General features: G+C 42.4%; 2 protein-coding genes across 10 annotated transcripts; one reads left to right on the top strand and one right to left on the bottom strand.

Moving 5' to 3' along the window:
* The first annotated feature begins 24,873 nt into the window (after positions 1-24,873).
* On the top strand, positions 24,874-52,484 carry CNN3 (calponin 3). Its single transcript, XM_036906501.2, has 7 exons — positions 24,874-25,146; positions 46,486-46,607; positions 46,819-46,885; positions 47,840-47,977; positions 48,349-48,465; positions 50,185-50,331; positions 51,602-52,484. The coding sequence occupies exons 1-7, from the start codon at positions 25,090-25,092 to the stop codon at positions 51,941-51,943; spliced, it is 990 nt and encodes a 329-aa protein (XP_036762396.1). The 5' UTR covers positions 24,874-25,089; the 3' UTR covers positions 51,944-52,484.
* A 348-nt stretch (positions 52,485-52,832) lies between these two features.
* Positions 52,833-128,776, bottom strand: SLC44A3 (solute carrier family 44 member 3). 9 transcript variants are annotated; one of them, XM_036906495.2, is made up of 15 exons: positions 128,470-128,776; positions 127,924-128,031; positions 124,519-124,661; positions 121,889-122,025; positions 120,871-120,964; positions 106,986-107,038; positions 105,225-105,314; positions 103,888-104,012; positions 99,024-99,210; positions 88,675-88,840; positions 79,846-80,002; positions 77,301-77,387; positions 57,857-57,994; positions 55,599-55,835; positions 52,833-54,510 (listed from the first exon to the last, which is right to left on the bottom strand). In XM_036906495.2, the coding sequence occupies exons 1-15, from the start codon at positions 128,494-128,496 to the stop codon at positions 54,397-54,399; spliced, it is 1,863 nt and encodes a 620-aa protein (XP_036762390.2). In that variant the 5' UTR covers positions 128,497-128,776; the 3' UTR covers positions 52,833-54,396. The 9 variants fall into 9 exon arrangements, with proteins under 9 accessions (XP_036762390.2, XP_036762385.2, XP_036762383.2 ...); XM_036906490.2 differs by having other exon boundaries at positions 77,301-77,384; positions 106,986-107,146; positions 128,470-128,773; XM_036906488.2 differs by having other exon boundaries at positions 106,986-107,146; positions 128,470-128,772.
* Positions 128,777-144,179: the final 15,403 nt, after the last annotated feature.

Genomic DNA, 144,179 nt, shown 5'->3' with positions numbered 1-144,179 from the left:
TAAATCACTGTTGTTTTATGCCACTAAATTTGGAGACTGGTTTGTTATGCAGCAGTGGATATCTGAAGTAGGTAGAATCAATAGGATTTGTTTTAAGCTGAGGGAGAAAATTACCAGAATGACTCCCATTAATTAAAGAATAGACAATGAATCCAGATGAGGATGTACTGAGCATTGGAAGCCTTTGGGATATTGCAGTGAAGATTCCCAGGAGGTAGTGAGGACATGAATCTGAGGCTGCCTGGATTGGGTCATCAGTTTCACAGTAGTTGGGAGTAGATTAAATAACCCAGGACCACCCAGCAAGCACGAGGAGGCAGAAGCCAATGGTCAGAAGAGAAAATCTTGGGGAACAGTAACATTTAAGGATGGGCAGAAGAAAGAAAGCCAGAAGAGGAGAAAGTTTTGTAACACAGTTAAAAAGAGAAAATGTTTATGTACTTTGCTTTTATTTGTTACTTCATTCTGGTTGGTCAAAAAAGAAAAAAAAGAAAACCAACAGAAAAAGCCAAGTAGCTACCTAGAATGGTAATGTAAGGGTGTCGCAAGCATCTGACAGTCTCAGTTCTAATGAGAACCTAACCAGCTCTCAGGGTGCAAACCTCCCCTGGATACACAGCAGGTCAGCGGTGAGATGTTCCCAATTGAGCTCCAGGGCACAGGGAAAATGCTCGGCTAAGTGGCCCGGCAAACTGTGAGAAAGCAGCTAGCCAGCCTTGCTGCCCGTATTCCTCTTTCACCAGAGATCTGAGGAAACCCCAAACAAATTCAGAGAGACACAGACCAACTGCATACTCTAGTCAATACTAGAAGAGGCAGGGATGTGTGCAGAGGCAGTCACAGTGCAACAAAGCCAAAGCTACGGAACACAGACAGCATGTGAGGACGGAGAAGAAGACCCAGGAACAGAGCAAAGAGGTGTGCTTCTGCGTGTCCAGCTGCTTCTTCAACTTTGTATCTCTCTCAGATTCCCCATCAGTGCAGCTTTGTGGATACAGTCCTGTGGGAAACTCAGTCACATTTGTATTTCAGGCTATGTAAGTATACAATTACATATTTATGCCAGAATCAGAAACTGTTATCCAAAAAACCACCATAACAGCTTAAGTGAACAGAGCTGCTGACTTTACAATATATGGTGTGTGTGTGTGTGTGTGTGTGTGTGTGTGTGTGTGTCTGTGTGTGTCTGTGTTTATAAATAACATCATATCCCCCAAACAAATTCACCTATCTTGGATTTAGTCTCCTCATTTTCCAAGTTCTTTGACATTTTTGATAATCAGACTCTGGCACTGTTTGTAACCCTCTGCATCTTAACCAAAGATTCAATTGAACAAATACACACTGAGAACCACATTATACGGGTTCTGTAGGAGACACACAGATGTAGGCAACGGTGTCCTGGTAAACCAGCACTCCAGAAAAAGAAGACCTGATTTATAGAATTTTCCAATTTTTGTAGTGTAGGCACTCCCACTGTGGCTGACTTCAAGCCACCAGTGGTTTAACAGCTGGATCACAAAAATTCTGAATGTGTAGCTGCCCTGGGACAAACAGTTAAAAATGAGTTGCCATGTGGAGGAAATCTGAGGTGCCCCAGACAGCAGCCAATACCAAGTGTCAGCTATGTGTGTGAAGCCATGTTGAACCTTGCATCCCGGCTGCCTCTCCAGCTGAAATGTGGCCAGGCAAGATGAGCACAGGAACCTCCCAGCCAAACCAAAGAATCAGGACAAGTTACAAGTTGTTTTCAGCCACTGAATTTTGGGATAGTTTGTTACAGAGCAGTTGCTGACTAATAAGCACAAAGTACAGATTGCATGGGGAAGGGTTGGTGTATAGAGAAACATGAGCCTTTTTAAGCCGTCTCTTCTCCGTTTTGCATCCCCATGCTATTTACAAGCCATTTGGGGAATTTCAATCTTTCTTTCTCCTACACCAAGACTTCCTGGGGAGCTGGTGCTGAGCAAAGTGTAGTCAGCTTGCTCACTGACTACAGTGATGCTCTTGCCCCTTTGAGTAATACGCCACCCACCAAATTTTTAATCACACTGCAGGCAGAACAAAGCAAAGATCCCCATTTACAAGCAGTGGATTTAGGAAAATATGTTTTATTGAAAATCAGGACTGATGAGGTGCAGGGAATTGGAACCTCCATGAGCAAGACTACCCAAGACCATAGCACATTTAATAACACTCTCTTCTTCTGTTTTACCGTCTCCCCTGAATACTGGCATTTCTTATCTGTCCTACCATTCAGTAACAGACTTTGAGCAACTATAACTGATTTGTTAAATATTGACTTGACACAGTAGCAAAGATCCAGGATCCATTTATTCCCAGACACTCCATTCGTAAAGTTAGTATTTTGTGCGGGGGTTATCCTTTGATTCTGCACACTTTTGCAGAGTACTTCCCTGTTGGACTCCTCTAAGGGACATTCTTCTACTAAATATTTCCAAAGACAAGATCTGTCCCTTCGGCCTGTGTACCATTATCACGGGGGGAAAAACTGGTGGCTCCAAAGTATGAGGAACAAGACCAGAGAAAAAGCATCACCTCAAAAATTCAGTATCTTGAAGAAAAGCAAGATAATAATGATCACAAAAGTCAAGACAGTGTTTCCTCCCAGGAGGCAGGAGGCTAATGATCAGGAGCGGCACTTCAGGTAAAGTTCTATTTCTTACCTGAATAGTAAGGTCACATGGTATTTGCCTCATAACAACTTTTTAAGTATCCATGGCATTTTTATACACTTTTGTGAATGTAGGTTTCATTTCACAATAAGAAATATAATCAATTTAGAAGTAATTCATTCTGCATTCTGATTTATTATTGACTTACCTGGGAGCTTGTTAGAAATGAGATGCTGGACCACATCTCAGACCTACTGAACCTACTGATCTCCAGGGGGCTTGTCTGCACATTAAAGACTGAGAAGCACTGTCCAAGATTTAAAGACCATAAGTCACTAGTCCTGAGGTATTGAGAAGATCACCTTATCCTTACACCTTAGAATTTCATCTGCAAAATGGGTGTAACAATACAGGTATGGCCTCCCTCCAAGGGGACTGTGAGGAGGGTTTGAGATGATCTATGGGAAAGCACTTTGAAAACAACAGTGAAGTACCATCTAAATGTTAGGTATTATTAGCCCCTTGGGATAGAGCCCTTAAAGAATCAATTACAAAGAAGCAAATAATTATGATTTCCTTAAATTTCATACTTTCTGGAGTCTTTTCAACTCAGTTTCCTGGCAGCGTCATGCTTTTTGATTCTGCTTTGTCAACACCTGCCTTCTGCCCTGCCCTGAGGGTGTTACGAGCTTCACAACCAGATGCAGGGTCCTGCATTCGCTTTCTGACATCTCTAGGACAGAGGGCCTCTTTCAGAAAGCACTGGGATCGCCAATGACTTTCTGACAAATTAAATCTTGCTGAATGACAGCAGCGTTCTGGCCTCACCTGGGCACAAGCTGAGCTCCAGGGGGGCCTGTGAACACCAGGTAGGCAGGCCTCAGACACACTTTCGATTGCTCATGAGTCTTGCTTTTTTTTTTTAAGCAGTAATCCTGTGCTCTGCACATTGTAAGGACTCGAAAAGTGATGAATGTGTGCATCATTTTGTAAGATATTGTCTTCTTAACTTTGAAAAATACTAAAACAATTCACAAAGGGCCCAAATGGGCAGGTAATTAAATTACTTAATTGGTGTGACTGGCCCAGGTTTCTTGCATGAGACTTCTTTTACTGAGTTTCAAGAACAACGATGTTGACATTTAAGGGTGTGGTCCATAAATGCTAGACATTCAGCTGCTATGCTTGATTATTCATTTATTTCAATATGCACTTGAAAGCCAGCCTGCGGCGGGCTCTGCACTTGGTTGTGTTTGTCAGCACCTAATAGAACATGGAGAGATATAGGGGTGTGTGTAAGTTTTCTGATGATTGCATTAAAAGAAAGGGAAGATGTGTGGTGAAACTTCTAAGAACTCTCCCCAGAGCCCATGTTTTAGAGTTAGACCCTGCTGGTCCAATTCAGAACTCCCAGTTATCAGTGGTGAGACTAGGCAAGTTACCTAACTCCACTGGTTCTAAATGTCTTCATCCATACCATGTGGACAAAAACATGACCTGCTTTTTAGGTTTACTGTGAAAATTAAATGACTTAAACCATGTGCCTGGCATGTGGTGAGAGCTTCATAAATACTAATTACATAGTGATTAAAGAGATGAGACATTAAGCTTGGTGGGGATAACCCATCAAACTTTAATGTCATTATCATGATTATTGGTATTCTATTGATGGTGTTTGTGCAGGAAAGAGCTAACACAACAGGCCTAACCTCTATCCATGAAGAGGCCTGCAGGGTTGACGGTTGGCTGGTGGCTGGGAACTTAGATTTTGAGAAGGTTCCCACCCTTAGCTGATAAGAATGGCTCACTGTGCCTAAACTGCTTATACAAATAATGTGATTTATGCTGAACACCTGCTTTCTTTCTGAGAGTCTTGTGTTTGGGTGTGTGCCAAGCAGAGGCTGCAATGTGACCAGCCCCCAGTCCAAATCTTGAGCACTGAATCCCTAGTGAGGGATTGACAACACTTTACATGTGCTGTCGCATCTAGGACATGTTGCGGTGGCGATTGGCATGTCCTTTGCGACTCTCCTGGGAGAGCACTCTTGGGAGCGCATAGCTTGTTTTCCCCAGACTTTGCCTCTTCCCTTCTTAGTGCTTGGTGTCCATCCTTTCCTGTATCAGAGCCATGATACCATCGTAAGCGTTAGCTGTAATATATAAAGTAAAACATGTCAGTGCTGGAATTTATCATCTTCAGATCACTGCACTTTAAAAGTCCTCCTGCCCCTCTCACACCATTTCCCCCAGTGGAGTTGACTCATTCCCAGGGTAAATGAAGTTAATTTTGTATTCATTCGTAAATTCTGTGTTTTAAGAGTTAGATGTAAATGTATCATGTCAGAGATATTTCTAGACTAATTGCTTTAGCACTGGTTTCGAAACACACTGTTCAACAAGAATTAAATACCTTCTACATGCCAAACAGTCCTGTAAAATTCTTTGGTTTAACTTGAATCCTGCTGTTTTCATTGATACCACAAAATGCAGCTTACAGGCCCTGGTTAGGCAAGCTTCTTAAAACCACTTGCTTTATTTTGTCTTGACGATGATCAACAAAAGCCTGTATCTGGGTCTGTTGTTGTGCAGGGATTTGTATCAAGTGAACTAGTTGAGAGTATTGTTTTCCATCCCTTTGATGAAATGCAGATTTTTCCATTAAGAAAGCAAATCCCTCATTTAAAAAGCATTTAATAGAATGGTACTTCTTTCCAGCTGGTTAATTTAGAACACTGAGAGAAAAAAAAAGTTTCATGTAAGACTCTTCTCTAAATCTGGGCTACGGCATTTTCATTTGAGGGCGAGCGGCATGCAATGGGCTTTAGCTCCCATATCCACAACCATTTGTCCCTGCACACGAGGGAGGCAAACCCTGGAGCTCTCCTGGTTTGCAGAGCACTGGGTGAAGAGTGCTGCTGTGTTATTGCAGTTGTTGGCAGCCCCTCCTCTGAGAGCTGACAGATTTCAGGGAGAGGCCTGGGTCAAAACTCTTGGCATTTCCTTTCCAAATCTCAAACTGAGGTATTCCCTGATCCCCTTGCAGGCCTACCCTTTCTGTTCTTTGAAGTAATTTTGAAGCCCATAGTGTATAACTGGCAAAAATGAGAGGCACAGATAGTAAAGCACCCAGCTGCCAAAGGAAGCAATGTATGAAGTGAAATCAATGTTTATCTATTGAGCATCATCGCTACAGAAACCCTGAGTCAGGTACAAAAAGTATAAAGTGTGGCCCTTACCTTCGAGGAGCATAGAATCAGGTTGACTGTCTTAGACAAAGCTTTTCAGTGTCAAGGAAAAAAAGGGTCCTTGGTCTGGCTTGTGCAAAGCCAAGGATTTATTAGAAGCAAAGGAAAGAAAGCTGCTAAGTCTCAATAAGAGACTGATACCAAGAACTTGGCTCTTAAAACATATGCAAGATGACAGGAGCCAGCGGGCCTCTTCCTATCTGTTGGACCTGCCAGGTCTCTCACTGCTGCTGCCTCAGTGTCTCTATTTGATGCTGATGCCCTGAGCAGCTGTGTGAGTTTGAGACCAGCCGAGACTGCTTGTTGTGCCTGCATGATCACTCCTTGCTTCTCTGTGAAAATAGAGTTTTAGCTGGACACTAGGCTACCCAGCTAAAGGCGACACATCCAGCCCTCCTTGCTGTTAATTGCAGTCATTTCCTAGGCTCTGGCCAGTGTGATGTGAGCAGAAGTGGTATGTGCAACTCCCAGGTTATGCTCTTATATAGAAAGGAATGAGATCCCTGCTGCCTAGGTGTGGGTCAACGTGGCAGGAACTGAAGCCATCATCTTTGACCTAGAGATGGAAGCTGTTGGTGGAGGAGAGCAGAGCCACAGGGTCGGAGGAGCCTGTGTCTCCTACTCTGCGGAGCCATCATACTAACCTTGGACTATTTAGGTTCTATGAAGGATGTCTCGCCAATGGGTTTCAGCCCCAGGCAAGTTTGCTATGGATTCAGTGTGACCAAAGAAATTGACAGCAAAACGTTCTTTGGGGTGAAAGGGTTTATTACCCAGCTTGTTCTCCCAGCAGTGGGTCGAGCACTAGCGTCTCTGCCTCTGCCCAGAGCACTGGTCCAAGCTTTCTATATAGCTTATTGCTTAAAGGTGTGGAAGTGGTAGCCTAGCAAGAGGCCAGTTACATCATTAGGTGGTTTCAGTTCAGTGAGGATCCTGGCCATAGGAACCCCAACTTCCCCACACTCCACCCCTCCAGGATTCTCACCTTCCAATCTACACGCTTTCAGTCTTCTGCAATGGTCCCTGTGCGAGAAAGCTGGAGCACTGTAACCAGATTCTGCAACAGTAACAGAGGATAACAACAACATAGAGATAATAACAAAAATTAAGATACAACTAGATTTTGATAGAGGTAACAAAATTATAATAACCCTCAAGCCAGAGGAAGTTCCCAATTCACAAAGACCTTAGGGGTGATAAGACACATGTTTTAATTACACCAACACAGGCAAATCTTGTCCATCAGGTAGGATGCATGCAAGAGAGTGGTCCTGTGATAGGACTGTAGCAGGAAGGGGGTCCCTTCCAGGTCTAGTATACCATACTTTTACTCCTTTCCCCATGGGGGTTACTGAAGAGTCTATATACAGTGCTACTGGAGGTACATGCAATGGCCATAATGATAGAACAAAACTCCCTGGTAAGATGCTCCTACCTTCTGGCTATTCAGGATATACTGCTGTGACCTTTGGAGGCCACTCAGCTGTAATTTCAGGAATACATAGGAGGCCAGCTTCCAGGCCTTGTCCCCAAGGTGCCAGGAGAGCCAGCTGTCATTGGTCCATGTGTTGAAAGGTCCAAGGCCATGTCCACTCAATGGAGTCTCCAGGGTTCAGTGCAGTTGGTGCTGGTAGCAAGATACTATTCTGGTGGCCAAACCTTGGCTTCAGTGATTCTTCCTTGGTCTGTACTTGCAGTTGTATAGGGGAGGCAGCCATATGTGTTAACATATCTATGGGGCTCAGGGCTCCCTTTAGAGGTCTCTCGTTCAAATGCCGTAGCACAGTCCATAAGTAGACTGACCATCCCCACAGACTATTGGTATCTGACTTTAGTCCGGATGTTAACAAGACATTGTGCCTCTCTATCATGCCTGCTGTGGTAGGATTGTATAGCACATGAAACTTGCATTTGATTCCCAGCTGTCACACCCATTCTAGCAGTGTATATCCAGTAAAATGGTGCCCTGATCACTCTCAATTACCTGTGGTCGGCCATAGGCAGCAGAGAGATGCTCCAGGCTTCTTTTGGTCATCTGCTGGTCTGCATAATGGGTAGGAAAAGCAACCAGAAGTCCAGTAGCTGTGTCCATACAAGTCATGGCATACCGATATCCTTCTGACACAAGTAGAGGCCCAATATAGTCTATCTGCCACCTGACGAGGTGTATAGGCCCCTTAGCTATTGTCCCATGTTGCTGTGGAACTCAGTGTAAGTCCTTTTGGAGCACATGACACACTCCTGCTGGACTCTACTAACTTCTTCAAAGGTCAAAGGGAAACCCACCAACGGGCTACAGACCACATTGTCTTTTGCCCCACATGCAACAAACGCTGATGTAACCATTGGGCTACATCAGAGGCAGATTTCTTTCTAACCAATGTATCTGGGCCAATTTATCTGCCTCATCATTTCCTGGGGATGCCAGTGGCAAATGACCTGTCACATGATATACTGTAATTATTTTAGTCTGACCACAGGCCCATAAGTCTTGCCACAATTCTTGCCCCCAAAAGGGTCAGTGACCAACCAGCCAATTGGCATGGTACCAGGTTGGTAGCCACAGTGTCAAGCCCCGATAGACAACCCAGCTGTCAGTGCAGACAACTGTAGGGGAGGGCTCCTGGCTGATCACAAGCCACACAGCCCACAACTCTGCCCACTGGCTACTCTTCCCCTCACCATCTTCTATCCATATTGTCTCAGTCTTAGGATGGAAAGCTATGGCCCTCCATTTTGGGGACTGCCCATGGCTGGAGTCATCTGTGTACCATGCATCTTTGGGTATAGAGGCTCTTTCTTCTCTATAGGGACACTCTGCTACTAGTGATTCAAAAGCAAGTTCTTCCTGCTTTTCACTAGAATATGTCACTGGCCCCAATAAGTGTTGGAGTTCTTCACTCAAGGGGCTACTAAAGAGGGCACTACACTGCTGTAGGTAAGCACCCTACTTGGCTAGTGTGGGCATTTGTGCCACACCGCTCCTTGGCTTTTGGGTCCAGTCTTGTACCCACCCCAAGATGGGATAGGTGGTTATTAGCTTTATCGGGGCCATTCCAGTGATTGGTTCTGTAGCCAGCAAGGCATGATACACAGCAGTCAGTTGTTTTTCTATCAAAGTGTATCCTACCTCTGCCCCTTTCCAGAGTTGTGACCAGCATCCAACAGGTTGGCAAGTTCATTTAAGACACTGCCAGAGACCCCAGCCCTCTTCAGTCACATGAACATCCAGCTCACAGGGCCTTGATGGGTCTATCACACTCAAGGCCTGCACAGCTTTCACTGCCCATTTTGCTGTAGTAAAGGCAGATGCACATGTCTCATCCCAGTCCCACCTGACACCCTTTCATACCAACTGGTGTAAGGGCTTCAGAATTTGTGCCAAGTGTGGAATAAACAGTCTCCAGTAGCCGAGAAGACCCAGAAACTTCTGTAGCAACATTACAGTTGTAGGGGTAGGAAAGGCCTGGACTTTATCTATAACTGCTTCTGGTATAACTTTGGTCTTACTCAACCAGATGACCCCCCAAGAATTTGACAGAGAAACCAGGTCCCTAAACCTTGGTACTGTTCACAGCCCATCCTTTCTCCTGTAGATGTTGCAGCAGTCTCGGTGCTGCACCTTTTAGATCTGAAAGAGAATTGGATGTGAGCATGACATCATCAATATAATGTTACAGCTGCACCATTGGCAGTTTCTCCCATGTAGCCAAGTCCTGGGCTACAAGTCCATGACAGATGGTGGGGCTGTGGAGGTATCCCTGTGGGAGGATGGTGAAAGTCCGTTGCCGTCCTTCCCACATAAAGGCAAACTGTTCCTGACTTTCCTGCTCAATGTCAATGGAAAAGAATGCATTAGCAAGATCTACCACATAATGGTATGTTCTTAGTTCATGGCTGAGGGTATCCATCAGGCCTGCAATAGAGGGGACAGCAGCATGCATAGGGGGTATGACTTTATTCAGTTCTCTGTAATCCACAGTCATATTCCAGGAACCGTCTGGCTTTTTTACTGGCCACATGGTGACTGAAAAGGACTATGGGTGGGCTTTATAATACGCACCTTTTCCAGCTCCTGGAGAGTTTCTCGAATGTCTTTATGCCCTCCAGGCAGTTTGTATTGTTTGGTATTAGTCATCCACCAAGGCACAGGCAGGTGGCACACCAAGGCACACCAAGGCATATGGGCAGGTGCCTAGCATGTCCCCTCAGAACTGCCATTACCACACGTACTCTCAGTCTGAACTCTCCTGCAGTGGTCTGCAGCCATAGACCCTGCGGGATATCAATCCCCAAAATATATTCAGAGATAGGAGATATATACACAGTATACTCTTTTGGGGGTAGACTCTCTATTTCCAAAGGGATTTGGGCTTTTTCACTCTGATAGCCTTACCCCCATATCCAGCTATGAGAGTGGGGGTCCCGGGGAACTGCTCAGGGTTACCATGAATCAGTGAACATTCAGCCCCTGTGTCCTACAGAGCCAGGACACATTGTATGTTCACTGGGGAACCAATGGATAGCTATTTCAACATGTGGCCTCTGGTCCCCCCTGGTCCCTCAGGGCAGATACCTGGACCTTCCCCTCAGTCAAACTGTGTTCCCCAATCATCTTCCAGTGTTGGCTCAAGTGAGGTTGGCTCACTCTCCAGCAGGAAGTCTTGCAAACATACAGACCAGACTCATGGCTCTGTCTCTGACCTCTGCCTCTTTGGTCTTAATGGCTGGAACTGCTGCTCTGGTTTCAGCTGTTGCCATAGCTCTAGTAAGATCCTATTTGACTTTCCATCTAATTTCCTTCCATCTGCTCCTGCCCATATTAAGTCAACCCACATCTGGGTCCTCATAACCTTCATGGGGCCCTTTAAATTCTTTTTGCGAGTAGCAGACCTTATTTCTTTCTGTGCTTTCATTGCTTCAGCTCTCCTAAGTCTGTTACTGTACGTGTCACCTCTCTTATGGGATGTCCTGAGTGAGGGGAAAGAATGGCCACTAGAGACCCAAAGAGGGATGTGGGAGCTGTTTGAAGCACAATTATTTCTCATCCCAGTAGTGAAAAATCTCTTCATCTGGGTCATAATTCTCTGGACTATAGATGGCATTTCTTATGCCTTGCTCTTGTAACACCTGTTGGAGCTCAGCACACATCTGCCATCTAACAGGAGAAGATGGTAGATCACCCTGATTGGGGCACAAAGCCCAAAGTGAAACCATAAAGCAGTCGAGGAGGGAGTCGCAATCTCTGCCTCAAGGCGGGTTGCACTGTCAGGGAAGCCAGCTTTCCCATCTCTGATCCCGACAGAACAACTCCATCCACCCCATGTCCCACAGACACAGGAGTCAAGCTGATACTGACTCCGAGGGCTTCCGCCTAAACCGGGAGCCCAAATCCACCAGCTCAGCCTGAGTATATGGGCAGAGCATAGAGTGCTCCACGACCTGGGGAGGGGGCTGCTCCTCTCCTTGGGGAACTTTCAGCTGCTGGGTCTTTATTTTCTTTACAACCACTGGACGAGCTTTCAATATGGGAGGGGTCAGTGCCTCCAGCACCACCCCTTCATCCTTCCACAGCTTCTCCGTTTCCAGGGCTGATGACACCCTTCTCTCCCCTCCCCCGAGTTTCTCCTCTGCTACAACCTTTACCTTTTCTACCGTGCCTCGCAGCAGTGCTAGCTCAGTCTTCGGAAGCTCTCTTACCTTCACCTCAATGCTTTGCAGCTGGCGTTTTCAGGCCACCTCCACCTGTGCGTCCCTCAGGAGTTTGTCTTTTTCCTTGATGGCCTTTTCCTCCTTCAGAGCACCTTGCAGTGCTGCCATCTCATTCTGTAAGGAATCTTTCACCTCTTCAATGGCACCTTGCTGCCCGCGTTCTTGTGCTGCCTCCTCTTGTGTCAATGCTATTTCCTTCTTCAGGGAATCCACAGAAGTTGCAGCTCATGTTCTAGTGCTGCCATTTCTTGGGTCTTTTTCAGGAGCATGTCCTTCTCTCCTGTAGACTTTTTTAATACTGTGAGAAGCAGCCAACCCACAGTCCCCACTGCCTCATGGGCACTCTGTCTCTTAAAAGATCTGCTTACTGTATCAAGGGCTCTCCCTACTGCCTCAGGTATCACCTCCACTTGCTTCCAGTCCTGGGGTGGGGCCCAGTCATAAAGGAGGCAAGCCACCTCAGACCACATACCCATTGGTGGCGATCCACTGTCTCCCCATTCACAGGAGCAGCCTGCTAAAGCACCCCTCCCATAGGGGCAGCCTGTCTTTTTCCTTGGTCAACAATGAATCCTGCCATCTATGCCAATTGTCTTGCCAATGGGTTTCAGCCCCGGGCAAGTTCACTATGGATGCAATGTGACCAAAAAAATTGACAGCAAAACATTCTTTGGGGTGAAAGGGCTTATTACTCACTTGTTCTCCTGGTGGTAGGTTGAGCACTAGTATCTCTGCCTCTGCCCAGAGCACTGGGCTGAGCGCTCTCTCTCTCTCTCTCTCTCTCTCTCTCTCTCTCTATATATATATATATATATATAGTGCAATAATAGCTTATTGCCTAAAGGTGTGGAAGTGGTAGCCTAGCAACAGGCCAGTTACATCATCAGGTAGTTTAAGTTCAGTGAAGATCCTGGCCATAGGAACCCCAACTTCCCAAGGGGAAACAGGTTTCCATCCTGTTTAAGGTGGTGTTATATTGGGTCTTTATTAAGAAGCTGGAACCTATAAGCAAACTAACAAATCTGCTTTCTTTGGTTTTCTTCATATAAGATGGAAAATGATTGCCTTATAGCTTCTAAATTTATAAGACCTCAATTGAAATGACTAAGAGAATGGATCACCCTCCTTGGTCTGCTGGTCAGCTAAACCGAGGGGGAGAGCTAAAGAATACAAGCAGGGCTGTTGGGGCTCACCCTATGGATGGGGTGAAGTGAGGGGGCCTTCTACTTCAGTGACCCAACCCAGGCTTCTGTACTGAGACTAACCATTCCAAGAGGCATATATGTATTATTTTAGACATAAATAATTTATAGTATGTGAAAGCGTATGTATTAAGTAGATTAATAAGTGAGAAAGAAATCTCCAAAATTGGAAAGGAAACTATCTTGCTCTCAATTAATAGAGAGCTGTGTTCTCCTACTGGGCCCTCAAACCAGACATAATTAATATGAGATGTTTTGGTAGGTAGAGGAGAGTTTTAGATGACAAGGAGGAACGTCAGACTGAAGCCCAGCACTTTGGGCCATTGGTGGATCAGCCCCAGAAAGGAAATCATAGTAATGAGGAATGCTTTCCTTGATAAGGGGAGGGGGCCCTTTGTGTTCACCACCTTCTCTCCTCCACGTCTCCTTTGCAGCCAACAGCCAGCAGAAGAGAGTAATAGTTAAGAGAATGGACTTCGGAGCCTCCGACTAACCTGGCAGGTCACCCTCTCGGGGCCACAGTGTCTTCATTTTCATCAGTAGAAGGAATGTAATAGTACCCGCCTCGTGGGGTGATGTGAGGACTAATAGAAGTAATATGTGGAAAGGGGTCAAAACAGCGCCTGGCACAGAAGGTGCTCTGCATATACAGCTATCATTAGTAATTAGCTATCATTATTAATTAAGCCCCTAATAATCACTATTATTCTTTCATTAAGCACATGCTTATTAAGCCTCAGCTTAGCTCCAGGAGTAAGAGAGCCAGCTGAGTTAGGTAACTTGCCCGAAGTCTCACAACTAAGCATTACTGGTGCCGGGCTTGGACCACGTGGGTCTGACTCCCAGAAGACGGTTCTGAGGGGAATTCTTATCAATCTCACCACACACCCTCCCTCTCTTCTTTCTTTTAATATAGTCATCATAGATGTAAGAGAATTAGTCTCTAAAGTTAAGGAACACACAGTCTAGTGAAAATAGAGGCTAGAAAATTATAACATAGTATAATAATTCCTATGACAGAGGCTAAGAACTGGAAGCCGTGGGAGTGCAGAGTAGGTACTCAATCAGAAATGGGGCGGTGGGGCAAGGAGAGCCCCCGGAGATGGCTGATGGGCCTGGTGAGGGGAAGCCAGGTCGAGCGGAAGAGGGCGTATGGAAAAAGGCTTTCTGGGTATAGTTGTGTTCCTAAAGCAGGTCATCGCCTGGAACGTAGAATGTGAAAGTGGAATATACAAGGCTTAGAGACCATTGTTCATTTTGTTTTGCTTTTCCAGGCCTCTTCCCAGTAAAACTTTCTATGTGAAGAGGGCTTTGTAAATCTGAGATGTTTGGACTTCATCCTGGAAGCACAGGTGAGTCCCAACAAGGGTGAGACTGGATATGCCTCTATCCTTGGGCACATGTGTTTTTGGTTAAACCAAAGATATAAGAACAGACATCTTGACTTTCCTTGAATTGGATCAGATAGTAAAACACAATCAGAAGAAGTCATGACTTTGAAGACATGGGCTTTGTCTTGCTCATAGCTGTCTCTCTAGAGTCTAGGACAGAACCTGACATATAGCAAATACTCAACAGGTATTTGTTGAATGAATAAATTAATTGGATGATAAGATGTGTATATTTTAAGAGCGCCATTTGCCAACCTCCATGTATCTTTGGTGTGTTGATGCTGACTAGAATAGTGTTTTTGGCTTACATCTGCAGGAGCTGACAAGTTATGAAGTTCTATATTAACCAGCTTTGTGGATGTTTATATTAATAATTCAGCAATCTTCAGGAGGTAGCACTGCATTTTTACAAAGTGAGGTATAATTGACTACACTGCAGTTTTAACTCATAAATACTAAGTGGGCACCAGCTTTATACTCAGAACTCAACTAGGAACCAGTAAGGAACAGATATAAAACCTGACCCCTATCCCATGGATTTAAGATATAATAGAAAGATGGGGCTAACATGTGAGGAAAATCAGAATATGCCATCCTAAAATATGTTGCTTTGGCATAAGGATTATTTTGAGGTAAAGGCAATTAAGAAACACCAAAGGAGGAAGCCTCAACCCTCCCTTTTTCTACCTAAAATCAGGGCATAAATTTCCCTTTGTGAAGGTGTTCCTCTTCTCCCATCTCTCCTATACCAGGAAAAGGAGAGTGACTCTTAATCACTGGAGTTTATATAACAAACCTTCCTACACGAATCCTATTTCCATTAGTCTCCCCCCTATACTTACCTTCCCACAATTTAATGCCACTAAAAGTTGAAACCCCTTTACTTTTGTCTTGTCACCTCTCCACAATTTTTTGCCTTTATTAAAATGGTATATAAGCCCTCAAGCCTAACTGCTTGTTTGGGTTTCTCTTTTTGGAAGCTCCCCTGTGCACACACAATAAAACTTCTGTGAATCAGTCTTTTGTCAGCTTAATTTGCTGTCATCAGGTACAGAACTTAAGAGGATAGAGCAAGTTTTTTTCCTCCTGGACACATGCAAGAAAGAACAGTGTGACCATTATCAAGGCTAATTGTGTGATAATGACTCATGGTGGCTGAACTCATACATACAAAGATAAGAATATGTGAATAAATGGAGTGTAAGATAAACATTTGAGGGTTAGTTTTTTATAAAGTAAGTGCAATTTCACCTTGGGAACATATGCTTAAAGATAATCATATCACTTAAACATCACACAACAATATGAGGAAAATTTTTTTCTGTATAACTTCTGGCAAGACAAGTAGTAAAACAAGCAATTCAAAGACAAATTTTAACAACTGAAATTGATTTTTTTTTTTTTTGCTTTTGGAATAATGCCTATAAATCATACCCATACCCTCTTCAAGCTGAAAGTAAAAAATACTTGCAACACTTTACAAAGCAGTTTCCTTGAAAACTTTAAAAAAAACTAGGTGAGGCCAAAATATTTTTTAAACCTGTGATCATGATCCAAGCATTCTAAAATATGAAATTGGAGAAAGAAATGGAAACTAGTAGAGTGGCCAATTCTAAATATACAGAAAAGAGTGGAAAAATTTTTTCCTGTTATGATGAGCACATTCCTCCCATAAGTAGTAAGGATTTTACTTGAACAAACATTATAATATAATAGGTGCTTATTTATCTAGAATGGCTGGAAAATGGGCCCACCTACTTAATTTCAGTTTTTGGATAAGTTACTAGATGCACCACTCAAGAATTTCGATTTTTAAGTCACCTCAGTACTTATCTGGACTTATTTTAATCTTTAATTTAGAAAACAAGCACAGAAGGATTTTTTTCAGGACCTCAGATCACCACTGTTACTGCTCTAAGACCAAGGTCCTCACAGTCTTCAATCTGATCTCCGCCTACCTCTTCCATTTCATCCTTCTCCCCCTTGCTCAATGCTTCCAGGCACTTGTTTCTTGAATCTCCCAGCTCATTATCAATAATTTGCTGTGACAACTTCCTCTGCCAGGAACACGTGTCCCCCTCATCTTCTCAATGTTCAGATCTCTGCTTGAATTCACCTCCACCCCAGGCCACACTTTCTGAAGCAGCACACGTGCACTGTCCAGCACAAGATCCATTGAGTGTCTCCATGGTGCATTTGACTCCAGGAAATTACCCTCCTTATTGTACTTGCTCGATTTTGGTCTGTGCCCCACCCCTCACTAGACTGAAAGCTCCTAAAGGATCTTAACAGTCTCATTTACCATTGCATTTCCTGGACTTACAAAAGTCCCTATACAGAATTGGCACTCAGCAAATAGCTAATGAAGGAAGTAAATGAGGGAAAAATTGATCAAATAACATGCCTTCAAAACTGCTTTCTATAAAATGCATTCTGTTATCAGCTTGTTATTTTTCATTCATTTATTAGATAAATATTTATTGAATGGCTACTGTGTATAAAGATGGGGGATGAAGCATTGAAGAAGATGGATCCTTTCCTCCTGGAGTTTATAACCTAAAGAGAAGTAAAATAAAATTTTGGTTAGTTTAATTTTCTGTTTACTATATTAATGCTTTTAATACTATTGAATGAAATGCCTATTTTGCAAACGTCTTCATTGCCAAAAGGTAAACACTTTTTTTTCAAGCAACAGTGTTAAACGACTTTCAGCATGAACTGGAAATGCTCTCCTTTGTCACAACAGTGTTATGTGCTGAAAGTTAGACCATTGAGGAAATGATTCACAGTGCCTCAAAGAGTGAAAAGGAATTGCATTTCAGTAGGAAACTCTGTCCTTTACATTTCAGAGTAAACAAGTTTACAAAGGAATTAAAACGTATTAGTATTTTGATACCATCTTAAACTATCTAAGATTTTTGATAGGCAACAAAAAAGATTGGAATGTGACACTGGAATGTGTTACTTTGTACTTCAAATGCTTGCTTAGCTGAGATTCTTGATAACCCTACTCCTTAAAAACAGAAGTTTTAAACCATACTCTGATTAAAATAAAAACAAAGTAGTGTATAGAGGCTAAACTTAAGCAACTGTTATTTGATAGAGGCAAAAGGCACTGAGACTCTGAACCTTTTTGACCTATTCCCCTTGAGAATCAATGAAAGCAGGGGGATCTTCTCCCAGAAAAATGCACATATGCATGTGCACAAAAAATTGTAACATAAGTCTTGCAAAAGTTATGTTCATAACCTGATTCAAAACCCAGATTAGGGCCTCTCCCCTCTTCCTAAACTCCTTCTCCAGATTGCCAAATTCTGTGGTAGCTGGTGAAGCATTTGTTTTATTTTGAACACCAAACTTCAATAGTCAGTGATTTCTTTGATCCTGAATGACAATAGGTAAATCACTGGGATATTACCAACTGCTTCAAGTAAGGAAAAAGGCAAGATAGACGTCAAAGGAGAGAGGAGGAGACAGGGAGAGAGAAAGAGATGAATAAGTGAATATGGTAATGAAAAGAGGAAGGGCAGAGATAAAGAGAGAGGGAGATGGAGGCAGGTGGAGGGCAATGGGGGAGGTGGCAGGCCCTCCCTTCCAGAAGCAGCTCCTGCCAGCCCCTTGGCTCCATGCCCTCTCCGCTCTCTCAGCCCAGCCTCTCAGGCCCCTTCTGTTGGTGCCCCTATGGATCCTCCTTTGCTCTGTCAGCCCAGCTGCCTCCTCCTTAGGGCCGCCCACTTTTCTCTCTTCCACTATAGATGGCTTTTCTACCCATGCTGCCTCCATTTCTTCACCAGCTCTTCCCTTCTTACCCAGTAAACAGCCTTGTGCTCTTGAGGCTTCTCATTAAGAAGGACCATCATGAAAAATAAAGTGGTCTTTCTTGTCTTCATTTATTTTTTATACTAACCTTTTCCCTCAAAATTCTCTTTTCCTTTGCTTTCTGGGCTAATTTTAGTGATTTTCTTTGCACAGTGTTATTTCACTTGCTCCATGCCTTTATTTCCCTCCAAATTTGAGCAACCCCAGAGTTTAGTTCTCACTTTTCTGTTTCCTTTACACTCTCCCTGAGGAACCTATGGATCATGATGATGTAGTGAGGTGTGGTAAGAAAAATATGGGTTTCAGAAACAGAAAAATACAATTCTGGTTCTAAATATCACTGCTGTCTGAACTTGAACAAGTAACTAACCTCTCTGAGCCTCTGTTTCTTCCATCTGAAAAGAGCTGAGGACAATACCATGTCCCTAGAATTGTTGTTGTGAGGCTTATATGGGATAAGATTTGTAAGAAAGTGCCTATCATCATCTCTGCTTGGGCAAACATCTTGAGCATCTACCATATGCCAGACTCAATAGAAAATGCTGGGGAATGAGGCAATCAACAATTTCCAGTTTTCTGCCCTACATCTACTCACAATCTAGGAAGGGGATTCACATGTAAACAAATAAATTAAGTATACTGTGTCAGGAGCAACAGTAGGAACATTCACAAATTAGAAATGATACACAGAAAAGGGGATCTATGGAAGGTAGGTGAGACAAGGAAGGCTTCTGGGAAGATGTACTTCAGTTGGATTTGGGGGAATAAATGTGAACAAATAGAAGCAGAGAAAACAGCTCAGTAGAGGCACCAAGGTGTGGAACAGCATGGACTATTCAGGCAGGAGAGGTATGGAAAAGCCAGATAATACTATGATGACACTACTGGTAATGACATCCAATCACCAAGGAATTACCTGTGCAGGCACAGCCACATACTCAAGCATTTTGCATACATGATTTCTTGAAATCCTTCCACACCAACCCTGCAAACAGAGGAGCTTGGGCTTGGGCACTATGGCCAGGGGAAGAGCCACTGGACTTTTAAGTGGGGTGGATACCATGACAATAAGTATATTTAGAAAAGTTATCAAGGCATCAGGTTTTTTTAAAAATTATGCTGAAATATGCATAACTCACCATCCTATCCATTTTTAAGTGTATAATTCAGTAGCGTTAAATACATTCATATTGCTGTGCTACTATCACCATCATTCACCCAGAGAAGGCTTCATCTGTGAAACTGAAACTCTGTCCCCATTAAACAAGAACCCCCGATTTCCCCCTTTTATCAGCTGCTGGCAACCACCATTCTACTTTGTCTCTGTGAACTGGACTACTCTAAGTACCTCATATAAGAGGAATCATACAGTATTTGTCATTTTATGACTGGCTTATTCCACTTACATAATGTCTTCAAAGTTTGTCTATGTTGTAGCACATGTCAGAATTTCTTTCCTTTTAAAGGCTGAATGATATTTCATTGTATGGTGAAGGAGAGTAGATCTTGCCTCCCCAAAATATGTCTTTTTGGCATGAAGATTATTTTGAGCTAAAGATAATCAAGATCCAACAGATTCAGTAAAAGCCCTTTACTTCCCCATCAAATGCCTAAATTTACATTGTTAATGGAGCCTTTACCAGGAAGCTATTATCAGAGATACCTTTTTCCCTACGAAACTTCTCTGCAGAACAGGACAACCTGTTTTCTGGACATCTTTGCTGCCTTCCTATGAGTGGCCATTCTTCCTTTCATATCCCCACATCCCAACCCCTTTCCCTAACTCAGGATGTTTGTTATATAAGCCTCAATGACCTGGCTGTCCCTGAGTCTTCACATCTTTATGGGGCTCCCTACGTATGTAATTAAATTTGTTTTTCTTCTGTTAATCTGTCTAATATCAATTTAATTATTAGACCTGTCAAAGAACCTAGAAGAGAAGAAGAGAAAAGTTTTTGCCCCTTCAACGTATGTACCACATATTGTTATCCTTGCATTCATTGATGAAGACTTGGGTTGCTTCCACATTTTGGCTATTTGAGAACAATACTGCTGTGAATGTGAGTATACAAATATCTCTTTAAGGTCCTCTTTCAAGTCTTTCAGGTATATCCCAGTAGTAGAATTACTGTATCATATGGTAATTCTATTATTTATTTTATTTTTTCAGGAAATCCGTGCTGTAAGGCATCAGTTTTGAAGCTGAATTTGGGAGGGAAAGGCTGGGGGCAGGATGCCATTCCCTGGTTAGAGGTGGCAAAACCTCAATTTCAGGTTGTTGTGAATGGAAGAAGGAGACTGTAGGTAAGCAATTGACAAGAACTTGGTGCCTAGTTGACCATAAGAAAAGGTGGAGTTTGCAATCTGGATGACTCCCTTTTAAGGTATCTCCAGACTTTGGGATGCCTGAGGCTTATCCAAATTTAGGGTCATCCTTGAGAGAAAAAGAACAAAAAACAATGAATAAAAAGTGGAGTGCAGGGTTCTGAAAAGGGTCTTGGGGTGTGAGGGGCTCTTATACATCTGCGGGAGAGGCACATGCGCAGTGGGCATCATTTTATTTGGCCTACCAGCATCGTTTTCCTTTGGAGCTATGCATCTTTCCCCTCTCAGCTCCTGTGGTGCCAAGGAAGTTGTCTACTCACCTCCCACACAGTCTCAGGAGTGTGACCTACACCTGCCAATCAGAGCTGGGATTGCTGTGGAGGTGGGCAGGTGACCCAAATCAGGCCAGCAAGACTCAGTTCTGGAACTTTAGTTGGAATTGTTGGGAAACAGTTCACTTTTCTGTTATGCTCTCTTTTTCTGTTGTGGTTGATGAGAGATCTGGATGTAAGCCTAGACCTTCTGAACTTCCGGCAGTGAATTTGACATAAAGGGAGAAAAATCAACAGAAGGAAAGAAGGATGTGAAAATACTGGCTTGTGATACTTTTGACTGAGTCCCTGAATCCAGGCATGCCTAAAGCTAGATCTACTCTAGCATGTTCTGTCACAGGAAACAATTGAGCCCATTTTTTGTCTAAGTTATAGTTAGTTTTCTGTTGTAACCAAAATACTCAGCTTCCATATCTTTTCATTAAAAAGCAATCCATCAGGCCCCGCTAGGGTCAAATGCCTCCTTAAACCTAATAAATATGCCTAGGGAATAGGGTAAACCCTTTGAAAAGTCTGCCACATGCCTGCCGCTGGTGGGGAAGGAGGAGACTGTGTGACTGATAAACCGAGAGTATCACAGGGGGTGAGTGGTGGGCACTCTCCAAAAGGAGATATGCAGGGTATCTAAAAAGAAAAAAAATACATATAAGGGAGCAGATATGCCTTGGAAGAGTGATTTCTGATTCTTGAGGGATCTAGGAAATTGGTTTGCCCCAAATCATCCTAAAGCAAGCCTGCTTTCAAATTTCAGCTCTATTTTATATTAACCATCTGCTTTTGGCCAAGCTGTGTAATCTTTCTCACTGAATCCTAGTTTCTGATTGTAAAAATGGGAATAGATAGTACCTATCAGTACAGGGTTGTTTGTGAGTGATGCTTGTAAATGAGGTGACCATGTGGATGGAGAACTACACAGGGACAATCTTGAAAGTGAAAAGGAACACTATTAAGGAGACTTATTAGGACTGTCTGAGACAAAAATTATTAGCAATACCCCCCTTTCATTCTCAAGTGTCCCTATCCTGTGCTAAATTATATGGTCTTGCTGCCCATAATACACCTCTGATAGTGCTTAACACACAGTAGATGCTTAAAAGTCTCTTAGCCTCCTTTGAGCCTTTGCGGGTCCGTCTGTCTTAAACATAACTGACTGATTCTTTCATAGTTCTTTGTAATTCTCTAACTTTGTGGATTTACAGAGTGTATTTTCGAAGCTGTTTGTTACTATTGCCCTGGTGGCAAGATACATGACAATATGATCCACAGATCCATATCTGTGAAAGATGCCTTTCTTACAATTCCCCACCAACTGCTTTTAATTAATGTGGATTTGGAGAGGTAACATTGACCTCTTTAAGAGTATTTTTTCAATTCAAACTGTTCTGCATATTAAAGGCATTTCTAGTTAAAATACTTAAGATTGTTGGGCCACACCCTGTTAATTATTTTGTAATGTGAAATTTTTCTTAACTTGGAACATTTGCCAAACACATTCTACTGTTAGAACTTGCTCAAGATTTTCTAAAACTATCCTGGCAGTGTGATAAGTTTATGATGTATGCAAAAACACAAGAAATGGGCAAAAAGGATTGAACAAACACTTCATGAAAAAGATACACAGATGAAAAATAAGCACATGAAAAGATGCCCAACATTACTACTTATTTGGGAAATCACAATTCAAACCACAATTAGATATCACTTTATACCTATTAGAATGGTCAAACTTAAAAAGACAGAGCATACCAAGTGCTGGTGAGGATGAAAGGGAACTGGAACTCTTATATAAGGCTGGTGGGAATGTAAAAGGGTACAATCACTTTGGAAGAAGTTGGTAGTTCTTTAAAAAGTTAAGCATATACCTTTCAGATGATCCAGCCTTTCCACTTGTAGGTATTTATCCAAGAGAAATGAAAGCATATGTCCATAAAAACTTGTACATGAACGTTCATATCATTTTATCTGCAATAGCCCAAACTGGAAACAACCAAAATGTTCATCCGCAAAGAAATGGATATATACATGGTGATACATCCCTACAATGAAATATTACTCAGCAATAAAAAGGGATGAACTATTGATATATGCTAGACATATATCAGTGATGAATCTCAAAATTTTGTTGAGTGAAAGAAGCCAGTTAAAATGGAATATACAATGTATGTTTCCATTTACATAAAATTCTAGGAAACACAAACTGATACAGGAAGACCTAAGTATATCAGTGGTTGATTGGTCAGGTGGGGTAGCAAGAAGGGACAGGTTACCCATTTTTAAGTATACAGTAGCATTCAGTACATTGATAGTGTTTTGTGACCATTGACACTATCCATTTCTAGAACTTTTTCATCATTTGAATCTACAACTCTGTACTTATTCAACAATAACTCTCACTAAACAAAACTCCCATTTAAAAGTTTTTTCATGACAAAATTGAATATAATTCTTGAACATTCTATAAGGAATGAACTTAAAGTAGATTAAAATGATTTTGACCATATGTGTTCCATCAAAGTTAGGCTTAGATTGAAGCAGGAAAGCTTTACAGGTTGGGACTATGATAGGACTCTGAGCTGCACCTCAAATCTGGCTTCCATTTCCCACACTCGTTGGTCCTAAACAAAAGTGTGTGAGATCTTGTCAGTGACACACAGCCACCAACACACTACTGGAAAAACAGCCCAAACTGCTTGCGGGTCAATTGTGTCCTCCTTGTGTGGGAAGAATGACCTAATTATCATTGCCATCTCCCAGCCGAGTTAGCAAATCACATATAAATCATTCACTTTCTTCCCTATTAGCCTCCTCCACCTTCCCACCCTACCAATCATTGGAAAATCCTTGAAAAGTTAATAGCAGTTTTGTGCAGTTTCTTTTAAAGTTGCTTTACTCATTTCTGTTGCAGGATGGCTCAACTATGGTAAGATATTTGGCCCTTCTTCCCAAGCAGGTTGCCGCACCTGGTTCCATGATCTCTTCTGGCACAGTGGCTGATGTTTGGTAAACAAAACTCTCACACTAGGATCTCTGGGATGAAACATGGCCTCGTTGTGCATCGGAAAGTGACAGCAAGTGGCAAAGCTTTGGAGGCAGGCAGACCTCAGCCAGGATGCTTACTTAGGGCTCAGAGTTTTAGTTTGCTCCCCTCTGCCACGGATATGTGATCTACCTACTGGTTGTTTGGGGCAGTAAATGAGATAATATTTGGATGACGTCTAGTACTGTGTCAGGCGCTCAAACAAGTGACCCTCGTTCTGTTCCCTTCCTCCTATCAAATTACTGCGAGATCGGAGGAAAGAAAGTGATGCGTAGGAAGTAGGTCCATGAAAGAATGAAGGCAGCTTCTAGCTTATTGGAATACTTATCTCCGTACGAAAGTCTTCTGATTCAAAGAGGCCTCCAAATTAAGAAAATAAAAAGTAAAGCAACAGTCACCTGGGACAGTTTTGGGACTGACTTCCTTGTAAAAAGGCGCTGTGTGAATTCAGAAAAGGACGTGAAATGCCCCAGGCTTTGCCGTTGTACATTCCCCAGTTTTTTTTCCGCACTGCACTTAGAGGTTTAGACACAGTGAGCTCGAATCTGGCCAAAAGCCTTGATTGTTTCCGTGGCGGCAGCGGACTAGAGTTCAGACTAACAGGTGTGGTGGATTGGCTGCGAGGTAAGGGAAGAAGGAACAGGTGTTGGAGGAAGGGCCCTCTCTTCTCTGGCACAGGGGCTCTAAGGCTGCTCAGGCTGCTTCCAACATCGGGTGGAGGGGCCGTGGAGGGGCCCTGGGCTCCGTTTGGGCGCGTTGGACCTCGAGCTGGGGAGGCAGCAGACAGAGGCGGCGGGTCAGCATTGGGCCAGCCCGGGCGGGCTTGTCTCCTCTCTGCGAAGCTAGAAAATTGACTAGAACTCCCGGCCACTGGAAAGCACCCCAGGCGCCGGGCTGGGGAGCTGGGCGGGATCCCAGCCTTTGCCCGAGCCGCCCAGCCCACGTACCGGCCTGGAGGAGGGGCCGGCGTGCCGCGGGCCCCTGTGGCGTGAGGGCAGAGGCGGGGGCCCGGGACCTGCGCGGGGAGGGAGCGCGGAGCCTGCAGCGCCTCAATTGGCCGCACCGCTCCCTCGCTAGAGAGGCGGGAGGAGGCAGCCTTCCATTGGTCGGGCTTGTGGGCCAATCCCTGAAGGCCCCGGGGAGGAGGTTGGGGGCAGTTCGCGGGGGAATCCGGTGCTGACCGGGAGGCTCCCCTGGACCCAGACGCGCAGAGTCGCCGAGGCTCCGCCTGCACTCTGCCGCCGCCGCGTCCCGGCGTCTCTTGCACCGCCCAGGGGAGCGAACTCCGAGCATCTCCCGCTGCAGCCGCTCCTCGGTGCCGGGAACGTGGAAGCTGAGTGCGAGAAACCCCCAGACGGAAGCGCAGCCTCTTCCCGCCGCCAGGACCACCATGACCCACTTCAACAAGGGCCCATCCTATGGGCTCTCGGCCGAAGTCAAGAACAAGGTATGGCCGGGCTCGGGTGGGGCGGCCTCCCACCCGAGCCCGAGGGGAAGGCGAGGGGAAGGATTGTAGACGCTTCCCAGGGGTCCCCGGGACTGGGGCGGAGCGGGGCTGCTCTTAGCCCCCGCGCCCCTCGGCTTGCTGGCTTCGCGGAGAGGAGACGTCGGGGCAGCGCGAGAGTTGCCGCGCGTCCCCGTCCTGTCTCCAGGCTCGAAGCGCAGGCTCTCGGGCGCTCTCCTGGCTTTGTTCCCTTGCCGGAGGGCCTGGACTAGCGGCGGGCAGATTCCCGGGCTTCTGGAGTTCTGCAGCCCCTGTCGCGGCTGCAGGAGCCGGTCTGTGGCTGCAGGACGCGCCCCTCCGGGAAGAGGGCGCTCCTACGCGCTCATTCGCCCTTAGGTGGGGCCCGCCCGTGCGGCTGCGGACCCAGCTAGCTGCCCCCTCCATCCGCCCCATCCCGGGCTGCTGGCCGATCTTGCGCCTTCTCCCACCCCAACCCCAAGGCCGAATCCAGCCACGAGCAAAGTTGGGCGGTTACGTGGCCAAACTGGGCCCCCCATTGTTCCTCGTCTCTTCCGTGGAGGGGGGCCTCTGAGCGTCGCACCAACCGCCGGGACCCGGGAATAACGGGAGCGGTCCAGGACCCTTCGCAGTTTCCGAATATCTGTGCCTTGAGACAAATGACTGCTGCTTCTGCGGGAAAACGAGACAAAGCCTGAGCGCGCAGCTTTGGGAGTGAAAGACTGTAGACTGGAGATTTTAAAACTAAAATACCGATTAAGTTTGTAGTACCTTAGACTTCAGCTTTATCAGGGATATCTTAGTGGGTTGCTTTTGTTTAGGGTTTATTTGCAGAGGCGGGTTGTAGTTTGGAGGGACTGGTCTTTGGTAACACTGAGCTTCCCATTTTGCCTAACGTAGAAATGCGTTGGGTTTATCTTAGGGACTTTTGGTATGGGAAAGAGATGCGAGGCGTCCCCCTCCCCAAATCCTCCTTCCTTCCTCCCTCCCTGCATTCCAAGCCCATGACATCAGGGGTTTCTGGGGGGAGAGACCAGCCAATCGGCGTGGAACTGCGCACAGAACTCTCATTGTCTCCTTTCTGCTGTTCTGGCCGAAGCGCCACAAAGGAGGGCTGCTGTGGTTTAATTCCCATTAACCTCCCGAGGGCCGAAGCGTGTAAGCATTGCCACCGCACTGTCCGACCGCTGGTGGAATCCTCTGGCACTGTCGGAGCTGTAACACCTCAGTGTTGGGGGGTATGGAGTGAATTCTAGAGGCGATGGAGCGCACCGTTGTCAAACCCCAAGAGACAGCTGTGGCTCCTCTCACCCGTTATACCTACACATCTTGTTATAATTCAGTTGTTAATTCTGAACAATCTTTGAAGCAAGGAGTTGGTTTTAGTCTACGTATCTAAAGTTGAAGTGTTTAAGTTCTTTTACCTTGTTAAGTGTGTTGCCCTTGTTAGAAAAGGGTTTTCTGAACATTTTTTTAAATAACAGAAAAATGAGTGGTTTGTGATTGTTCGGTTCTTTCCAAGGTTTACAAATGGAGCTTTAGAAATCCTTTCAGCGGATTCGGCATGCCCAAACTCTTGGATGTGATATCCTGGACTGGCTTGCATACATTAATTTTAATTTGCCTTTGTGATTCTTGGCTGGCAGCATTGGAGTCTCTGCCTTTTTGCATTGTAAATGAGGTACTGATAACTTTGGCAGCCCTTCAAGTGACTTAACTTTTCTTGGATGTCAATATCCATGTTAATTTCTTTTTGTTGACTAAATGCCGTTTTCCTACTGATCATTGAGCAGACTGAAGGAAAGGCATAGACAGGCCTAAATCGCTGTAATTATGATTAACTTTTTAAAATAAAAAAACCTCAGTTTTCAGAACCTTTAGAAAGTTAGTTATATCTTTGGGTTTATATAACTGAGGGTCTGTCCTTTTAAGCACCAAACCCATCTTTTAATAATCCCTTTCATTTGTATGGGCCTTTCATACAGTATCCTTTCATAGCAAGTCTTTTGATGTTAACCGCAGAGCAGCCCTATGAGGTGCGGAGGATTGCTGGGATTATCCAACAGTGCTTAAAGTGAAGATCAGGATGCTGAAGTTGAGAAAGGGTATGGTTTGTTCAAGAGCACAGAAGAAAGTTGAAACATTCTAAGAATTTTAACTCTAAGAGTGATGTCTCTCTTAGTTTCGTGAAGTACTTAGTAGTGTTCTACTACAGCCCAGTATTGTCTGTCTTCCTCTCATTTTTGCTGTTAACCTGTCAGTTCTTAGCATTGTGACTATATATATGCTATTTTAATCTGTTCTGCTTGGAAAGCAAATATCCATGTTTGCTGGGCCATTGTATGAGATACTGCCTTTGAACTGAGGGCTCAGAACCACCGAATGAGCAGGTATGTGGAACATGAACTTTAACATTGCTTGGTTTGGACTCCTTTTGGTTCCTTCCTGCCTTTTCTTTATTGCATAAATGTAATTTTTTTGTGTCCTTTTTCTCCTTAAAGCTTCATTTAACAAAGTGGAAAAAGTATGAATATCCTGAGAGGGCATTGTGGAATGGACTTTGGAGTCAAACAGGCATGGGTTCTGGTCTCCTCTCTGCCCCTTTCTCTCTTGTATGATGTTGGGCAAGTTATCTCTGTCCTTAGTTTCCTAATTATTAAAATGGAGGGAAATAATTAGTTACCACTTGTAAACACTGTTGAGGCTGGCTTGTAGTAAGTGCTCAATGACTATGTTGTAGCTGTTAGTTTTTAGTAATAGAAAATCAGTATTGGTATTATATTTCTTAGGCTTGCATGTCACCATCTCTGAAAGGATTCCATTTTTATTAAATAAGCTTTGGTCTTTTTGTATTCCAGCTGTGAAAGCAGTTCATAAATATACTGAAGAGGTCTTTGATCTTAAATGCTTTGAATTAGTACAATTTCAGGGAAAAATCTGTGAACTTAAGATACTCGTCTGACCAGATGGTAATACATGGCAGAATATACAAACCATTTTCTTGAAAACAGCCTAAGAAAGTAGAATCCTTCAGCCTGAATATGAATGGCTCTTTAATAACAACATAAGGACAAGTAACTATCAATGTGCAAAGATAATAATAGTGTAGAAGCATCAGGGAAAATAGAGAAACTAGTATAGGTAGATCAGTGGGAGATAGACACACTCATAAAGTAATAAAGTCCTGCATATATTATACAGGTTGAGTCAGGCCCTTGACTTCATCTTAGGGACCAAAATGAAAAGGGAAACACCTCTGTGCCTTATAAGCCAGGAGAAAATATGACAGACTGTCACGGGAAACACAGCATTTTCTAACACTGTCTCTGAAAAAGATGTTAGAGTCCGGGTAGTTTCTTGAAATGTTAAGGATGCAATGAAACATACCCTAAAGTCTCAGGGCAAGTGCTGCAGGGAGCTTTCTTAGAGGTGTCAGGGAGAGTGGAGGAAATCAGCTGTGGGGGGAGTGAGTAGAGCTGAAGTGATCTTACCTCAGTGTGTCTTTTAGGGGAGTCTAATTGGAATGTTACGAAGAATGGAATTGGAATGTGGATTCTAAGTTTTCTTCTCCCTTGGAATGTCTGATTTGAACAAAGTAGCTTCTCACAGAATCTTCGCAATTACAAAATGGTAGCCCTTAACAGCTAAAAACCATTTTGGAAGACTTACTACTAAGACTGTAAGTCATGGAAGAGTAAGTTAAACATGCATGTAGTAGTAGTTAAATAAGACCAGTGTCTCATGAGGCCTGCAAGCCTGTCTGCCCAGCGCTATTGGAATGAGCAATAGCTCCAAGGGTCCCCTGCGCAGAGTAAGCACGAGGTGATTGTGGACTCCAGCTATAAATTGTACCCTGAGGTGATTTGCCTTGTTTTGCTACTAGAGCAACAGAATCATGATAAACATGTAGGTGGGTCTAACTTTCAGTTTTTTTTTTTTTTGACTTTACAGTTTGGAAATAGATTTTTAATTAAAAACTTTTTCTTTGTTCTCTGTCTCTTTGTACCACCAATAAGGATATCTAATTCACTGATGAGCTATATCAAGAACTGTATTTTAGAATATAAACCTGGCACATTGTAGATGCCAAATAAATATTTGTTGATTAAATGAGTTTATCCATCAGGAATAGATTTTATTACCTCTAGAAATTGGAAATTAACCCTATTAGAGTAGTCTTCATAAAGGAATTCTGTAGTGCAGTGTGATATTTTTAAAGGATGTGGTGATTTTTACAGCTTTTCTTCAGTTCGTTTCATTTATCATTGCTATTACATTGAAAACTAATCACTGAGATACAAGTATACCTTGGAGGTATTGTGGGTTCAGTTCCAGACCACCACAATAAACTATATATAGTTTATGTACCACTGTATTGTGTAGTCTATTAAATATGCCAGTAGTATTAAACTAAAAAAATTAAATACCTTAATTAAAAAATATTGCTAAAAAAATGCTAACTGTCATCTGAGCTTTCAGTAAGTTGTAATCTTTTTGCTGGCAGAGGGTCCTGACTTAATGTTGATGGTTGCTGACTAATCAGGGTGGTAGTTGCTGAAGGTTGGGGTGGCGGTGGCAATTTCTTAAAGTAAGAAAATGAAGTTTGCCATCAATTGAGTCTTAATTGCATGAACAATTTCTGTGTAGTACACAATGCTGTTTGATAGCATTTTACCCACAGTACTTCATTCTAAATTGGAGTTAATCCTCTCAAACTCTACTGTTGCTTTATCAACGAAGTTTATGTAATATTCTAAATCCTTTGTTGGTATGGCAACAATCCTCACAGCATCTTCACCAGGAGTAGATTCCTTAAGAAACCACTTCCTTTGCTCCTCGCTAAGAAGCAGCTCCTCAATGTGAGAGCTTTATCCTGAGATTGCAGCCGTTAGGGCCCATCTTCAGGCTCGACTTCTAATTCTGGTTCTCTTGCTATTTCCGCCACGTCTGCAGTGACCTCTGCCACTAAGTCTTGAACTCCAAAATGTCATCCTTTCAGTTGAAGGCAATGCTCATTTACCATTCTGCAAATCCTAGGGTCCTGAGAGTTGAAATCAGCCTCTTCAAACTCCTGTTAATGTTGATATTTTGACCTCTTCCCGTGAATCCTGAATGTTTTCAATTAGAACAGTGAATCCTTTCCAGAAGGTTTTCAGTTTACTTTGCCCAGAACTAAGGTATCATTTGCAGCTATAGCCTTACAAAATGTATTTCTTAAATAATATTTAAAACTTGAAATTACTCCTTGATCCATGGGTTGCAGAATGATGGATGCTGTGTCAGCAAGTGTGAAAACAACACTAATCTCATTGTCCATCTCCATCAGGGCCCTTGAGTGGCCGCGAGCATTGTCAGTGAGCAGTAGTAATATTTGGAAAGTCATCTTTTTCTGAACAGTAGGCCTTAACAGTGGGCTGAAAATATTCAGTAAACCATTCTGCCAACAGATATGCTGTCGTCAAGCTCTGTTGTTCCTTTTATAGGACACAGGCAAAGTAGATTTAGCATAAATCTTAAGGACCCTAGGATTTTCAGAATGGTAAATTAACATTTGCCTTCAACTGAAAGTCACCAGCTACCTCTAACGAGAGTCAGCCTGTCCTTTAAATCCTTGAAGTCAGTCACTGACTTCTCCTTTTTAGCTACGAAAGTCCTACATGGAATCTTCTTTCAATAGAAGGCTGTTTCATCTACATTGAAAATCTGTTTAGTGTCTCTCCCTTCATGAATTATCTTAACTAGACCTTCTGGATAACTTGCTGCAGCTTCTATATCAGCACCTGCTGCTTCACCTTGTGCTTTTATATTATGGAAATGGCTTCTTCCTTAAACCTCATGTACCAACCCCTGCTAGCTTTCCTCTGCAGCTTCCTTACCTCGGTGCATAGAATTGAAGAGCATTAGGGCTTTGCTGTGGGTTAAACTTTAGTTTAAGAGAATATTGTGGCTGTTTTTTTTGTCTACCTAGACTGCTAAAACTTTTCTCCATATAAGCAATAGACAGTTTATTTTGCTTGCTTATCATTTGTGTGCTCACTGGAGTAGCACTTTTAATTTTCTTCAAGAACTTTTCCTTTGTATTCACAAGTTGACTGGTGCAAGAGGCCTAGCTTTTGGCCTGTCTCGGCTTTCCACATGCCTTCCTCACTAAGCTGAATCATTTCTAGCTTTTGATTTAAAGTGAGCGATATCCAACTCTTCCTTTTACTTGAACACGTAGAGGCCATTGTAAGGTTATTAAGTGGCCTAATTTCAATATATGTGTGTCTTAGGTAACAGGGAGGCCTGAAGAGGGGGAGAGGGAGGATGGGAGGATCAGCTGTCAGTGGAACAGTAACAACACACATTTATTGATAAGGGTTGCTGTCTTACATGGGAATGGTTTGTGGTTATCCAAGAGAATTACAACAGTAACACCAAAGGCTACTGATCACATATTACCATAGTAAACATAATAATAATGGAAAAGTTTGAAATGTGGTGAGAATTACCAAAATGTGACACAGATATGAAGTGAACAGATGCTGTTGGAAAAATGGTGCTGATAGATAGACTTGCTTGTTGCGGGGTTGCCACAGACCTTCAATTTGTAAAAAACAGAGTATCTGTGATGCTCAATAAAGTGAAGTACAATAAAACGAGGTATGCCTATAATTTTTCTTTGTTGAAGAGGTATTCTCTTAGACTTCCAAATTAGGCAGGAACAGTAGAGATAGGCGTTGCAAGGCTGTGCTGGACGTCTGCACCTCTCAGAAGACCCCCTGCCAGCCTGGTCTCCTGGTAGGGACGTGCCCTTGTGGTCTATCTGCTTTTTAAAGCTTCTTTTCTTTTCCTGTCTTGACAAACCAGATAAAGAGAATACCTTTTGCAGAATTGAGAAGTGCTACCAAGCTTCATCTTTAAAATGCTCAGACTTATTTTGGACTTTTAATGAGATCATTATCAAGCTCACTCTGTACTCCAACCTACAGCTTTTTACACTCTTTCCTAGGTGGAAATCGTTCTATTTGTCTGCTGCTATCCACTCTTTCAGACTTCAAAAATTAGCTTGGTAATGAAGACATCGCTGCTACCGCCATCAGGCAGAGGGACGTCCTTTTTGCCCCTAATCCCTTTTTCCCTTCCAGGTTGGGATCATGAGGGTTCGTGAGTGTTTTCTTCTCATTTAAAACTGTGTTGTGCATCATGATTAATATTATCTGTGATATAAAAAAAAAAAAAGCACAATCGGACAGTTTTGGGTTTTCAGCCAGTCACTGCTGTTCTGTCGAGGAGAGTGAGGACATGGCTGCTGTACTTCCCTTCTCAGTATGACAAGATGGCAGGACAGAGCTTGACCTTGGAATTTTTTGGCAAGTTTCATTTTATTCTAGGCATTAGCCACCTATTGCATATACCGTGTGCGTTGTTTTTTTCTTAACTCTGAACTTGTAGCCATAGTAGGCTCTTCAGTGTCATTCATATGTATTTTGACTCAGGTGTTTTTAAGTATTTCTTGATCCAAGAGTAGATCCAGGCTGTTTGTGAGTCCGGGAGCTTATTCTGTTTGGAGGGGATAATTATTTAAAAAATACAAAACTATCTTTCAAATTTTATAAAAATATGACTGTGGGACTCTTGTGAACCTGAAGATGTCTGGTGGGTCTCCTCCAGGTTCTTATCAGTTAGGAAGTAGAACCTAGTGGCTAAGAATGTGGACTGTGGAGACTGTCTGGGTTTTAATCTTGATTCTGCTCTTTACTCTGTGACTTAAGGGAAGTAACCTATCTGTGTCTCATCTGTAAAATAAGGATAACGTAATGTCTCCATTTATAGAGTTGTTGGGAGAAATAAGATAGATAATCTATTTAAAGTGTCTACATGGAGAAATAAGATAGACAATCCATGTGAAGTCCATGCCTGGAACAAAAAGTACACCTTATGTAATATTGGCCATTGTTCCTTTTTCTGACTGGTTCTCTGCTGGTTAGGTTCAGTCCTACGTTCTCCCGAGTTTCTCATGTCTTCTAGATATTGAGATTATCTGCAGGACTTGGAATTTTATTCACAAATCTGTTGATTTGAAAGAGGCTTCTGGCAGGTAGGGGACCGCAATGAGATGCCAAGCAATACCCCTGTGTCTCAGTCCTGTGTGAGGAGTACTGTGGGCTGCCCCTGGAGTCCTTCTCCAAGACCCCTCCCCCCCGGCAGCCTGCATATTCCCCTGTGAAATCTCAGGGTCTCTAGTCCTGTGCTCATTCAGTCTGTATTGCTTTCAGGGCTGCGGACTTCTTTGTAGAGGTATAGGCCTTGCTTTCTGGGCATGGTGTTATTATTTGACTTTTTCTTACTAAGAGATCAGTTTCCGTTACACAAGATACATGTTTCTCTTGGTGTCAGATAGGGCTCATATGTCTCCACAACAGACTCATAAACATATTTGCCTTCTAGTGTTTAAATCTGGGTTGTTACTGAAGGCCTTCTGTTTTAAATGGTCGTAGGAAGGCTCTAGAACTGTGTGAAGTTAAGTCCCTGAGTAGGGAAGGCGGCCAGTTCTTGATTTCCCCCCATGAGGTAGGGAGGGATCTCCTCCAGGTCTTCCTTCCACCCCCAGGGACCAGGAAGCCCCAGGGTGTGAGTGTGGTTGCTGGGCGGGTAAATCCGCAGGCAGAGGGCCCGGACTGGGGTTGCCAGTGCTGAGAAAGGAGGCGGCCCTTTGGGCTTGGAAGGACTCTTCTGGGTAAGACATAACTTAAGCATTTGTGGCTCTTTTCTTCTTTTCCCCCACCCATTTTCCAGGGGATCCTTGCTGAGGAGTGAATAGACAGGGCTGACTATGATTTCCTTGTCGTTTCTTCTTCCCCCTTCCCACCGTTCTGACATTCATCTTTCTTAGTGTTCTCAGCCTGCTTCCTACTACACAAGGCTCCACGAATGGGCAGAGAGAGTATGTGCTGTACTCTGCAGTTTTTCCTGCCTCCTTTTGTTTCATGTGGGAGGAAATAGGAGAGAACATAATTAATACCATATGTAGTAAGTCTTTCATAATTCAAACACGTGATTCTACTTTGCATGCAAAAATAGAATAGCAGTCATAGTTCTAATTGAGTAGAGAAATTATACCTATGTTAAACACCATGCTGTGAGCTTGTCAGAACTCTTGCCCTTGAGGAGTGGTGAGCTGGATCTCTAGGGCTGCTCTTCAGAGTCCACCTGTGGCCAGTCCCTCCCTCTGACTGGGCCTGTTCTCTGCTCTGAGGACCAGAGTGTACTTGTCTCTGCCTTTTCCTGGCCTTTCTTCAGAGACCTGGATGTCGTATTAAAAAATCCCTCACCCCCACCACACCTTGGCCACACATGCACACGTGCGTGTGCTTTTCCGGCCAAGATTTTCATTTCTAATGTTCCCTCTGGGCTTGATTTAAAAATTTTCCTCATTCTTTTCCTTTAAGTGACGACTCTGCTGTTGACACCTTACCTGCAGTCTGTCACACAGCACCTTCTAGAACATGCATGTGCTGGGAGGCTACTTTTCATAGGGGTCAGTGGAAAAGTTAAAAAGTGTTTCAGTCTGAGGCATCTCTGCCAAATATCTTATGAACTTTTGAACCTTGCTGGCAGTGTCCTTTGGGGGACTACAGATTCCCATGGGCTGGTTTGAGTCTGTGCTCCCTCCAGCTCCACAGCGTGCTCATGGGACATCAGTCTCAGAGGGATGGTGACTTCTGGGGGCCTCTCACCTCTCCCTGAGTTGAAAGTACTTCATGTGAAGCTACAGAGTCTAAGCCAGCACCTTACTGTCTGTTCTTAGTTCCTCCAGCAGGCAGTCCAGTTGCCTGTGCTGGTGACTCTGTGTATCGTATGCAGAGTTTCTGGCTCTCGGTTTGGTTAATAAGGTGGAAGGGGAGGAAGTCGAGGGGGCGATAAAGCTTTAGACGTTGGAGTCAGACATGGGTCTGAATTCCTTTTGAGCCCATGAGCTTTGGACAAGTCTTCTCTGCATGAAGGCAGTGCATCTGGCTTGGGGTGCAGTGCCTGTGAGAACCTCTTCTCTTTTTTAATCCTTATTTTGTGAATGAAATAGTTGTGAATGATGCAAACAGTACCAAAATATAAAAGGAGTGAAAGTATCATGTACCCCTTATCTCCACCCAACTACTTGTACAACTTTGAGTATTATTTGACCGTTTTAGAAACTGAATTATAGTTTGTTCAATGGATTTCCATTATTTATTCATTACTTTTTTACTGGTGGATATTTCCTTCAAAGGTACTTATGTAGAAAAGTGCTTATCTTTTGACTGAACATTTAAATGTGTTACAGGTAGTACCACATTGCTTTTTTAAAAAAACAGTTTATATTTCCCATCAATGGTATGAAAGAGAAGGTGGATCCCTTTTTGATGTTAAAAAAACAAACTATATCAAAGTGACCTTGTTAAAATTCAGGTCACTTGCTTTAGTTCTTTATTATCAAGCCCTGAGTCACAGACATCTGTGACTTCTACTCCATCTGGCACCCCCACCAGGCTCAGGTGAGAGCTGGCACCAGGAGGAGGCTCAGGAAAGAGATGAGGGCATCTCTTTTACAAATCATTTGATAATATAACAGCATCCAAATGATTTCTTAACAAAATGGCTATCAAATAGTGTTAAGTGATTGGTTTTTGTGATCTGTTGAATTTGAAGGAGGAAAATTTTCTGGTACCTGGACAGGAGTGACCAGCAAAGCATAGATAGAAAGACAAGAATTAACATTTTATTGAGTTCTTAGGATTCAAATAAATTAAGACACTGATTCTTCCCAATAACCTCCTAATGTGCTGTTGTTGATCTCTGATTTGCAATTGAGAAGCTGAAGCGTGGAGATAGGATTCTAATCCAAGCATTCATTTTCCAGAGCCCATGCTCCTAACCATTTTAATCTCAAGCCAGAACTGAGAATTAGCATCTTTCAGTGGGGAGAGGAGAAGGCAGACCAGAGAGGGAAGCTCCAGGGGGTGTCCTTTGACAAGAAGCCAGAGGAAGATTGGAGGGGCCTCCAGGGGGGGATTGGATGCAGGGCACTGGATTGGCTACTGAGAGGTTACTGGTGACCTTTGAGAGATCTTCAGTAGGGCAAATTTCGAGGGGACTAGGAAGAAGTACTAAGTGTGGAAATGGATGGGTTTGTCATGGAATAAAAGAGAAACAGGGCAGTGTTTGAGACTGGCAGCAGGTTCGGTCAAAGATGGGCTTGTTTCGGACAAGATATGGTAGTCTGTGCCCATCGATGGGCCAAAAGAAGGGAGGCATGGATGGGGGCATGGCAGCAGAGAGAAGAGGGCATGCTGTGAAAAGCTGGGAAGGAACATCGAAGGGGAGCAGGAAAACAGAACCGAGGTGGATGAGACGTCCCCCTCTTGAGCCGTGCCACTGTTGTGCTCTTCTCATGTGAAATAGGAGGTCACATTGCTCCTGACTGTTTTTTGGGGGCCACCGATGTCGGTGGTGTAGGCAGTAAGAATGGGAGGAGGTGATCCAGGCTGACACCTGCTGGTGGGATACCCTGTTGATTCAGCTGCTCCTCTCTGCTGAGTCCCTCCAGGCCCCTTTGCAGCCTGCGTCCTGCTCTCTCTCTCCTTCCTTGGCCCTTGATCTGGAAGGGATAGAAAATGGGGCTTACTTGGTTCTTCATGCCTGCGTGGCTGTAACAAGCCTTCGTAACCCAGTCTCCAGAGACCTTTATGTCAAGGGGCAGTGCTCTGATGGAGGACACGGTGCTTCTAGGGGAACTTGTTTTCTCCCTCCTTTTCTGTGCTCTCAGATTGCATTTCAGTCAGGTAAAATGCCGAGTTAGCTTTATGGAGATGAAGAGGGTGCTGGATGCTGGCTTCAGGACTGAAAAATGGAACCATGTTCAGACTGACTTTTTTTTGTTTAGGAACTCTATCAGTCTTAGAATTGACTATGTCCTTCTTTGCTTCAGTATATAAGAAACTTGGATGCTAGTTTCCATCTATCCTGCCTTTGGTGGCATTTGTGTAGGACTTGGTGGCACATAGGTGTTTGAACCTCCCTTTGAGTACCTTTCTTCATATTCCCTATTAAAGCAAAGTGAAGCAAAGAACTTTTTACCTAGGGTCTCAAAAACTTGAGTACCCTATGTCTTTGTATGCTATTCCATGAGGCAAATTACAAACTTTTTTAAGAGGAGGAAATGTGAAATTCCATCCCAATTTTTAGTGGAAATTTCATATCCTCTAATTCTCAACAAGGAGAAAAAGGCCATGGTATCTTGCACAGTTAACTTACCTATAAGACTCCTGTGAAATCTTGCTAGCCAGTGTCTACCTTGTGTTTAAAATGAGGTGTTTCAACTCTGTTCTTTCCTGGTTGTGTAAAGCCATCCCTCAGATGGACAGACTCTATTGTAGTCAGCAGAAAAGGCATTCACGATCTGAGACCTAGATGTGGGTCTCCAGGAGGAGCTGCGGGCACACTGAAGGCTGACTGAGACTGAAATGCTGGGGTCCTGTTTCTCCCCCCCACCTCCTTTCCACCCTTGGGCCGTCAGTTGCCCAGAGTCAGGGAGCAGTGTGTTTTGACTCAGTTTTGGGGAAGGTAGCTGGGAGCACTTGGGTGAATGTGGCTCATGGTCTGGGAGTGGAGAGGGCTTCCCCAGTGGGTAGAGATGAGCTTCGTGTAAATGCAGTTTACACTTGGGACTGGGGAGGTGGAGCTCGTGCCTCCTCTGGTCGTAATGGACTCCATGTCTGTCCTAGGAAGTGAATTTGCTAAATAGCTGATGAGGCGTGAGGACACATTCCACGGCTACAGGAAAGTTACTGCCATGATGTCCCTTACAATTATGGAAAAAGAGAACTTTTCAGTGCTATCTATGTGCCCGATACAGAACTTATTTAGGCACCTAGAGGCCTGCTGAGACAAGTACTTGAAAATCTGAAGAGCAGCAAACAATCCAGATACCTGCAAAGAGTTGACAAGTGAGGCAGACCCATCAGCATTCTAGAGGGAGACAGAGAGAACGGAGACTCACAGAGCTTCTCTGTGTCCATCCGTTTTACCCATGGAGCTTCAGGTGAGATCCCCTTTCAGCAATGTTTGTACAGTGACATAAAATCCAAGACCTGCAGGACGCTACCCTCCTCCTGAAGCGAGAGCATGTCTTCCAGCAGGATTTCACGGGTCTCATCTTGCCTGTGGCCTCACAGGCTGTCTTTCCATTCCCACACAACTGTAGTCCGGCTCCCTGGGATTTGTGCGTTATTTATCCTGGGCCCGCCCTCTGTGTGGCTTTCAGAATAAATTGACTGTCTCTTCTATATGACTTCTGTCTATATGTTTAGATGGCCCTGGCCTGTTTCTCCTGCCCCCAGAGTCCCTCTGAGTCACCTATAGCCGCCCCTGGCTAGCCAGTCTCTCATAATAGGCTGTATGATGGGTATGATTTTTCTAATCTTCCCCCGTCCCGTTTGCCCCTTCTAGAAACTGATGTCAGTCTGTGTCACCTTTTAGAGTGCAGCACCCAGAATTGGTCACAGGAAGGCCATAGTTGTGGTTTAACCTACCAGGGTCGTGTGGGATTATTAACTGACTCCTTTGTTTGACTACAAAGTGCACATTCACTCTGTTTTGATCAGTGTGATCACCTGGTGAGATAGACTAGTGCCCTGTCGGCACTTCCTTGGGCAAGTGGGCTTTCCCTCTCTATGAAGTAGCAGTGATGATAGTTGCCTAAGGTTTTATAGTTTATATACGCCTCTCACACCACCTATTTCAATTAGTCCTTTTTTTGGCTAACTCATGGGGCTGTTGTGATCATACAAAAAATACAAGCAATAGTATTTTATAAAGAATTGTGTCCCTGTGCACATCAGGATAGCATCAGCCTTTTTAGGCAGAGTTGGTTTACTGAGGAATCATTACTAGTTACTTCTAGAACTTTGAGGCGGGATTTTACATGTATCTTGAATAATTTGTTTATTAAGCTAGGATCTTTCTGAATATGAATTTTATTTCTTTTTAACTATTCCTAATTTAATTGTCTATAAGTGTAATAAGTATGCCCAATACTTTCCAAATTACTAATCACCAGAACAGAAGAGAGCAGATCTAACTCTGAGCCTCGAGGTCACAGCACTGGGGCTCCTCCCGTCCGGACGTGGGTCAGCACAGGGGGCGTGGTGGTGGTTTCTGGCCCGGCTTTGCCTCTAGGGTTACCAGACTGGACTTAAGGAGTGCCACAGACATAAGGGCTTTTATCAGAAAGTAAAACAAATATGTCCCCAGTGATCCATCTAAGATTACAAGATTGGGTAGATCAAGGAGATGTGACGCCCGTAAAATCCAGCAGTATTCAAATGCAGATCCCTTTCCGTAACAACATAGATCTTTAAATCTGTGACATTTCCCTGGTCTGGTAATAATACCAGTGGATGAAAAATCATTTATTGAATACACAGTTTGCTCCAGGCATGGGCTCTAGGGGTACAGAGATGTATGTAGTCTGCCTTGCCCTCAAGGCGAGGACATAGGTGCTTAGCCAGGCCTTGCACACCTGTGTTGGCTCCTGGTGATGACCGCCTTTCTCTGCGCCCCCACCCAAGCACATCTGCCCTCCAGGTGTCCGCTTTAATGACTGCCAGGCTCCTGAGCCTGTAGTAGACAGGCCCTTGCCTTTGGGGAGGCATGGGGAAGGAGTGGGCCCATCTCTAGGTTCTTGTTATTTGCCACAGTTTCTACACAGTGAACTGTTGAATGAATACATGTGCAAATTTGTTATTCTGACTCTAGATTTTTCTGGGAACCCAGCCTCTATGCTTACTCCCTCCTTGTTTAGATTTGAACTTTGAAAATCCACCGCTAACTGTGTATGTTCCAAACTTTGTAATCTGAAGGTCGTTGTCTAGGTAGCGATAGAGAAAAAATTGACATTCAATTTGTTGTTTTCCTGTCATTTGTTAGTTAAACTGTTTGCTGTAGGTACTGGACCAACTCAAGTTATTTTAAAAGCTTTAATTTCTTGTCATTTTCATAGTATTCTTATGTTAAAGCTATAATGTCTTTGTATGTATTTGGCTGTACATATGTGAAAAGAAAAACTGTGCGGGTGCCATATGCTGATACCTTGACATGAAGATCTGCCTGTACCTCTGGGAGAAGCACCTGATTTTAAAATGCTCTTAGGTGTCACTCCGGCTCACTTGAGGCAAATGTGATGTTCCATAGCTTTGGAATATATAGTTCTTCTCCATCAAATCTATAGCAAGTTAACATCACAGAATGAGTCTCAGATTCTGTAGTGACCTTCATAAAGGCATGCAGTCTACCTTGACATAATTGTCCCAAATGTAAAGTGATTTTCTGTAGAATTTCCACCCCTACCCACCATAACTTTCAAATCTGCCTCTAAAAAAGTTACTTTATCCTTTTCATCATCAATAACTGAGAAAGAATGAGAGTTTGGAATGCAAAGACCTTCTACAAAGAGCAGAGACAGGCAGGAATGAACATCGAGATGAGTGGAGATGGGAATGGACAGTGTCAGAGATGAGCTTACCTGCTAGTGGAACTTTCTTTTTGAAAGTAGACAATATTGTAGACAATAATGTGAACAGGTTGCGGACGGACTCAATTACTAGAAAGCTCTGTACCTCTGCACTCGAGCTGATAAATGGAGACTGTTAATTCTGATATGTGTCAGGCATTGAGATGCAACCCCCCACCACCTTTACCTATGGGACAGGCTTTATCCTCACAATGGCCCTGGAAGGAAGAGACTGACTACCTGCAAGAAATGGCATCACCAGGGTTAAGTTACTTACTAGTTCACACTGGAATTGGGAACACGGGTTTTGGAAGTTCTTTAGTTTGACTTCAAGGCATGTGATCGTTAGTCTCTGCTGTATCCCCAGTGTGAATACTTCAAAAATATGCAAAAATATTTACATGTTTGTAGGACCCATGGTACAGGGGAGGTTTTAAGGCAAGTAAGAAAAAAAGAATGTTAAAGCCTGTTCATTGCTTTGCATGAGGTGTCAAGAAGGCAAATGATAAAGCAAGAGAAGGGAAGCAGCACCAGGATATTTCTGGTGGAAATCTATTTGCTTCTTATTTCAGACTGGTCGCCCTCATAGTTTTCCCTTTATTTTAAATGCCCTACTTTGTTCTTTGTTCTTTTTTTCTGCAAATATCTTCACGTACCTTATTTAGTGGGTGTTTATCTCTTTCCAGTGGAAGGTAAGCTTTTAGGGCAGAGACTTTGCCTTTGAGCCATGGCTGGTATAGTAGCTCTGTGAAGGAAGGACAGAAGGAAGGGGTAGTGGAGGAAGAAGTTGAAGGAAGAAATAAATCCGTGACACCCAAGGAATACTTAAGAGAGAGGGAAGCTGACATTGAATATGATTTTACTTAGAGAGTGTGGGGTAATGTTGGATTATCCTGGTGGCTTTAAACAGGGAGCCTAGAGAGCGTTCAGGCATGGCTGAAATTTAGGGGACATTGTGGTAACCACCAGAGACAATTGTCTGCTTCCAGGTTTTAACACGCTCTGTGATAAGAATATATTGTGAGAAGGAATATATGGGAAAGACATGTCTTCATTCTTCAGTAGATTCTAGAATGTTCCTGGGTGGAAGTGGGGCCATCGGACAGTGTTATGGGTACATACATATTATTCTTCCTCTTGCCAGGTGCACCCCCATCTTTTCACTAAATTGCGCTTTGAACGCTCCCTGCTCATGCTGAGAAGCACCATAAAACAGTGCAGGAGCCCTACTTTCTGGTCAGTTGTTGAGATGTTTTTTTGAAGCTCAGTTACCCTCATTACTCTGTATCCTCTATTGGAGATTCTAAGGAAAACGTCTCAAACCTCAGGGCCAGAGAGGGAACTGGGCTGTTTCTTTGCAAGGCGGAGGCTTTTATCTGATGCAGCTGCTTCCTCTACTCTTAGGAAGTATAGGCCCTGGGGGCTCATTGTTTTTTTGAAGATCTTACTCTAGTGCTGTTTTAGTTTTATAGATACATACATACATAGTTTTATACTTACATAGTGCTGTTTTAGTTTTAAAACTTGGTTCCTGTAATACACGTGCAAGTGCCTGGAAGACAGTTGACAGGCAGGAGCTCACCTCTGGGAAGGGAGTAGGATTAGGGAGAGATGTGTGAAGAGAAAGACCTGTGCCTTTTACTTTGGCCCCATGTTTTACTTTGTTTCATCATCTTTCCCAAAGAGTCTTTTAGGTGTTTACCCTAATTGCCTCCCGACCCCCCACAAATTGAATACAAGTGAATAGAGCTTGTTGGGGAGGGCCACAAGTCATTGTGATGCCTAAGGTTGTTCTCACTGCCCCCCACAAGAGCCAGGTTTCACCCCTTTGGGGGGCAGCATCACTCCCGTTGAGACAGTGTGCTTGACACACTTCTATTCTGCTCACTTACGTATTTAGCTAGTGTTATTTTAGAAATCCAAAAGCAAGGTCACACAGCCGGAAAGGGTTGAGTTCCCTTTGAACCAGAGGGTGACTCTAGACTGGTGCTCTGAGCTGGTTTGAGGAGAGCGCTCCAGGAAGGGAGGAAGGCCGAAGCCCCTCAACCCACCCCCCGGGGGCTGAGTCTGACCCAGGTGCAGCCGGAAGTGGCGCGATTGCCCGGCCGTGGGGCGGGAGCAGGATGGCAGAGCGCTCAGTGCCAGGAGGATGGTCCACTGGCCAAGGGCCCCGGACGCCTTTTCCTTAATATTCACTCTCTCTGCCTTTTGATTGTATCTGGCAAGGGGGATGTTCGTCAGCGTTAGTGAGAAGCCTCCAGCAGGTGCTATTCTCAGGGACTATACCCAAGTCCTTAGCTGTGTGCTTTGACCTGAGAAGGACTGGGAGGCAGACAGAGCTCTAGATAATTCCTGGCTGTTCAGGAAAGGAGGTATGAGCCTATGAAGAAACGGGCTGCTGCGAACTTCAAAGAACCAGGCAGAAACTGTGCAGTCACTTGGGAAGGTCAAATAAAAATCTTGGAGAAGAGTAAAGAAAATGATGTTTATAAATAACTTGGAGAATGATTTTTAAACAAATTCAAGTGAAATTTCCATGACGTATTAAACAGTAAGATTAACTTTTTAAGCTTAAGGAAGAAAATGTTAGTATTTTGTGCTTGATGTTTCGAAATTAAAGCTTTTTTTTTTGAGTTGGAAAAAGTGAACAGATTTTATTGGCCAAAAGTTACTTTTTACTTCTAATTGCTCTCAGTCCTTTGATTTTTTAAGACGTGTATAGCAAAGTGTTCAGAAATAACCTCTGTAAAGAAAATAATATTTGCTTGGGTTGTATTTTGATATACGCTTAAAGGAAACACTTAAGCTTTCTGCATCCTATGGAATAGTGCTGCAATCTAGAAGATAAGAGATAATTTGAAATAACACTTTCTTCCTAGGTGATTTCATAAGAATTTTTTTTCACTTAAAAAAACAAAAACAAGTTGAATTCTTGAATTCTATTAAGCTGGCTTGACTGCAGAAAGCTCACTTATTTAAAAAATGTTAGCAGTATTTGTGTAGATAAATCCTTGATGTGGTTCCTCACAGGAAAGCCCTAAGCAAAACCAGCAATTACATAATGTGGATGCATACCTAGTTTTCATTTTTAGTTTAACACTTGGGGTTTTAAGCTTTGCATGTATGTGCTTAGATAATTTTTCTGTGTATGTGCTATTGCATTAAGTCTAGAGACAGAGTCAGCTGTGCAGAGCCCCACCTTAAAATCAGTCAGGTCCGTCTGACTCCAGTCCCTGATTTTTCTCTCATTATCCCATGATGAGAACAGTCAACAGAGAAGGTAATTTTCTCTCTGGCATTACTACTGGGATATTTCAAGTTAGATCTGTAATCACACTGTGGTTTGGGGCATGGCATTGAATCTGTCAGAAACATTCTGAACAAAGGAAGCATAAATAATGCTCTTATATTATTTTGGTTGAATAATAATTGGTCTTACTTAAGACTTACTACCAACAAGCAACCCACAAAAAAAACCCCAACCCCCCCCAACACAACATCTGTCTCTGCATTTAAAAAAAAATGAAGAGAAAGAGTTTCTTTACAATTTTTGCTGCTTTACCAAATTGTTCAGACACTTAGAATGGGAAGAGACCTAGTGCATGCCCTGAATTCAGTCTCCTGTTGTATAGACAGGAAGTGGGTCAGAAGTTAGGTGAATTAACTAATGGCCCGTAGCCACTGGATGGAGCCTGGCCCATGGCCAAGGCAGAGCCTCCCTACCCTAGCATATCATGTTTGTCTTTAGATTTATCGAAATGCATCTCCTAGTTGAGAGTGTTTAGTTTTTGAAAAAAATTCACCTCACTCTTAGAGGTTGTTTTGCATAGCTAATACTGAAAGAGTACCATTTTTCAGTTTCTTCTTTGCCTGTTCTGTTCAGTCCAAATCTCCCCTACTACCAGTTTATATATGGAGAATTTCTTTTTCTGGCCACCTAGAACAAGACTCCAGTGTGAAAATACAGTCAACTCTTGGAATTTTTTTTTACCAATTTATTATTTATTCCATTTTCTAAAGATGCCCTATGTAAATACATATGTTTGATATGTTGGGGGAGGTGTAGTATCCAAGAATATTTATCTGAAGTACAATAGGAGTAATGGCTCATTCGTGCTTACCAGAGGCTGGTGTGCCCCTGTGGTAAAAGCTCCCCACATCACAACCTCCTCCTTCCCTGTTCCCACAGCCAGATGCCCACGTAACCCAGACTGGCAGGAATCAAGAGTAGATAGGTGGTTTGTAGGGGATGGGGATACTGCGGGCAGGAAATTGCCACATATTAGGTACTAGCTTTACGTTGTGCCTGAACTATCTTTTATAAGTTAATCCTCAGGCCAGAATTTGGCCCAGGGAACAGTGCACGGTGTTGGTTATCTCAATATGAAAATATAAACTCACTGAATTTCCATGTGTAATTCTGATTAAGTAAATCTAAAGCTTAAATAAATTACCCATTCTGTAAGAGGTGTAGAGCCATTTCTTTAAAGTGGGAGGAAAATGCAGTTGATCAAGGACTACCGTCCCTACATGAAAGGACTACTGTCCCTACATGACACAGTAATTAGTGAAATCCTTGGCCCTCTGTGGGGAAGCAGAAGCCGCACCCCTTGGTGGTGGCAGAGGGAGAGAAGGTTCCTTGGGGACTGGTGAAGACTAGAACTTGAAGGGCTACTTCATTATGCCATTTCATTTCTTTCAGTAACTAAACCTAATCATGTTTTATGGAAGCAAACATTTCTACCATTTACTCCTATCAGTGCTATAACAGTTACAAGCACATGGTGACCTCCATCCCCCTGGGCATCGCCTGCATGTTGTTGGTGTTTTCACAGGTGCTAATGAGAAAAACGTGCATATATGCCTTCCTTCTTCTCAGCTGTTCTCCTTAGTAACTCTGATTGACCAGCCTCGTTAAGGATCTTAGGACAAGGAATAGCTTAAGAACTTGAGCATGTGATTTTTAACAATATTTTGTGTGTTATATAATTTTTTAAATGAATTTTATGGTTTTATTATGGAAGGGATCTTTTAAAACCTGTGTTTAATAGGAAGTTTTAACATGTAAATTGCATAGCATCTATGTTGGTAAGTTACATGTATTATAGAATTCTGTAAGTAAAGAATCATTGTCTTTTAGTTTCATTAAATATTTGGTTATTTGGTACAATATTAGGTGTAAGTGTCCCAAAGTGACTTCTGTGAGGAGTCTAATGGGATATAGACTACATAAACAGTTCTGTAAATAACAATAATTGGTACTGAGGAGTGTGTTTATGTGTGTAGTGTGTATTAGGCTGAACAGATGGGATGAAAACACCAGAACTTCCCAGGCAACAAAACTATTGGACTGACATGTCTTGGCCAATTGAGATGCTGTATAAAATAGTTGCATGTGTCAGAATCTTACCACCCTCTTTTTTTGGAAAGTAGTCATTAGTGACGATCTTTAAAGTTTAACATGGCTGGTGCCATATTGTAATACACTATTAACTTTTGACACTTTTGTGTCATGAGTGGATATCTGTCTTGTCTTGATACGTATATTCTCCTCAGTCCTAGCTTCTCTCCACGTGCTGTTCAAATTTTGTATAACACTGCCCTAATCAAAAATTGCTTATTAGTTACTGGAGCTGTAATCATTGGTTAGGTTCACCAATGAACACCAGTAAGAGTAGTTAACTCCATGTCATAGCTGTGGTGTTAATGGATAATTAAAGTGGAGCAAGTCATAAGTCAGCAGTTTTCTATGCTTTAGTGAACATTTTTCAAAAGTTGGTTAACTTGTATTTCAGATTGCTTCCAAGTATGACCATCAGGCAGAAGAAGATCTTCGCAACTGGATAGAAGAGGTGACAGGCATGAGCATTGGCACCAACTTTCAGCTGGGCTTAAAAGATGGCATAATCCTCTGCGAGTAAGTCTGGGCCCTGATCTGGCTGCACAGTTCTTCCTGTCCATTCCACAGGCCTGTCTTATCCTCCTTCCCAGTCCAGGTGTCAAGCATTGATAATCTAAACAATGCTTTTAATGCTTCCTTTACTGATGTTAAAGGAACCAATTTTCGGTTCCAATTCTTGTTTCTGTGTGACCAATAAATAAGGTGTCCCTTACACTTTTCTTTTCAGACTCATAAACAAGCTACAGCCAGGCTCAGTGAAGAAGGTTAATGAGTCTTCGCTAAACTGGCCTCAGGTAAGAGCCAAACCAGTCACCTCTGTGTCTAGTTGTTTCCTCTTTATGCAGGGAAAACTTGATTATGGTTTTAAAATAGACGTTTTAGCAGACATTTGCGCACATGGCTACATTTTTCTACCATGTTATTTTTAATGTTTCCCTGTTTAGCTCAGAAGTTTTTGTGTATTTAGTCTGTCTACTCTCAGAGAATTTAACACAGCTTACACAGAGAAATAACAACCTAGACCCTGAGGATAAGGAGGAGAAAAGCAAAAAATTTAATATAACTACTATCTTTGATGGTAGAACACGGTATTAAGACAGTCTTAGGTCACGGATGTGTATTGAGTAAAACTGGACATTTTGAGTATGTGTTTGAGATAGAAGAGAATCAGCATTTAGTGACCACAAATTTAGTTTTATATTAAAATACAATAAACTATTTCTTAATGTAATTGTGTATCTTTTTTTAAATTTATTTTTTAATTAAAGTATCATTAACATATAGTCTTACGTTGGTTTCAAATGTACATTACAATGGTTCAGCAGTCCCCGAGTTCAACTTGTGATTGTGAATTACTGTGCCCTTTTTATCTCCCACCCCCTCCCCCTTGGTAACCACTAGTCACTTCTAAATGTGAGTAATTATGTATCTTTTGATAAATAAAATTCCGGGTCTTGGATAGCTATGACACAGACTTCTTAAAAACATGTAAGGAAGAGCTTGCCTTTAAAGAACTGAAAAAATCTGACTACTTCAAAATATTAGAAAGACTATTAGGTCACCCACTATGAAACACTCTTCACTCATTTTCCAGAGAGAGCCGTATTTAGTATGTATCTGGCCAAGAATTTTTGCCAAGTAGCTTTCTGCCTGGTTTCTTGTTAACTGGACATGAAGATTTAGAATTCTTAGATAATAAGAATGTCAATATTTTGCTCCAAAAGTTATATGACTCTTTCTCTTTTTAGTTGGAGAATATTGGCAACTTTATTAAAGCTATTCAGGCTTATGGTATGAAGCCACATGATATATTTGAAGCAAATGATCTTTTTGAGAATGGAAACATGACCCAGGTTCAGACGACACTGGTGGCTTTAGCAGGGCTGGTACGTATATGTCTTAGTGGCTGGTTAAAAATTTCAGCATGTTGGTAATGAATTGCATCTTTACCTCTCCCATGGGGGTTGAGACTAGGCAGGAGGAGCTCTTGTCTCTTCCATAAATATTAGCATTGTGGAATGGTTGTTGACATCAGCTGCCTCATACAAGTTAGCTTAATTAGAATACTCCCATGTCAGAGGCACAGTACAGTATATTACTGAGTGGCCTTAAACATGTTTTTTAACTGATAGTTTGAGTCTTACCTAATGGAGTCTTCATCTTTGGATGGTATCAATTGTTTTTTGTTCTGTAAAACTCTGTTACAGCATCCTCATTGAAGTGTTCCTTTTCAGTTAGTGTGCATATTTCTGTCTAGGCTAAAACAAAAGGATTCCACACAACCATTGACATTGGAGTTAAGTATGCAGAAAAGCAAACAAGACGTTTTGATGAAGGAAAATTAAAAGCTGGCCAAAGTGTGATTGGTTTGCAGGTAAGTAATGTGACAGTGCTTCATTGGTTACTTGTTCAATATCATTAATTCTCACCATGAAAGTCTCTCATAAGTAAGGAATAGATAGATACACCATAATGTCAGTTTTGGGGATGGATATGTGGTTTATATAGTTTATATCCACTCAAAGCTCATGAGGCAGTGATGATGGTTTTAGAAGAAACCTCAGGCACACCATCTAACTTAAGAGTATTTACCCAGGAAATATTTTCTCCCCTAGTTACATTGTCTTCTTTTTCAAGAGAATGTGCTTTGTAAATCCCTAAACATGATCATATGAAGCATTTTTATAAAGTCTCATGCCAGAGTCATTTATTTACAGTAGTAAAAGCACAATACAGCAGCCAAGCACTTTCAGGATTTGTCAGTTTAATTCCTGGAAAGTATTTCATTTAGGTATTTCTTTGCCGTTTGCATTGTTCCCCTGGAGAACACCATTGGTCAATGCCCAATATGCTATGGGCTTTACTATCTGATACCTGCTTGATACACTGTCCCTCTCTTGACTGAGTCAGTATAAGGTGGATTTAATTTTATACAGTACAAAATTGTAGCAGTGGTAAGAAACTGGAAATCTGAATTTCCAAACAGTAGTTGATTAAATTATGATTAACTCCATAAAAGGAACTAGTAATGTACAAATGATAGACAAGAATGTAAAGATGAAGGAAAACAAATCAGGTTATAAAATACTATGGTCAGTGTGATCACAATTTTATTTAAAAGACGCACATGGATACTTCTGTATATATGTGTATGCATGTGTATTTATAGATATATATACATAGACACATAGGTAAAACAATTAGGAGAATACACACAAATGTTTACAGCAAGCATCGGGATGGTAGCTCTCCCCTTCCCTTTTGCTTATATGTCTTCTGCATCTCCCCCAAAGAACAGGTTTTACTTTTAGTAAAAATAATTTTCCTTTAATCTTTTCAAGAAAAAGAAAGAAAGAAAAAAAAGACCAACAGTAGAATGTGTCCCCAACCAGTAGAACAGGGAATACTAGTTGGTCCTGAAGCCATGTTATTCTCACTGAGGAAGAAGTTAATTATTGTTCCTCTGAACTTTGTTGAGTTCAGAGTCCTCATTCTGCCTCTCTCTGTACAGAGACATGAGAGTTAGAAGAATAAAATGTGGTTCTTTTCCTATGAAAATGTTGGTGGTTTTGATGAAATTTTAATAAAACCTTGTTAAGCTGTTAGAGAAGACACCTTTGCTATCACATTTTATGCAAAACCTATCGAGTAGAAAGCACATTGCCTAGCTATAATGGGTGCCTCTGTCCCTTTAAATGGGAAAAACAGGTACCCCTTAATATGGTTATCTGTGCCACACAGAGTGGGGGAAGAGTGCAGGGGAAATTACTTATGCATAATTCTGTCATTGTTAAATAACTTTTTGGGTCTATCCATTCCTTCCTGTGTGCATGTTTTTATAGGGTTAATTATGTCATGAGGTTTTATATCCAATGAATTTTTTGAAATATTTCTTCTCAGAGTGAGCACCTTGAAATATGTTTGTGAAAGCAGGGAGGAGATTCTGGATCTAGGAGGCTGCAGCCTCAGCACAGGGAGGGACTTTTCAATTGTGCCCCTTCTATATTTTCAGTAGAACAGAAAGTTTTGTTTGTATTGTATGTGTTGTGAACTTCTGATATAATTAGCGCTAATTTTATTTTTAACTTAAAAGATGGGAACCAACAAATGTGCCAGCCAGGCAGGTATGACAGCCTATGGGACTAGGAGGCATCTTTATGATCCCAAAATGCAAACTGACAAACCTTTTGACCAGACCACGATTAGCCTGCAGATGGGCACCAATAAAGGAGCCAGCCAGGTGAGTAATACCTTTTTCTCCTTGTAGCCAGAGTACAAAAGGGTTATTGAAAGTAGCACTCGCTTTCTTATTGACTATGTTCCAAGTAGCTATTTTTTGTATGGTATATTTAGAGTATATTCTTTCAGAAAGTAGGTTTTGCTAAGAAAGTGAAAGAATCAAAGGACCTTTCCTGTAGCAACACAGTATGGTGTGGCTCATGGCTTTTGCTGGCGGAACAGCTGGCCTTTCTACCTAATCAGAAGAAAAAAAATATGTTTATTATAGTGGTCTTGCTCCAAATGCAAATAAACTGCTCATTTCTAATACTTCTGACTTTTAATTTTTTATTCTTAAAGGAGCCCTTAATTAACTTGGTAGGTAAATTATCTGGTGTTCTACTGAGAACTGTTTAGCCAGCATCCTGCTGAATGTGTGAGTGTAAGTGGGTAGAAGTGCAGCATGGTGAGAATACCAGTATCCTAACACCACACGAGAGGGAAGTGTTGCCTTGTTACAAAGAGATTGCCAGCACTTTGCAGGGAGGTTCCTATAACCATTCGGGAGCAGACAAGAGGCAGGTCTCACTGAACAAGAACAGAGATAAAGTTTGAAAAATCTTTCTCTTAATGACGTCCAGATGAGTTATTCTTTGCCCTTTATGGTACACATCCTGCCCATGTGGCATTGTCTCTATCCTAGTTGCCAGGAAGTGTGTGCCTGGCATAAAAGGAGGAATGAGGTATGAGTTACTGTACTCTGAGAAGGAGGGGAGTGGTCGCTCTGAAGTGCCTGGCTCTCCAGCGTCTCGGAGCCTTTTGAAAGATTCAAGTCCATCAAGACTGCTCAGCATAGTTTCTGTTGAATTACAAGATTTGAAATTGGTAACTGAAAACTGTACATGGTCATAAGTAGGCCTTCAAAAGTAACTTTCAGGTGTGCAGCATTGCACTCTGTTTTTATGTTATGTCTAATTCTCTCTTAAACCCAGAGTAGGTGGCCTTGTCTCTATTTTGCATGTGAGAAACCTAAAACTAAAACTAAGTTACCTTGTTTGGGGCCACACTGCAATTTTATAGCATAGCAGGGAGCGAAGGAAGGGCCAACCTAGTCTGAAAGCCAATGAATACAACTTCATAAGCCGCTTGGCATTGGGGTATTTTAATAGGCAAACTTTACCCCTGAACCGAATGAATGTTTTTATATTAGTGTCACATTCAGTGTAAATCAATTCATAATATATGAAATACAACAATAGATGTGTAATGTTTATGCTATGTTCTAATACCAGGCAGGGATGTTAGCACCGGGTACCAGAAGAGACATCTACGATCAGAAACTAACATTACAACCAGTGGACAACTCGACAATTTCCCTACAGATGGGTACCAACAAAGTCGCCTCCCAGAAAGGAATGAGTGTGTACGGGCTTGGGCGGCAAGTATATGACCCCAAATACTGTGCTGCTCCCACAGAACCTGTCATTCACAATGGAAGCCAAGGAACAGGAACGAACGGGTCGGAAATCAGTGATAGTGATTATCAGGCAGAATACCCCGATGAGTATCATGGCGAGTACCAAGATGACTACCCCAGAGATTACCAGTACGGTGACCAAGGCATTGATTATTAAATAGTCACACGAGGAGTTCAGTATTTAGCCCATTGTTTTTTATTCACTGAGAAACAAGCTAGCCTTGAGTAATTTTTATCTTGTCTTCCTCAAACACTCTTATGCTTATTGTATCTAAAAGAAATATTGCCTTACATACATTCCCTCTTCCTTTTCCTGCCTCTTCCCTAAATAGTTGCCTTTTAGTGCTGTAACAGTTAAATCCTACAGCATAGCCAGTGACTCGCATGCACAGTGAAAAGGAATACTGTGAAAGGGGAGTACTGTGAGACAGCCAGTACCTTAATGGAAGATCTATGCATTTTTACAATCTTCTACTTAAACTGGTATTTTCAAACAATAGAAAGTTTTTGGTTTTTTGGGTTTTTTTTTTTTCCAGTTTGGTATCTGGTTTCTACACGGAAGACTAATAAACTCGTGCTTATAGTTAAATGTGGTCTTTGCCAACTAAATTTAAGATGCAGCATTTTAGAAATTTACATAGCAATGTTTTTACAGTATTGTTTTGCTGATTTTTAAATAAAGTCATGATCAGTGTGCATTTGTGATTAAACGTGTACTTATTCTTACCCAAGCGGACAAGATCTTTTCAGAGTGGTGTTTCTAAAGGAGCGTGTATAAAATCGGCCCGCAGACAGTTAGGTCTGGGCGGTGCGTTTGCTCTTCCTGTTTGTGCCAATGTATCAATGTAGAGTTGCTCTGTTTCCTTCAACTGTATTTATTGCTGCATTTCTCAGCATAAACTTATCCCATTGTATTTTTTATAAATAAATATTTTTTTTTGAACATTCCTATGAGCCATAGGCTGATTATTTTCTGGCTAACTTCCAGACAGATTTTTAAAAAAATATTCTTTCTCAGGTACTGTTAGGAGAGACTTTAATATTTCTTTACTTACTCTGTACAACAATGCATTCTATGCTTGAGATTGAGGCTTAGAATAATGAAGAGACCTGCCCACTGCACAGAGGAAGTGACAGCCAGGAGTCAAACTATTATTTGATCCTTACTTACTCCATTGTGACTCAGGTGTCCCAAATTCATCTTCAATCCAACTTGGAATAATCTTAAAATCATCGTCAGGGACATTGGTGTGGACAGGGTGGGGGTATTTTTTATATCTACATCTTAGGGTAAATATTAAAAATACATTGGATCAGGAAGAGGGAATGCTGTTTTTGATAATAAACGAGGGTTTATAGTAGGAAGTGTTTTAGGGAAAAAACCTAGCCTTCAGTCATGACAGAGAGAAGGTCAAACAGCTAAGTGGTGTAATGACAAAACTCCGATCACCACGAGATAATTGGTGACACACACAGACATTTTCTCAACCAAGTGGTCTCATTTCCTCTGATAGGACTGGCTCTGTTAGGCTTTGGGTGTGCAACGCGCCTGCTTGTTTTTGCTAAGGCAGATGATAAAGACATAGTGGGATTTTCATGCACCCATAAGAGCACCATCTACTTGCTCCTCATGCCACAATGACTGAGTTGTTTAATGCTTCAGCAAAACTGTTCTGTGAATCCCTTTCCTAAAGGAGATTCTTAGAGCCCAACTAATGCAATGGTGCTGTTTGTTTAAGAAAGAAGATGTTCATTTGAGTTTATTAAAGTAGACCTGAGCTGACAAACTGTTTCTTGCCAATTTGGAAGACAGGTTTAGGGAAGCCTTGTATTGCACCACTTGCTCCGCCAAATAGCCAGACTGGTCCTCCTGTTTGTTAGGTAATTAGTTCTGTTTACCTAGTCACCTAACTGAAATGTGACTGTCAACCAGGCATGTTAAATGTTCCTGTTTAAACCTTAAAAAATGAAAAGCCCCAACACCCCCACCTTCTCCACCCCACTACTGAATCTAAATTCAGGATAGGGTCCAGGCCTGAGTATTCAAAATTCTCCATGCGATTCTCAGGTGGGGTCGTGGCAAAAAAACCACTTTTCCAGAAAGTTTGCTAATGTGTAAGAGGTAGCCTTGTTCTTTTAGCAAACTTAAGTCATACCTGGTCAAAAGTCTGTCCCTGCGTTACACCATGCCCATCAAGTGGTAGTTCGGTTAAACTCTTAGTTTTTATTGTCACTAAATCTAAGAATTGTACTTCGAAAAGCTATAACATATTTAGCACATTTCCAGGATTGGAAGCATAGAGAAGAGTCCTGCTCCGTACTGTGACTGCATTCCAGAGATTTCTGCTGAGGTTCTGATTTATTGGTTGTGAGTGAGGAGGGTTCTTGTCCTTGGTGCCCTGAAGGGAGTCTTTACATAGTGTGCTTTTTCATTGATGCATATGAACATGGTCTTCAAAAGTTTTCCTGGCCAGCTGGTACAAAAAAGGTTGTAAACTTTTATGGACCTAGTGTTGTAACGTGGTCAAACAGTAAGGACAGAAACAATGAAGTTCAGGTCTCTCTCTTTGAATGGCTCTTAGAGGGCAACTTTTTCCAGGTACAGATACCTCATGAGCGCCTGTCACACATGGGCCGGAGTTCTGTCCCCTCTTCACTCCTTAATGAGTTCTTGTCTCTCTGTGCCTTTGTGTCACTTCGTTTGTTGATTCTTCTTAAAAAACTCTGAAAAACAAAAGAATGAGGCCAGCATCAGGTATCTGCACTGCTGGCAGCCACTTACGTGGCCATAATCATTTTGGGGAATTTAATCCTTTCAGAAAGTTTTCCCTGTTGAACTAAAATATTTTGAGGAGTAGATTTCAAAGTGGATTTTTAATCGGGAAAGTGCAAATCAGGGAAAGAAAACCTGGTTAGCCTCCTACCACCCTGAGAAGTATTTTTTTTTCAGAATGCATACCAGTAAGTTGAGGAGTTGTATTTTTATGTTTTATGTGGAAGGGGATGGGGGTACATAATGCCAAAAGCATGGAAGTGCTCGTTAAACTTCAGTGCTTGGCTGAACTGAAGACTGCTCTGGATGCACTGTTGAAAAGCAAAGGGCTTTAACTGAAGTAGGTTTTAGGGCCACAGAATGAAAGAAAATTAAAACATCATTTGACCCAGACAACAGAAAACGATGAGAGACATCGTTCAGCTGTTAAAATATCCCTGTCTACACAGGATAAGGCACAGAAGCAACAACTGTTGCAAAAGCTGTTGGAAACAGCTGCCTGCTATTTCCAGATAGAGGCAGGACGAGGCTCTCCTCAGGGTGTGGCGTTTCTCACATCATGCCGTGGTCAATAAGGGGCCTGAGAGTCACATCTATCACTGGCACAGAAGGTGATCCGTCTACACTGGAGCGTGTGCTCCTTAAAACACAAAGGGGATGATGATACAACACTTAGGGAAGCAAAAAGCTTTAGAAAAAGATCAATTATTAAACCTCCAGACCATTCAAAAGGCCATTAGCAAAGGCCTGATACTGGGTCCAGAACACTTCCCCAAGGTCCTGTCAATGTTAATTATTCAGCTTCTCTTCTCTCCTGGGGTGTTCTCTTCAATAAGGGGTGTAGGTTCTGCCTTGGAACACGGAACCTGAATCTCACTCTCAGTACATTCAGGACATGAAGGCCATGTGGTAGAAGCACACAGAACCCTCCTGAAGAGAAAATAAGGCTAGGTACCAGCCTCCTTTAGGTGTGAGTCTCAAAAACATTTTAGACACTGTGAGGATGCACACTGCAACTGGACATGAAATGTTTGCTTACCAAAGACTCTTGATCCATAAAGTAGGGCTTTCCTGATGATCCATCATTTGTTTCCAGATCAACAGCAAAACACAGGAAAAGTGCATCCAGCACAGTTTCAAACACAGATAAAAAACTATGGGCTACTAAGTAGGCAAAAAAAGCAACCAATAGCAGAGGGATTGCCCACACCTGGAGAGCACGGTTGTAGTTAAATGCCATCAGTCCCCCAAAAACGGTGAAACACACCACTAACACCTGCAAAACAAAAGTTTGTTGAATTCTTTATGAATTGGCTGGTTAGAGTATTCTAGAAAAGATCTTTTGTTACAAGTAATAGTTTCATATACATGCATACCTGTATGAGTGTGTGCCTTATTGCAAAGAATGCTTGTCAGAAAATTTGGTTTAATGAACAGCTACGTTACCAAAGAAAATACAGTTAATGGGGAGGTGGGGAGAGTAGATGTATTTTCATTTAATCTGTGCTTAGTATTTATATTTATGTAGTTATAAGGACATTTCACAAAATGTTTATTGCTTTTTTCACTTAGTACTGCAATAAGCATCTTCATTAAAAAACTTTGCATAAATGCCGTTTTTTAATAACAGAGCAACAGTCCACTGAGTGGATATAAAGTAGTTTAATGTATGATTATTTTTACCCTGGGGATTAAAACGGAAGGGTTTTCCTATGCTGGTGTGAGGAGATAATAGGATTACGCCCAGCTTTTGCTGTATATTATTGTTACATTTCCAGGAACATGATTATAGGTATGATGTACCTAATTCTTCAACAGACAAAATGGAGCCCATCTGGAATCCTCATTGCCCTTACATATCCACAAAGATGGACATGAATGTCTGAATGCTACTTCATTAAAAAAACCAAATCACTGGTCATTGCATGCTCATTAGAAGCTCATTAGCAATTACGTGTACCTTACAGGAAATACAAGAAAATGAATTAGTGCCTAAAATAAAAGATAAGTCTTTTGTCAAGATGAAACCTCATTCCAAAGTCTTACCAAGCCAATACAATTTTATCCATTTAATTACAACCATCACTTAGATTATTTAGTCTATTTTGAAAGGCATAATCAGTTTGTGCTTCTAGAGCTAATGGTTGCATACAAAGTCTCAGGGCCAGCTGAGCCTTAAATATATTTGCAATTAACATGCACCTGTGAAATCTAGGCATGTTATAACTTGTTACTGACAGCTAGCTATGATAGTAATGCACCAGAGACACATACCAAATGCCACAGAGGCCCAAAGTGCTAAACAAGGAGCTCAGAGGCCATACATGGCATCAGCCAGGTCACAACTGGAGACCAAGATCTTGTTCACTTTGGGGCACCACATTCATGTCCTGCGCAGAGGAATGGATGGAAGAAGCAGGGATACTAGCTTGGAACAGCAAAGATGTGGGGGGAAGGTCAGGACATCTGTGGTCAAGAATTTGAAGGGTAGTCAAGTGGAAGTGGGATCAGGCAAACTGAGGCAGGCAGAATTAGGCTCCTGGGTGACAAGTACACGGGAAGAGTCACACTGTAAAGAACCTGCAACTCGAAACACAGTCAAGTAGGTGCTGAAGCATCACTTTCATCAATATTTCAGTTAATCTTCTCTCCAACCTAGAAAGGGCATGTGTTCTCTTTAGTTCATCGATATGAAGACCGAAGTTCAGAGTTGTGAAAGATCCTAAGTTCAGGGCTGGTTCTTTACACCATGTGATGTTGGAACTCTTAGGATGTTCCTTTGCTCCATGAGACTACATACAATTAAATGATAAACTATTCAGATGACAGCAGAAATGTAACTTTGGCTCCATTTGGAACATTAACAGTTCTGCCTTTATATTTATTTACTTAATATCCTTAAATAATGTAGACAATAAGGTTTCAATACCATTTCTATGTATTTTATGACAACCCCCCCCCACAAAACATACCCATTTTTAGAGGCTTATAGTATTTTCATTTTAGACATAAGAATGTGGGACTCAGAAAGGTAGGAGAACTGATTATAGCTAAGAGAGTAAGACAGGATTCCAGTCCTGGTTCTACCTGTTGTGGGATCCTGGACAAGTTATTAAAACTTAGTTTTCTTATCTGCAAAATAAGGATGTCTCACAGGACTAAGGATTAAATGAGAGAATGAAACATCTACCACTGAGTAAGGCACTCAAGAAACATGAGTTCTCTTTCAAAGCCTTGTTGTGCGGCTTAATTTTTGTATTCCAGGTTCCTTTGTTATTGTGACAAAAGACATCTCACCTTTCCTAGAAAAATGACGAATTCTCCAAAACAGTTAACAGATGTAAAATGACTTGGATTCCTGGATAAGAGTTTGAGCGCATCTCTTGCTGATGTACAAAAATCTGTCCCATTAATGGCAGTTGTAGTGTATGCATTCTGAAACCAAAGACAATAGTGAAAAGGTGATGATTCTTATAATTATTGCTTTAAAGACAATATAATGATAATACAGAATATTTGCAAAATAGAGAAAAATAGTTACTATAAACACACTATCTCTACCCATAAACATTTCAATTTCAAAGTCCCTTCCAGTCTCTGACAATATGCACATGTACTTCCATACTGTTACAGTAAATGAAAAGTAAGTACTTCTGTCAATATAATGGATTGAACATCCCACTACGAACGTGGAAGTGATGGGTAAAGCATTAACAATTTGGTAATGCACAGCAGAGTTTGAGGGTAGGAAAGGAAGTTTAGGTGCTGGGAACAAAGCTGCCCCTGGCAACTGGTGAGAGCTGAACCCAAAGGCTCAATGGGCAGGGAATTAGTAAAGGCTTAGGGGTTGGGGCTGGGGGCTTAACCCCTTAGGGAAAAGGGACAACACTCAGGCCCTTGCTATGGAACCCAGCTCTCTGCACAAATTCAGGATTTATACCCAATTCAAAATAAACCATCCCAGGAAAGGGGAAAAGAAATTGCACTATCTACCAGGGACTACTGAAATGGGGGCTGGGCAGACGCAGAGCAAAACCACATGCCTGCAGGCCAGGGAATCGCGGAGTCCCACAGATGGCCACCCTTGGAGAAGATAAAGTAGCGTTCACAGGAATATTTACAGATGACCCAAGGAAATGAACAGCACAGCAAATGAGAATCTGTACCTAAGAGTAATCTGAAATAAGGTAGTCAAGGAAGTATGTTTAAGATGCTAAGGAGATAATGGAAGCAATAGTGACTATAAGGAATGAGCAGTGTGGTATGAAATATAAACAAGCAGAGTTGAGAACAAACCAAACTGAACTTCTAGAAATGAAAAAAACATAATTTAAATGGTGCAGTGTCATTATTGTATATCTGTATTTTCTTCTTTATAAAATAAGCATTTTCAAGTTCCATGGCTTTTATAGTTTTAATGTGTAATAAATACCTATTCTATCAGGGTGTGTATGTGTCTGGTTATCTAGGGCATATTTAGCTAACTATTTCAAATATTTCGCTATTATAAATAACTATACAATGAACATCTTAATTTCCTGATTTGGGATAATTTCTTAAGGATAAATTCCCAGAAATGTGAAAATGAGATTACTGAATCAAAGAGGACAAGTGTGTGTGTTTATGTTCTCAATAAATTTATTGGATTTTTCCACAATACCTTCCCCTTATGACTATATGATAATTTCCAAACCATCTATTTCTTGTATTTATTTTCCTTGAAATCTTCAAAAATGTCACTTGCACTGCAGTTTACAGCAAAGAATTCATAACTTCCCTGCAAAAACACACTGGAATACCACCTGCTTGGCTTCAAGGATGAAAGTTTTTTTAAATATCACGATGCAAATTAATCCTTTCAGACAACCATTCAAAACCACTGTGGGGTTCATGCAAAACCTGGGCCCAGTGGTGCAGGTCTTAGAGTAAGTGACAGAGGAGATAGGGAGTAAGGGAGCAGAGTCAACTCACCCACTTTACCAAACTCTCTCTTCACCAAGGCCAACTAGAGAGGAACACTGGTTCTGAAGACAAAAGGGTGAGTTCCCACCTCCCCCGAAAGGGCACCCTGCTTGCCTTGGGGGGGTAAACTCAGTCAGATGAAGTCTCTGCAGAAATGCCCTAACAGTTCTACAAAGACCTTCTGGTTTGGTTTGACTTAGAATGCATGTGAAATTTGCTGTTAAAACTCTGAACTGGCTGTTGATGGAAAGCTGTCCACAGTTTGGGGATTTAAGTCTTGAGGAGGGATGTGGGAACTCATTTACTCATTACTTAAGCATCTTCAATCATCTAAAGGTTCTCAGAGCCCTGCTGACCAATTCATTATCCTGAAAATACATTTGCAGAGTGGGCAGATAAAGAATGGCATAATCATTTTTTTATAGACTGGAAACCAAGATCAAGGGTATTTTCCCAGAGCCCCTGGTGAATCAGAGAGCTTTTTTTTTTCTCTGAATTTTCTGGACATGTTACACCATCAATTTTCATTAGGACAAAATGCTATTTAAAAGTGTGGTGGTTAAGGAAAGCACAGGCTCTGTAGCCAGACAGTCTCTGGGTTCCAATCCCAGTTCTACCATGACCTGCTGTTGGTCTTGGGCAAATGATTTAACCTCCCTCAGACCACAGTGTCCTCATCTACAAAGTGAGTTATAGCACCTATTGCAAAGGGATGTTGGGAGGATTAAAGAACATATTCCCTTATAAAGTATTTAGCAAAGCTCCTGGTGCATAGAAAACATGTAAAAAAGGGTTAGTTATTATCATCCAGACCTCACCAAAGATGATCTCATTCACAAGCAGGAAACACAGAGGCCATTCTTTAACACAGGGGATGTGCAGAAAGGGCTCATGGCCTCTTTATCCACAGGCTTTAATCCCTCATACTCTCAGGTATCCAGGAAGGCCAGGACTTGCTTTTCAGACTGCATTCCTAGGGGGCCCAGCATCACAGCTCCGTAGCAGGCCACTTGACCTCTTTCTTTGCATTCAGGTCCTTTCCCCAGCCCACCACCCCACTTACTTCCCCCTCTAAACTGAGGTTCTTAGTGTACCTCCTGTTTCATACCAGGGGAATACAGGTTTTGTGGGGACTTTCTTTTTCTACAGATTATGGCTTCATAGTCGATTTAGCACCATTGCTTGTAAGCCATAAAAATACATTTGCTTCTGGATAAAATGATTAGTTTAAAATGGTTCTTTCTCATGCATGTGTTGACTCCACAGATTTTTGAACCTGTAACAATTTATCTTTTCTTTAATGTATCATGCCCACTGAAAGAGGACATTACAACCACTTTGACAAGGAAATGATATATGCCTTCCTGCAGTTACTATACCACCAGTATTTTACCACCAGGTTCAGCCCTGAGTGTGACAGAAACCTAGAATTAATGTCTGTATGAATAGCTGGAGGAGGGCAGCAGCACTCAAAACGCAGGATATGGATTACAATTTCTACAGGCTCAGCATTAGCTCATCTCTACTTACCCTGCATGGAAGACTGCACTAAAGGTTCCACACCGTCAGTCCTTGCTCAGACACGGCTGTGGCCTGGGCTGGCTGGACTTGGGGAGAACATGCAGAGGTAATCTGCACACCCTAACAGTATGTGGAAAGGACTGGATATCTAAGGATTGGGTAAGACGTTACATTGGTTATGAAAGTTAGGAGATCTGGAAGGCTAATCCTTAAGCAAGAAAAAAAAAAAGAGGTAGTGGTATCAGTCTTTCAATTTATTACCAGACAAAATTCAGTGTGTATGTTTCTTTAGCATCACCAAACAAATGTGTATTTCTGTGTTTCAGAACTGAACCTATAAAATCTCAAAACAGATACAAGGAAGGATTCCCAACTTGACTTCAGGATGGTAGTGCCTCAGCATGAAGTCCCCATTTCTCATTCCCTTGCCTGGGATTAAAGACTCCTTGGCACAGGTTGATTCTTTTTCAGGCTTTTGCAGCCTGTCCACCAGGGTCTGTCACAAGTGTCAGGGAAGGGTGGGGGAAGGACAGAAATGAGGAAGGTCCTGTGTGGCTGTGAGGAATGTGAACAATGAACTAGAACTCAAGCATAAATATGAGAGCAACATGGAACAGAAGCACAAGCTGGGGAGAAGGGGAGCAGGAGCACAGGGCAGGGGAGTGGTAGGAGGGCTTCACAGAAGCAGCTCTTAGCTGGCCCCTGAGGCTGGCTGTCCTCTGCAGGGAACAGGGGTGAGTGGGGCTGAGGCAGCAGCAGGAGGTAGTGCAGTGAGACTCAGGGGCTGAGCAGAGAACTCTGGTGGGAAATGGGTCTGCACGAGTCACACCTGACCTCAGTGGGGCTGAAATACTTCGCTGTGGAGCAAGACGTTTCAGAACTCCTGTGACTTTTAGCCTGTGCTTCTGGAAGGTTCAGAGCAGATGTCCCTTCATCACCATCTTCTGTTGATCGGAAAGCCCAGGCTCTTTCTCATCTTATCTTTGGGGAGCTCCCAAGCACCGTCATGGTGCCCGCGGGGCTTTGAGTTATGCATGCATGCTCTGTGGTCATCCACCCATCAGAGTCACTCGCCTGCCTGGGGCCAGGCCCGAAGAACAGCTCTTGTAAGAGTAAGAAATAAGAGTACTAGGAATTGTTACTCTTCCCAGGTACCCTGCTCCCCCATAACCCCACTTCAAGAGATGCCTTAGCAATACATCCCAAATGGCTTGCCACAGACCTGACAAGCGGCTCACTAATTGGTTTGTGTGGCCTTATCTTATCTTTTTTCTTCTTCCTCCCTCCCTCTTTCCTTCCTTATTTTTCCCAGTCAGTAGGCAGCTGTGCAACTTCTGTCTGTAAATACATAATAATGATGATGATGATGATGATGATGGCAGGCATTCACGGAGTACACACTACATGCCAGGCACAGTCTCTATTCCCCTGAATGCATTAACTCATTTAATCTTCCTAACAACCTCCAACAGACCATGAGTTTGGTGAGGAATCTAAAGCACAGCGGTGTTGGTTAGGCGGCATGCTCCCAGGCACACAAATACCACAACATTGCATCACTTAAAGGAAGTGGACCTCTGACTCACTCAGGCCCACCTGCAGAAAAACATTTACTTTGAGCTGTACCTTGTACTTTTCCACGCAAAGCATTCAAAATAATAAAGTGGTGCCCTCATGAGATGTAGCATTAAAAGGAGCCAAGGATGTGGCAGGATGGTTTGGTGGAAAGAGGCTGGGTTCCAATCACCTTGCCTGCAAGGACTACCTGAGTGGCCTCCGCTAAGTAAGACCGCTTCCCAGGTGTGCTGTTCTGCAGCCAGTAAAGGGCATCTGCCAGCTCTGAAGTTCAGTACTAAGGGTGCTTTATGTTTGTGCAGTACTCGGAGGTGGACCAGGCACCCTCCTACCAGCATGTTACGTAGTCTCATCTATTTCAACCTCAACTCAGCAAAATAATCACCATGGGCATTATTATTCCCACTCTACAGAAAATTCTAATCACTTAGGAAAAATGAAAGAAATTTGAGTGTACTCCTAGGTAACAGAAAAGCTGGAGTACCTATTTAATTTACTCTGAGTTAGCCAAAAATGTTAATTGCAGCTTTTACATAGGAAGAATATTTTTGCTCCTCAAGTGGAAACTGAAGCCAACACAGCTCAGCCCTGGGTCCTCCACCAGCTAAGAGCTGCCATTTGTCTTCCCACTAAACTGAAGCGGTTCCTTCTTTTGCTGGAGGGACTGTGAACCCAAGGTTCTGTTGACTCTTCAAAAGGTAAACAGTTTCCCTCCCTATAGGAGGGAAGGCTGTTGCCAAAAACCATGCCATGAATAGCCAGCTTTATTTCTGGAGTGCCTTCCTAATTTCTGATATTTATTAACTCAAAATACAACAAGAACTGCTAAAACAAACTTGAGAAACTAGATGATGGCTAAATGTTACTGGTATTCATACTTTCCTCAGAACTGAAAGGAAGAGATGAAATCTGAGCCCAGACACATCCCCACATCCAAGGGGTCTTGCTTGGACCTATGGTAAAGCTCGCAGGAACCACCCCAAGCCAGTTTCACCTCGAGCTCTGTTTTTATCACAAACATATGCCCAGTTAGGCAGGACACAAACGGCCTCTGGGCCTTCCAGGCCTGTGCATTCACCCTTCAGAGCCATTAGGAGTTCACTGGTCACCAGCTGCAGAAGTCCAGCCTTATGCTGAGCAGGGAAACCTGCCAGTCCCCTCTGGGCTGGGACCAGGCGGGAGGCGGGGTGGAAGAAGGGCCTTTGCTGAGACCTGCTGCTGCCTGTAAAGCCAGCACACAGCAGGGGTGTCTTGTTTGCTCTTTTTGAAATTTTTTGGCTTATTTTTAGAATAATGGCTTTATTATTTTTATGCTTATTATAAAAAATCAAGCGATACAAAGACAAAAGCAAGAAATCACTCTGATCCCCCTCCTCAGAATATCCACTGCTAACATCACTCCAACATTTTTCAGCAAATACTCACAGACAGAAGCAGGGAAGGAGGGATGGACAGTAGACAAGCCCAAGTTATAAAATGGGATCAAACTCTCTAGAGTATTTTACATAAAAGTACTAATGTTAATTTGACTTCAAAAGAAAATGAAACTAAATGGAAACTGAGGGGTATTTGAATTTTAGGCACACATATCTACACACACAAAACTTAGGTTTCTAAAAAATCTTTTAAAAAACATCATGAAAAATATTAAGAAACTGAAGTACTTTTTTTTTTAACACTGTCTCCTAATTTTAGGCAGTCTGGATAGCCAAAGACAAGCCCTCTCCTTTTCCTCCCACTTTCTGATTTTAGTGAGGTGCATTCTTATTCCGACTGCCAGGGTTTTGAACGTTTAGAGCCCCTTTGACAATGACGGTCTTAGTTCTTTAATGAAGCATGCCCGGCTCTGCCCCATGCTTCCACCTCACACTCCTGCTCTGTGCCAGGTGCGTTTCGCACCCCCTGCAGGGCCCCCTCACAGTCCCTCTGCTGCAGACGCTGTTCCCTCTGCCAATATGCCCTTCCAGACCCCCACCTTCTCTGCAAGGCCAATGTTGGCTGAATGGATAAAGGAAGACACTTTTGCAAACCAAGAACGTCTGTTAAATAATATTTCTTCACACAAAACCTTAATTCAATTGATTGCTGTTTCTTCCTTCAGGAGAATGTTAGGATTTTAAATGGCACCTAGGAAAACCCTCTCATTTTACTGATGAGGAAACCAGAACCTCAACAGGCCAAGTGACTGGGCAAAGGTGACAAGAGTAGGACATGAGTTAGGTGGTACAGCCAGTGCTCCCTCCTCCCAAAAATCCAGAAAAAGCCAAATCAGGCAACTGCCTCTTGTTGAACTTGACCTGTCACTGATGTGCTAGCAAAGCTGTGTGCTGTGCAATGAACACCCACTGGAACAATGATGTGGTTCTTAGTGATGAGGTAGGTCCTGGACACAGGGCCGTGCAGGAAGCACTGCCTCCGTGCAATACGCCCTTTGCCCGTACAGAGGACTCTCACGTCATCAGTCTCAACTGGCCTGCGCATAATCACTGCAGGAAATGAGCAAAGCAAAAGGGAGGCCTGGCCTTCTGTGGGGTGACCTGAACTCGTGGACCTGTGAAATAGGAAATGCAGGGGATGGGAAATGCTTGCTGTCTCCCACCTTCAGGTTTTCTTAGACAGAAATCCAATCGCTGGGCTGTGCCTAGTTAGTGAGCGACAACCACTGGTTTCCCCTCTTCCTTACTCTTCTCCTTGACAAGGCCCTCTGGGCATCCAAGGGAGCTGTGAAGCCCACAGATTTGGAGTCACAGGGGTCACCACAGAGTAGGGCTATCATTCTAGATAAGCTCTTCAGCCTCTAGATAAGCCCAGCTTCCTCCTTCATACAAAGTGGCTAATACTGCCCAATTCACAGTGTCCCAGAGAATAAAACCTAGTATGTAATATTTGCCACGGTACCTGGTATACTGTAAAAACTCAATAAATGGCAGCATTTTTTAAATAAGCTTTAGAAAGTTGGTTCTTTAGTTAGGAGAATGTCAAACATCTCTCTGAATTGAAACTCAGAACTGAGGAAGTGTCAAGAGGGAGATGGAGAGCAGAAATGGGAATTGGGGAGACAGTTTTAAGTGTCCGTTGCTCCACGAACATGCTGTTGGTGGGTGTGGGGCTGGCAAAGCAAAAGCTGACCCGCATGAGAAAGGCCTGCTGACAGACAACCTGGTAGTTAATGGGAAGGTCGCTGGTCGTGGGGAATAATAATTGCTCTGGACCATAGCTTGGTCCAGCTTGCAGTGAAAAACTCCCATAAGAAAAATGCATTTGTTTAATGGCATCAACTGTAATGACAGAGCTCGTCTTTCTGCAGCTTCAAAAGACTCTCAGTCCTTCCATTCTAGTCTCCTCTGCCCACTGGCACTTCAGCTGAGAAAGCAGTTGCCCTTGAGTCACGCCTAGGTGTTGTTAGAGCAGCTCCAACATGAAAGGGAAGCTCTTTTGAGCTGGTATTTCCCTTTTCTTTGTTGCCTCCCTGCTATTCTTAGCAGATGCTGAAAGGCAGCATGAACCCAGGGCTGGCAGTGAGGAAGTTGAGGCCCTCACTCAACACCCTTCCATCTGCACACAAGCTGGGGTCTGGGGACAGGCCCAGAGCTCCCTTCTCCACCTCCCATGAGAGGCGGCCTGAGGAAGGCATGAGGCCTCAGTTGTCCCCCTCTTCACATGAGTGCAAGTCAGGCAGATGCCCCTGTGCCCCACCCTGTACCGACTGAGGCATGCTGTGAAAGGGAAGGCGGAAGGCAGGGGAAGAAGACACTTCCCGAAGAGCGCCAAAGCCTGGGTCCACCGGCCCCAGCTTCTAGGAGCCTCCTAGCCCCATCTAGATAAGAAAGCTAACTGAACCAAAATTCTTCTGATTGCCTCCTCTCCTACTTTCCATAGAACTTCTTTCTTAAACATCCATAGAGGAAAGACTCTTCGCGAGGGCCTGCAGCTGCCCCGGGGGTCTGTGCGCTGCCTTACTTGGCGCCCTCCGCTCTGTTCCTCTCCCTCGCATGTCCCCCCCTCTCCCCTGCTCTGCGCTCCCCAGCAGGCACAACTCCGGCTCTCCTCATTCCCCGAGGTGTGGCAGGACAAGAAGACACCTCGTCTGCAACTCTTCCTGGCTTCGCTTTCCAGAATGTTAAGCCCTTGCCTGCCAGCGGAGAAGGGGAAGGAAGGGGACTTCCAGCATGACCCGAATGCCGTGGAGCAGCAGGCAAGTGTGCCCGTCTTCCTCCAGCCCCAGACTAGGACGTGAGACTCCCCAGGACTGTGGAAAGGAGGGGAAGGGATCTGTGCGTCCTAACTGGGGGTCCACATACACACTTTTTTTTTTTTTTTTAGCAGAGCATGGAGAAGTAGAAACACTCTAAAGGGAAGTGCTCTCTCCTTGGATCTGAGGGAGTTGCAGAGACATGGTGCTTTCAGGCTAAAACCCGAGCAGTTCCAGACAAAGCAGGAAACTTGGCTACCCTACCAGCAGCTCACCCAGGCCAACAGGACCATGCAGGCCTCGCAAGAGAGTCCTGGCTCCCAAGCAGGGCCTGATGGAGCCATGAAGCTGGAAAGCCATGTTGGAGCTGCTCTAACAACACCTAGGTGTGACTCAAGGGCAACTGCTTTCTCAGCTGAAGTGCCAGTGGGCAGAGGAGACTAGAATGGAAGGACTGAGAGTCTTTTGAAGCTGCAGAAAGACGAGCTCTGTCATTATAGTTGATGCCATTAAACAAATGCATTTTTCTTGGAGTTTTTCACTGCAAGCTGGACCAAGCGATGGTCCAGAGCAATTATTATTTCCCACGACCAGCGACCTTCCCATTAACTACCAGGCTGTCTGTCAGCAGGCCTTTCTCACGCGGGTCAGCTTTTGCTTTGCCAGACCCACACCCACCACCAACATGTTCATGGAGCAACGGACACTTAAAACTGTCTCCCCAACATGGGCAACCTGTGTGTACTAATGCCTGGCGACATCTGACACTCCATATAACACCATGGGGGGATGGCCCAGGGATAACAGATGAAATTATGGCCAGTCCAGTTGGAATGGGAGCTCAAGGTTAGAAATCAGGTTTTGGGACTTGCTAAAGTATTTCTTGTACGTCTGAGTGTAGCTGAGGTTCACACCAAGTGAAGTCAGTCAGAGATGAGACTCAGGTGCCTGTGGCCCCAAGCATGCGGAGCGTGGAGTGGTGGCTGCTCATCTGAGTGGCTCTTAATCCCTCAGCCACTGTGACTCACACTTTTCCTTCACTATTTTGTTTTTCTTTTTATGAATGCATTCTCCAATAATCACTTCCTTCTCCCAACAAGTCTCAATGTCTACAGTGCCGACAATGGGGGTCAAGAGCAGAGGAGCTGCTCACAGTCTGTGCCTGGCTTAGCAGGGTGGGGAAGGGACGGGGGTGCGTGGGTCAGAGGTGGGAAGTCTGAGCCCACTGGCTACAAGAAGCTGTTCCACAGCAGACCCAGAGGGAAGTGACATGAAGAAACCTGCTTTCTATCATGAGGAAGATTAGATTTGGGGTAGGAGCTACTTAATGGTGTAATTTCATTTCCCACACTAAACGAATTTGGGAAATGGTGAAGCTAATCTATAACCTTTACATTTCTTAAGCCTGTAGGGTAATGCTAAGAGAATGGACTACCCACCTCCCATTCTCAATGACCTGTCCCTCCCAGTCCCACCCTGGCTGTGATCCCAGATGGCAGCCCAGTCTCAGGGTGGGCCAGGCAAGTGGGTACCCCGAGCAGACATCGACCTGGAGGGGAAGAACACTAGAGGCCTCGTCTGCAGCTGCCACAGCTCCACTGGACACTATTCATCATAGTGTCCTCATGTGTCACCTGCTTCCTCATAGATGAGGAAATTGGATTTTGATGACTCCAAAGGTAGTTTTCATAGATCAAAGTTAAAAACACAGGCAGTCTCCACCGGCGTATTTCCAGGGAACCTGGAGCAGTTGTGATGGGAGGTACAGAACATTAAGGACTGCTTCATGACATGCATGGGGCTCAGGCCTGTGAAAGGACTCATACAGTTAAGCAAATTGCAATACCTGGGATCAGATGACCTTTTGAACCAGTGTTGTTGTAAACAGAGTCGCCCTTGCTAGGCAGTGACACCCCTGCTGCTGACCCCCCAAAACCCAGGAGTGAAAGACAGACAGCGCTTGGGGCAGAAGGGGGCCGAGCCCATTGCTTCTTTGGCCTCAGGCCACAGTCACTTTCTGTCTCCTGGGTCTCAGTTTGGGTGTGAATGCTGACTTTCCTTCACCATTACCCTGCATGTGGGGGAAACCTGGGCATTCTTCTGGACAGCACGGCTGGAGGTCTCAGCAATTCAACTCCCCGAGACAAGTGCTCAGAGCCCTGGTTCTGGCTGGGAGCAGGTGGGCAAGAGAAAGGTGTGTGTTGAGAAGTTCCCTATGGATACTGATACACTCCTAACTGAGCAGGCTGCATGACACAAGCCAGGAACTCAGCACAATTCCAAGTGCACGGGATAGAATCAGAACTCAGACATGCAGTGCTTTGATAATAATGATAATGACTTCCATTTATTCTGTACGTACCTCTACATGCCAGGCACAAAACTAAGAGCTTTGCAAACATTATCTCTAATTATTTATAATAATCCTGGAGATAAGTACTGCTATGCCCAATTTATCTGGCACATGGTAGACTTCCAATAAATGGTTAATGTATGAACTACACCCTCTCCTTCCCCTCACAAAAGAAACTAACATTTATGGAGTATGTACTAAGAGTCAGACACCATGCTACATTTACATGTATTATCATAGCTAACCCATGCAAATGCCTATGAAATAGGGTTAAGAATGGTGTTCTAAATATAGAGAAATTGAGGCTGAGAGGTGATATAGCCCGTCCAGTGATACTCAACCAGTGGAGGAGCTCCGATTCAAACCCAGACCTGTCTGCGTCAAAGTCTGCCTTCTTCTCACTCTATCACACTCCTGGGAAATGGATATATGGTCCAAGTCCAGGGATGGAAAAGGGGTGAGGAAGAAGAGATGCTCATGAGAGGCAGACAAATATCTTCCAGAAGTAGGGGAGGGCTAAGGGGTGAGGAAAGAGGAGGCTTGGAGAAGGAAGCTAGAGTTCCTTCCCAGGATCCAGGTGCCCTGTGAGCATGGGTCTGACTTCCATGCTGCCCACAAGATGCAGGAGAGCTACATAAGGCTCTGCTGGAAAGGTAAGCCAGGGTGACTCATGTCAATAGACTGTGAAATGTAACATACTAGTCTGCTCCCAGTGACTCGGTGAAGCTTGGGAGGGCAGGGGGAGAGAAGATACAAGGCAGAGAGGAGGAGAATCAGAAAGGGCTCTGCCTACTGTGTGACCCTGATTGAGGCCCTCAAGTCCTCTGGACTCCAGATTCTGCTATAATGACGGGAGGGTACTCTACTACTCCACTGTCTCTAAAGTTCTGGGGTCTCAGCTCCTGCCCACTGGAAGGAGTGCCCCAGTGGCCTGATGAAGATCTGGGTTTGTATCCTGCTGTGAAGGAACTCTGCATTTTTATTTCCATGGCCAGGGACTTTTTTAGGGTACTGTTTCCCATTTGTTCCAGAGGAGGACTGGGGCTGAAGGGACTGGGTGCATTTGGAGGAAGGAGCAGAGCCCAGCTGGCTCAGCGCGTTGTCATTCTCTGTGGGATCCAAGAATGCACCTTCTCAGCAATTCAGCTGTAGGTTTATGGGGAGACCCCAGGGGCAGGCCGACGTTACTGGCTGAGCCTGGGAGAAGGTGAGTTGGTTTCTCTGTTTCAAGAGTTAAACATTAATAAGCTGTTCCTATAATGCATTTTCCAGCCTGCTGCTTAGGTATGCAAGGTAATGTTTTTAATCTCCATCTCTTGACTCTTGGGTCTCTCAGTTGTTCAGCACTTGGACAAGGAAGAGAGAATGACTTATTAGATCTCCACAACCTCAATACTCAGCTCTGTTACTTTCCCCCTGTCTAACTTAGAGCAGGTTGCTACTTAACCTCTCTGAACCTAAGTGTCATCATCTATTAAAAGAAGAAAGAGGATGATAATCATACCTTCCTGACAGGATTATCCGTGGGCTGAAGGTAGTTAACACACATGAAGTAGTTAGCACAGTGCTTGGCACACATAAGTGCCCCACGAGGGGTAGGTATTCTTGTTTTCAGGAGCTGCACACCTTGGAGGAAATCAAAATAACTAATGCAGAACACTCAGTTGCCTCCAAGAAAGGTTTTCTGATTTTGCTGAGGGCCCCTCACGTAACTTACCCTCCATCCCTATAGTGAGTCAGTCATTGATTCAACAAATGTTAATTGCCTCTTTGAGAAGGTAGATGAATTTCAAATCAGGAAGGACTTCAGAGCCCAACCTGACACAGCAGCTGCTGACCAGGCCTTACTCCAGAAGGAGGAGAGGCTGCTAAAGGCCCACTTGGGTAAGAGGGCTTTAGGGCCTCACCCGCCACACCCTGACCCTTGCAACATGCCCACAGCAGGTGGGAGCTGGGCTCTGGAGAGGCTGCTCCCAAGGAAGCCAGGGAAAGCCCTGGCCCTAAGCACAGTGGGTGCTGAGAGTGGACCAGGCGATATGAGGATGCACTTAGTTTTCTCCAGACAGTCTGGGGCCTCTGACAAAGAGGTGTCTCCATTCCTTTCTATCTAAAGCCAGAGTAGTAGCATTTGGCACAAGACAGCTGGGCTGTAAGGATTACCCTTGCCTATAAATGGGCCTTAATGCAAACTATCATATTGACACGTATGTGAGTTTCTTCCTAAAACATGCACACATGGAGGTATCCCTCCAGGGCCCCCACCATCAGCTGGCTGCCCCAGAATAGCTCTCAAAGTGTCGGTGGGGGTAGCTTGACTCAAAATTGCTACTGTCACTGAAAGAATGGTGGTCTGGATGCTCTGGGATGTGGCTACCTGTTATGGCAACGTCAGCTATTGAAAGGCCTGTGGCTTCTTAAGAACCTTTACATCATTTTATAATCTAGTTAGAGAAATTGCACAATATTCATTAAATTTTTCCCCCTGAGATGCACGTGCTGCTCTATGGAAAGGAGAGAAAAGGAGTCACTGGTGATCTGCCAGGTGGTTTGGGATGAACCAGAACCTGACAAGTAAAAGTCACAGAATATCTTTGCTATTGATGGACTTTGAGAAAGAAAATCATTAAAACCGAGCTACCTGCAAGGAGAGTGGGCAGGGGTGGCAGAAGGCAGGGGGAAAGGTTTGAGATATTACAAAGTCAAGTCTGCCACAAAGGCACAGAAGACAGGGACCAGCGTCACGGGCACTGGCAGCCGGGGCAGGTGGAAGGGTGGGCTCTGCAGTAGGGATGGGGAGATGTGTATATTTTCCAAGCAGAACATTTTTCTTTGTATTGGACTCAACCAGATTATCTGGGGCCTTTCTGACCAGTATATATGCTGATCAGGAAAACAGGAAGCCATGGGTATTTCCGATCAAATGCCCAGAGGTAATAATGCGAGCATTTCTTATTTCTTCGTATCTCATATCTACACAGATGCCAAAGTAAAGTAGGCTGGCAACTTTACAGACCGCATTAAGCTAGATCTGAGTCATCTTGTTCTCTCAAGTTGCTGACTAGGAGATGTAGCCAAGATTCATTAGGCATCCAGCTATACTGCTCATGGCCCACAGCAGAAATGGGATGTAGAAGCTCTTGGACATTACTGTGCCCTCTCCACTGAGACTAACCAGGGTGACTGGCATTTTACCAGAATCTCATCACTGGGTATTTTATTTTTTTCCTGTTACCACTATGTAACAGTAGTGTTGGGAGATAGATGCAGACAGACTGCAGATAGATGGCTCCTTTCTCTCCACTCACATTCTCAGTCCCCTCCACAAGATTCTGGAAGCTTGACATCAGAGCAACATAAAAACTTGCTGACTTTTGTAACCCCTGGAAAAGTGCTCACCATGGACAAGAAGGACAACATGAAAAAATGATACTGTTGTTTGGAACACAACAGGAAGATACAGACTTTAGTTTTTTCATTCTGCTCCACATCCCACACAAAGCACATCACAACTGTGAAGCAGCAATGTGGACACACATGTCACTGCTCCCAGCTCAGCACCACAAGGGTCAGAAAGCTGCATGAGGACTCTGGGGTCATCTAAGTCAATTCTCTCATTCTGTGGATGCTCAGTAATATGGAGAATTCACTCAAGTTCCACAAAGAAGGCAGAAGCCAACGGCTGCTATGCCTGACCAGGGGTTACCTTTCCCTAGGTGCTCCTCATTCTCGAACTTGTTTGACCTCAGCCTACAGCTCTCTTCCTGCACTCATTCCCCCTTCTGCTGGACAGACACAGGACTGAAGAGGAATGTGATGCTCAACATGATAAAAAACATAATTAACTAAACAAGAGCCAAATAATCAACAACAGTAAGAGGTTAATGACAGTAACTGCAATTGAAAAACAGAGCCAACCCAAGGCAGCTCTGGTGGTACACCTGTGGCAAAGCGTTCTCTCCCCAGTTTGCAAAATTCCCACCTCTCTGCATGGGCACACTCACAAGCTTTGCAGGGGTGCCAGTGCCAGGCATTGCACTGGCAGCTGGACATCTTAATAGAATAATGAATTTGAGTCCTCAGAAAACTAAGTAAAAACACCAATTTTGGTTCACAAATAATGCATTTTAGAAAGCTTCAGTAACACACTATATACTTTAATGATTAGTTAGTAGCCCTTTGTTATATGAGAAAATGAAAGTCCATGAAATCCTGCTATTTGCCTGTAAGAAATGAAGAAAGAATATTCTTCTGGAATATTCATATCAGTTCAGAACCATCAGGAATTGCCCTGTGGCAAATCAGTGGGTTTCAAACTTAGAGGAACACTGACCTAAAACCCAACATCAAAGCTGGGACAGATGCCTGTGTCCTCAGTGGACAAGAGATATTGACTTAAGGAGATTTCCACAAGGAACTGTGTGTGAACATTACAAGCAACAGTAAGAGGCACACCGTTCCTGCTGACTGGTTGGCCTGCAGAGTCCCACTGGGCGATTTCTCAGTTAGGCTTCTGGGAAGTGCTGAGAGGGAGAGGGAGGCTGCACAATCTCCTTGACTGGAAATTGCACAGCCAGCCTGGAATCCCAGAAGCTTTGACAGTGACTTGCCTGAGGGGAGGAGGTGGGACTGACCACCCCCCCACCCCCGCTCCCAACACTTTTCTGGATATGTAAGGGCATGATTCGTATTTCAACCCCTTCAGTGTTCCTTCTCCTTTCCTGTTCTCCTCCAAAAAAAAAATCTGTCCTGTAACAAGCTTTGCTCAACTGCCAGAAAACTGAATTGTCTGGACCCTGGCTTGGACAGGCACTGCTTAAAAATGCAGAGTGGTTAAGCGTTTAGGTCCCAGAGGCAAAACTGATATCCTTCTGCTGCTAACTATGTGCCCTCTCTAACCCTCAGTTTCCTCATCTGTAAACTGGAGATATGATTCAAAGGGCAGCAGAGAAAGCTAACAACTGATATAATGCAGGAAAAGTGCTTAGTGTACAACTGGCAACATAGTGAGTGCCAAGAGTCCACAGCTATTGTTATTAGCTGGTGACCTCTAGTATGTGCTCTTTACTCAGTTCTGACAAACCCAACTTCTCCTATGGAACCCCTCTTAATTATCAAGTCAAAGTACCTCCCCAACTTCTGAGATTCCCCTTTTCTTAACTTCTGAAGACCTCATGCCAGCACTTAAGTATGCATCTCTGTACTGTTGCACAATGCCTCATGCAAATACCTCATATTGTTTCCCTAGTCCCCAAACCAGCTTGTCAGGTTTTGTTGTATATGGACTTGTTTCACCTGAGTCCCCTCCTCAATTATGCCTGGGTCCAAATGGTTGGAATACAGCATAAATGACTAGTTGTTGGATAAATAAATCTGTGAAGTACACATATTTTCTCAGGTATACATACATTTGGTGTTTATGATGCAGAGAGACTAGCAGTAGGAAATGATGAGGTGTGGGGTTTCTCTGCCCACTCTGCCAGTGAATTACTCTGCAGCTTTAGGCTCAGTGTCTATAAAACATAGCAACTGCCCCCTGCCTCCTTCCCAGGACTAGTGAAGTTGGGCTAGGTTTTTACATAGCAATGGTGAAACACAACCAGCTCCCTGATGTTAAGTAAAGATGAGCCTCTGGGTTCCAATAGCAACAAATGGATCTCATCCACATTTAGCATTTCCAGCTTTTATTGCACAAAACAAGAAAAATAAAATAGACCTCAGCTCTTCTAAATCTGATATCCAGAAAGATCTTCCCCTATGAACTCATTCCAGTGCCAGGAAATTTTTTAAAAGCCTAACTTAAGTTCCTGCTCAGAGTTGAAGCTCACTTTCCTTCATCTGCTGCTAAATGAGATCACCATTATACAGTAAGAATCTTTATTCTTAAAACCTTATTTCACTCTACTTTCCAGGAGTGGAGTAGAGTGACCTTTCCCTCCCCATCAATACTCATACCGATTCCTTCTTTTTCATGCCTAGTCTTCCTCCTTTTCTTTCTCAATCTTCTAAACCTTAGGCCCCACCAGCAGTGTTCACATCAGTGGGTACTGCCTTGTCCTGGAGGAGCCACCACAGGTTAAAGGTGCTCTGACAGCTCGTTTAGGCCAAGGCCTAGTTCACAGGCACCACGATCAGAACCTGAAGGACCTAAGCCTGTTCCAACACCAACTGGGTAGGAGCTGGAGCCAGGCTGGCTGAGCCTTTTTGTGATTCAGGGACAATCACTCCCCTTGCACATCTATTATAAGGATTCCTCACCTTTATGATGGTAATTATAGTGTGGTTAACATTAATGCTACTTAAGGTCTTAGAAACATTTTGAACTCCCAACGTAAAGGTACTGAGTTAATATAAGTGATGAAATTTTAGAATACAGAAATATGAACGCAGAAAATATGTCCTTTAGGATAACAGGGCAGAGAAAACAAACATGAACATGACAGTGGTTTTCAAAGTGTTTTAGCAGCAGAGTCCTGTCATTAAGTGAAACTTACAGTGGAACCCCACTCTTAAACCAGATAAAAGTGGAGTTGCTCTGGTTAGAAGGCAGGGTGGGGTGGTGGTCGTATGAGCCCCCTCTTCCTCCTCCTCACCCATTTCTCTCCCCTCATAAAGTAGAGATTCCTACAGCATTCATAAGGAGCCCCTAGGCTTCCATGGGCAGTATGAAAACTGTAAGTAAAAGAGGGCCAGGGAAAGAACCTGAATTTACATGAACACAGTGAGAGGGGATGGCAAATCACCTTTAGGGCCTTGTAGGGTATCGTGGCCAACATATTTGTATATCAAAGTTTCCATTGTTTTGTCTTGTCTTTCTGGTCTATCTGTATGTTTCTTAGCCTTGATTTTCATGTATATGTTTTATCACAGTATATTTTTGAAATGAATCTCAAAATCTTTGTGGAATAAGTTGGTGTCTAGAAATATGCCCACAGTTCCAGGAACACAGAGGCTGATATAGACACCATGACAAGACAATCGTAGGGTTTGGTTTGACTTGCCAAATGACCCACCAGTCTGGAAGGTACTACGGTATTTCACTGTATTTTATACAGGCTGGCTTGAAGCAATCCAAATGCAAACCAAATACACTCTAAAATGTACTCAATGGTTCTTAAGAAAAGCCTAAAAAATAGAGCTTTACTATAAGAAGACAACACTTTCCACTTAATAATAAAAGGTATTCTTAATACCACTTGTAAGATATTAAAAATGGCTGGTTTAATTAGTCCCTTTACTTCTACCAGGCATTTATTAGGAAGTGGGGCAATAAGAAGAAGTGCTTTTCTAAGTGAGATTTCTGTACATATTTAAATTATAAAACAGCCTGCTGACTTAAAAACATACTGCTTTGTGTAAACTTGACTATAGGCTATTATTTTCCTGAGTTATCTGCAGAAAAATAAAGCATATATTTAAATTATCCATCAATTTGAAAGACACAGGAGAGAAAAATATCTGAAATGCACAGTATGTAATTTTTTTTGATATTTAAGGGAATATTTATAGCTTGAAAGGGAAAGACTGGTGAAATATATAAAAATTAGGGAGGCAATTCTTTTCCTACTTCAGGAAAATTATAGTTCTTAGAGAAGACACTGAAAATTAGCTCTCAGTTGATATACATTCATTATGTTAGGACTTCTAAACCTCCTCCCTCTTTTATTTCTGGAAAGAGAAATGCATTTCTTTCAAAATGTGGAGAATGGGTTTAATGATCCAAAGTTCTAAGGTAAAGGTCTACAAACTATAGCCTAGGAGCCAGATTCATCAGACACCTTGCTTTCCTCTGGCCGGAGCTAAGAATAATTTTCACATTTTTGAAATAGTTCAAAAAAATCAAAAGAAGACGACTATTTCTCGACACATGAAAATCACATGAAATTCAAATTTTGGTGCCCATGCATAAAGTTTTACTGGAATATAGTCATGCCCATTCATTTCCACTTTGTCTATGGCTGCTTTCCTACCATCATAGCAGGATTTAGTAATTGCAACCGAGACTGAATGGCTCAAAAAGCCTAAAATATTTACACAATCAGGCCTTTTACAGAAAAACTCGCCAACCCCTGACCTAAGAGATGGCACCCACCTGCAGACCCTTGTGTGTCTGTGGGACACGCGGTGAGAGACATACATACCTGGTTGAGGTGGCACAGGCATTTGTCAAGACACCAGAAACAGCAGAAGCAGCATCTGAACGTGCACCTCGACCATGCGCTACGCTGCTGGGATCAGGTTCAGAACCAAAGGAACACAGTGAGAAACAACATGGCAAAGAGGTGAGCAGGCAGACTCTGCGGACACCCACTGCCCTTCTGCTTGGAGACCCACGTGCCTGGGGAGGCCTTGGAGCAGTTCTCATTCAGTATGGGAGAAGTTCTATTTTGCACATGCTACTACTACTTTTATTATTATTGTTGTATTATCAATGAGTGAAGTCTCTTATGAGCTTACCCGTTAAGATGGCTGTTGACCTCAGCACAAATAGAAATGGATTAATCCATACTTATTGGCAAAAGTAAACTAGGCCTTCTGGTTCTAACTAAGAAAAAAAATTCTCTCTTCCTTCCTCATTTTCCTGTGCTTATCTTCAATGATAACTTTGCTTCTTCAAACCAGTTTATATGCATGAAAAATTCACACCCCAAAGACAATGGGACAAATAATGCACTACAGATACTAGTTATGTGCCCACATAGAAAAAGAATCCAACTGTAACATTTTTTTTGGAAATAGACCCTACAGTGAGCCTTTCAGGGCTAAATTTCAAGGGAAAACTTAGTCCTTTGAAACATAACTTGGACTTGTGTAGAACTCAAGAGTGAATAATTTAACTCTCATAGGAAGGGTGACTGAATGTGTCCTACCTACTGTTCAGAGTAAAAAAAAAATCCCTGCAAAAAAACCCCTGAAACAGTCCTTTATGAGGACCCCAGGAATAACTCTGCCGTATTTGGACATTTTTTTGTCCCAGTGTTAATTTAATTGGATGAAACTTTATCTGGATACTTTCAGCCTGGCTGTGGTTATGAATGAGCCATTTAACGTAAGAAGGATCACACAGTGGTTGTGTGAACTGTTTAAACTATAGACACAGTATGGGGCTGAACTGTAGAAAGTATGGAGCTAAAAGGCTGCATAGGAAGACCATTGCTTTTTAACCTAAGAAAGGACACATCTCTCCAACAGTGACATCACTAAAGGGAGTTTGGCCCCTTGGTCCTTATCGGATCTGAGGAGTGATAAAGAATCTTTCAGACCTTTGCCAGAGTGACTGACCCATCTTACTTCTCTTTTAGATTTATGGATGGCTGTTCCTTCAGAATTTAAGATGCCTATCTCTAGGAGGGACAGACAGGTTCTCTACTGCTCAATAATTTATGGTTATCTATGACCACTGCATATAATGCATATGAATATATTTAAAGTAAAAAGCTGTTCTGTTCTTCAAGAAATCTCCAAGTTTCCTAAAACTGAAGGATGGATTTCAAAATGCAGAGTAGCTACATATGGCCCAGATATGGAAATGTCTCTTCAAGTCACCAAAATGTATTTATATTTTTTTAGCCCTTGAAATTTAGCCCTGAAATTTTCACTATAGAATTTATCTCCAAAAAAGTTAAACATAGCTAGTAACTACAATACAATATTTCAACAGAAATACAAGAAAATACTCTATGATCAAGGCCAACTGCTTAGCATGCATTTCAAGATAAGGAGGCTAGATAATTTTATGTGAAATTCAACCAGTTCCTAACTGATATACTAATCTTAAATCTTGATTATGGGCTTAAAAAAATCAACAATTCAGATTTCTGCTTTAAAAAGCAAACAGAAACAATTCTAAAATATAATAATGAATCTGTGTGAATATAATATAATGAATATAATAAAATCTCTCCAATTTACTAAGGACACAAGGTTGGAATCAGGAAAATCTGCGAAACTCTCACCAAGTCACCAACACTGAGGTGGGGATGGGGGAGAGAGTAACACAGTGTGAGAACAGAACAGTTGGGAAAAGGCCAACCTCCCCTTGTTTGGCGGACCAAAATACCAGAACAGCTGTTTTCCTGGTGTTCTGGTTTCCACTGGTATTCAGAACCAAATGTGCATGGAAATAAAAACCAGGGAGGAGAAAAAAACCCAGGCACAAAAGCCCTACAGTTTTCTGTCTCTTGAGCTGAGATTTAGGTCAGTTTGGCCATTTCTCACTCACACACACAGACACACACACACACACACACAAACCAGTAACTTCCCATGGTACCCTCTAGGAAACACAAAAGGCAGGGAATTAAACCAGAAACAAACATTATTCCTATCTGGTAGTATACTTTCTTACTTTTAAAAAAAGCATGATAAATGTCCACAACAACTTGTTCAAACTTCAGCATTTGAATAAGAAGGAAAATCAGCAAACTCAGAACTACTCCTCTCCCACCTACCTCCACCACGTTTTACAGGAAAACCCCCAAAAAACAAAACCATAAACAAAACAGACCAGGACCAAAAAGCTTGCTGGAGTAGGGGTGGGGGAGGATGGGACCTGAACCCTGGAGCCTTCTGAATGGCCACTGTCCCAGGTCCACATTCCTGTCCTGGCACCTGCTGTCGTTTTCCGGTGATTAACCTTTTTGCGGCCCCGACACCAAATGCACCGTGTATTAAGTGCTGCCTTACCTTCTCTTTCAGAGTGTTACACATGTACATGAGCACGGTTCTTGGAATCCTCACCACAGTGATTAAAAATGACCCTTTTACAACTGTTCCTTGATGGTAGCAGAAAAGAATGGACAGAGATGAAAGGATTGGGTGATCAGGAGGGTCATTTTTATTTCTGGGAATAGGAAACAAAGACAGCATTTTAAAAACACTATTCAAAAAGAAAACAAAAAACCTCTCTCTGGTTCAACTCATCAGCAGTACTAACAATTTATAAAGCAGTGATGCAATAAGCATTTGGCAGAATTTTTATACTCCTTGGTAACTGAGGTTAAATTATTTCTTGGACTAAGTTAATACCTTTTGGTGGTACTCAGTACTACAAATCAAACAAAACAAGAAAAACTGATGTTAAAATAACCAATTTCCCTCTCTACAACACCTATTCTTTTAAGCTGCCTCCACCAGTTCTTTAAGCTGCTTATGATTCCCACTTTTATTTTCAGAAGTTTAATAATACACTAATGTCCAAAGCTTAAATTATACACGACATACATAAACATTGCTGGCATCAGAGTAGTAATTGCAAGCACCACCAAACCACGTGACCAGGACCAGCAGCTACAGCGATAATGGTGACTCCAGCTTAAAGGGACACAGAGTTTGGGCTTCTTCCTAGCTCTGGGCTGCTGAAATTCAGCTGATTTCTACTCTGCTCTATAAAGGTCAGTTCAGTGTGAATCATTTACGGGACTTGTCATGACACAACTTCCAGGAATGTAGAAGTCAGTTTCACAGGCAGGGAAAAAGAGTGAAAAAGAACGGAATGGGCACAGCCTTCACCCTACTCCAAACCTGAAAGATAAAACAAAGGACGAAGGGCTGGTGCAACCCCTTTCTGACCTGCAGATCCCTGCTGATGCCAGTTCTAGAAAATGAGGTCCTTTCCGAGAAGCGACTTCCCTCGTTCCAAGGGAAGCTTGGTTTGTTCGTAATGGATTATTCTACAACTTGCTCTGGTTGCTAATAAGTCACTATGAATTAAGGTCTTGACAAGAGCCTTGGTTTTGAGGGAGGAAAAGGAATGCAGCCAGAAATGTTTCAAGAGTTGGCAATGGCTGTATTTTGCTGTTACTTAAGTCATCCAGGAAGGAAAAGAGAGCATGAAAGTAATATTGGAAGCAGAATGCCTACCATCCAGTTGGCCCCCCAAAAGGGCGATGTGTTTCAGCTCAAAATTATTGAAAATAGGAAATACCAGGGAAGCTATTGCTGATATGAATTCATTTTGATCTGATAAACTAGAGTAATACAGGCCAGGAAAATCTGACACAGTTTTTCCCTTTCCTTATTTTTTTTTTTTTAAGGAATAATGTTTACTTTTCCATTTAGGAGATTTATGTGCCTTAGAGCTTATTACGGTGCTCAAGAGGTGATGCAGGGAGAAGAGGACAACACCTGCTTTCCATCTGCTGGGAAGCAGATGATTCACAGGCCACTGTGAGTGGGCCCTTGGGTTCTGGCCCTCCAGGGGTTGAAGTCTGGGGTTAGCAGCTCTCTGCGGTTTCACTGGGATGGGATTAACCATTTCAGGAATATGAGAGTCTGCACTGTCTTCACTGCCCTAGTCCATGACTCGTCCTGGTTATCACTGCAGGCTCTCCTGGGCTTGGGTGGAAGAAGATACAGAGGTTGTAGAAACCAGGCTAGAACATGACAAGACAGACAGCTTAGAAAAAGAGGGCCCTTTAAACCCAGGCCAGCTCACAGGGCCAGGAGTCACCCCATACCTGCCCTGTAAACTAGAAATCACGCTCAGAAAAATTAAATAAGTGGACTGCCTTTGAGGCCCCCACCTTCTCTCCTTGACCCTTTTCTATGTTCAAGGATAACATCACCTTGTCATCCCTCTTCTGCTATGTATACGGGTGGGACATCCATCTATGTCTCCTTTACAACCAGTAAAACCTGCCTTCAGGAGCAGGATCTGAATATACTTGGTGAGGCTTAAAACAGTACTCTCTGGATTTCACCATATTTTGAGAATTGGCTTACAGGACGGCAATACACTGTTGGGGGTATCAGGAAATTCAGTGACGAGCATATTAGGAGGCTGTGTCTCCCATCAGGCCTGCACTTCTGTCTCTAGGGAATACTGCATGGTGAGCACCTCCCACCCTGATTCTGGGGGCAGTGGCAGTCAGGCAGACTCAGGCAGTGTGAGAGAGCTGGTGACTCCAGGATGTGCCTGCAAGTGCAGCTTCCTCCTTTCACACTTGTGGCTGCCCTGAGTGCTAACAGTGCCTGGTTCAGGGACATGGAGCAAAGGCCCTAGGCCACCACATCAACTCCAGTCGCTGGGCAAAGGGTTTAATGGTCCCATCCATCCAAGTCCCATACTACCTGGGGGTCACGGGACGCAAGCGCTGTGGTGCAGCTCTCATCTGGCCGACAACAGAGCATAAAGCCAAGCAAGCAACCTCAGGGCCCTGGAAGCAAGTTTCAGCTCTAGTTAGATCCAGCTTAGTGTTCACTAAGGACTCCTCAACAGTATGTAAATTAATTTTGTTCTGAGGCTCCTGGATGAGGACTGGCCTGCATGGGATGGATGGCTGCCAGTGTCACCGATCCTGAGGGAAGGCACCAAGGGGCCCTGCAGAGACCACATCCCTTCCTGATATTCTTTCAGCACAATTGCTGCAAGGTGGGGTTTAGAAGGCTGTGAGGAGGCTGTAAGGTTCATCTTTCCAATCCTACACAAAAGAGAAATTGTCTTTATTATGAAGAACAGGATTCTTCTGTAGCTGTCCTCGGCAACTCTTGTCAGGGTTAGGAAATTCTTCTCTTTCTTCCTAAATTCCTTAGGCTCCACTGTGAATCCATTTCCTCACTTCTTCCTCAGTGAACCCAGAGCAGCTGGAAACCATCTTTCGTATATTTGAAAACAACAATGAAGTCATGCTTCAAGTGTCCATTCTCCAAGTTGACTGGTTCTAGTTGCTTCCTGTCACATCCCTAGCCACATCTTCATAGCTTTCAGTTGACCCCTCTTCAAGCAATAGTTGTAAAAGGGAAATTTTACAGGTTGCCATAACCTGGTACTCCGTGTATGAACTCTTCAGCCCCCTTAATGCTTAAATGGATGACAAAGATGAATGCATTCTGGCTAAATCTAATCCTCACCCCCTGTGTAGACTAGAACATGAGATTAAAGAATTGTGAACCTTGAGATATGGAAAATCTTGAGGTTTCAGAATCAGGCATAAAGTCAAAAGGAATACAGAACTCTTTAACAAATGAAATAGTATTAAAAGTAAGTCATCATGTACTTGAAGTTGTTTATTTTTGCAGTTATTATGTGAACTATCTTAAAAAGTCAGATAGTACTGCTAATAGGAGAAAAAAGCAGTTTGCCCTTTCCACTGCTAGTTTTCTCTCCCTAGAGGTAGTATTTTAGCTGTTTCTTCTTGAACTCACCCCCACACTTCTAAATTACATGTTTTCATTGCTATTTCTTGATTTTTCTGCCTCAGGTATTGTCTGCTGACTTCCTACTATGGCAGATGTGTTAGTTCTTAACATAGCCTAAATGACCAATGTATTCATTTCCCAACCCCCCCTTCTTTTCAATATAATTATATTGAAGTTTTTAATGTTTTTCCCCAGCTTTATTGAGATATAATCTATATATAACACTGTGTAAGTTTAAGGTGTGTAATTTGTTGATTTGATACATTAATGTACTGCAAAATGATTACCACCATAGCATTAGCTAATACCTCCATCACATCATATAATTACCATTTCTTTTTTGTGGTGAGAACATTTAGGATCTACTCTCTTAGCAACTTTCAAGTATATATATACTGCTTTTAACCCTGTTCATGATGATATATCTTAGGTCCCTAGAACTTACTCATATTCTGACTGGAAATCTGTACCCTTTGACTGACATTGCCCTTCTTCTTCCACCCCCCAGCACCTGGTAACCAGCATTCTACTACATTTCTATGAGGTGGGCTTTTTAAAATTCCACATATAAGTGATGTGATACAGTATCTGTCTTTCTCTGACTTATTTTACTTAGCATAATGCCCTCAAGATCTATCCATGTTGTCACAAATGGCAGGATTTCCTTCTTTTTTGTGACTTACTAATATTCCATTGACCATATATAGCACTACGTTATCCATTTGTCTATTGATGAGCACTTAGGTTTTTTTCTATATAATGAATAATGTTGCAATGAACATGAGAATGTAGATATCTCTTGGAGATCCTGTTTTTATCTCCTTTGGCTATATGACCAGCAGTGAAATTGCTGGATCATATGGTAGTTCTCTTTTTAATTTTTTTGAAAAACCTCTGTATTTTTTCCATAGTGGCTGTACCAATTTATGTTCTTACCAACAATGCACAAGGTTTTCTTTTACCTATATCCTTGATGATGCTTATTATCTCTTATCTTTTTGATGACAGCCGTTCTAACAAGTGTGAGGTGATATCTCGTTGTGGTTTTGATTTGCATTTTCCTGAAGTTTAGTCACGTTGAGCATGTTTTTGTGTACCTGTTGGCCATCTGTAGTTTTTTTTGGAAAAATGTCTATTTATTGCTGACTTTTTAAGTGGATTTTTATGGGGGGTGCTATTGAATTGTATGTGCTCTTTATATATTTCAGGTATTAACCCTTTATCAGACATATGATTTGCAAATATTTTCTCCCATTCCATAGGTTGACTTTTGTTTTGCTGATAGTTTCTTTTATTGTGCAGAGCTTTTTAGTTTGATGTAGGCTCACATACTGAATTTTGCTTTTGTTGCTTGTGCGTTTGATATTAATAATCAAAAAATTGTTGCCAAGATCAGTGTGAAGGAAGTTTTGCCTTATGTTTTCTTCCAGGAATTTTATAGTTTCAGTTATGTTTAAGTCTTTAAACAATTTTGAATTAATTATTGTGAGTGGTATAGGATGGGGTCTAATTTTATTTTTCTGCGCATGATTATCCATTTTTCCCAACTATCCTTTCCTTCTCACTTCTGTTCCATTGATCTACGTGTCTATTTATATGCCAGTATCATATTTTTTTGCTAACTATAGCTTTGTAGTATAGTTTGGAATCAGGAGGTGAAATACCCCAGGTTTGTTGTTCTTTTGTAGGATTGGTTTGACTATTTATGACCTTTTGTTATTTCATACCAATTTCAGGTTTTTAAAAAAATTTCTGTGAAAAAAAAATGCATTGGAATTTTGATAGGAAATGAATTGAATCTAGAGATATCTTTGGATAGCATGGCAATTTTAACAATATGAATTCTTCCAATCCACAAACATGAGTTATCTTTTCACTTGTTTGTGTCTTCCATAATTTCTTTCATCAAAGTCTTGTAGGTTTCAGGATTCAGATTTCACCTCCTGGTTAAATTTATTTCTAAGTATTTTATTGTTTTTGAAGCTATTGTTAATGGGATTGCTTTATTTCTTTTTTCAGATGTTTTGTTATTGAAGTATAGAAGTGCAACTGTTTTCTGTATGTTGATATTGTGTCCTGAAATTTTACTAAATTCATTGACTAGTTCTAACAGCTTTTTGGTGGAATTTTTAGGATTTCTATATATAAGATCATATCATCTGCAAACAATGACAATGTAACTTCTTCCTTTCCGATTTTGGTGCTTTTTATTTCTTTTCTTGTCAGATTGCTCTGGATAGGATTTCCAGTACTAGGTGGAATAGGAGTTGTGAGAGTGGCCACTTTTGTCTTGTTCCTGATCTTAGAGGAAAAACTTTCAACCTTTTGCTGGTGAGTATATTTAATGTTTAGTATTTACATTATCAGCACATAAATAACATTATGTATTTTGATTATATTTCGTTCCCAGCACAACTTCTGTTTTTTCCTGAAATTAATTTTTCACATTTTTTATTTGCTTAGTTTTCCATGGGTTTCACCAAATGCTTCACTAAAGTGTAAATCTTCCTCTACATGTTTCCACACATGTGGTAATCTCTTGGTTTCCTTCCTTTTCTTGGAGACATCCCTCGTGGAGCCTATTGCTGTCCTGCTCCTCCTAACACTGGATGTTCTCCACACCTGCTGCACAGCTACCCTCCAAGGAGTTCCTTTTCTTCTTTACTGTGTTGCAGCCCATTTCCCGAAATTCATGTTTTTCTCCCTGGCTTATTCACTTGTTTCAGTGCAGAACATCCTTCTTAAGAAAAGGATGTGGAGAGGGAAATATTTTTTTGCATGTCTGAAAATGACTTTATTCTTCTTTACCCTTGGTTGACAGTATGAATAAGAAAATAATTCTAGGTTGGCAATAATCTTTCTCTAGAATTTTAACAGACTTGCTCCACTGTCTTCCTGATTCAGAGTTACTATTGCAACTCTAGATGCGACTGTAGTTCTTGACCCTTTGCCTGTGATCTGTTTTTCCCTTCAGAAGCTTCTGGGATCTTCTCTTAGGTCATGAAGCTCTGAAAATTTTTCCAATAGTTTCTTCCCTTCTTTTTCTTTATTCTCTGTTTATAGAACATATCAGAACAGTCAGATGTTTGGTCTCCTAAATTCATCCTCTAACTTTTGTCCTTTCTCTCCTACTTTCCATCTCTTTGTCTTTTTGCTTTACCTTCTGGAAGAGTTCTTTGATTTTTGTATTATAATCCTTCAATAGAAAATTTTCACTTTTGCAATCATATTTTTAATTACTAAGAGGTCTTTCTTGTTTTCTCACTGTTCCTTTTTTATGGTTCTTATTTCATGGATGCAGTATTTCTTCATTCTTTCTGAGGATATTAGAGTTCCTTTTTTTTCTATAGCTTTTTTCTGCTGCCTTTATTGTCACTATTTCCCCTCATTCCTTTTGTTTGTTTTGCTCATGTTGATCTCTTTCTTTCAGCAGTCTTTCTTCAAATGTTTAATAATCACTGGCTACCAGCTCACATTTAAGGGAGAGGCACTAAAAAGTGAACTGGAAGCTCTGTATAAGGCATGACTATGGACTGGTGAGTCTCACTATCTGGTTCAGAGAGCTCACTGGGGGGACCCCATATGGCACTGTCTAGGTCTTCACTTTGGGTTAGACAATTTCTCCAAAGAAGAATCCTCTAATCTCCTGCCTTGGGGATATCAACCTGGCCGTAACCATCCTGGGAGCTCAGTTGTGGAATGCAGGCTGGTGGTGGTAGTGGGCTCCCTCACTATTCAGTTGCATCTTCTTTCAGTACGAAGCCTTTCCTCCAGCCTCAGCTGAGCCAGATTCTCCAAGTCCAGACCCTTTCTGGTTTACCTCACCAGAGAGCAAAGCTCCTGTCTTCTGCTGGTACAGAGGAGGGGCCCTGAGTCCTAACTGCTCTTTAGGAAGACCTTTAACTAATTTTAGAAGTATAGTTCACACTTGAATTCCTGAGCCTCTCTGGGTTTTTGTGGCTCAGATCAACCTGCAACTTATTTTCACCTCCTCTCACACCCAACATTCACAGATAGCCTTTTTAGGTTTCTCCAGCTTGCTCAGATTCACCACTCATCCATCCCCTCTTCAGCTTTCAAAATTTGGTTTTTCTTTTCTGCTGTAACGACCTCTGTTTCCTACTGTCCTTGTGTGTTTATGCCTTTTTTGTTCTTTCATGATTTAGAAAATATGTGTCCTTAACTATTTTGATGAGGCATGATGAGGGGGAAGGGAGTTAGAGTCGGGGGACGGGTTAGAAGATACATATGCTTCACAGGAAGTCCAAACCAAAACTGTAGAAAACACTTTGGTTTTGTGATTCTAAGATGGCACAAAATCACTGTCGGACAGATGTTACCTGCTGGCCAATTTGGCCAGAATAATCTTTGCTCTCCTACTCAGAAGCAGGCAGCACACACTGCCCACCTCCAGGGGCTCAGAGGTTCTCAATGCCAAGGGCTACAGCCCCTTTGCTTGTCCTACAGACTGTCCACTGATGGAGGCTCCCAAACAGCGCCACCAGATCAAAACCCCCTGTGCTCCCTGCTGTCGGGAGGTGACTGCTCCATCAGCATGAGGCACTGCCCTGGTTCACTTTCTTTTCCCCACCAAACACTCATGTTCATCTGCTTATTTGGTCTGAGAGTTAGAGGAGGATCAACCCTGTCTGGAGTGAACTTTCTGTTCTGAGTCCAACCCTGTCATTGTCCTGCCTGTGCTCTTCTTACCTACAGTTTTAGCTTTGAACCCACAAAGTCACACACACAAAAGAGGTAAGGGGGGAGGGCTGTGTATGTGTCCTTAACTATTTTGATGAGGCAATGGGGTGTAAACACTTAAGTACTATGGTGAACACAGAAGCAAGCAATTAATACACTAGCATTTAACTAGATGAATACAAATTATATTTTATAGTTATATAAATTTCTCTATAAATTCTTATATCACTAATTTCTTTAAAAATTTAAAAGTATTTAAAATATTTTCTAAGAAAACACTCTCCTCATTTTACATGGGATAAAATTATGCTCACAGAACTTACTGAAGTGAGTTCCCAGTAGATCAGTAATTTGTTTAAGTTTGAAATCAGTAAGAATGGATATTTACAGAAATCAACCATTCCTTTCAGATATGTTTTACTTCTAAGCAGTATGATTACTTCCCTGTTTGGCTTCTTCTGAATTTTCTAGCTTAAAGCAAAAGAGCTTGGAAATATGATGGATTTAAGGTATGCTATTTCTTTTCACTATCAAATAAACATACTGCCCAGTTTTTAGTGTAGTCTTACTCTTGCCAATTCCTTGTAAGCGGTCAGGTCAAAACTCCAAAATATTTTTGAGATACACAACATGAAGCACATCAACAAATCAATAGGAGTCACACACTAGACCTACCTGTTGAAATAACAAGTAACCACTGCCCCAGCTATAGTCATTTGCTGGCACGCAAGGATGAATTCACTAGTCCAGACGAGGCCAATTAAGTGGTACCACCACATATATCGAATGCCCGAAAGAGGCTTATATTCCACTTGGCCACCTTCAATAACCTGCGCAGCTCCTGAAGTTTAAAACAAAAACATATTTTACACCAATGTTTTCCTAAGCTTGTGAGATAGTTCAACTGGCCATGTTTCCTTCTGCCTGGTCTTTGGCATTACATGAAACATGGATGCCAAAGTAAAATTTGAAGCATCCACCATAATTTAATATTTTCAGAGCAAAAACTGAAAATCGAGAACATACATTTAACTTATGAATAATATCAACAATGATAATTACAATGACTGGTAGGCACTTTGCATGGCACTTGGCCTATACCCTAATACTCATCCCACTTTGTAGATAAAACTGAGGTTTGGAAGAGTCAAATAATTTTTGTAAAGTCTCAGTGCTCATGATTAATGGAAGAAGAATATAAATCTGGAGGTGTATATATATATATATATATATATAATACACATGTTTTTTCTACCATACCACTTTGTGATGCAAACAAAATGTGTTGATGAAACCCCACAGACCTGCTGTTGGGACAGTGTTATGGAATCCCACCTCACCAAAAATTTAGACTTCTTGGGAGAGACAGGGATCTTCAATTTTCAAAGGAATTCATTTCCAATTTCATTTCAAAAGCAAACTCTTCTAGCACATTTAAAATGTGTACTGGGCCTCAGCGTTAACCGTTTAGGTTTGGATCTCAGCTTTATCCCTGCTTGGGTAGATTGGGGCAAGCTATTTTACCTCCTTATCTATAATACCCATTTCCTGGTGGTAGTCTGAGAGAAATTACCTGGCAAGTGCTTAATATAGGGCCTGGTCCTTAGAAATAATCACTCTGTAAAAATGGTTATTATTACAGTTATTAAATTTCAGAAGCATGATACTATATTAAATCAAGGCCAGCAAGGTAGTGCCTTACCACTTCATGGCTATACCCTCTTTTATTTTCCCTCATTAAAGGAAGCCCTCAAATTAACTCTGCAATTCAATTCAATGCTATTTGGATTTGGTAAATCCAAATCCCAGCTCCATGGCTATGTTTGATTTCTAGATGTCCTATGCTACATATTTTAAATAAACTATTTTAAGTAAGAAGATGGGCACTTTGGTCTTTGACAAAATCTATGACTTGAACATTTAAAGAGAATTTCATATTTCCTTTCATAGCCATAAATTGATTTTTGGCTTATAATTCACAGGTCTTTAGACATTCACATAGGGTTTGCACAAAGCAAGTGGGAGAAGATAATCATTCTGTGGAGCAGTCTGATTCCACAGACTAGGCTGGTTCTGCTGAACAAGAGTCACCTTGTGAGAAATAGTGCAGTAGTTTGATTTACAGAGAGAAGTTAATATTTTATCAAGCACTGGGTACATTCTGGCTTGGAGGCAATCTCTGCTTCAGGTAAGGCACTAATAAATGTTTATGCTTTTCCAAAATGGTTGTGTTTCAGAAAAGCACTCCCAATGTCAAAGGAGGTGACCCCTCACAACTAACATGCATGCTTAGGTAGATCAGGCCAGTGGAGACTAGGAGAACCACTCCATGGAATATCAGAAGTGACCAGGGCCAGCCAGCAAGCACACTGCTCCTTCCTGGGGATAGACTATGATTTTGCAAGGACAGGTCTACAACATCCCAAATAATTTGGGGGTGTAGAACTTTTCCACATAACAGGAGGAACACTTTCCTTGACAGATGATAGGTCAGTGGAGAGGCCCTGGATGCTAAAGAGAGATGTTCTTTCCTTGTGGTTGCCCTTTGGGAAGGGCACATTCACACATATTCCAGCTGGGCACACTGATGGCAACAGCCAGCTTATGGAGAGCAGCTAAAGCAGTAAGTCATGATCTGCAGTGCACTCAATCCCTGGCTTTCCCCAAAGAAGCATAAGCCATAAGTTATTCTTGACTGGTCACACAGTTGTTTTTGAATTTTGAAGCAATCTTCTATTTGTTCCTTTGGCTCAGTTATACCAGGCTGCTTATAGACTTTACTTAAGGCAGCATTTTTCAACCTCTCAACACACCAATTGACATTTTGGACCAGATAATTTGTTGCTGGTGTTGGGGGGGCTGTCCTGTGCACTGTAGGATGTTTTAGTGGCATCCCTGACCTCTGCCTACCAGATGCCAGGAGCATCATCCCTCCCCTCCTCCAGTTATGACAACCCAGAATGTCTCCAGACATTGCCAAATGCCACCTGGGGACAAAATTGCCGCTTGAAAACCACTGCATTAAGCAAACATTCTCTGAAGAATCAGGCACTGTGGCTTCAGGCTGTAGGTTCAGGAACAAGTCTGATATAGCCTGTGGGTGGGGCAGGCCTGTTTATACACACGTGTGTGCCCTCTCCTGGATGGCCGTGTCAGTGCAAGCTGGAGCCCCAAAACCAGTCTGTTGCTGAGGCCTGTTAGAATAAAGCTACTACTATGTGTAGGAATTGGAACTGGACTGCAGACAGATCCCCAAGTCTGATGAATCTTGGGAATGGTAGTGGAAGGGGTATTATACTGGGAGAGAACTTGATTCCAGTCTTAGCTTTGACACATGTGATAGGCAACCTGGGCTGCAAGTTGTCTCTCAGCACAGATGAAGAGGGTAGACAAGATGAACTCTGGGGCAGAGGTTACAGGCTAGGACTTGAGAGTCACACAGGCCAGGATTCACATCTCTGCACTGTCCTCTAATGGCTGACTAACCTCAGGCAAGTTATGGAACCTTTTAAAAATCTCTTTTATCACTAGCAATACCTACTTCTCACTGCCTTGGTGACCCCATCTGATCTCAGGGCTCTAACAGCACACATGCTGCTGCTGGGAGGATGAAATGGGGAGGTGCTTAGAACAATAAAGTACAATACAGGGTTAGCTATAATTGAAATAGAGGCGGATATGATTTCAGTTATGAAATTAACAAATATTTATCAAGCATCTACTGCATGCTGGAATCATGCTGGACATTAGCTATTAGGGGAAAAAATGAAAGAGGCAAGAAATCAGAAAGAAAACACCATCTGAGTGACTATCAGGAACTCACACGTTGCTATGTTAGTCTGTACTCATCTCCTCCTCTGCAGGACTATATATTTGCTCCTCTAACCTCTAACAGTTTTTCCCCCATCCTCACCCTTGGTCAATAACCTTCCTTTTGGCGTCCGTGATCCTAAGACTAGCCCCTCTGTTTGGCCCTCTTACTCACCTACTTGAAGCTCTCTCTTCAGCAGTTCTCCCCCTCCTCCTTGCTGCATCAAAATGTTCCTCTCTACTGAATCATTTTTAACCATCTCACATCTTTAAAAAAAATCTACTCTTGACTCGCCTCCTCCAGGTTCCTTGCCATTTCTCAGTTCCTCTTTATGGCCAAATTCCTCAGGATTGACTCTGCTTACTCTTTTCAATTTTTTTCTTCCACTTTCTTTTAAACCCATTTAAATCACGATCCACTTCCTGACACTCTGCTAAAACTTTGTGGTTCACCTCCATGCTGTCAAATTCAATATCCAATCCTTAGTTCTTACCTTACTGACCAGCAGCACTGACACACTGGACCACTCACATATCCCTGAAACTCTTCACCCATCTTCCAGCACAGCACACTTTCTCTCCTGCCCACTGGCTGCTCCCAGTCAGTCTCCTTTCCTTATTCCTTGTCTCTACGTCTCCAAACACCAAAGCACCTAAAGCACAGTCCTTGGATTTCCTCTTTTCTCTCTCTACAACTCATTCTAACCTCACGGCTTTAAATATATTTTTACATGCTTCCAAACCTGCAAATGTAGACCTCTAGCTGGTACCTCCTCCAGAAACTTTAGACTCAAATAGCCTGCTGCCTACTTGACATCTCCGTCTGGCTGCCTATAAGACATCTCAATGAACACACCAAAGGCGATATGATCTCCCCCTAAAACGCTCCACTCAAAGTCTTGCTCCATCTCATTTGATGGCAATCCCACCTTCTACTTGCTCAGGCCAAAAAACCTCAGTGTCAACCTCACCTCCTCTTTCTTCCACACTCAACTAGTACATCAGGAAATCCTTCAAAACAAATGAAGAATCCAGTATGTGACACCGCATCCACCATTATGACCCTGCTCTAAGCCATCATCTCTTCACTAAATCACTATTAAAATATAAGTTAGAGATCATGTCACTACTCTGCTTACAATGCTGTATTGAGTTCCCATCTCTGATTAGAACTAAAGTTCCTATAAAAGACTACAACATCTGAGGATCTGATCCCATGCCCACTCTGGCCAAATAGGCCTCCTGGCTATGCCCCCAGCACCCCTGCCTCTTGCTGTCCCCTTGGCCAAGAATGTTGTCCCTTCTCTCAAACAGCCTCGTGGCTCTGCCCATGCCTTCAAATCTTTGCTCACATATCACCTTCTCAAAGAAGCCCTTCCCCGTCACCAAATTTTAAATTGTACTCCACTTTAAGCATTTCCCACTCCTCTTTGCTATTCTTTCTCCATTCTACTTACCAAATTTTAATAAACTATAAAATCCACTTACTTATTTTATTTAATGCCTCTCTCCCTCTAGCTTCCAAACTGGAAGGAAGGCGGTATCTCCAGCATCTGTAACAGGGTCCAACTGTAAATGTTCAACAAATATTTGTTGAATTAATGAATGAACCAACCTTCCTCAGTAATATATGCCATCAGAAAGGTCTGAGACCATTTTCTGGAGATCCTTCTAGGGGCTCATCAATACATCCTGGAGGAAATTCATCATGCAGCTAGTTATCAGTCTGGGTATCATAAGCAAGCTTTAAGGCATTTCATAAGACTAAGACGACACTCATGATCCACATAAATGGGAGTTTCTCAAGGAAGACAGTCCAGCTGGTTAGGATAATTTCCCAAAGGAGGCAGGCCCAACTTGGAAGGGCTGAACTTTCTAGCACATTCTGTATACTTGGCTTCTTCCAGCAAATCGGCCCAAGTGTCCTGCTGGACCTCCAGCCTGCTGACATTTATCCTGCCTGTCTCCCACTGGCTCAGCTTCAACTCTGACAGCATGAGGACCAGGGAAAAGAGTAGAAAAGCTCATACACAGAGCCTGTAATTTACAAAGTTCTTTCCATACATACATCTCATTTAATACTCACAGCACTGATGTGATTTCACTTACTGATTCAGCACACATTTACTGAACCCATTCAGGGGAAACACGCTGAGTTAAAAAACAAAAAGAAAAAGACACAGTCTATGCACTCAAGATGTTCCTACTTTAGTAGGATAGCAACATACAAGTCATTGTCTTATATTGTTGTTCTCCATAGAATTTTCACCATCTGATACAAATTTACGTATTTATTCCTCTTTCCCCACTCACTAGTGCCTTTGTTCTGTTCATTGCTGTATCTCCAGTGCCCAGGCCTACAATAGCAGGCATTCAATGGGTATTTGTTGAAAGAATAAAGAATATAAAAAAATGCAAGGAAAATGAAGAAGTATCTGAGTATGCCTGGGGAATTTACAGGAGATTTTCTTAGAAATATAGCACTCTAAACAATTCTTAAAGGATGACTAGCTTTCCACGGTTTCTTGGACAGAATGTTCGGATGAGAGTTGGTGAAAAGGAGGGGATTCTGGACAAAGATCACAGCAGGTGCAGAGGCAGAGATGTTCATGGAGTCAGTTTTCCTTTGCACCTGCCCAAAAGGACCATCAGCTTCTGAAAAACAGGAATTACTTCAAATCTCCACCTGTTTCTAGAGCAGGGCTGGGCCACTGGTAGGCTTTGTGAAATAAGTTCGATTATCTTCTCAATCTCCAGTAACTTAAAAAAAAGAAGACACTTTTCTTTTAAACTGTTTTTTCAAATATGCCTAGCAGAGCAGAGAATAAGTCACAAAGTAGAAGCTAATACTAGATATTTCTTAGTCGATATTAATTCCTAATACAAGGAACATATGGTCCCTTATTTGCAAAGCAAAGCTCTGGTCCCATCTCAGCCTCTTAATATCCTTGTGGGAAAGCCTGGAGAAAGCTTCCTTTTTTTTCATTGTAAAATGGGAAAGGGAAGTGCAGGGGATTAACATAGAAGGAAGGCCAGAACTCGGCTGGAGCCAGGTCCTAGGAAACCTTGTCTAACACTGCTGCCTCCTTTCCAGGCACAGCCCTTTGCCTGTCCCAAGCATGCTGAGTGGTACCTCTTCTAACTGCAGCACTTACCAGGACAGAAAGGCCCCCACAGTGGGCCTTTTCCATTGATCAGACTCTGGGGCTCCCAGACCACCTTGATGACAACTGGATAATCAGGTCACGTGGGTTCTTTCCACCCTGCCGACCACGCCTGCTGGATTCCCAAGGTTATTACCATTCTGGCTTTTCCCCCTGGAGTTTAGTAGTCACTGTCACATTGCTGGTAGCAGACAAGTCCCAGCCAACAAGAATGTCATTGCTGGGGGCCCTTGATATGCTCTGCTGAAACAATCCCCACATAAGCCAGAATATGTCAATTAGTTCAGAGGATGATTTACAGTCACTAGAGAAGTAGCTCATTTGGGCAAAACAATCAACCTAAGTTCAAATTTTCTGTACTTCCCTTTTTACACATTAAAATGTTAATTCATTCAACCATCTGATACCATAAAAACCTCAACTATTAACCCGCCAAGGACACTTCACATAACATCAGGCGCAGACTGAAGAGAGCCTGAGGATTCTGTAAGTGTACAGAGCACTGAAGGGAGACAGTCAGGTGCCGGTGGGGGCGACCCTCCCCTAATCACTGTGCGTCTTTTCAGCCCTGAGAGCAGCTCGCGGTCTCTCTCAAGTGTAGCCAGGGCATCTTCTGAAGATCAAAGCGCCATGAAGCAAAGGGATGCAGCTGCTTGCCTGGCGGCACTGGCATTGAGTGAAAAGGCCTTGGAAAACAAAGGGAGTTCTGTGCATCTGGGTCAGGTGAGTGGAAAGGAGAATCAGGAGGCCAGAGGCAAGGCCGGCTTGGTTTTTATGATGCGTGACTCCAGGGAGGACAGAAGGCAGTCACTCTGTGTGACACTCTGTGGAGTGGAAGATGAGCTTGCCCACTGACTCTGCAGCGATCCTGGGCAATCAGTTTTCCTTCCTACCCCTCCATTCCTCCCACTTGTGCTCGGTTCACTTCTCCCACTGACAGAGGCCTGCCACAGTTTAGCACACCGCTCTCTGGGGAGGCTGTACAGCAGCGTGCTACCTTCCACCCTACGGATCAGCCTGTCTCCCTGCCCCTTGTGCTCCCAATCCTCAGGCGGAGGTTATTAACTCTCCCCTGGCCCGACTTTACTGAAGGGGCACCATGCTGGTGGCTCACCCCCCAGCTGGCCTGGGGCTTGCTCCTCTCCTACTGCACCCCCACTCCCAGGAATGGCTCTTGTCCTTGTCCTTTATGGCCTGGTTCTTTCCCTGTGTTTGGTTGTGACCCATATCGAATCCCCTTTGCCTCTTTCTGCATTTTCCAATCTTCTGGCAATTTCTAGCCCATCTTCTGAAAAGCCTTCCCTGACACACAAAGTGGGTTGGAGCCTCGTTCTGGTGCTTTAGTTCCCCAGATTTTCCCTGTTGTGATTTTCATCGAACTTTTGCCATGAGCACATGTTTAACTGTCAATCCACCCCATCCAACTTGAAGTGCTGAGGGGAGAGGCCACCCTCTTCCCTACTGCTTTGCCCAGGGACTCGTCCCCACAGTGCTCACCTACCCTGTGAATTAGAGAAAGAACAAACATGCTCCAAAGCATCTTGGGTAGCAGAGACAACTCCCTTCATTCAAACTCACAGCCCATAATGGGCAGTGGGGTGGGGGGCTCTAGAGGCTGAAGGAGGAGGGCCTTCCACTGGGCCTGAGCTGTATTCCCAAGACCTTGCCCTTTCTCTGGTGATTCTTTAGGGCAAGGGCTCAAGTACCACCCCACCATGCCCTGCCAACCCCACCACACTTCACTCAGCCTGCTCTAGCTTCAGCTTCTGGCCCTGCCATGTTGTCCTGCAGCTGCAGGCCCCAAACACAACATTGTGGGCCCAGGCCACACCTGCCTGCCAACTGCTGCACTGCAGTACTGCTCTGACTAGACAGAAAACCTGAGGAGGCCTGCTTTTTGCTTCCTAGCTTTGTTTCTTGGACACAAGGAAACTGTGCAATAGTGGAAAGAATACACATTCTGTTCTAGTGCTTGGGGGCCAGAGAGCCATTGTACTTCCTAGCTGTATCACCTGCAGCACATCCTCAGAACCTCAGTTTTCCTGCCCAAAACTTGAGCATAACAACATACACATCAGAAGGAGATGGTGCTGCTTATAGGAGAGAATGTAAGAGAACACCCAGTATAGAGCTTGGAATTCAGGACATTTTCACAAATGCTTATTTCGCTGCAGGTACCAAGGCCACTGCCTTCCTTTCTGACCTGCACCAAGACCACTTCAAGCACGCAAGCCAGAAGAACTGTTCTGTGGCTCTAGTTGAGATTTCCAGCTGCCTCAGAATATCTGTGCTGCCCTCCTTTCTTGGTAATAGAATCTCTAATTTTTGAACTACAAGAACAAACTATGTGTACAGTCTTCCCTTGCAGATTGGTGCAGCCATGTCAGCAGGATTTGGCCAAAGGGGTGGAGGCAGAAGCGCTGCCATGATCCTGGGAAGGGGTGAGGGAGGGCGGGGCACGGTTACCCTCCTGATGGCTGGACCAACATATGGCTGGTGCCTGAGTGTCCATTTCAGCTGCCAGGTAGAAGCAAGTGGTAGAGGATTTGAGCTACAAGGTACTGAAATGAGATAAAAGAAAGAAGGCTCCTGGGTCCTGGACCCCTGGAGGACTATGCTGGCATGGGGTCTCCTCCCATGGACTTCATTTACCTGAGAGAGAAACTACCTTACGTCTTGTTAAGTCAGTGGTTGTGAGTTTTCTGTCACTCCCACACAAACCTCACCCTGACTGACTACAGGCCTGCACCTGTTTAACCACAGCTCCTTCCTGGATAACTACTGTAAGCTCACTGCAGGCCTTCAGCGAGCTCCCAGAGACTCCCAACAGAAGAGACTTCCCCCGTCATCTCTGAAGCTGGAGACACGGGCTGTGTCTTGCAGGGAGCTTGCTGACAGTCTTTAAGTTCTCTCCAGTGGGTCCATTTACTGCAGACGGGTGGGCGGAGAACCCAGTTCACTCAGAGTCTGCTATACGATGCTTATTTGTACATATTTGACTGGAGTCAACAGGGGGGGGAAATAAGCTTGAAAAACCATGAAGAAATTACATCAGCCTTCTGGATTTGCCATCTCCTGTGATTCTTACCTGCCTGGTAACAGTCTCAGAAAGCAACTTACCCTTTTATACTCGCATCAGAGTGTGAATCTGGGCCTTAGCCAAACCCAGTACAGGAGTTACATAAGATTTAGAACAGTGCCACTCAAACTGTGTCCACAGCCTCGCTGTCTGTCCTCACACCGTTGCTAGTCCTGGATGTGCCAGGATGGAGAGCCACTGGATCACTAAGCCATTGTTTCCTTCTGCTGACATTTTATTTTTTCACAGCGAGACTTCCTCAATGAAGGAAGCAGTGGAGTAATATGTATTCTGACATAAGCTATTTATCTGGTATTGGACAGCACTCTGGATAATAGCACTACTTTGGCCTATTTGGGGCTCCAAAGAAAGAAAACTATGTACTGAGCCCTACCCCAAACCAAGTGAATAGGAATCTCTGAGGATGGAGCCCAGACATGTGCATTTGAGTAATGCCCTGAGCTCATTCTGAGGGATCTCTCTAGTGGAAAGCCACTCTCTAGATATGACAGGAAGGGGGAGGACACAGTATTGTTTTCTCAGGACCAAAGCCACATAAACATCCATGTGCACTTGCTTTAAACTTCTGCACAACAGCATTGTAATAGGGTCTTTCTTGGGCCCTTCTTTATCACCTGCTGATTTGAGAGGAGTTGGTAAATTACCTTGGATAAACTTAAGACCCAGAAACATTTGATGATATTCTTTCTATAGGCTTTTGTTCATAATGTAGTTTTTCCTAAATCTCTTTCAGTCTTTGCTGAATTTATTCTCTCGTGACATACAAACCCAGCTTCTATAAGCCAATACAAAGGAGGAAAGATTTTCCTGCTTTCTTCCATGACAGATCCCAGCAGCATCACTGCTGTCCCCTACCTCATGGCTCCAGCTGCATGACAGGTTCAGTCCCTACCAAAACGGACCAATGTTTCCAAAACGGTGAGGATAGGACCAGCACCCTCTGCCCTTACCTGCAGTTCCCAGGCTCAAAAGCACAGCCACCCAGAGGACCCAGAAGAAAACGAGGATGGCAAATGTCCACAGTGGCTGGAGCAGAAGGAAAGGAGAGCTCCTGATGGCTTTATTTGTGACTTGGAGAAGTTCAACTGCTAATTCTTTTCTCTTTCTGAGGACAAAAATCAAGACGAGCAAAACTGCCTGGTGAGAAAGGAGTTAGAGTAAATTATTCAAAACAATGAAGAACAGAGAAGAGCTTAAAACAAACCTTAATATTTTTCTGACATCTCAGCAAACAGCTCTTTTAAGATAGTTACTTACTACTTCTCCTGTAACTGAACAGTTAAATTCTCAAACACTGACTGGGCATCTACACAGTCCTGGTCCCTATGCTGGATCCTGCAGCTTTACCAGTGAACAGGTCACAGCCCCTTCCCTGAGGGAGCTTGCGGGCTGGTCAAAGAGCAAGAGAAAATGAGAACAAGGTCCTCTAGCGTCAGGGAGCTGTCTTCTAGCCCACCTACTCCCCCATCCGCAGCACACAAGATACTCAGAGATGCTGAAGGGCTGCAAAGGCAATTTCCCTAACCCCCACCCCCATGCCAGCCCCTGCCATCTCCTCATCTGTTCACTGTCCAGCTTCTGCAGGACTAGTCTACACTGCCATCCACACTTCCACATGCCAACTCATTTAACTGCCTGTAAACCTCTGGACCCCAGTACTCTCCTGAAACTGCTCTCCCCAAAGTCACCTCATCTGACCCGTGAATGCCAACTCCCATGGAGACATTCTGGGTCTTGCTTGACCTCAGCATGGCATGTGAATCTCTGACCAGTCCTTTTTTCTTAAAACTTTCTTTTACCTTGACTTCTGTGATTGCTCTTTCTTCTGGCTCTCTCCCTGTTTCTCTAGTTGTTGTTTCTTAGCGTCTTTGAGGGGTGCCACCTACTCCCTGGTGATTTTAGCATCCTTCCTAGAAGCTGATAACCTTCAAATAAAAATCTCCAGCCTCACTTGTCTGTAAGAGCCAGATCAGGTAAGTACATCGGTTACTGACCAAACAATGGATACCCTAGTATCTCAAATTCAACTTGTCCTGAACCAGATTCATTATCGTCATAGTAATATTTCATCTTTCCCCCATATTCTCTACTCCAGCGGTCCTAATTTTTCTAGACTCTCCAAGAATAAGTTAAGTTCCTCTCCTGTGTGCTTTCATTTCATCCTATCCTTACCCTATGGAAGCACTCAATATATTCTACTGTAAATGTTTGCATGTCTGAATTTCACATTAGATTAAGCCCCTCGAGGGCAGTTCACCCCTTACTGTCAAGGACTGGCACAGTGTCCATCATGTAACACAATCCTGGATCAAATTTCCTGATAGGTCCTTCAATCAACCCTGCCCTTGCTATTCCCACTGTTGATGCCACTCAAGTCTCATCATCTCTCATCTGGATCCCAAACCTCATTAGCCTCTTCATTTAAGCCCCTTAGACCCCTGGCCCCATCACACCCTCTCCTCCAACCCACAGCTAAAGGGATCTTCGCAGGATAGAGTCAGTTATGTCATCTCCCTGCTCAAAATCCAGCAACAGCTCCCCAGTGCTCCAGGGTAAAGATCAAAGTCATTATCATCACAGATCAGGGCCTTCCTAGCACGGCCCCTCTGTGCACTGCCTCTCAGGCTTCTGCCAAGGGAACTTTCTGCAGGTCATTCTCTTGTCCATGTGACCTCACACATGCTATTCCCATGGCCTCTGATGTCCTTTCTCCTCCAGCTGGGCTGGAGCATTCCTGATCTCATGGTCAAGTGGAGAAAAGTCAGAGGATGGTGGACTAATCCTGCCAAACAGCACCCAGAGCTGGGAGCAGAGTCCTAACCTGGCCATAGGGAGTGTCAGGGAGAGCCAGGAAGATGCCCAGAGGAGGTCCATCAGTTGTAAAGGCTAAGTAGGAATTCCCATTTCTGTATCCTCAATGTCTAGCACAATCAACACAGAAGTGGGCTTTTTTATTTTGTACTTAAAATTTTGACAAAGAAAAATGATATCACTTTTAGGCAAATAAATCTGGCTCCTAGTTCCTGAGTGAAATGCTTAGAGATGTATATTTAAATGTGTGTGTGTTACAACTTAGTGTATGTACACACACACACACATATGTACACATGCACACCTATACATGTTTATATGTATATGTGTATACATATATGCATAAAACACTCATCTCAACCTCAAACTACACTACAAGGATGTTCTTCAGAAGTAATGAGTTAACCACAACCCCTTCCTTTCCCCAGTCTCAACTGTGGTCAGCATCACCTAAAGGGGACCAGGCTGGGGGTGCGGGCTGGGCTGGGGTGCACAGCAGGGCAGACTCACCACAGGGGCCAAGCCTTGACTTCACTCTTCTGGGCTCTAAGCTGCAAGGAGCTGCATTTCAGCCTATGCTTCTAGGCTGATGCCCTGAGCATTTAATGCCACTCGCACTGTTTTCTTCATTGCTGCTAGCAGTTATTTTGAAACTATTTAAATAATATTCATAGGCACCCCCAACTTTCCAGAACATTTTTAAGTGGATTTGTAAAGAGCTGCTGGGAACTCAAGAGACAGGAACATATCCCCATACACCAGGTGGTCCTGGTAGCACGCAAGGAACTTCCGGGATAACTTCACCAGGTGACACTCTCAAGGTGTCTGCTGGGCCCCAACCCACAGTGAGGGGTTGGGGGAGGATGGGGAAGAAGTGGGGTTCTGAGGGGAGCAAGAAAGGATGAGGGTGGGGGCAGGTGACCCTCCTTCTGCTTCTGTTCCTTTCTGCATACTGTTGGTTTTCCACTCTTTCTCTTCTCTGGGAAAGCAGGGGAAGAAAGAAGGAGTGAGGGAGAAGGGGGAAGCTGAGACTCTCCTTCCCCTTGGAGACCAACGCTGGGGACTGGGAGTGGCATCTGACCTGTGGACACAAGCTGGCTTCCTCTCCCTGTCCTTCCCTCACCCTGTGCTGGCGTCTGAGGAGCCGACACCTGGCTGGTGGGGAGAGAAGCAGGCAGGCAGTGGTTTTCCTGGGCACGGCCCTCCTCTTGCTCCACAGCCAGCCCAGCGTCCTCCCCCTGGGTCTCCAGCCAAGGGGCATTAGGGGTGGCTCTCTGGTGGCAATGCCAAGCTTCCAAGGTGGATGCGCCCTAGGGAGGAGGGAGATCCATCCCCCTTCAGGCAACCTTGCAGCAGTATTCCCATTAGAGAGTTGGGGAGACCCAGGCCTCAGAGGCCAAGTCATTCCTCCAAGGTCACACAGTGGCTGGTGGGGCATAGATTGGAATGTAGGCCCAAGATAGCAAAGGCTGGCACCCATCCCTAGGCACCACGACCCGGCACTGCTTGCTTTGTAACTCACCGCATCACGCGAGAGGTGCTCTGTGTGTTGTGTCTTGCTGGCTCCATGGCTTAGTGCCGAGCGCTGTGCATAGCAGGGGCTGCTGATGAAGACCTCAGGCTCTTATGAGGACAAGCGCATCTAGCCACCACCACTTGGTGCACGTGTCCAATGGTGCATGTTCCACCCTCTGTACTAGCCCCCGGGCAGTCCTCAACGGACACAGGTGGAAACGGCTTCTCTCTGCTTTCATAGCCTCCCCTTTCACCAACCTTACACTCAGTGAAGAGGAAAATTAATCTCTGAGCTCAGCCTGTGGGCGGTCAATGGTTTGGTGTGTGAAGACAAAGGAAGCCCTGTGGAGGGCTCAGGGAGGAAGCAGGCTCTCCCCTTGCCTTGCCTGTCCCTGCTCTGCTCCTTCCCCAGTCCTGCTCTGACCCTGGCCATGCCCTCCAGTCCCAGTATTTGGCCTGGGGGAGGGGAGGGGAGGGGTGTCTTCCTTCCCCAGCCTCCCTCATAAGCCCTGGCTCAACTACAGGCCTGGTCACTGCCTGAGGCAGAACAAAGCAAGAGCATCGCTTTATCACCTGTGTTTCCTGAGGCACAGTTTATGTGAAGAACACAAACCTGAAACCTCACTAGAGAAATGTGAAGACTACCAAATTAAGGAACTGAAGGACGTCCTGGAAGGAGAGAATGGAGGTGCCGAGAAAGTCTGCATTTGCTGAAAGATGGAATGGGCTTGTGGGGACCTCTGGTGTTGCTCATCCCTAAAACAGTCAGCAAGCAGCACACCAGCAAGGAAGACCATGGGCCCCCCGAAATCAGTTCCACACTCTCTCCAAGGCCCTGTGTTGCCAGGACTTCTGACACTAGAAGTGACCTGAGTGATTTTCTGGTGTCAACCACTCTCCTCCAACAGCCAGTTCCTGCTGCCTTAACATTCTGTTTGCCTGGTTTCAACTAGGGAGTCACTGAAGAGGCAGCAGTTTCTCTGAAAACCAAAATAACCCAGCGGCCAGCAGGTTTGGAAACAAAGGGCTCTCTGTGTTCCAGGGCAGTGGGCGCTGTCACATCCTGGAGACAGCAGAGCATCCACTGGCTGGAAGGCAGGCCCCTCCTCACAGACAGGAAATAGGAACTGTTGTAAGTCTGCAAGCTTGTCCACCTTAGAATGTCCACCTTACAGCCTTCTGGGAGTAAAAAATGGTTCTACAGGGTTAATGAATCAGCAAGGATAACAAATTAACCTCTAAGAGATGGTAGAAATGACTTGGAAAGAAAAAAAGACCCTTTTCCCCACTTTCTGAAGGTTTTGAATTATTCCTTCATAGGTATTTCAAAAAAACAAAGGCACTAAATATTTTATGTACATTCACTGTACTAATATGTATGTACATTCTGAGGTGAAAAAAATGTTTTGTTTTTGTTAAAATCTAGTCACTTGTATTTCAGAGTTCTGGTAGCCTCCTTTCATCTGCTGCTGGAAGGGCATTTCTTACCGTGATCACTGTGGATACAATAGCAAACCCCAGCAAACACTTCATATTTTCCCTTTCTGTGTCCAATTCTGTGCTGAGGTCGTTGGTATAGTCATAATACAGCCACCATAAGACACCGCAGACAACTAGAAAGCAAAGCACCATGGGAACTGAGCAGACATGCATACGCACCGCTCCCCTCCACCCCACCAGGCAGCCCTGTTCAGGCTGCAGGTTCCAAGTGCCTGGGGCTTCACTGGCCACATCTGACCCTCTGAAGGAGCTGGACAGGGCCGGGGTGGCACTCCCTGGACCCAGAAGACCTGAGCACCTGCTTGTTTATCGCTGACACAGGGAGGTGATGCCAGGTGCCTTCCGTCAGCCCAGCCCACAGTTTGGGTCAGGGTGTAGTGAGGAAATGGTACCAGGGTGGTGGGAGAACAACATTGGAGTCCAAAGCCTAAGATTTCTCTATGCGCTCTGCTGCTGACAGCTTCTTTGGGAGCCTGGCTATCGGCTTGGTACCGGAAGGGCTGCGAGGATACTCGGACATTGCACATGCTCTCCATTTAGGTGTTGAATGCTACCCACAACACATCGCAGTGCCTGGGAAGATCAGGGTCCTCTTTTCTAGTCATAGAGGGGGAAAAGCATCCTCACAAGCCACCCTGCCTGTCCCCCAGCACAGTCATTCTATGCACCTGGAAGCCACAGAGCTCTAAGGTGCTAAAGGCACAGCTGATTATCTAGGGGATAAAACACTACGGTCATACCAATTGTTAAAAATTAAAATATCCCTTACCTGTGGTACATAAGAGCTGCTTTGAACTGATGCCCCTGTCCCTTTTGGATTCCCTTTCTCAACAATGCATGGATGGATCCACATTCCAGCAACAAAAAGGGAAACAGCGGGCATGGGAGAGGGTTTCAGGGACCCGGCCCCAGATCAGAACCTGCAGGGCTTCAAAATGGCTGGAATCTCTGTGTGACAATTGTGGCTACCCACATGCCAATGGGTGATGCGAACATTCAGAAGAAATCCTTAAAAGGCTTCCAATAGACATTGGGATTACCTTTTAATGGTGTGGACACCAGGACTGACTGGAAGGCTCACCTCAGAGACAGCACTGTGAGGAAGAGACAGCAGACTGGGCATCAACTCTGCCATTATCTGGGGGACACAAGTGACTCTCTTCATCCTCTCTGGGCCTGAGTTTCCCCATATGTAAAATGACAAGTTTGGGTGAGAGACTCTCTAAGACCCCATGTAACTCAAAAAAGCTGACTTGTAAGCTCTATACCCAATGGAAAGGCTTTTCATTTAATCATAAAGAAATCAATCAAGTAGAAATACTTACACAACAATCCCAGAACAACCAACGCAATGAAGATGTGACTCAGCAGGACGGTGATGAACTGGAAGGTGAATATCATGGCCAAAGACAAGGCTGAAAAATAAAGCAGAATGTATGAACCCCAACAGCTACCAAGTATGAGGGTGCTGACAGCCAGACTGTCAGGACAAAACCCTCCCAACAAGCGGGGCTGAGGAGTTTCTTCTCTCTCTAAATGTCTGGGACATCTACCAAACAAGAATAACAGGACACACCCAGGACACTCTGAAGCACATACAAGTTCAGTGTCTGGCACAGTAAACTAGTTTCTGAAAGTGCTAGTGTACTTCGTAGGTTAAAAAAAAAATTTTTTTTTTAAGTAGGTATCATTTCCAAATACCTCAAACCTTTTTTTCTTTTAAGTCTAAATGAACCATTGACATTTTTAAAAATCATATTTCGCTCTTTAGATTTCATACTGGGCTTATGTAAAGTTTTAACTTTAAATGTTCTCAGATATTCTTATTAAATATGAAAGATTAATGGCTTTAAGAATGGAAGATTTAAGATTCTAATTATATGGTAAATTGTCTGTATCAAAGATCTACATATTGTTTTCCAGTATTTGGGTTTTTAGGCCTGTGAATTTATTCTGTGTATTTCCGTGAGTTTATAAATACTAGTTTACTTTTTTTTCTAAACAAGAAAGCAAGATTACATCTAGATATTTCAGGGTAATGGTTAAGAACATGGACTTGTAAATCAGCCGGATCTGGGTTGAATCTTAGCTCGGCTACCTACTTTACTAGCTTTGTGACCTTGGCCAACTCACGTAAGCTCTAAGCCTCAGTTTCTCCTCCTAAACACAATGACAAGATTTTAACAAGGTTTTAGTGAGCTAAAAGTAAGCACAATGCCTGGCATGTTTGTGTCATAGCCTGGAAGTTACATAAGGGGTGACTGATCATCAGGAATTAGTGACCTTTTAGTAATGAAATTATGGAGAACTCAGTTTGAAATCTGGCAAAATCATGTTAATGACTGACCAGAGAATTTCTTTTAGCTAAGAGGCTGGGAGGCAGCCACTGGGGATGGGGGAAGATAACAGCCCATTACTATCACCCATAGCAGTAGAACTTGTTCAACTTGTTCAAAGAGAAAGTTGACTCAATGGAACTTATCAAGCTGAAACATAGCAAATGGACTATTAAAGGGCCACGGATAGGTAGCTGTTTCCAGAAATGCCCAGAAATGTCCTGGCTCAAGGCCTTGCTCTGCCTGCAAGCCCAGGGAGGCAGGGTCCTTGGAGGCGCAGCTCATCAGGCCAGAGCCTTCTGATGCTATCTAACACGGATGCATATACCTCTTTCCCTTGCTTTCCAAGCAGCTTCTGCTCTAGCTTGCCAATAGGCAGAGGGCACTCTGGCCAGACGACATGCATGTCTGGTCCCCCTGACAGTTGTACTTTTCATGGCCAATTCATAAACTGTCAATCTGCTTTTATATCCATCCTTATATAGAGCTGAGGAATGGCACTGGAACATGGTCACTATATTAAGACAACTCCCACCCCAGGGAGGCAGGCCACTTGGTAGAGAGCCATCTGATCTTCCCCCAATCTTATTTCCCTTTTCCCACTTGAATCTGAAATGCTGAAAATACTTATAAAGAAAATATATGAAGTGAAGTTTTAACTTCAGTCAAGGGGCTAATTTTCATTGTACAACACACATAAATGTTAGAAACTTTGGGACAGCCACTAAAATAAAATGAACTGAAAATTACCTAATGCGAGGATACACAGGCCAAGGATTGTGTCTCTTCCAGACATTATTCCACTTAGAATTCGATGGAGGGCATCAACATCATTTATGAAAACAGATGCAAACAAGGAATAACATTCAGGTGTTTGAGGGATGCATCGGTTAAACAAGGGAAAAGACTTGCTAAAAATAAAAGAACAAATGGCAAAGATATTTATCTAATTACTTTTTTTTCCTTCAGCACATTCTTACTTTCTGGTTCTACAAGATGATGCCAAATTTATCTGATACCTTTCTTATCCAACCCCTAAAATCAGTCATTTCTCCAAGGACTCCTTCTAAAATGGTATTTAGAAACCAAGATCAGGGCACTGGGTGTGCTCATTGCTACTGGAGTATTGCTGATCCTAGACCTTCTTATAATCAACCCTAGTATGTAGTGTCAGAATTGTTAACTAGTACCCCGTGAGAAACAAACTTTCCAACTATAGCACAGTGTTTATGTGCAGTTATTTCTGTCTTTAGCTTACAGTATCCACTCACAAAACTGTTTTTCAAAGTTGCTTAGGTCAGTTCCTTTTCTGTCCACCCCCTTTGGTTAGGTTATTTTATGTATTTGTAGTAAGTTAAATTAATTTGTCATAGTCTACATTCTCTTCTGAAGCATCTCCCCATTCCTTGGCTGATTTTATTTTTCATTTGACTACAGTGAAGTTCACTCTGTATGGTTGTTGAAAAGTGCATAGTGCATAGAATCATGTAGAAGAACAATTCTAAACAGATTTTTTTTGACAGAACTGTCATGTGAATCCATCCTTGTTCCCAAGGGGCAGAAGGTGAACAATGTTATTCCTAAGTCAGAGGAGAACAGTTTCATGGAGAACTGAGAGGGCTTATAAGACTCCATGGGTTAAGGTCTGAGCCCTGAGAAGTGGAGGCTAGCATCCTTGGTGTCCAAAACAGCTGTAAGGAAGACTGTGGAGACCTCAGCAGAAAGAAGTTGGAGGTGGCCACATAATACCTCAGGACAAGGGAAGGCCTAACACATGACCAGCCAGACCAGAGATGCATTCACCCACATGAAGGGCACTACAGATGAGAGAACCCCTGTGATGAGATGTCTCCAAAGAGCCCAAAAAGTACCCAAAGGAGAAAGCTGGCTGGGACATCTTCCAAGCCCAGAGAGCTGGTACTGGTATCAGTCAAGTAAAAATGCCCCTGTTCCCTCCCTCTTTTTTGTCTTCACTTTTGCTGTGCCAGCCCTGAGAGTCAGAAGCCTGTTTCAGCAAGGTGGGAGAGGAACAGGTGAGTATACAGGAAGCAGAGGACCGCAGCCAACTTCCCTGACCGTAGCCTTCCTGCCTGCTCCTGGCCCAGACTGGGGGAGGGAGAAGTTTCAACTGTCAATCATACTTGAAGTTTAACATTGGGCAGAACATTTTAATTACTAAATTGAAAGTGTCTTTACAACTTAAAGTGACTGAGCACTAATACCTAAAAGTTACCCAAAAAGTCTTGATAACTGTATTTCCATTCAGGGGCAGAGAAAAAAGCTAGTCCCACTGAAAAAATTTAAAGAAACAGAGAAAAAATGAAAATTGCTTTCTGACTATATCCTACATACACACACACTTACATGTACATAACACATAAATCACACTTACATAAGTGCCTTTAAAGGCACAATCTCCATGCCTTTAAAGGATATGTACTACCTTGTACTATGTAAAAGGTAGTGCACAGCATACAGTGTACAGCCTGCTTTTTCTTAATATATCTTGCAGCTCTGTTCATATCAAAATATAAGGGATTCCTCTTTTTTTTTAATTGTGGAAAAAAGCCTTTTTCCTTGTGATGAGACTCAGGATATACTCTCTTTACAACTTTCGAACATCATACAGCAGTGTTAGTTATAGTCATCCTGTATATGGCATCCCCAGGACTTAGCTACTTCAATTAACAATATAACTTGGAGACTGCTTCATATCAAAGAGTTGTCCTCATTCTTTTTAGGGCTGCATAGCACCCCGTTGTGTGGATGGATTCTATTTAGCTTGTCCTCTGTTGGGTTTTTACACGAGTTCCAAATCCTTGCTAGTTAATGCTGCAGTAAATAACCTCATACATGTGTCATTCTGCACATATGCAAGTACTTCTGTAGGAAGTGGTATAAGTGGTATAAGTCTAGTGGTATAAGTGATGGGTCAGAGTGTATTTGCATTTATAATTTTAACAGGTAGTAGCCAATAACCCTCTGGAGGAGTAGAGCTATTTTGTTTTTCTGCCAGCAAAATATGAGAGTGCAGTTTCCCTAGGTCTTGCCAACAGAGGGCTGACAGACTTCGGAGATTTTTTTTCTTAATGAAGTACTGTTGACAAACGATCTTTCATTGGTTTCAAATATACAACACAGTGGCCCAACAGTTACTCATATTATGAAATCCTCATTTCAACTAGTTCAGTTACTGTCTGTCAATATAGGAATATGATGCAGAATCACTGACTATATTCTCCATGCTGTACTACCATCCCTGTGACCAACTTATATTATGATTGGGAATTTCTGTGCCTCTTTTTCCCCCTTGCCCTCCCCACCCATTTATCTCAACCCCTCCCCTATAGTAAACATTAGTCACTTCTCAGTTTCTATAAAGCTACCAAAGTTTAGTTCATTCTGTTTTGCTTTGTTTTTATATTCCATAAATAAGTGAAATCATATGGTATTTGTCTCTCTTTGCCTGGCTAATTTCACTGAGCCTCTAGATCCACCTAAATTGTTACAAATGTTGGTATTTACTTTTTATGTCTGAATAGTATTCCATTGTATGTATGTACCACATCATCTTTATTCATCCATCTATTGATGGACACTTAGGTTGCTTCTGTATCTTGACTATTGTATATAACGTGATGATAAACATAGGGTGCATATATCTTTTTGAATCAGGGATTTTCTTTTGAATCATTTTCTTTGGGTAAATTCTTAGAAGTGGAATTACTGGGTCAAATGGTATTTCTGTTTTTAATTTTTTGAGGAACCTCCATACTGCTTTCCACAGCAGTTGTACCAATTTAAGGGATTCCTCTTATTTTTACTGAGATAAAATTTGCATACAGTGAAATGTACAGATCTTAATTGTGCAATTATTGACTTCTAACAAATAGATATGTTCATGTAACCACCACCCCTTTCAGGGTGTGGAACATTTCTGTCATCCCAGAACATTCCCTCATACCCCCTTCCAATCAATCTCCATGCCTTTAAAGACACCATTAATCTGATTTCTAGAACTATAGTTTTGACTCTTCCATAATCCCATTTAAATAGACTCATAGAATATGTACTCTTTTGTATCCACCTTCTTTCAGTCAGCTGTTATGTGTATCAACAGATCATTCCTTTTAATTGCTGAGTACTATTCCACTGTTCCACTGTATGAATTTTTTAAAATTGATTCTCCTGTTGATTGTCATTTGAGTTGTTTCCGGTTTGGGGCTGTTAAAAATAAAGCTGCCATCCAAATTTACATATGTCTTTTTATGGACATACATTTTCACTTCACTTTTAGTACATACCTAAAAGTGGAATTGTTGGGTTATATAGTAAGTATATTCCTAGCTTTATAAGAAACACTAAGCTTTTTCCAAAGTGGCTGCATCATTCATATTCCCACCGGAAATGTTTGAGAGTTCCAGTTATTCTACACCCTCACCAGCACTTGGTACTGTCAATTTTTAAAATGATAGCCCTTCTAGTATGTGATATGTAGCCCTACTAGTGCAGTGATATCTCATTGTGATTTTAATTTGCATTTTCCTCATGGCTAATGATATTAAGCATGTTTTCATATACCTATTGGCTGTTTATATATCTTCTTTTGAGAAATGTCTCTTCAAGTCTTCTGCCTAGTTTTACTGGGATGCTTATTTTTTGTTGTTATTTATTTGAAGTAGGGGTCAGCCAAATTTAGCCCACTACCTGTTTTTGTACATCAAGCTTCACTGGAACACAGCATAGTCCAATTGTTTATATATATTAATTTTTAAATTTTGATATCTTTAGTGTACAATTACTTGAACATTATGGTTACTAGAATCCCCCCATTATCAAGTCCCCCCCCCCACATACCCCATTAAAGTCACTGTCCATCAACATAGTAAGATGCTACAGAATCATTACTTGTCTCCTCTGTATGTATTGCCTTTCCCATGTCCCCCAACCTACATTATGTGTGCTAATCGTGATTCCCCATTTTCCCCCTTATCCCTCCCTTTTCACCCACCCTCCCCAGTACTTTTCCCCTTGGTAACTGTTAGTCCATTCTTGGGTTCTGTGAGTCGGCTGCTGTTCTGTTCCTTCAGTTTTTCTTTGTTCTTATACTTCACAGATAAGTGAAATCATTTGATACTTGTCTTTCTCTGCCTGGCTTATTTCACTGAGCATAATACCCTCTAGCTCCATCCATGTTGTTGCAAATGGTAGGATTTGTTTTCTTCTTATGGCTGAATAATATTCCATTGTGTATATGTACCACATCTCCTTTATCCATTCATCTACTGATGGACATTTAGGTTGCTTCCAATTCTTGGCTATTGTAAATAGTGCTGCAATAAACATAGGGGTGCATATGTCTTTTTTAAACTGGGCTGCTGCATTCTTAGGGTAATTTCCTAGGAGTGGAATTCCTGGGTCAAATGGTATTTCTATTTTGAGTTTTTTTTTTTTTAAGATGATATATATATATATATATTTTTTTCTCATATTTATTGATCAAATAGTTGTTAACCACAATAAATTTCTGTATAGGGGGGTCAATACTCAATGCACAATCATTAATCCACCCCAAGCCTAATTTTTGTCAGTCTCCAATCTTCTGATGCATAACGAACAAATTCTTACATAGTGAATAAGTTACATGGTGAGCAGTGCAAGGGCAGTCATCACAGAAACTTTCGGTTTTGCTCATGCATTATGAACTATACACAGTCAGTTCAAATATGAATATTCATTTGATTTTTAAACTTGATTTATATGTGGATACCACATTTCTCTCTTTATTATTATTATTTTTAATAAAATGCTGAAGTGGTAGGTAGATACGAGATAAAGGTAGAAAACAGAGTTTAGTGTTGTAAGAGAGCAAATGTAGATGATCAGGTGTGTGCCTGTAGACTATGTGTTAATCCGAGCTAGACGAGGGCAATAAACATCCATGTATGCAGAAGATTTCTCTCAGAACATGAGGGGGGAGGTTCTAAGCCTCACCTCTGCTGCTCCCCATTTTCTCATCAGATGGCCCCCTGCGACTGTGCCTGTCTTAGGTTGTTCCTCCCTTGAGGAATCTTACCTGTCTCTGGCTAACCAGTCATCTTCCGGGGCCATACAGGGAAATGTTAAGTTGGTAAATGAGAGAGAAGCCTTATTGTTTGAAAAGGTTAGCTTTTTACTTCTTTGCATATTAATGCCCTGTGGCTTCTATGCCCAGCATTTGTCTTGAGGTGTCTTTACCACTTGGAAGAATTATGATACTCGGTAAATTCGACATGTGGCACGAGTTCTATTTAAAGGTTGTGATTAGGTAGGAAGAAGAAAAGCTATAGAAGTAGCAGGCAGAAGAAAACCTGGGAAGATTGATTATTTCTTTGACATATCTTCTTGTAGAGTAACTTCAGCATGGATAGGTTTTAAACTACTAATTAAATTGTGCACACACATTAACATAATAGGAATATAGTTACCTAACCAAAGCATACCTGTAATTACCAGCCATCTCCAGTGAAACCAAGAAAACCAGTTAGGCACCTTAGGCATTTGTGAAAACTTATCTATGATATGGTGGATATTGTCCGACTGAACTTAAACAGTCTGAGAGAATTCAGATAAACTAGAACAACCCATTCCTGGGGACTGTTCATATCCCATATGTTCTTTTAACGATAAATAGTCTGTGGTTGTAAGATTTTGGAGTGCTACAATTTGCACTTCTCCTAATTATTGGTTGAGTTCCAACAGTATAGATCCAGTCCAATTTTTTGTTTTACTGTATGCACAGGCCAGCTTAGATATCTCCTTCATCATTCCCATGGCAAGTCTAGGAACTGGTGGGATGAGTGCATCTACACCTGTGACAGTGCGTGGATCTTTGTTGGAGTTTTTTTTTTGCTGATCATCTTCTGTCATGAGTCTTCCCAAGAGTGCTGATGTTAGAAGTTCTTTTTCATATCGTATCTTAGTTCATTTTCGGGGTAGCCAAATTAGGCTTTGATCCTCTGTATAAACACAGACCCTTTGCCTACACTTTTATATGCCCTTTATATCATTGTGTAGAACTCATTAGAGGTCACCACATAGGAACTGCTTTTTTTTTTTTTTTTTTCAATCATTAATCTACACTTACATGACAAATACTTTGTTTACTAGGCTCTCCCCTATACCAGGTCCCCCCTATATACTCCTTTACAGTCACTGTCCATCAGCATAGCAAACTGTTGTAGAATCACTACTTGTCTTCTCTGTGTTGTACAGCCCTCCCCTTTCTCCCACCCCGCTATGGATGCTAATCTTAATACCCCTCTTTTTCTGCCCCCCCTTATCCCTCCCTACCCACCCATCCTCCCCAGTCCCTTTCCCTTTGGTACCTGTTAGTCCATTCTTGAGTTCTGTGATTCTGTTTCTGTTTTGTTCCTTCAGTTTTTCCTTTGTTCTTATATTCCACAGATGAGTGAAATCATTTGGTATTTCTCTTTCTCTGCTTGGCTTGTTTCACTGAGCATAATACCCTCCAGCTCCATCCATGTTGCTGCAAATGGTTGGATTTGCCCTTTTCTTATGGCTGAGTAGTATTCCATTGTGTATATGTACCACATCTTATCCATTCATCTATCAATGGACATTTAGGTTGCTTCCAATTCTTGGCAATTGTAAATAGTGCTGCGATAAACATAGGGGTGCATTGGTCTTTCTCATACTTGATTGCTGCATTCTTAGGGTAAATTCCTAGGAGTGCAATTCCTGGGTCAAATGGTATGCCTGTTTTGAGCATTTTGATGTACCTCCATACTGCTTTCCACAATGGTTGAACTAATTTACATTCCCACCAGCAGTGTAGGAGGGTTCCCCTTTCTCCACATCCTTGCCAACATTTGTTGTTGTTTGTCCTTTGGATGTTGGCCATCCTTACTGGTGTGAGGTGATATCTCATTGTGGTTTTTATTTGCATTTCTCTGATGATTAGCGATGTGGAGCATCTTTTCATGTGCCTGTTGGCCATCTGAATTTCTTCTTTGGAGAAGTGTCTGTTCAGCTCCTCTGCCCATTTTTTAATTGGCTTATTTGCTTTTTGTTCGTTGAGGTGCGTGAGCTCTTTATATAATTTGGATATCAACCCCTTATCAGATATGCCATTTATGAATATATTCTCCCATATTGTAGGATGTCTTTTTTTTTCTACTAATGGTATCCTTTGCTGTACAGAAGCTTTTTAGTTTGATATAGTCCCACTTGTTCATTTTTACTTTTGTTTCCCTTGCCCAGGGAGAAATGTTCATAAAGAAGTTGCTCATGTTTATGTCCAAGAGATTTTTGCCTATATTCTTTTCTAAGAGTTTTATGGTTTCATGACTTACATTTAGGTCTTTGATCCATTTTGAGTTTACTTTTGTGTATGGGGTTAGAGAGTAATCCAGTTTCATTCTCTTACATGTAGCTGTCCAGTTTTGCTAACACCAGCTGTTGAAGAGGCTGTCATTTCCCCATTGTATATCTATGGCTCCTTTATCATATATTAATTGACCATATATGCTTGAGTTTATATCTGGACTCTCTATTCTGTTCCACTGGTCTATGGGTCTGTTCTTGTGCCAGTACCAAATTGTCTTGATTACAGTGGCTTTGTAGTAGAGGTTGAAGTCAGGGAGCATAATTCTGCCTGCTTTATTCTTCCTTCTCAGGATTGCTTTGGCTATTCAGGGTCTTTTGTCATTCCATTGTTTATATACTTTTTATGGTCTTTTGCACTATACTGGAAAAGTTTAGTTGCTACTGAGACTTTATGGTCCATAAAACCTTAAATATTTACTATCTGGCCCTTTACATAAAAAGATTTCATACCCTGATTTAAAGAAATTCTTTATATATTCTGGATTTATGCATGTGTCATATCTATGTACTGGTAATATTTTCTTCTCCCAGTCTGTTGCTTTCTCTTTTTTCATTTTCTTAATGGCATCTTTAGATGAATGGCAATTTTTAATTTTGATGAAGTCTGACACATCCTTTTCTTTTATGTATAGTATCCTTTCAAAGAAATCTTTGCCTACTTCAAAGTGGCAAACATATTCTTATGGGTTTTCTTCTAGAAGTTTTACAGTTTATCTCTTCTGTTTAGGTCTAAGATCTATGTCTGATTTTTGTGTGTTATATAACATGGAGAATTCATTCAAAATAACCAAGAGTCATTTATTTCCCCATATCTCTCCACTTATTTCAGCACCATTTGTTGAAAAGACTTCTTTTCCTCATGAAATTGCCTTGGTACCTTTATTAAAAATAAATTGACCATGTATATGTAGTTCTATTACTGAGCTCTCTATTCTGATCCATTACCTATTTGTCTAGACTCATTCCAATACCATATTGTCTTAATCACTCTAACTTTATAATAACTCTTGAAATCAAGAGATGTGAGCACTCTAACTGTGTTCTTCTTCAAGTTGTTTTTTTGTGTGTGTGTAACCCTAGGTCTTTAGCTCTTTTACATTTCTTAGAATAAACTTGTTAATTTCCACAAAAATTATATTTGGGGCACTGCATTGACTCTACAGCACAATTTGGGGAGAAGTGACATCCTGACAATATTAAACTTCCAATTCATGAAAAAGGCATAGTTCCCCACTTAAGTATTCTTTAATTTCTCTCAGCAATATCTTAAAGAGTTCAGTTGAGGCCTTCCATGTCTTCTGTTAAATTTATTCCTAGTTATCCTATATTTTTCTGATGTTGAAGATAGACTTAAAAAATTATTTCCTAATTGTTTGCTGCTAGTACAGAACAATGCAATTTCACCTTGTATCTTGTAAATTTGCTATATTTACTTAGTAGTTATTTAGATTGCTTTGGATTTTCTATGTAAACAATTAGGTCATCTGAAAATAAAGATAGTAGCACTTCTTCCTTTCTATTTCTTTTCCTTACTTTATTGCAATTCTTAGGACCTCCATTACAATGTTGAATGAAGTGGTAAGAGTACATATCTTTGTTTCCAATCTTAGGTGGAAAGCATTCACTAGTTCACCATTAAGTGTAATGTATTAACTATACATTTCTTATAGATGGCCCTTATTAGATTGAGAAAGTCTCAGCTATTCCTAGCTAGCAGTCTCTTAAATCAGAAGCTAACTGGTGTCACATTAAATGATATACCATAATTTATTTCAGCAGCTCTTTATTGACAACCATTTACATTGTTTTTAACTCTTTTGCTATTACAAACACTGTAGCAAATAACCTTGCACAAATGTCATTTCACACTGGTACAAGTATACCTGCAGATTAAACTTCTAGAAGTAGAAATGCTTGATTAAAAGGTATACACCATCACCACTGATGAATACTGATGAATTGCCCACCCTGCCTCAGCAATGTACGAAGGTGCCTATTTCCCCACACCTTTGTCGATAACGGTGCAGTCAAACCTTTAGATGACACCAGTCCACTAGGTGAAAGCATTAGTGGGTAAAATGGGATTTCCCCTATCTTTTGATGTTGAAGATAGACTTAAATGAAATTTGTGCAAGGTTATTTGCTACAGTGTTTGTAATAGCAAAAGAGTGAAAACAATGTAAATGGGAGGGGGGAAGCCTCTTTTAGTATGTTTACAATACATTGTGCTTTTTCTTTGAAGATTCTAGTCATAGTCTTACCTCACTTTTATACTGAGATATTGGTCTTTTAAAAGGTAACTGATAAAACCTTTGAGAGAAAGATTAATCTTTTCTTTGTAAATCACAACTTACTTGCCTGTTAATTTTGCTTCTGGTGTTTTGTCAGGCAGAAATGTTTGTTTTTAGTGCAAATTCATCAATTTTTAATTTTATGTCTTCTGAGTTTTAAGTCATGGTTAGAAGTCTTCCTTATTTCCAGGTTATAAAAGAAATTCTCCCATGGTTTCTAGTACTTTCTGGTTTCAAGTCATACATTAAAATTTTTAACCCATTTGGAATCTATTCATATAAGGGAGAAGGTATGGATCCAGCTTTCCCCCTGGATGCCCACCCAGTTGTCCCAGCATCACATGCTGAATAGTCCATCTCTTTGTCACTGATGTGAGATGCCACTTTTATTGTGTACTAAATTCCTGTAAGCATTTGGGACTATTCCTGGATTATCTAGTATCTTCCACTGATGTTTCTACATATGAAACTAGTATCACAGTATTTTAATTACTAAACTTAATGTTTTAGAAACTGGCAGGGTAATCCACTTTGCTGTTTTCATATTTTTTTGGCATTTATATTTTTATTGCAATCATGATACATTTAGCTTAACTTAGTGGGAAATGACGTCTTTGTAACACTGAGTCATTCTATAAAGAACACTGTCTTTCCATTTGTTCAAGTTTTCTTTTTGTACCTCAGGAACATATTAAAGGTTTTTTTCAGAGGAGGTTCTTGTACATTCCTTGTTATATTTATTTCTAGGCACTCTTGTGTTATTGTCTCTATTTTTTCTTGCTCTGAAGTGCTCCAGATTTCAAGACATTAATCTTATTCCCTGCCACCTAAATAAGTTCTTAACACTTGTGGTTTTTGGGTTAATTTTCTTGCCACCTGAAAAGCAGTAATTTTACCTCCTGCTTTCCAGTTTTTAAAACTCTAGTTTATTTTTCTTTTCTATTACTAAATAGCTTAACACCAGTGAATCTGAATTGCTTTGAAACAAATGTGTTCTGCACTTTCATTTAGCCACCTAAAAAATGAGGTCAGATAGAGATTTAATGTCATTTTGTTTTTCACCCAAACACAACTCTTCCTAAGACCTTAAGTTTGTCAACATGGTTTGTTAACTATGGTGCTTTTTAAACATTTAATAACTCTGTTCTAGTAAAAAACCGACCATTTTAGCCTGAGGGTGATACAAACAGGCATGTGAAGTGTGGGCAGCTGACCAGTTGCCCACTGAGCACTTCATTAGCTGGGGCAGAGGATATATGTCTTTTGACCACATTATGGTTTCTTCCCCACTTTGCTTTTCCTCTTCCCCACCAGCAAAGCCCCTCAAACTTGCAGGAAGTAATCTGGAGAGCTGACTGTATGTTTAGATGATCCTGCTGAAATTCATCTGAGCAAACAATGGGCACCTATGTCTAGAACTAGAAGTTACTAGAGGGAAAAATCCAAGCCTTTTAGATTTTAAATATATTAAAGATTCAAAATACAATATTACATTGAACACCAAAGGGAAAAAGATAGGCTTGCTTGTTATCTTCTGCAGTATTTTTTCACTGCTCTTTAAAGCTCATACCTAGGTCCACAAACCTTCTTGACATTCAGCCATTGCTCTGAAAGGGTATGTTATTCCCCACATGATCGACAGAGGAAGAAGAAACAACTGGCTTAGTCAAAAGCAGGTATTCAGAAAATGTTCTTTGGCCCTATAGCCACACTTCTCATGTTTTCACGCTTTTCACTCTTGGCACTGCTCTTCCATGATAAATATGATAATATCCATCTCAAAACAAACACTTGCTTGTGTAGGCAAAGGAAATGGATCCCTCAAGGCTATTTCTATCTCCCTAACTCTGTCCAAGAAAGGCTGCTCAATTAGTGTTTTGTTTTCACTTGAAAATTTAGTATTGGAAAGGTCTGCTTCTAAGGGGTGAAAGGACCAGGCCTGGCTCAGGGGGTAGGAAGAAGGTGACCCCAGGACGCATGGTTGAGACACGCTCCCACCCCTCACCCGCCCAGCCTGGCAAAGTAAAACCAAAGAAGCCCGGACTGTTTTGGATTACAGAACAAATATGGACTCTGGGTTTGAATGTCAGCCCCTCCCCTTGCTGTCCCTGAATCGGTTTTCTCAGCTGTGAAATAGGGGTGAAAACAATACCTATAGTATAGAGATTTTGTGGGGCCCAAATAAATTAATACATATCAAGAGCTTAGAAAAGTACCTGGCAAGTATCAAAAGCTCAATAAGTGTTTGCTATTATTATCAGCAGCACATCAAGATATAAGCTTCCCATAGAATTATAGTTGCCATCCCATTTACAGTTAAGAGAGTTTATCCAACTCTGGTTAAGTTACAACCTTACAAATTCCATCCTCTTTCAATTCCTCTGCAGGCACAGTTACAAACAGTGTTTTTAAAAAAGTCCTTCATGAAAGATAAATACTGTAAAATTTCACTTATAGATGGGATCTAAAATAGTCATCTCATGGAAGCAGAGAATAGAATGGTGGTGGCCAGGGGGAGGGGGGAAAATGTGCAGATGATGGTCAAAGTTAAAAAAAATCCTTCTCTCCAAGTGTTAATTTTCCTTCAACCTACTAAAACACTGTAGTTTATTTTCCTGGGTTCAGTTATGTTTCATTGAGACATGTCTATGATAGCTAACAAAACCTAAAATTTTAAAAATAAGACCATAGAAAAATGCAGTGTGTACTCCCCTCTGCAAATAATTCTCTTTTTCAGTTACTTATAACATGAAGGAAAATGTGTTTTAGAAAAGAAAATATCACAAAGATAGTTACCTATATTCTTCCTCCTATTCAGTTAAAATCTACTCGTTTTTGTTTTTTTTTTAGCATCTACTAGTATTAGCAGTTTTCAAACAGCACTTGCAACCCATTGAAGGGTTATGAAATAAATTACTTTTAAAAACAGTGAAATAGAATAGGAACTATTAGTGTGAGTCATATCATTAAGGGAAAATCTTGTTTTGTGAGACTTGTATTTCTGTTTTATAGACAGAAGTATGTATGAAGGTATGTGTACACTGGTGTTGTGATGTAATAAATTTCCTACTGTGGGTCCCAACCAAGAGTGTAATAAACACTGTACTAGTACTAGACAGTTGGCACAATGCCTTTTTCTACTTAACTTATTATTTCCCAGGGATTTTGCACAGAGGTCTCATTCATTATAAACAGATTTACAATTTTCAAAAGAATGGTAATACAAAATAAATCCAAGCCATCCTTTAGTACAGCTCAACATCCTCATGGTGGCAATAATTATTAATTGTTTTTTTCCCATGAGCTTTCTCAATGGCAGTGCAACCACTGCTTCCCCATTGCAGCTTTATTTTACAGATATTTATAAGGTGCAATGTATGTGCCAGGTACACTATTCTGGAGGGATAAATAAGACCCTGGAGGGAGTTCATGACTACTTTTCTTGAGAGGGCCTGTTTTCTGCTCACATGGAGAAAAAAGGTGTGGTGGCCACTTGGCCTTGCCCTCTAAGTCAATTTTTATAGCTCTAGACTTCTCCACAAGAAACAAATAATGTCTGGTTGCAATAAAAAGCAAAAGTAAACAACTCCTACTTTGGAATAATAGTTGGAGTAGATAAATACACATGAACTACTTTATAAAACCACTCATTTGGTAATAATTCATGTGTTACATTTGCTAGCTGTAGTGTTGTCATTTGAAGACTATGTGTATCTGTATTGTTTGTTGAGTTCCCTCCTTATTTGGCCTGGTTCCTACTCCACTGTCCATGATGTATATTGCAGATGGTCCGTCCTTGCTTAACCCTGACCTCCTGCAGACCCTAAGCTCACTGTAAGCGGGGCTCTACAGAGATCTCCTTTGTGCACCCCACAATACCCAGAAGAGTAACACACATACATGAAGTACCCGCTAACTTTGGTTACTGGGTAAGGAAAAAGTATGGAAGCTTTTACCTTGGGGGAACTGGTAGCCTGGGACACAATGACTCTGCATCTGGATTCTGGGTGTAGTTGATGGAATTCAAACTGTAAACACACAGGAAGGACCCTGGAAACAGAAGATACACAGACTATGCCAGCTCCCTATATCGTGCTTATCTTTCTAGGGGAGCCAGTAAGGAAACCACAGTCATTTTACCAAACCAGGAAATAGATAAATCATTCACATTTAGAAAACAGGTCTATAGGCGACCTAATCACAAAATGAGTAGGTATCCAGTCAGGCTGAGTTAGATCCTCTCTTTCTTACTCTCTATCCAAAATTCAAACCTAAAGTTATATTATTTCACGAAAACGGTTTGAAGGTTATTTGAAGATGATTTACTGTAAAAGCTTGATATTTTTTAACCCAGCTTTGCAAATAATTTTTAAAAATCTGGCACAACATTTCACAGGCTGATAAAATTTGCAGTGGGTTGCCTCAAATTTCTTTTACTTTGCTTGTTTAATTTTTATAACATGAATCTGAAAAGTGGGCTCAGAATAAAGTACATCGGTTACATAAATGCTTTTGGTACCACTTACTACTATTCCACTTCTCAGTGAAAGCATCCACGGGCCCCACATTTTAGTGAAAGAACATACTTGCGGCAATTCTACCCGAAGCCTGAGGGTGCCTCTAGGACAGGATATGCTGGGCACACAGAGCTCTCTGACCTCTGCCTGACCCTGCCTCCAGGCCCTAAACGCCTGCTATTCCCTCTATGCTCTCTGGGAAAGACCATTCCCTGACAGGGAGCAGAGAACAGCAAGGGTTTCAGATAAATTCCAGATAAACCTGAGTGAAATTAAACAAACTCAAGAGAAAATGTTTATGGCCGTTTCCACACAAGCAGAGTCACCCACAGGAAGGACAATTTCCAGCTTTGCAGAGAAGCAGTGTCAGGCTGAAGCTCTCTTCTAGGTCTGTACAGGTCACCCCACCGCAGTTCCAGCCTTGGGGGGAAGAGTGAGCCCCATCCCTTACACCCACCATTGTTGTTGGCAAAGAGCTGGACCTCTTCCAAGGTGTCAAGCTGCTCTTCAGGACAGCTGGATATACAGAGGACGGTGGAACTGAGCTTCACATCCTTGACATCCAGGTTGCAGGAATTCATAAAGAAGACGTGTCTAGGAGACAGATCAAACAGAAGAATGTCTTCAAGCATTTCTTCTCATTGGGTTTAATTAAAGGCCTTTAAAAAAATCCAGAAATGTGGGAATAATTAAGGCAAACTTTTACAACCAAATGCATCAGCATGATTTAACATGTACTATGTCCACCGGGATCATCTGTGGAGTCACACAGCTTGGGGACCACACTCTAATGTCAACCAAAATTCCCTTTTCCAGATTCAGTGCGAGATCACACTAGGGAGGTACCTGAGTAAGTCACAGAGGAAGGGAAGGGACTGATTAAACAGCCGACGGATTGGTTGATCTGGCCAGTGCAGAAACTACTCAGTGAAGTCCACAGAAAGCATAATGCAGCCAAAAGCATGCAAGTGGACTTCAGAGAGACCAGCTGATCCCAGGGGAGTGAGATGCAGAAAAGAGGCCAAGGCTGCAAATTAAAGGCCTGCCCCTTGCCCTGCCTGCCAGTTTGAGAGCCAGGAGACTCATGAGACCCGCCCTGCTGCAGGTGCCCAGCCACTGGTTGCTCCCAGCAATGGGCTCAGGAGTGGAGCTCACAGTGGCAGCACCCAGACCCATGCGCATCACTCGTCCAGGCTGCTGGGATCACAGGAATGCCGGAGGAAGGGCCCTGTGTAGTCTTCCAGGGTCCAGACCCGGAGGAGGCGTCCCAGAGGCTGCTTTTTCCTCCAGCTGTGGTTGGTAAGAAGGGGGGTGATTTAACAGGAGATGGGAGAATAGTTTTTCTGGTTGTATGACAAATATATACTTTAATCTATTTATTTCACTTTAAATAGTTTTTAAATTGTGGTAAAATACACACCAAATCTTACCATCCTAACCATTTTAAGTGTACCATGCTGTGACATTAATTCATCCACATTGCTTTGCTACCATCACCACCAACCACCCACAGAACTCTTCCTCTTGCAAAACTGAAACTCTACACCCAATAAACACTAACTCCCTACTCCCCACTCCCAGGCCCTGGCAACCACCCTTCTACTTTCTGGCTCTATGAATCTGACTACTCCAGGGAATTCATATAAATGGAATCATATAATACTTCTCTTTTTGTGACTGGCTTATTTCACTTACCCTAATACCATAAAGATTCATCCAGGTTGTACCATGTATCAGAATTTCCTTAATATGCCATTATTTGTATATAGAACATTTTATTTATTTTTATATCATACTTTATTTATTAATTATGTACTTATAAGCTCTTCATCTACCAGTGGACACTTGGTTGCTTCTATCACTTGGCTACTAAGAATAATAAAATACATACTTTTCACTTCAGAAAGGATGACTATTTCTCAGCACTGCATTATGACTACAGTGTGAGACAGGGGCACGGGGACATCTGGGCAGCCCCCCTCCTCCTTTCTTCCTTGTACCCAGTAACCACACCTGCAGGGGGAATGTCCCAGGCAGTCCATGCCCAGGAATGCAAAGCACCTCTCCTCTGGAGCCACACCGAGGGACAGAAGAGGTCCCGTCTGGATTCTCATTTGGTGATTCCACACATATACTGAGGACTCCTAGTTGCTGCTTTTGATCAAGTCTCAAGAACTGCTACAAGGCAGTCTCCATCTTAGAAAACCACAGTTAGCAGTTTCTCTCTCCTCAGGGGGTTCCTTTCTCTGTTTCAGTGCTGGAGTTGGAGGGGGGAAATGCCATCGCTGAGAGTGAAGACCCAGGAGGTAGCAGGTCACAAGTCCCCAGCATTCCCAGTTGGGATTCAGGTATTTTTACATGAAACAATATTGTGGATGATATACAACTGGTAACATGATTCTGATACATTATGGATAATAATAGTAACAACTAACATTTGTTAAGCCTTAGCTCATGCAGTGGCTCAGAGGATCCTTAAAACCACCTTGTAAGGTGGATAAAATAACCAGTTTAAAAAGATGAAAACTCAGTCATAGACACTGAGAAGTAACTGATGGTTACCAAGGGGAGGGGTTTGCATGGGTGGGTGAAATAGGTGAAGGGGATAAAGAAGCACAAAACCTCAATTATAATACAGATTAGTCAGTGATGAAAGTGCAGCATAGACAATACAGTCAATAGTTCTGTAACATCTTTCTATGTTGACAGATAATAACTACATTAGTTGGGGTGAGCATTTAATAAAGTAGATAACTATCAGATCACTATGTTGTATACTTGAAACCAATATAATATTGTGTATCAACAATACTTCAATGAAAAAACTATTAAAAAAAGATAAAAACTTGGCTCAGAGAGGTTAAGTACTCTGCCCAAAGTCACACAGCTAAAAAGCAGCAGAGGCTGAATTTGAACTTAGGACTAATAGATTCTAAAACCTGTGTCCTTATTGCCACACACGCCTCCCTTTTTATGAGATGGGCTGATAGAGTTTTGAATGGGAAAAGTTCCAGGCTCAAAACAACCAGTTTATACACAATTTTGAACTACAGCTGCTCTATGGGTTGAGGGCTTATTTACACTTACTTTTTTAGGGTCATGTCCTGCCCTGAAAGAGGCGCCCCTTCTACGGGAGAGTTCTTCTTGCCACACATGTTGCCAAAGCTGTCGTAGCCGAAGAGGAGTCTCCCCGTGGCTCCCGCTGCCACCGAGTAGCCCATGATAAACACCTGCCCAAATACGGGAGGCACGTGAGAACCTCATCCCAGTCCCACACATCCCAGAAGGCGGTGGTACAAAATGCAGCCATGTGAAAAACGAATGTCCCAGATTCCTCTCCCTTTTCTTATCTCTTTGTGCTTCTCACCCTCTTCCTCAAGAGTCTGCCACTTTTTCTTCTTGGCCTGACTTCACCAGGACAAGTCCATTTCTTCCCCTTGAGGTCCTTGTTTTATCTGAGGGCACCACGGTTGTACTACTTCTTTCTCTGCATTCCTACCCACCCATCCGTTCCTTCCTTTGTCCGTTCCTTGATTTTCCCCTGAGTTTCTTCCCTTCTTCCTGCCTATCCTCCCTCTTTCCTCCTCCTTCTCTCCCCCTTTTTCTTTTTGTCTTATATTTTTGGGTCTTTGACCCTCAGGGGTAGAGGCAACACAATGAATATGTACCAAAATACTGCTCATAGCAAGTATGATCTTTTGGAATAAGTACTTAAAATACACAAAATAGAGAATTGGAATTCTGCTGCACAAGAACATCTTGTGAAATATCACTTCAATCCAATTTCATAATGAATGAGGAGTATCTGAAATTTCAACTCAAATGACTGTTTCCTTAATAAGCACTGATGGGCCCTGTAAGACTATGTAACTTCCCATAACACAAGCTTAGCATTTCCCAGTAGATAGTGCCTAGAATACCATTAATTGGTACTGACATGAACATCCAGAAGAGGGGATATAGTATACCACTCAATAATCTACAGCACTGATACCGTATGTTCCAAAGGTGCATTGCCCCAAAGTCAAATATGTTTCAGATATACTGCATTTATTACTAATTTGGAAATCAAAATAGCAGCCTTCAAGTGCCCAGTGTTTGCCAGAGACTCTGTTACCAGGGGACATAATGAGCAAAACTGAGTCCTTGCCTTCAAGGAACTCAGCCTAGAAGACAAGCAGGGCTTGGGGCTTATAAACTGCCAAGCCCCTGGGGAAGAAGGCTCCCCACCCTTCCCACACTTTCTTAGTCCCGTGGGCAGCTCCCAGGAGTGGGTCACCTTTGTTGGTGGATGGATCCCTCACCCTGGCTTACAGGCTGTGGATATGGCCGCGTGCCCATGCGGCTGGCCTAGGAGGCTGGCTTGGCCCCAGGCTCTGCTCTCATGCCCTTCCACCTTGGAGTGTGGTAAGAGCCTGACTGGGTTTGGACTTAGAGGAAAAGGGTCCTGTACTTCTGTCCAGCTCACCACAGACCTAATAATGAAGTGGTATTTTCCATGTATCAGCATTTTTCATGTTAATGTCTCCCTGGGGAAGCTTGTGGGGAGGAGTGGAAAGTTTTTTTTTAAGGGCAGGAGGGATCTGGGTAATTCTGAGTTCCCTACTACTACTTTGACCATCAAAACTTTGTTATAATTTCAAAGATGCAACTGCAATTATCCGTAAATAATATATTAGGTATGTACACCAGGTGCGATGGACTATAAAGGAGGTCACCATCACCTGTATTGGGGGAGATCCAGAAAATGGAGTCTTGAAAGATGAGTAGGAAAAGACAAGTTGGGGAGTACAGTGGAAAGATAAGTAGAGGCAGAGACAAAGTATGAGACAGTCTGTCCTATATGTCTTGTGCAAATATAAACAAAAAAGGCTGACACTATCTACTTGCAACAGACTGTCCCTGCTTGTAATTGTGGCCCCCATACTCCAAATCTCCTTTGTCCAACCCTAACTTGGGGCAGCACCATCAATAATCCTGTCTATCATATGCCTCATCATTGGTCAAGATGTCAGAAGACCAAGAAGCCAAACAGCAGGGGCAGAAAAAACACTCCTTGCTCTGTTTTAAATATCTGTAGTTAAAAAATGTTGCAGAAGATATTAAAAGCTAGTCAGCTGAGGAAGGATTCTCATTGTTCAAATTTAATGTCATCAAGAGAAGCATGCATATTGAAGCCTTCAGATTTATTTTGCAAATATCATGTAATTTTAAAGCAATCTCCACCTCTGTGCCACATATCACATGATTCATACTTCTTCAGGTTGTGATGAGCCATCTACAAACCCTTCTCCTGACAGCTATAGGGCCAAGAGCTTGGTGGTGATATACTAGGTTTGAACCCTGGAGGGGAAAGAGGAGATCACTAAATAACATTAACAGCCCAAGGTCAAAGCTACTAGGCCAGGCAGGCCAGCGGCTCCCTGTGTTTACACCACAGTAGACCCAGAAACACCAGCCATCTGCGGGGACATCCAGGAGGAGGAGTGGTAGGAGCGGCTGCTCTCAGCCCCTAGACTGGGACTCTGAGGGCCCTGATAGAGGAAGGGGAGCACTCAGTTCCACCTTTAGGAAGGCCTAACCTTCCATGTGCCTGCCACCATGTCCATCTGTGTGAAACCAGTAGATAAAGTCAACAAGTGAATAAATACCTTTCTAAAGAAAGAGAAACAAACATGTTATTTTAAGGTTTATTCAAACGTAAGTCTTTCAACAAAGGTAATTAATGTCTGGCAGTTATTACCAGGCTTTATAAGTTAATCATTTACCATGCAGCAAATAGCATGCCTCCATCTGGAATGGATGATTGCATTAACATGGTCTCAAATGAGTTTCCAAGCATCCAGATTCAGTTTCCAAGAGACTGGACTAAAATGGCGTAGCCTGATGATGACAGTATGTCTACCGGCAATCAGACCTACTCAGAAATTGGAGTGGGGAAAAATCATTACCTATCTAACTAGAGGCTTTGTATCAAAAGCCTGTTTTTCTGTTAGCTGCTACAAAGTACCAAGAGTGTTACACTAAGCTGAAGTAAGAGAAATTTATTTATAGGCTCACCTTGGATTTTCCTGTGTCAGATGAACAGGAAATACTTGAAAATTTTATTTTGGGAGCTGAGATAGTAAACATCATACACAGGGTGAGCTAAGATCATAAAAGACCACACACCTGGGTCTATTAAATAACAAGCTCATTGCAAAGGAGATTCTCATTTCCTAATGGAGTCTTCCATCAGAAGGTGGCCTACAGCCCTAAGACAGCCTCTCCAATTAAGCAAGACTAGAGGTTAAACCTGACAAGAATTCCTGAGGACCCATGTTTATTCTGAGGTAACGGCAGATATGGCTCATGGCAGCACAACTTTAACCCAGGACCACCCTGAGTCCTCGGTTTCCCCAGGGCAGGCACTAGGAATTCGATTTACATTTGGGGCACGGTTATTTCGGGATACACACTATGGTCTCTTCCCTGCCAGGTATGGACACTTACCCAACCAGTCCAAAAGAGAAAGTACACAAATAACCAGGTCGGATCTGTGCATTTCCTATAAATCTGAGGTCTCCACTCTCTCTGCCTGGCGGTTCTCTCTCCAGAAACCTTCCAGAAAGAGAAGGGAGAGAGTTGAAAAGAAGATAAACAAGCATACGGGTCTCAGTCTGGAAACCGAACCCAAACTTACTCAAGACTGGTCAAGGTAACTTAGGCTGTTTTTAACGTGGCCGCCGGAAGCTTTCAGGAAGCCTTTGAAACACCTGCTCTGTGCAGAGCAGACGTGAAGTCGCCGCTCGCCAAGTCCTTACCTGGGGGTGCACCTGGAGGCGGCCCCAAGTTTGCGTCCCGCGGCCGGCCACGTTCCGGCACCCTAGTGGGGTCCGAGGGCCTCCCCGCCAGGTGTTCCCAGGAAACCTCGGCGCCGGGGCGCGGGCTTTATACGCGAGGACCGGGGGAGGCGGTAGCGTCCTGGCGCACCGACTGGAGGAGGGGGCCCGAGCCCTAGCCCCGGGGTCCCCTCCAGGGCCAGGTGCGGGCACTCACCGGGTACTCGGCGCCGAAACACTGCATCCTGCGCTCCGCGGCCGGCGGCGACTCCGAGCCCACGCAGCGCCCGCGGCGGGACAGCCCGGGGCCCGGCGGCCAGGCAGGGGGCAGGGGCGCAGCGCCGCCCCGCGGCCGCCTCCGAGCGCCCCCAGCCGCACCCTCCGCGCCCGCCCGCGGGCCCGGGCCTGGCGAGCATGCGACCCGCCCAGGTCGTCCAGCTTTCGGCGGGAGGCCTGCCTAGTTCGGGAGAAGGGCCCCGGACGCTTACCCAGCAGCGCGGTGGCGGCTGCCGGGATGCCCACCCAGCCGAATGAAGCGCGGAGGTCCCCGCCCCGCCCCGCCACGACCCTGGGCAGGTCTCGCCGGCGCCTAATCAGCTGGTCCTGCACTGCAGCGAGCAGGAAGAAGAAAGCCTGAGCAAATCCTTCCCGGAGTGGGGAACGGTGTAGTGCTGTAGGAAACATAACGAGCAGCTAGGTAGCCCCTACCCTGTGCCGGATTTTATTCTGCTTCACAAACATTATTAAATAATCAATAAAGCAGAAAATGTTATCCCAGCTGTGCAGATGAGGGAAACTAAGGCACAGGAGACCAGTGGTGTAACTTGCTTGAGGAGACACGGCCAGGAAGGACTAGGAGCTTAACGCAGACCTCCCATTCAGCTGTCATTTCTACCCGATGGTGGGCCTGGTGGCTGCTGACCCTGTCCCACAGAATCTGTCCTGGAAAAACTAAAGCAGTCGGAAGAACCGCGGATTCCAGGAAGTTAAATAATAAAAAACCCTGAGGAGTCAGAAGATCGCCGTCATCTGTGAGTGTGTAGGAGGTAGATGGCGAGGGGGGGCCTGAGAAGTTAGTGGGATGAAAGAATTATAGATGCTTTTCTTACCTTTCTTCCACACTGCCTTGGGACGATCATTGCCTGATTTTTCACAACTGAAATAGTAGCAACTGCAGAAGCCCCTGGTGGGGGTGTCCTCCAGGTAATAGTAGATCTGCACAGAAGGGCCTTGAGGGTAAGGAATTAAAAACTGCAGACTGACTTCCCTCACCTCCTGTTCATTGTCTACTTCTGTACATCCACATGCCCCGCACTCCTAAGTTACTCTTTCCTTTCAATATTGCTTCTGCCAAAGGGTAGGAACCTAGCTGGAGAAGTGAGCTGGTATAATGTCGAAAATGGGAGTGACTAGACAGTGGTTCTCTGGTGTCAGAAACTTCAGTTCTGGGCTTACCTCTCTCCCTCCCCAAACTCACTAGGCCTTCCTGGATGCATAGTTATCAGAGTAGCTGAAATTCTAGAGGAACATGACTTCACAGGCCAAAAAACTAGATCTCTGATGAGTACAACTACTATAAAAAGAGCACAAATGAACAACATATACCATCTAAAACTGAATTATTAGAGCTAATAGATCAAGATTTTTAAGTAAGCATAAATATATTTAAGAAGGTAAGAAATGGCAATAGTAGTATGAATCAGGGAAAAAAATGAATAGAAATATTAAGCCTGATAAATGAATAGACAGAATGAATATTCATTGATGCTATTTATTAATAATGTGGGATAAATAGAATATATCCCGCTGAAGAGGAATTAGTGATTGGAAGATCAGTTTCAGCAACTCTCCAGAGACAGCAGGAAAAACAGCTTATTTTAAACTTTCCTAATTAATATGAAGCTAGAACTAGAATGGAAAGGGAATGATATAAAAATGTAGAGGAGGAACTATTTGAAGACATAATGGAGGTAAATTCCAAGGTTGAAAGAAAGAAGTAAATGTCAGATTGAAAGGGCAAGTATCAAGTCAAGTATGTATATTTCAAATATTTTTATTTTTTGTTTTAGGAGTTTCCTAAAAATCCATTGACTGATGCAATGGACCAACTACCCAACTAGTTGTCATCAGAATAACAGTTCCTTCTCAGATCCTCAGATCAGTCAACTGGAATATCACATGGTTATGCCCTTCAAGGCTCACCTCAACCCTCCTTTGCTGTGTCCACAATCCTTAATGATCATATGACAGACTTCCCCAATCTAATCAGTTTCCCTGCATTGAAAGGCCCATTTTATAATGAGACCCTAAAAAAAATCCTTTAAATATCTCATCCCTGAAACACATCAAGTATATCTATATTCATAATACAGATATTATAGAAATATTTACAATAATACTAAATAAAAATAAGGCATCACTGATTGTCATTAGAAGATTCTATGGGGTAAACTCATTATTTTGAAGCTGATAAATGGAGAATCAAACACATCTCTTGCCTTTCCTACATGGACCATACTTCAGGATAATCAAAGAACTGATGAAGGTTTCTCTTTATAGATATATTTTGCATTATTAAGTGCAAAAAAACTTAAAATATCACAGTTTTCCAAACATCATAAAAAAAGGACAGACATTAGCTTTTTCCCATGAAGGACATATTGCCAGCTGTGAAGTAGTCATGCCAGAAAATTCCACATGAATATGACTACCAATTTATAAGAAGTATAGGGAATAGAGGAACAAGTCAAATGACACCAAAGGGATGTCATCAGCAAAACAAAGAATGGGAAAGTCTTCAGACTCATATCCTAGTTTTAATATGAGTAGCACAGCAACACTAACAAAAATATGAGAGGAAGAAGGGGGAGGAGAAGGGGGAAGGCGTGGAAGGGGGGAGACAGCAGGGGAAAATCTATAATTTAAAAGAGAATTGAGAGATATTTTAACTAATGCCAATGTATGGACATTATTTAGGTCCAGATTAAACCAACTTGAAAGATAAAAGGATAGAAGAACATTCATAGGACCATCTAGGAAATGTGAATCTTGATTGGATATTTGATAATTTTAAGTAATTTATATGAAGGAATTTGTGGATCTAATGTCATTGGGGTTAAGTTTAAAAAAAGGAGAGTTCTTATCTTTTAGATTTATATACTGAAATGCTTACAAAATAGTATGCTGTCTGAGATTTCCTTTAAAAGATCTCAGTGTGGGGGAAAAATGGTTGACCATATCAATTGATAATTGCTGAAGTTGGAGGAAGCATACAGCGGCGTCATTATTTTTTCTACTTTGTATGTTTGAAACTTTACACACACTCAAACACACAGAGAGAACTACAATGCATGCCACCTCCTGAGCCTTCACTTAGGTGGCCTCTAATACCTACGGTGTGCATCTGCCTGTTATTGAACATCCTTGCCCTCTCTTCTATTCTATTCCCCAACCCCCACCCTGAGTGCTCAGCTTGACCCCATCCATTCCTCAGGAGGCACCACCCCCTGCAGGGCCTTAGGATGGTCGTGTCTCTAGACCTACTGGCCTAGCCAAGACGCCACCCTCTCAGGGTTTCCCTACCCTTCAGTCTCCTCTCCAACCACAGCTGGATCTTGGAACTTCCGTAGCACGTTGGCCATAATATTTTCTCCTTTTCTACATGAATCTCTTCATTTCCTGCTTTCACACCGCCTCTTCTGCCCATTTATCCCTAAGTTTCTCACGGTTCTCACACCTATCTTTTCTGTTATTTTAATATATGTCTCTTCCATAGGCTTTGGCACCTTCCTTAACTTCTGGCTTCTCTGTACAGATGCTGGACTCCTGCTTCTGTCCCAATCCATCCAGACATAAAGTTAGAACCACTCAAGTTGCCTGCTTTGCTTTCAAGTGTCTGACCATTCATTAGGCCTTTGGGTCAGGTCTCTCAGGTGCAGACTAACACTTGTGTTAAGCTTCAGCCTGTGTGTCTTATTGATACTGCATTTTGGGGCCAGCACCTGGGAAATATCAGCCCTCTCACCCTTTATCCTACTTTTCTCAAGCTTCTTTCCCCTCCTCACCAGCTCCTGTGCCTGTGTTTCTAGCATTCTTTGAACTATAGCCTGGCACCATATTGTTAAAATACTGTGATGTTGGACTGTGATAAAGCAAATTGTCTTCTGTGAATAAGGATTCACCAAAAAAGTTAATTTTTAGAGGCTCCAGAGGGAGCAGGACCATTGACTCAGGCCTAAGGGCCCAGATCTTCCAATATCTTGCTTTTCCTGTGAACCATGAAGACTCATTCCTCAGACTAGAAGCCAGAAATGAGATGGACTTTGGCCCAGATGAATTTTGGTCTTTGTAGTTGGTCCAGGAATGGCCCAAGATGCACTGGGCAGTGAAGAGGCTGTGAGGGGCTGTTTGGATATGAGACAGGGAAAGGTGTGGGGGTGAGGGAACCAAGCAATGGGTGTGTACAGAGGAACCCCACACCGTTGGAGCTAGATTGAAGTAATTTCAGCATGAAGAAGTTGAAGGCTCAGACAAGTCTTTTGTCCTTGAAATCTTTGTAGGCAGAAATCTGGTTTTTGGAACCTTGATCATATTTAGCCTTATCTCCATCCAACAAGGACTCCTGAGCATTTTCTTTGTGCCAGGACTTGGGCCAGTTCAAGGGGCAAAAAACACTAAGCAGGAATATGTGCTCTTTCATGGAGGTCATACTCTCTTGGGGACTGGTGATGAGATGTGTGATGAGGTTCTTTGCCCACTGTGATGGTTTCTAGAAGCCTTCTGGGAAAGATGCCTGAGTTCAGTGGTGAAGGGTGAATAAGAGATGATGATTCTCAGAGAGGTGGGGAGGGCATTCTAAGTGAAGCAGTAGCACAGACAAGGACCTGGATGTGCAGACCTGAGCAGGCCGCCCCAGGCAATGTGGTATTGTGGAGGGTGAACATGAGCAAGGGAAAGAGAGAGGGTATGATGAATCTGAGGGCAGAGAGCCTAGCGTGCCACACCCAGGAGCAGTTTGTCTTTTTGTGGTTATAATGTTCCTCGTTGCCCTTACTCTGTGGAACAGCTTTTGGAAAATGCAACTCTGCAAAATGCCTGGAGGACTGGAAGGAGAGGGGTGTGTGTTCTCCTTGTACCTCAGAAGAACTGGGAGCAAGAGTGACAATTTTGGGGGGAGAATAAACTTGGTGGGGGCAGCAAGAGTCAAGTGAGAAAATACTTGTGGGGAACTGAGACACAGGGAGAGTACAACTGCCAGACTCCTTTCTTAAGTGGGATCCTAGGAGCACAACTCTCCTGAAGCCCTGAAGGGCTTTCAGTTTGGTTAAAAGATTTTTTATTACAAAAGTTTATATATATTATGTTATTTATGCTAATATATTCTTTTGTACATATCAAATATTGCATAATAAAATTGTATGTAACACATATATGTTACATATGTAATATATGAGTTATAAGGCAAAATAGCCTGAACATTCCTGAACCCGCCACCCAATTTTAGAGCTAGAACATTATTGCAGGGTTCTTCTTTGGGTACCACCTCTGTCAAACCTTCAATCTCAGAGGTAACTCATTGTTTGAATTTTGTATTAATTAATCCATACTTGCTTGAACATATGTATCTCACATTATCTCAATCCTTAAATAATATAACTTAGTTTGCTTTTTAAGGGGATGTTATAAAATATAGTGGTATTTGGAATAGATTTGTCTGGAACTTTTTTCCACTCAACATTTTTTTTTTCATGCTTGGTTTTCAAACTGAGGCTAGTCCTTCATAGACTTAACTAAACAATTTAACAGCAGACTTTCCAATTATAACATGGAAGAGCAGAACAATGCTACCTGCAGTTTCTTTGAGAAGAAAGCCTTTTAGCCCACACTGAAGCCACTTAACATGCAAATGACCACGGGAGAGGACAATTGAGTAATACCGCCATACTATGATATGAATAACTAATGTCAGATTCTTTTCTTATCAAAGGTCTTGATAACTTCAGAAGAGACCTCAACCTCAAGATCACCAGGGCTTCTGAAAACCGAGAGGTGGCAGGAAAGGGCAGGACAGGAGCCCAGAAGTCAAACTTCAACCTTCTCATGGCCAGTGCTTTTTACTCACAATTCAATACATTTTGTGGCTGGAAGTGCTCATCTGTTTAACCCGAAATGTAGGACTACATTTGCATTTTGACATCCATAACTGATACAATAAGATACCACCTATTTTTGTTTCTTGCCAAGTGTATGATAAAAATAACAAAAATTTAAATAGATACTAGTATAAACTTCCAGATGGCAGATTGAATTCTTTTTTCTAAAATTTTGTAGTATTTGATTGCTTGTGGCTTTTTCTTTCTTCTCATTCAAGATAACCTGTCCATTTGGATTAAACATAGTGTTGTAAAATCAGAAAAATAGCCACCAACATAAATATGCTCTGATTTTCAAATTCTTGCATGCAAATCTTTTGAGGGGGAAGTTTGCCTAGTTCTCCTGAATTTTATCAACCCAACAATCTTATATTTTTCTGTTCTGAGTTTGGGGAAAGAGGGAGAGAAGAGAGAAAGAAGGAAGGAGACATGGTGGTGTGAATGGAGAAAGAATAAAGAATCAAGAATGTGGAAACCTAGTTACCAGCAGTAGGCTATTCTGAGCATCTTTGTAAACTGAGGGAGGAAACCCAGGTTCTTCATCTTCTTCCAGCTCTGCAATGATTTAAAATTACATGGCATAGGTATGGAAAATAAACACAAAATAAGTAAAAGGAAGCAAACGGCAATGGATGAACCAATGGAAGGACATGAAATACTAATGAAAACATAATAGAGAGAAGGACTAAAGATGGCAGCATGAGAAATGAGACAGAAACCTCCTCCCAAAACCACATATAATATGAAAATATAACAAATACATCTAATCCTGAAAGAGCAACAGGAAAGAAGGCTGTGGCAGACTACCTACACTGGAGAAAACAGCAGACCTCAAGGAAGAGGGTAAAGTACCAAAGCCATGATCTGGAGGAAAACAAGCCCTTCCCCCACCCCAGTTTACAGGAGGGAGGAAGAGAAATGGAGTGGGGAGGGGGTGGAGGCCTAGGACTGCTGAACACTCAGCCCTGGAGATCTGCTCTGGGAGCACAAACCTGCATTGCATGGTGCTCTTTCATGGAGATCATACTCTCTTGGGGGCTGATGATGAGACATGTGATGAGGTTCTTTGCCCACTGTGATGGTTTCTAGAAGCCTTCTGGGAAAGGTGCCTGAGTTGAGTGGTGAAGGGTGAATAAGAGATGATGATGCAATGCAGCAGAAGGGCCTTGAACCAATGATATATTTAATGCAATGCGGCAGAAGGGCCTTGAACCAAGAATACTCTACCCAGCAAGATGACCATTTAAATTTGAAGGAGGGATTAAACAATTTTCAGATAAGCAAAAGCTGAGAGAATTTACCTCCCACAAATCATCTCTACAGTGTATTAGATGGAAGTGTTCCTAAGGCTAAATAGCTGTTGTCAGAGGAAATAAGACCACAGTAAAGAAAGTAGACCAATTAATTACTAAGCAGATGCAAAATCAAATCAGTTATCCCCAAAGTTAGTCAAGGGATAAACAGAGTACAGAATATGATACCTAATATATAAGGAATGGAGGAGGAAAAGGAGGAAAAAAGGAAAAAAAGGACTTTTAGATTGTGTTTGTAATAACATACTAAGTGAGTTAAGTTAGACTGTTAGATAGTAAGGAAGTTACCTTTAAACCTTTGGTAACCATGAATCTAAAGCCTGCAATGGCAGTAAGTACACACCTATCGATGTAAATGGTCTGAATGCACCAATCGAAAGACATAGAGTCACTGAATGGATAAAAAAAGCAAGATCCATCTTTATGCTGCCTACAAGAGACTCACTTCAAACCCAAATACATACACAGATTAAAAGTAAAGGGATGGAAAAAGATTTAATGCAAATAATAGGGGAAAAAAGTAGGAGTCACAGTACTTTTATCAGACAAAATAGACTTCAAAGCAGAGAAAGTAACAAGAGACAAAGAAGGACATTACATAATGATAAAGGGGTCAGTCCAACAAAAGGATATAACTATTATAAATACCTATGTTCCCAACACAGCAGCACCTACATATGTGAAACAAGTACTATCAGAATTAAAAGGGGAAATAGAATGCAGTGCATTCATTCTAGGAGACTTCAACACGCCACTCAGTCCAAAGGACAGATCAACCAGACAGAAAATAAGTAAGGAGATAGAGGCACTGAACAACACATTAGAACAGATGGACCTAACAGACATCTACAGAAGTTTCCACCCAAAAGCAGCAGATACACATTCTTCTCAAGTGCACATGGGACATTTTCAAGAATAGATCACATACTAGGCCACAAAAAAAGTCTCAGTGAATTAAAAAAGATTGAAATCATACAAACCAGCTTCTCAGACCACAAAGGTATAAAACTAGAAATAAATTGTACAAAGAAAGCAAAAAGGCCCAAAAACACATGGAGGCTTAACAACACGCTCCTAAATAATCAATGGATCAATGACCAAATCAAAATGGAGATCCAGCAATATATAGAAACAAATGACAACAACAACACAAAGCCCCAACTTCTGTGGGACGCAGCAAAAGCAGTATTAAGAGGAAAGTATATAGCAATCCAGGCATATTTAAAGAAAGAAGAACAATCCCAAATGAGCAGTCTAATGTCACAATTATCAAAATTGGAAAAAGAAGAACAAATGAGGCCTAAGGTCAGCAGATGGAGGGACATAATAAAGATCAGAGAAGAAATAAATAAAATTGAAAAGAATAAAACAATAGAAAAAATCAATGAAACCAAGAGCTGGTTCTTCAAGAAAATAAACAAAGTAGATAAGCCTCTAGCCAGACTTATTAAGAGGAAAAGAGAGTCAACACAAATCAACAGAATCAGAAATGAGAAAGGAAAAATCATGACGGACCCCACAGAAATACAAAGAATTATTAGAGAACACTATGAAAACCTATACGCTAACAAGCTGGAAAACCTAGGAGAAATGGACAACTTCCTAGAAAAATACAACCTTCCAAGACTGACCCAGAAAGAAACAGAAAATCTAAACTGACCAATTACCAGCAATGAAATTGAAGCGGTAATCAAAAAACTACCCAAGAACAAACCCCCCAGGCCAGATGGATTTACCTCGGAATTTTATCAGACATACAGAGAAGACATAATACCCATTCTCCTTAAAGTTTTCCAAGAAATAGAAGAGGAGGGAATACTCCCAAACTCATTCTATGAAGCCAACATCACCCTAATACCAAAACCAGGCAAAGACCCCACCAAAAAAGAAAACAACAGACCAATATCCCTGATGAACGTAGATGCAAAAATACTCAACAAAATATTAGCAAACCGAATTCAAAAATACATCAAAAGGATCATACACCATGACCAAGTGGGATTCATCCCAGGGATGCAAGGATGGTACAACATTTGAAAATCCATCAACATCATCCACCACATCAACAAAAAGCAGGACAAAAACCACATGATCATCTCCATAGGTGCTGAAAAAGCATTCAACAAAATTCAACATCCATTCATGATAAAAACTCTCAACAAAATGGGCATAGAGGGCAAGTACCTCAACATAATAAAGACCATATATGATAAACCCACAGCTAACATCATACTGAACAGCAAGAGGCTGAAAGCTTTTCCTCTGAGATTGGGAACAAGACAGGGATGCCTACTCTCCCCACTGTTATTCAACATAGTACTGGAGGTCCTAGCCAAGGCAATCAGACAAAACAAAGACATACAAGGAAACCAGATTGATAAAGAAGAAGTAAAACTGTCACTATTTGCAGATGACATGATATTGTACATAAAAAACCCTAAAGACTCCACTCCAAAACTACTAAAACTAATATTGGAATTCAGCAAAGTTTCAGGATACAAAATTAACACACATAAATCTGTGGCTTTCCTATACACTAACAATGAACTAATAGAAAGAGAAATCAGGAAAACAATTCCATTCACAATAGCATCAAAAAGAATAAAATACCTAGGAATAAACCTAACCAAGGAAGTGAAAGACCTATACCCTGAAAACTACAAGACACTCTTAAGAGAAATTAAAGAGGACACTAACAAACGGAAACTCATCACACGCTCCTGGCTAGGAAGAATTAATATCATCAAAATGGCCATCCTGCCCAAAGCAATATACAGATTTGATGCAATCCCTATCAAATAACCAACAGCATTCTTCAATGAACTGGAACAAATAGTTCAAAAATTTATAGTGAACCACCAAAGACCCCGAATAGCCAAAGCAATCCTGAGAAGGAAGAATAAAGTGGGGGGATCTCACTCCCCAACTTCAAGCTCTACTACAAAACCACAGTAATCAAGACAATTTGGTACTGGCACAAGAACAGAGCCACAGACCAATGGAACAGAATAGAGACTCCAAACATTAACCCAAACATATATGGCCAATTAATAAATGATAAAGGAGCCATGGACATACAATGGGGAAATGACAGTCTCTTCAACAGATGGTGCTGGGAAAACTGGACAGCTACATGTAAGAGAATGAAACTGGATCACTGTCTAACCCCATACACAAAAGTAAATTAGAAATGGATCAAAGACCTGAATGTAAGTCATAAAACCATAAAACTCTTAGAAAAAAACACAGGCAAAAATCTCATGGACATAAACATGAGTGACTTATTCATGAACATATCTCCCCGGGTAAGGGAAACAAAAGCAAAAATGAACAAGTGGGACTATATCAAGCTAAAAAGCTTCTGTACAGCAAAGGACACCATCAATAGAGCAAAAAGGTATCCTACGGTATGGGAGAATATATTCCGAAATGGCAGATCTGATAAAGGGTTGACATCCAAAATATATAAAGAGCTCACACACCTCAACAAACAAAAAGCAAATAATCCAATTAAAAAATGGGCAGAGGTGCTGAATAGACAGTTCTCTAAAGAAGAAATTCAGATGGCCAACAGACACATGAAAAGATGCTCCACATCGCTTGTCTTCAGAGAAATGCAAATTAAAACCACAATGAAATATCACCTCACACCAATAAGGATTGCCATCATCAAAAAGACAAACAACAACAAATGTTGGCGAGGTTGTGGAGAAAGGGGAACCCTCCTACACTGCTGGTGGGAATGTAAATTAGTTCAACCATTGTGGAAAGCAATATGAAGGTTCCTCAAAATGCTCAAAATAGAAATACCATTTGACCCAGGAATTCCACTCCTAGGAATTTACCCTAAGAATGCAGCACTTGAGTTTGAAAAAGATAGATGCACCCCTATGTTTATCACTGCACTATTTACAAAGCCAAGATATGGAAGCAACCTAAATGTCCATCAGTAGATGAATGGATAAAGAAGATGTGGTACATATACACAATGGAATATTATTCAGCCATAAGAAAAAAACAGATCCTACCATTTGCAGCAACATGGATGGAGCTAGAGGGTATTATGCTCAGTGAAATAAGCCAGGCAGAGAAAGACAAGTACCAAATGATTTCACTCATATGTGGAGCATAAGAACAAAGAAAAACAGAAGGAACAAAACAGCAGCAGAATCACAGAACCCAAGAATGGACTAACAGTTACCAAAGGGAAAGGGACTGGGGAGGATGAGTGGAAAGGGAGGGATAAGGGGGGGAAAAAGAAAGGGGGCATTATGATTAGCATGTATAGTGTTGGGGGGGCACGGGGAGGACTGTGCAACACAGAGAAGACAAGTAGTGATTTTACAGCATCTTACTGCATTGATGGACAGTGATTCTGATGGGGTATGTGACGGGGGCTTGGTGAAGGGGGGAGCCTAGTAAACATAATGTTCTTCATGTAATTGTAGATTAAGGATACCAAAATTTAAAAAAAAATTTAAAAAAAAAGTCCTGCAAAAGACTACTTTTACATGTATGTAGAATAAAGGATGAAAGTAAATTTCCCACTTTAAAAAAAATAAAAAATAAAAAATAATGCCTTAATAAAAAATATATATATTAAAAAAAAGAAATGGGTGGAGGATCTGAACAGACAATCCTCCAAGGAAGAAATTCAGATAGCCAACAGGCACATGAAAAGATGGTCCACATCGCTAATTATCAGGGAAATGAAAATTAAAACCACAATGAGATATAACCTCACATCAGTTAGGATGGCTAGCATCAAAAAGACTAGGAACAACAAGTGCTGGAGAGGATGCAGAGAAAGGGGAACCCTCCTACCCTGCTAGTGGGAATGTAAATTAATTCAACCATTGTGGAAAGCAATATGGAGGTTCCTCAAAAAACTAAAAATAGAAATACCATTTGTCCCAGGAATTCCACTCCTAGGAATTTACCCAAGAAAGCAATATCTCAGATTCAGAAAGACATATGCACCCCTATGTTTATCGCTGCACTATTTACAATAGCCAAGATATGGGAGCAACCTAAGTGTCCATCAGTAGATGAATGGATAAAGAAGATGTGGTACATATACACAATGGAATATTATTCAGCCATAAAAAGAAAACAGATCCTACCATTTGTGATGACATGGATGGAACTAGAGGGTATTATGCTCAGTAAAATAAGCCAGGCAGAGAAAGACAAGTACCAAATGATTTCCCTCATTTGTGGAGTATAACAACAAAGCAAAATTGAAGGAAAAAAACAGCAGCAGACTCACAGACTCCAAGAAGAGACTAGTGGTTACCAAAGGGGAGGGGTGGAGGGGGGCAGGTGGGGAGGGAGGGAGAAGGGGATTGAGGGATACTATGATTGGTACACATGGTGTGGGGGGGTCACGGGGAAGACAGTGTAGCACAGAGAAGACAAGTAGTGATTCTGTGGCATCTTATTACACTGATGGACAGTGACTTCAGTGAGGTATGGTGGGGGGACTTGATAATATATGTAAGTGTAGTAACTGCAATGTTTTTCATGTGAAAACTTCATAAGAGTATATCAATGATACCGTAATAATGAAAGAAAGAAAGAAAAGAAAATGTAATAGAGATAATAAATAAAAATAAAGCTTATTCTTTGAAAAGACAAAAAAAGAAAAAAGAAAAACTTCTGTAAGAAAGATCAATAAAACAGGTTGGAGATAAATTATGCAAAATGCCTAATGTGTGTAGTGATTGGTAATGTGAGTCTGCCTTCCTACTTTGCTTTTCTTTTTCTCTCTCAGCCTCCTTAGTTTTCCTTCCCTTGTATTTTATCTTTAATCATATATTCCCTTTATTCCATAGTCACACATATCTGATATTGGCACTCGCTCTGTTAGACACCTGAGGGCAATAAAGAGGTTATAAACTTCAGACCAGCATCTTGGCAAAGCCTTGGCACTCAAGGCCAGTGTAGTTGCCACTATCTTACAGCAGGTGGCACTATAAGCCAGTGGCTGGGAGGTCAAACCAGCCATAAATTACATGTTTTTCCACTGATTCTAAGATCTCTTCCTTATTATTATTTATTTATACATTCTCAGATTTCCCAAATTGTTGGGCATCTACACTCAATATAAAGATTTACAGTAGAGTTTTATGCTCTCTGAAAGCTGTTATTAAATTGATACTACTTCTTATTAAATCTTCACACTGTCTTAGAATAGAGAATATTCACTATATTGTGAACCTTAGCATTTTCTAGAATATTCCTGAAGGGAATATTCAAAATCACTGAACGTAAGTTCTTACTGAATAACTAAATGATGCATTATGTAGCATCTGGGGATCCCTGAAGCGTTGGGGTGGGACAGACTCAGGCTCGGACACTACCAGCTTTGTGATCTTGGGCCAATTTCTCATCCTCTGTAAGCTTCAGTTTCCTCATCTTTAAGACAGTGACCATAGTGGCTAATTTGGAAGATTGGTATTGTATGCCTACCTCATAACCTGGCTCAAAACAATTTTAATAACCCCTAGCTAGTGTAATATAATTTTTAAAAGTTTAGGTGAACAATGAAATGTGAAACAGATCCCTGTTAATGTATGACAAATAGGGAAAGTGCATCAGTGCTCATCAATGAATGAGCTAATTGGCTTGAGGGCTGTGGCTCCCGGGCCTTTGTCTGGCACTCAGCCTGGATGGCACTGCTTCACCGCCTCCAGCAGTTTGCTTCCTGGAACAGAAGAATCTCCTGGTGTGTTTGTTAAACAGGTCGATTCCTGAGCCCACCATGACCTACTAAATTAAAACCTTTGGAGGTGGAGCACAGAATGTGTCTTTAAAACAATTGTCCATATTGTTTGTAGGGACACAAAAATATGGTAACTCTGGGCTAGAGTTTGAGTTCTTACACCACACTGTTGGGATCATACTAATTTAGCTTAATTTTTGTAGTATTTGAATGATAGGGTGATTTTAATTCTCTTATTGGGTGGTTAGAAAAATAAAACTAAGGGACGACTCTGGTTCCCTCTGTTCTTTCTGCTTCTTCCCTATGTGTTTCTCATCTTTCGCAAGCCCCACACTAAGTGGTCCAGCCCTCTCTGCGCATGGCACCTCTGTCCCTCTCACAGATCTGCTCACTGCCCAGGGTCTTGTTACCACGTGTGCCTCTTGCTCCTCCTGTCACATTTCTGCTCTCTGATGTCCTAGCCTATTGCTTCCACACCTTTTTTAAAATTGAGGTATAATCTACCTACAAAATTATATTAATTCCAGGTGTACAACATGATTCGTCATTTATAAATATTGTGAAATGATCACCACAAATCTAGTTACCATCCATCACCATACATACAGATTTTTTTTTCTTGTGATGGGAACTTTTAAAATTTAATCTCTTTGCAACTTTCAAATATGCCCTACAGTATTATTAGCTATAATCATCATGCTGTACAGTACATCCCCAGCACTTACTTGTCTTACAACTGGAAGTTTGTCCCTGTTGACCTGCTTCATCCATTTTACTCGTCTTCCCACCCCACCCCCCAGTAACCACTAATCTTTACTCTGTATCTGTGAGTTTTTTTTTTTTGAGGGCGTCTCTCATAAATATTGATCAAATGGTTGTTAACAACAATAAAATTCTGTATAGGGGAGTCAATGCTCAATGCACAAACATTAATCCACCCCAGGCCTAATTTTCATCAGTCTCTGATCTTCTGAAGCATAACAAACAAGTTCTTACATGGGGAACAAATTCTTACATAGTGAATAAGTTCTTACATGGAGAACAAATTCTTACATAGTGAATAAGTTACATGGTGAACAGTACAAGGGCAGTCATCACAGAAACCTTCGGTTTTGCTCATGCATTATGAACTATAAACAGTCAGTTCAAATATGAATACTCATTTGGTTTTTATACTTGATTTATATGTGGATACCACATTTCTCTCTTTATTATTATTATTTTTAATAAAATGCTGAAGTGGTAGGTAGATACAAGATAAAGGTAGAAAACATAGTTTAGTGTTGTAAGAGAGCAAATGTAGATGATCAGGTGTGTGCCTGTAGACTATGTGTTAATCCAAGCTAGACAAGGGCAATAAAACATCCACGTATGCAGAAGATTTCTCTCAGAACAGGGGGGGTGAGGTTCTAAGCCTCACCTCTGTTGATCCCCAATTTCTCACCTGATGGCCCCCCTGCGACTGTGCCTATCTTAGGTTGTTCCTCCCTTGAGGAATCTTACCCGTCTCTGGCTAACCAGTCATCTTCCGGGGCCATACAGGGAAATGTAAAGTTGGTAAGTGAGAGAGAAGCCTTATTGTTTGAAATGGTTAGCTTTTTATTTCTTTGCATATTTATGCCCTGTAGCTTCTATGCCCAGCATTTGTCTTGAGGTATCTTTACCACTTGGAAGAATTATGATACTCGGTAAATTTGATATGAGGCATGAATTCTATTTAAGGGTTGTAATTAGGAAG

Source organism: Manis pentadactyla, chromosome 4 (assembly GCF_030020395.1).
Source record: "Manis pentadactyla isolate mManPen7 chromosome 4, mManPen7.hap1, whole genome shotgun sequence".
NCBI lineage: Eukaryota > Metazoa > Chordata > Mammalia > Pholidota > Manidae > Manis > Manis pentadactyla.
Note: the sequence above shows the minus strand (reverse complement) of the source record. Positions and strands in the feature narration are given on the sequence as shown.

What these genes read in the sequence shown, in the direction of transcription:
- CNN3 (XM_036906501.2), top strand. Translation starts at nt 25,090, where the DNA reads ATGACCCACTTCAACAAGGGCCCATCCTATGGGCTCTCGGCCGAAGTC. An exon ending in CGGCCGAAGTCAAGAACAAG is followed by an intron (nt 25,147 to 46,485) that starts GTATGGCCGGGC and finishes CTTGTATTTCAG; the next exon opens with ATTGCTTCCAAGTATGACCA. An exon ending in GATGGCATAATCCTCTGCGA is followed by an intron (nt 46,608 to 46,818) that starts GTAAGTCTGGGC and finishes TTTTCTTTTCAG; the next exon opens with ACTCATAAACAAGCTACAGC.
- SLC44A3 (XM_036906488.2), bottom strand. Translation starts at nt 128,496, where the DNA reads ATGCAGTGTTTCGGCGCCGAGTACCCG. An exon ending in CCTGTGTATCCTCGCATTAG is followed by an intron (nt 105,315 to 106,985) that starts GTAATTTTCAGT and finishes TTTATTTTTCAG; the next exon opens with CCTTGTCTTTGGCCATGATA. An exon ending in GGTTGTTCTGGGATTGTTGT is followed by an intron (nt 104,013 to 105,224) that starts GTAAGTATTTCT and finishes TTTGCTTTCTAG; the next exon opens with TTGTCTGCGGTGTCTTATGG.